Raw genomic sequence first — 144,179 nt, 5'->3', positions numbered from 1 at the left:
GACGTAGTGCTGGAAAATTAAAGGGGGTGGGGGTGAGGGGGAACGAGAAGAACAATACAAACAACTAACATACTAGGTCAGACAACAATTCAGAGTAGTGCTGGAGGGGGAATTAGGAGGAGAAACAAGAAGGGGAGGGGAGACGAGAGACAAGCAAGCTGCTATCACAAGATAAGGGGACAGTAAGTGCTAATGAACAGTGATGGGGAGGGGAAGAAGAGAGTGGATGAGAAAGACAAGCAACTACAAACAACTATGCCTGATGGCAATTGAAGTAGTGCCGGAAATGACAAGAGGAGGGAGGGGTGAGGAGGAGGAGGGACAGGAGGATGAGAAAGACAAGCAACTACAATTACTATGCCTGAAGGCAAATTAGGTAGTGCCAGAATTTAACAAGAGGAAGGGAGGGATGGGGAGGAGGAGAGGGCAAGAGAATGAGAAAGACAGGCAACTACAATTGCTAGGCCTGATGGCAATTGAGGTGGTGCCAACATTTATCAGGAGGGGAAAGGAGAGGAGGGATAAGGGAGAGAGGGGAGAAAGGACAAAGGGTGGCCAACAAATTAAGCCAGATGACCTTTCAGAGTGGTGCTGGAGGGGAGGGGTAGGAGAAAAGAAGAGATGGGGGACACAGCCAGACAGCTGTCCTAAAGATCAGGAGGTAAGTAGGAAAAGAAAGGTGCAAGTGAGCAGGGAGGGGGAGGAGGGAGTAAGAAAAATCAGGGGTGACCAAGGGAGGAGGGTGCACACATGAACAACATGGGATGGCTAGGGGTGCACTCAAACCATAACGGAGGCAGTGGAGACACAACACATCATAGAGGAGGGCAAGGGGGCACTCAAGCCAAAAAGGGGTGGTGGGGACACAACACGTCATAGCACGGGGTAAAGGGGCACAACACATCATAACAGGAAGCAGGGGGAATCACCATAGTAGTTAGGCAAGGGGGCACTCAAACCATAATGGGGCCAATGGGGACACAACACATCATAGCGGGGGTAAGGGGGCAGACACACCATAAACGGGGCAATGGGACCACAGCACATCATAGCAGGGGCAAGGGGACACTCAAGCCATAACAGGGGCAGTGGGGACACAACACATCATAGTGGGGGGCAAGGGGACACTCAAACAATAACGGGGCAGTGGGGACACAACACATTATAGCAGGGGGCATGGGGGCACACACACCATAACAGGGGCAGTGGGGACACAACACATCATAGCAGGGGGTAAGTGGGCACTCAAACCATAACAACAGCAGTGGGGACACAACGCATCATAGCAGGGGGCAAGGGGACACACACACCATAACGGGGCGGTTGGGACACAACACATCATAGCAGGGGAAAAGTGGGCTCTCCAACCATATGGAGGTAAGTAGGAAAAGAAAAGTGCAAGACGAGCAGAGAGTGGTAGGAGGGGATAAGAACAATCAGGGGTGACCAATGGAGGAGGGGGCACACATGAACAACATGGGGGTAGGAGTGTACTGAAACCATAACTGCACTGAAACCATAACAGAGGCAGTGGAGACACAACACATCATAGCGGAGGGAAAGGGGGCACTCAAACTATAATGGGGCAGTGGGGAAACAACATATCATAGCAGGGGTAAGGGGGTGCACACACCATAAACAGGGGCAGTGGGGACACAGCACATCATAGCAGGGGACAAGTGGGCACTCAAACCATAATGGGGGAGTGGGGACACAACACATCATAAAGGGGGCAAGGGGCACTCAAACCATAACAGGAGCAGTGGGGACACAACACACATAGCATGGGGTAAGGGGGCACTCAAACCATAACAGGGGCAGTGGGCACACAACACATCATAGCAGGGGGAATGGGGGCACACACCATAACGGGAGCAGTGGGGACACAACACACATAGCATGGGAAAAGGGGGCACTCCAACCATAACAGGGGCAGCGGGGACACAAGACATCATTGTGAGGGGCAAAGGGGTACACACACAATAACAGGGGTAGTGGGGACACACCACATCATAGCGGGGGGCAAGGGGGTGCTCAAACATAATGGGGACAGTGGGGACACAGCATGCTATAGCAGGGGGCAAGGGGGCACACACACCATAGGAGGGGTAGGGGGTAAAAAACACATCATAGCGGGTAGTAATGGGGCACAACACATCATAACGGGGAGCAGGGAGGCAGAAACACCATAGAAGGGGGTCAAGGGGGCACTCAAACCATAACGGGCAGTGGGGATACAACACATCATAGCAGGGGGGGAAAGAGGGCACTCAAACCATAACAGGGGCCGTGGGGACAGAGCACATAATAACAGGGGGGAAAGGGGTACAAACACCATAAACAGGGGCAGTCGGGACACAGCACATCATAGCAGGGGGCAAAGGGGCACTCAAAACATAACGGGGCAGTGGGGACAGAACACATCATATTGGGAGGTAAGGGGGCACTCAAATCATAATGGGTGCAGTGGGGACACAACACATCATAGTAGGGGGGCAAGGGGGCACCCAAACTATAATGGGGCAGTGGGGACACAACACATCATAGCGGGGGCAAGGGAGCACAAACACCATAAACAAAGGTCGTGGGGACACAGCACCTCATAGCAGGGGGCAAGAGGGGACTCAAACAATAACACGGTAGTAGGGACACAACACATCACAGCAGAGGTCAAGGGGGCACACACACCATAACAGGGGCAGTGTATACACAATCCATCATAGCAGGAGGCAGGGGGGCACACACACCATAATGGGGGCAGTAGGGACACAACACATCATAGCTGGGGCAGCATGGTGGTGTACCGTGATGGACAGGAGTAGACAGGGCCCATGGTTGTGGGCCTTGGACGGTGTGGCCAGCTCCCGCCTCCTGGTTGCAGCCATTTGCTTAAGGGACCAAGGCAACCAATGGGAGAGGGAGGCAGGAGCTGGCCCAGAAAGAAGGAAAACAAATTCACAATACCACAAGAAAATGGCCATTTTAGAAGGCCTACAGGCATGAATATGGCAAACATATGTAATCCCAAGTGGGAAGTGCGTGCGAAAATGAGAAATTTCAGTCAATTTAGACAGAAATTGTACAGCTTTGGTATACAAATGAAGAATGCGGGTGCTATGAAGCTGCAGAATGTTTAACAGGTGCAGCCTTATATGGCAAATCTTAGCACATTGTCTGGCTGAACTTTGGACCAGCTTCATCCCAAAAAAGAGCACTAAAATCCTACTAATAGTTAGGAAACATAGTAATTGACACATACTACCCAAATAAAAGTACTGCTTTGGAAAACATGTGTCTGTCTGACATTGCCCAAAACTGCACACCAAATGAGACAACTGGCAAATATGCAGTCTCAATTTATGAGGGAAGCCTAGTGAAACTCATCAAACCCAGTCTAGTTAATCACATAAAGTTATCATTTAAATCTCCACTACACAGAGAACTGTAATACATGGCCCTACTGCAACTTTTTAAACCTTGGTTAAAAGAAAAATAATTATTAGGTGACTATGACTCATTTGATGCTGCATTCAAAGCAAATGAAAGCAGTATAATAAATGTCAATTTCAAACAATACAAACACATGTTGGAAAATGAACACCACCAAGAGGAAGAAATTGAAGCTCAACTAGACAAGGACACTACTGTTGGCAGTCAACCTTTTCTTACAGGAAGCCAATCCCCACTAGGAGAACCACTCATTCTAAATGAAGCAGAAATAGCCATGACTGAGGGAGAAAATACCATGCATCAATATAAACAATCTGAGAAAGACTTGTCAGTGCTGGAATCACAGCTAAATGATGAACAACTCACCATTTATCTAGAAGTCACTCAGGAAATTGAAAATGGTTTTAAACATGAAACTAAAACCTGTAGATGTAAACTTTATAAACCTCTGCTCCTGTAAGTAAGTGGTGAAGCTGGTTTTGGTTCTGGTAAAACATTCTTAATTATAATAATCAGCACATTTCTACAAAACTTAACAAACGACAACCTTTTGACTGTAGTAACAGCCCCCAAAGTTGTATCTGCCTACAACATAGGTGTTGTAACTTTCCACCGAGTACTACTCCTCCCTGTAGAACACCAAAACAGAATAGAATACTACAAATTATCAGCAGAAGCTGGTACTGAAGCACGCAGAATTCTAAAACAAATGAAAGTGTTCCTGATAGATGAAGTAAGCATAGTTTCCAACTTCATGTTGGCTTTAATTCATCTCAGAATGCAAGAAGTCCTAAAAACCAACTACAAAGAACTGTTTGGAGGAAAACATGGTATTGTTTTTCGGAGACCTCCTACAGATAACACCAGTGAATGGTCAACCTATTTTCAAAATGTTAGAACACAGAAAATGCATCAATACCCTCGGCAGTATTGGAAATGCAAATCTTGGCAATATTTTCACTACAGAAAACTAACTCAAAACATGTGCCAGTCTGCAGACGTCATATATGCTAACATTTTAAAAAGCCTTAGAACTGATCTGCATACTAAATATGCAAAATCCATTTGGAATAGTAGACTAAGCTATGAGGTATATGGACAAAACACATCTGCTCCTGAATACTTGCAAAGCATTTCAAATATGCCAGTAGAATTCTAAAGAAGAATTGGCATTTACTCAAATCGGACCCTCACGCTTGCAAATGCATGGAGGATCATCATAGTGTCATCTACAGAAGAGCCAAAACCCTCAAAATGAATGCAAATCCATCATTTCTACCAGAATATAACAAACAGCCTTCAAACACATGGTTACAAACATTGATGGCCGGGTTCAGGAAGTGTGGAACATGCACTATGTGCAGATACGTTCACAAATACACAAACACATTCAAAGATCAAAAAATCATCAATTGTAAGTCGAAATTTGTAATTTATGCTATCATTTTAATCTGCTTTAAGACATATATAGGCAGTAATATATGCAAACTGAGAACCCATATACGAGAGCATTTGTCATTGATTGGGAGCCAGGATGGAACACTACCTTTAGCACAACATTGCCAAAGAAGCAATCAGATGAATGACAAAAAAGACATCAGATTTATTGGCCCAAAGAAAGTCAACTTAGGCGGGTGAGGTGGCAACAGAGAGATGCTTTTGAGACAGGAAGAAGCGCAATTTATCTGTGGAGGTCGGACTAAACACAGACAATGAAATGGCCATGTTCTTGTAGAATCTGCCCTTTAGAGGACTTATGAGTTTGAAGCAATTGAGAAGGTCTTTAGAGGACTTACCTATATATACATGAATACAGCATGCTAACTACAGAAGATGTTTTTTTGATATAATGATGTAGAAAAATCTCCTATTATGCATATGATGTTTGGATACACCAATGATTAATGTTTTCTGAAAGAATGTTCACAATACATGCGTTTTCCTATGCCAATAATAATCTACAGTAAAGATATGTTGATCAACTCTTTATACATTTAAATGCATACGAATACCGATGTTACTATTGCCTCTTTCAAAATATGAAATAAATGAGGTACTATGTTCTACTATACATAGACATAACATGTCATTAGGCGACACGCATAATCGTGGTCATGGATCACTAAGCCAGTCCAGGACGTACAAAAAGTAGTATAACTAACTAACCATTAGACAAGCTTATTACGTTGATAAAATCCAAAAAGTGTAATAGTTTTACATTCGGCAGTAACGCGCAAGAGATATCAAGAACATATGACTGCTAATTCCTGAACAGCATAATATAAGACAACGAACAGCAAAACGCGGAGCACGAGTGTGCAGTTGCTCGCAATGTTCAAAATATTTTGTGATTTACAAATGCATGATAACAACAACTAAACTAAATAACAGCATCTCCCCACAACCGTATGACAACCAAATTCACACACCGCAAGAGGGCATAATTTGAAAACCCAGTTTAGATCACAACAAGGACGTAAAGAATAACACATAAAATGGTTGATATTTTATCCTTACCGTGATTTATTTATTATTTAATGTTTCACAGGAGGGATTTAACCCTGGACATCAAGCTGATTAATGACTCTAGACCAACGTGGTCTTAGTCAACCAGAACAAGAACTATTACTGGTAAGAAATAAGTCTAACATTATGACACCCCAGGACAAACAGAAAAAAGCCAAAAATGTGTATTTCCAAAAACCAATTCTTATCATTGTTTTTTATGTTTCCCTTTTTTCACAATCCTTACATATCCACCCCTCTGATATATCCCATCTCTGTGGCAAATGTGCATTACATGTATCAAATTGTCAACAATTTTTTTCCACTGTTTTTTGTTGACTTTATTCAAACTGACTTTGAGCTATTGATTGTCTTTTTGATTGTGTTGGTCATTTTTGACTTTGTCTATATACCAAAAATATGATGTATACATGAACAGCCCTGCTTGAAAAAGGCACAGTACGTGCCGAAACACGTTTCTCAAATAAGGGCAACTATGATTTATTAAACCAAATATCACTTACAATCAATTGCTCTTGAAGGTTTTTTACCGTAGCGGCGCAGCCCATTTCTGAAAGTCTTTTGGATATTTCAATGTATAATGCAGATGCACATTTCTATCCAATACAATTGTATGTGAAAAAAAAAAACACTAGTGTGTTCATTTCCATTGGACTTTTTTTATATGTTGGAGCAATGGAATTTTAAGAACGTCTCTCTTTTTCAGTAATTCATTAACATTGGAATATGTAAGTATTGCTCTACACTTAGCCCATAACCTTAACCAATGCATCAGTGGTTCTAACTTCAATTCTTCTTCTATTTAGCATTGGTCTAACTCTTCATGTGTCTCAAAATTAAATGCAAATCTATCTTGGCAGAGATGTTTTAAATAAAATATATTTTCCACATATTATAACTTATTGCTATACCCAAACCCCCATAATGAGGCATCATATTTCACTGTTGCTTTCACTTGTATAGAGTACACTCTAAGTACCAAATCTAACGGCTGTCATTTACACATAGTCATTGAGTGAGTCACCCCTATCAGCTGTTGTTTCATTCTCAGTAACTGTTTTGCAATATGACTATCCCCTTCAGGTTTGAAGAAAAGCGGCACACCAAGTAATCACTTTCCCCTGCCCTCAGAATTGTGTGTCACATGCCTGACATCATTCGCATTTGTAGGTCTTTCCTATTTCCACAATAGACCAGTATATTAGATGGGTGCATGTTTATTTAGCGAGTTTATAAAGTACATATAGCCGTTAATTAATTTTTTCAGGGCCATGAGATTACGTGCCACAAGTACCATATCATCTGTATATGCCAAAATCGAAAAGGTCTTTGATCCCCAACCTTGGTGCATCACTCTTTAATGCTGTTAGTGTGCTATATGGGCCATTTATGTATATTGAAAACAATAATGGCACAAGCACACACCCTTGTCGTGCTCCGGTGGTGACTGGAAAATAATCGGTACAGTTACCCTGTACCCCACTTCTCACACAGGCGTTGTAAAATAGACAATGTTCAGATTTAAATTTACTATTCTCCTTGCTGTAATTATGGTACATGAACACATTCTTTTCTAAATGACAAGTTTTATAAAAATAATATTGACATACAAAAGAAAGTATGTGCCAATGTGCATCGTGGTAATATATATATTCTAATTATTCTAAGTTTGGTAACAATTCAAAAAACAGTTAATTAGGCTACATAATTACATTACTATAAAAGAAATGAAGGTTAGAAAGTAAATATTTAATTATAGACATAGCAATGGCATTACTAATATTTTTAGTCATTTACAAAAAAAATTGAATTTGTGTTGCAATATACCAGATTACCTTCCAAAGTATGTAAACGATAACAATTGTTTACCACACATTATAATTAAAGAAACAAGGACGGAATACATTGCACTCTGTAAGTATGAAATATTAACATATATAAGTTATGTAAAATAACAGAGCTGTCATATTTCATATTGTAAATAATCAAATCAGTGATGTCATGCATGATGCAATTAGTGATGCCATTAGTGATGTCATTTATTAATGTCATCATTGATATCATACACTGCACAACAGTGGGAGCAAAGATAAGGTGGACTTGTTCGAAGTGAGATTGCTGAATTTCAGGGGCTTTCTTAACCAATGTTTCGTTCCCTGGATTTCAAAGGTTGGTTGCTATGCATTTTTCACATTAAACCTGATCACCTTAACTCTCTCCTAAGTAATGTTTTTTTTTTTTCTCCAAGGGGCCGTTTCTTGGAACAAACGTGCGCCAAAAATCCCAGCGCAAGCAGGCGCAAGGAGGCGCAAGAGTGAGAAAGCAAGTGCACGCACACGCGTGCGATTCAAGGAAGGTGCTGTGCTACTTTCCCACTGGTTGTGCACCAAATCCATGCATGGTGCACGCTGGCGCACACGTCTCCAAACAGCGTGCGCTAAGCGCACAGCGAAAGCGCACATAGCGCAGCGCACACAACAAAAGTAGGCGGAAAAGGGGGCATAACACGTGGAATAGGGAATAATGCATGAAAAACAAGGCGTAACTGGGGAAGTACTGCTGGGAAGTACACGGAACGCCCACACGCATGCGAATCTCAGGTATTCATGGAATCGAATAGGGCAAACCCACCCACGGGCAAAGACACGCACAGGCCTAGACATGTCCGCCACACGAATGCAGGCGGTAGCGTCCCTGCGCATTACAAAAGTGTGCACAAATAAAAAGCATGTATATACTGAGTGGGGTACGTGTATCACTGGGGTTCGTGGGAAGCTCTACACGCGAAAGGGCCCTGTGCGAGTGGGGTACGTGTATTACTGGGGTTCGCTGGGAGTTTTACACGTGAAAGGACCCTGTGTGAGTGGGGTACGTGTATTACTTGGGTTTGCGGGAAGTTTTACATGTGAAAGGGCCCTGTGCGAGTAGGGCACGTGTATTACTGGGGTTCGCAGGTAGTTTCACACGTGATTGGCCCTGTGCGAGTGGCGTACGTTTATTACTGGGGTTTGCGGGAAGTTTTACATGCAAAAGGGCCCTGTGCGAGTGGGGTACGTGTTTTACTGGGGTTCGCGGGTAGTTTCACATGCGAAAGGGTCCTGTGCGAGTGGGGTAGCTGTATTACTGGGGTTCGCGGGAAGTTTTACATGCGATTGGCCCTGTGCGAGTGGGATACGTGTATTACTGGGGTTCGCAGGAAGTTTTACACGTGAAAGGGCAATGCCCGTGCGCGATACATCACAGACGCGATTATGCGCTAAGGGCCTTTAGTCCAATGAAATCGCGTACATGTGCTGACACGCTTACGTGCTAGGGGCCTTTCCTCAGATTTCACACTGACGTGCACTTTTTTCACGTGCCAATTCACTCCGTATCAAGATGGCCACGCGTACACACACAGAAGACCATGCTCCTGCCCTGAAGGCCATTTTCCTGCCCCCCCAGAGCCCCGAGCACGCTCCCACCTGCCATCTGCTGCTGCCTGACTGCCTGCTGCCCACGTGCCCTGCTATTTGGTGCCTGCACATCAGCCAGGGTTCCAGTTGTTGTGTCCACCCCTGCTGGAACAGAAGACTCCCAACTGGGATACCATCACTCCACAGCCCAGGCCCAGGACCCAGTTGCCCACCCACGCCTGCCTCGGGGGTCACCATGTCAGGGCAAACACCATCTGGGACCACTGGCGACCTCCAGCCAGAGAGGCAGAGGGCCACCAGCTTCAGTGTGAAGGAAGTTGGTGTCCTGGTGGAGCATGTCCTGGGGCATTATGATGCCCTCTTCGGAACATCATGCAGCAACAAGGAAGGACGGGAGAGGATCTGGGATGACGTAGTGGTTGCCATCAACGCGGAGGGGGTGGCAACCCGCGACATCAAGCACGTCAGAAAGCGCTGGGAGGACTTCAGGTCCAGGACCCTCCACAAGGCCCGGCGCCTCGTGGAGGGGGCCGGGTCAGCATGAGTGACATCCAGATGAGGGTCCTGGAACACATATGCCCAGCGCTCCACACCCAGATCCTTCAGAGGAGGACCCGTCTGGAGTTGAGCGGTAAGTGGCCAAGCATTGGTGTGCGGGACAGGGCATGTTGCAGTGTGCTGGTAGTCTGATAGTTGCCTGTATGTGTGACATGGGCCATGAATGGATGTGTGTGTGCAGGGACATCATGGTCATGCATGTGAGACCAGTAATGTGCGAACCACATGGTTGGTGCATGCGTTCCAATGCTACATTGGGAGCTGTATGGCAAATGCACACATGAAAGCATGCCAGTGTCTGTTTGCACATGGTGGGGGTGTGAGGGATGGGTGGTGCTGTCATGTACATGTATGGTGCACATGTGTGTGTGTTTGAGAAGTGTGTCTATGACTTAGATACTCCATGGATTCATGACACATGTCCGTGATGATGTGTAGATTCACTCATGCAGTGCGGTCACCATTGTCTGCACTGTGTCTATCCACTGTGTCTGTGGTGTACAAGGCATGATGCATGACCCTCCGGTGATATGTGTGCATGGGATCAGTGTGAGCCAGGATGCATGTGAGTTTGAAGGCAACATTTTGATTAATAGAGGCCCTTGTACATGGATGCTGATGTTGATTGCAGACGCCATGCCTGTTCATGCATGTGTGTTGCATGCATTCACCCATGTGTTGTGGAGGGACAGGATGGAAGTGACGGTAGACACTGCCACTCATGTGTTATTGCTTCCTGTCTAGGGGAATATTGTACTGTACCCTGATGCTTGTGTTCTATGTCTCCCTCTATGCAGCGTCAAGTGAAGAAGAGGGCGAAGATGGCGCTGTGGAGCCAATCGGCGTGGATGCCTCCACTGGGCTGCGACGCAAGGCCCAGCCACCCTCCCAGGACTTGCCATCATCCGGGAGCGAGGGGGCTGGTGCCGCATCTGCCACTATGGCTGTGGAAGTGAGTCCCCAGAGGGACTTGCAATGGCAGAAAACAGTACAGAGTATTTACAAAAACCGACAAAAGGGTACTCACACTCGAGACAGTCCTAGATTCTGTCCAACATTCAAGTTAAATCTCCATAGTAGTTTAAAGGCTAGTGTTTGCGAGGCAAATCACTAAGGATACACCAAGGAAGCCGTCTGAGAAATGCTAACCATAAATTTATTGTTAAAAGCACAGTTTTTGGAGTTTTTAAACAATTTCTAAAACAAAAGATAAGTAGAATAGAGCAATTGAACAAATAAAGAAAAACAGAACATTCATCACAAATACATCAAGTACAAAAGAAGGGATAACATGTTAATCACATCAAGATAAAACAATTATTACAGGCTACCCATAGTTCCTGCAACATAAGGCCTTCCAGGGTGTATAAAAAATTACCCTGGTAGGTATGCAAAAAGGATGTTATTTTAGCTGAGTTTGTATATTTAATCTTCCAAGACGGTACAGAAACATCCAGGTTGGTGGTCTCCACAGAGGAGGAGGAGCCCGCTACTGAGCCGCACATGGGGCCTGGTGGGGGTAGTACCACTGTTGCAAGTGGTGCAGTCCAGGGCCAGGGTCAGGAGGCAGCACAGGTCACAGCTGAGGGGCCTGTGCATGTCCCTGTCCTTGACCCTGTGACTGCACCATCATGCACCAGCAGGGAGGCCCCGTCCCAGGCCCGTCCACAGGTAGGGGAGAGTGCCATGTCATCTGCTTCTCCAATACTTGCGGACGAGTGGTCCCATGAACGTCCTGATTGGTGTCGCGTTGCGCACGCGTGACATTCGTGATGATGTGCGTTCTTCCTGGGCAGAGAACGCACACCATCACGAAGAGCAGCTTCGCAACGTGGCACTGTTGGGAAGGGCCCTGGTTGGTGGGTTCCTACATGTGACGCGCACTCTGGCAGACCTCTCATCCTCTGTGGAGACTATGCGCCAGTCAATCTCCCTGCCGTCTTCCAGCCCAGATTCCACCAGGGCCCCATGTGGACCTGGCCTTAGCAACACAGCCAGCTTGGTGGAGATCCCATCCCTGCCACAGTCGGGAGTCGGCGGTCCAGCAGGGATGGACACCACAACTGGAGACCAGCTGATGGAGGATGTGCAGGCATCATCGACAGGGCACATGGACAGCAGCAGCAGCAATAGCAGTCTCTAGGTGGGAGCAATGATGGCTCGGGCCATCGACATCAGGGGGGCAGGCATCGGCCAGAGGGCAGGAGGACCCTGGAATGGATGTGTCTTCCGTGTGGCTGCGGTTGGGCCAGCGCATAGATGCGGAGCAGCGGCGGGCGGAAGAGGCGCGGCTCACCATGGTCGGGGCGGAGTGCTCCATGCATCGGGCATTGAGGCGGGCAGAGTTGCTCGAGGAGACTCTCAGGGAGTTGGAACAGGCCATGAGTGCCTCCCTGCGAGACCTCGGGCCGCCTCCGGGACATCGACATGGAGTTCAATGATGCCCTGGCCCGGGACACCACAGAGTGAGCCGCAGGACTTGCCCGCCGCCATTGTATATAGTTAGATAGTGTTAGGTTTCCTTTCCTTTTCTTTTTTATTTTGGTTGCGCTTGGACAATGCACCACGTTTTTGTATATAGTTTTTTATTTGGTAGTATTTTTGGTAGGTTTCATTTCATCAGTTGGGCTCATGGACCCTGGATTGTTCATTTGTACATAGTTCACCATTGGATTATTCTCATTATTTTTTATTTTCACCATGGAGCAATGGATTTCACTTTCTTTTTTCCCTTGGATTTGCTTTGTTGGACTGTGACTTTGGACACCATTTCATTTGGATTTATTTGGATTATGATTTCCTGTTTTTTATTCTTTTACGGACATGGAGCATTTCTTTAATTATTCCCATTGTGTGTTTTTTTTAAATTACATTCATGTTGTGTTTAATACATTTTTTTCTTCATACTTCGATGTGTGGTATTATCTCATTGGTTTCATGCATGTCATGATATGGGTTTTCACATTCACTTGCACCCATTGTGTGTGTGTGACGGACATGTGTTCATTTACATACTTGCCTTTGGGGTTGTATCATGAAATTGCCTTTTCTATGTGGGTGGATGCAATACTTGGTTGGGTCTTTGGGCTGGGGAGGCTGGCCATAAGGGCCATGATTGAGGATCGTCATGACGTGGGGGCAGGGCGACATGAGTGGGGGCCTGCTGGCAGGTGCCCCACACTGCTGGGAGGTGGGTTTACAGGGGGACATGAGTGGTACATGAGTGGGGGCCTGCTGGCAGGTGCCCCGCACTGCTGGGGGGTGGGGGTGCAGGGGGACATGAATGGGACATGAGTGGGAGCCTGCTGGCAGGTGCCCCGCACTGCTGGGGGTGCAGGCGGACATGAGTGGGACATGAGTGGGGGCCTGCTGGCAGGTGCCCCACACTGCTGGGGGGTGGGGGTGCAGGGGGACATGAGTTGGTGATCAGTAGTGCAAGCTGACATGTGGCTTGGCTGGGGGGCATGCCCATGGTGGATGGGCTGCCTGCGGGACATGACCAGGGGTGCAGGGTAGTCCCCTGTGGTGTGGGCTGCCTGCAGGGGCCGTGGAGGGTGTAGAGGGAACACCTGGGAGGACCCACACTGCCAATACATGTGTAGGACTCCCCGCGCACTCCCGAAATATACGTACCCTGCTCATATCGCGTGTGAGACTTCACACGAACTCCAGTTATACACGTACCCCACTTGCACAGGCCCTTTCGCGTGTGAAACTTCCCGCGCACCTCCGAAATACACGTACCCCACTCGCACAGGGCCAATCACGTGTGAAACTTCCCGCGAATCCCAGTAATACACGTACCCCACTCGCACAGGCCCTTTCGCATGTGAAACTTCCCGCAAACCCCAGTAATACACGTACCTCACTCGCACAGGGCCAATCGCGTGTGAAACTTCCGGTGAATCCCAGTAATACATGTACCCCACTCGCACAGGCCCGTTCGCGTGTGAAACTTCCCGCGCACCTCCGAAATACACGTACCCCACTCGCACAGGGCCAATCGCGTGTGAAACTTCCGGCGAACCCCAGTAATACACGTACCCCACTCGCACAGGCCCTTTCGCGTGTGAAACTTCCCGCGAACCCCAGTAATACACTTACCCCACTCGCACAGGGCCAATTGCGTGTGAAACTTCCTGCGCACTCCTGAAATACACGTACCCCACTCGCACAGGGCCAATCGCGTGTGAAACTTCCCACGAACCCCAGTAATACACGTACCCCACTCGCACAGGCCCTTTCACATGTGAACTTCCCGCGAACTCCAGTAATACACATACCCCACTCGCACAGGGCCAATCGCATGTGAAACTTCCCGCGAACCCCAGTAATACACGTACCCCACTCGCACAGGGCCAATCGCGTGTGAAACTTCCTGCGCACCCCGAAATACACATACCCCACTCGCACAGGGCCAATCGCGTGTGAAACTTCCCATGCACCCCCAAAATACACTTACCCCACTCGCACAGGGCCAATCGTGTGTGAAACTTCCAGCGAACTCCCGAAATACACGTACCCCACTCACACAGGGCCAATCGCGTGTGAAACTTCCCAGGCACTCCAGTAATACATGTTCCCTGCTTGCCGTGCTGGTACAGGGTTAGCGCAGCCCTTTGCGCTGGATTGGGGATTTTGATGGCTTTTCCCTGCGTGAGGGGCATTCTTGGGGGCGTAACTGGCGCTGCTGCAGGGTCGCTGCGCCACTGTGCGCCATGGCTGGTTTTGGTAGCTAAAATCCATGAATACGCTGTGCGCGGAAATGGATTTTAGCGCAGGTGGCTGGCGCCAGCCGCGTGCGCCACTTGTGCGCTAAATTCTATGAATTACCCCCTAAATGTCAAGGGTTTTGTTATATTTTTAAATAAACTGCACTTTTTTTCTTTGGGAAAACGAGTAGACTGAAATCTGCATTGTTGTGTTTTTTTTAATAACATTTTAATTTTTTTAACAAATTGTTCCAAAAATGTCCAGTTTGGGAATGTCTTTGACAACCTTTTGTTTTATAAATTTCATCCAAATGTATCCAGTGAGACAAAACGTATTAGCCTCGCTTAGCCACTGAGCAGCAAAGAACAAGGGTGATACAAAGGTTTCATGGAGCAGGGGTTACCCGCTCTCTGTCTAATATTCTTTTTTAAACTACTGGATGGCATTACCCCAAACCAGTGAAGGAAATTAAGTCAACCCTTTGTGACCAAGTTGTGTCTTATTTGGTCCAAATCTGCCCAACGAGTTTCTCGCTACAGCTGTTCATGAATTGCACATTTTCTCAATGGGAAAATGAATGGGCTGAAAACTGTTTTTTCATTTTATAATGTATGATTCCCAAAGTTTTGCAGTCTGGGGAGCTAGATGAGATTTTTTTTTTTTACATTTTATCCAAATGGATCTACCAATAGAAGTTGCTGAGTTTTCATTTCTGGATAGCCTCTCAATCTTTCTGCTGCAAAGCACCATGGGAGTTATAGCTATTTGATTTCAGAGAAAGTCACACTCACTTCCCTGTCGAATATTTTTCAAACTCCTCGTTGGATTTACCACAAACTTGTCCAGGAAATTGAGTCAACACTTCGTGCCCAAGTTGTTTCCTTTTTGGTCCAATTTTGTCCAGCAGTTATTGCTCATCGGCTTGACAAAATGTTGACTTTTCATCTATGGGAAAATGAATGGGAGTAAACTGGGAACAGGATTTTTTTGCTTTCTTAATAACTTTTTCATTTCATAATAAATCTTTCCCAAGATTTCTAATCTGATGGGGGACCTGCATTTCAAAAGTTATTAGCAATAGAATTTTCGCTTTTCCTGTGGCTCAAGTCATTCACCGCTGCCTTATAATGTATATATTGTCACTTTTAAAATATGATCTTGGAATCCCATTTTAAAATCATGTATTGTTGCTAATTTTCATTGAATCACATTCGCTGAAATACCATATTATACAAAAGCATATAACACGTCAGTTCAAGTAGTAGTTATCATTTTTTGCCAACTGTGCTTAATTACCGGGAAGGTGTAATTTTAAATCCTGGCCAAATACGTTGCCAAAGTCAATTCGCCTAAGATAAATGTGTTCGAATTCGGTTTCACCAGAGAACAGCACACAAACCCTGCTGCAAAATTCTTTCTTCCAAAATAATAGATACTGGAAAATACTGCATATTGCACTCGGTCATGTATGATGCAAATTCCTTATTGGTTTTCATGTTAACATTCAGGGGGTGGGGTTGGCTTATAGCATTAGGTGATTATCCACTGCAGTTTGTCCATTGCCCAGTGCAAGCACAACACTCTGTATATGATGCTTACCCACCAAGTACTATAGGCACAGTTTACAATTCAGAATTAGCACTGTTCTTTCCACTGACTTTAAAATCGGGCCTAAGATTTTACACCAATGCATATAATTTTAGCAAGTCAGATTACAAATGCTGTCCTTGTTTGATTTTAGAAGCAATTTAACAAAACAACGCATGACGATCCAGCGGTGAAAAGAGCCACACTTTTACAGGGGCAAAATGAACGCATTGCATAACAGTGGTATCTCGCCCACAAGATGCTCTCATAAGACAAGGAAGTATAAAGGAGAGGATATATTTATGATTTTATTTGTATCGTATTTATTTTTTATGGCGACAGAACGGTTACTGACTTCTAGGGAAGACAGTGGGAGGCACAGCAGAAGGCTTTAGGGTGTCACATTTGCCTAGGATTAGGGTTGGAGGTCGCGGTCAGCTGGTTGAGGTGGGGATCCAGGGATAAGCATTTTATTCACAGGTAAGACCTTGTGGTCAGCTTCTGGGCAATGTAGTTTTATAGTAGAGAAGTAGATGTTAAATGGATCAGCTTTCGAACTGTAAAGACCCTAAAGGGTTCTGCCACTTGTGGCTCTCTAGACGTTAGGCCTGCGACACCTATGATTCGTCCAAATTGGCTATGTATGCTGGCTAGGGCTAGTGAGAGTTGCAGTCGAAAATATCTCCAGAGCCAGAGGTCTGCTCTATGGCAAATCCTTGCTGTTGTTGATTTTGCTTGCTGTTGGTACAGTCGCTGGGCCTGATTCATGGAAGTGTTTTATAATGGTGCAATCCCGTAGGAAAACGTTCCATGAATCAGGCCCTCTGTGTCATTTGACAATGCTTCAGAAGGCCAGATATTCCACTCCCTCCATGCCCAGAGGTCCCTTCAAACCTACTAAAGGAACCATATGGAGTTTGGTTGCATTTTATTTGTTAATACTGGCAAATTCAAACACTGTTACCGCATGCGGTATGTGGAAAAGGGAATGGTCCGCATGAATTAGAGCTTGGTGAACTGTTCTATTATTTTCCATTTTGGAGTCCCATTACAAACCATGAGCATTGCATATTACAAAATGGGGAAATTACAGCAAGGGGAAAGCACTGCATGCCGTGATTTTTTGCTGTGGAGAAAATGTCCTCCATAAAACAAAATCTTTTTTGAGTTCCAGTTTCAAACTGAATTTGCGTATGAGGTAAAAGGGCCGGTAATTCTGTCACTGCCATTTTTTATACCGCACTGCCACATTTTAAATGAAACCCTAAGGATATTACTAGAAAAATTGCATTCATTGCATATATTTTAAGTACCTAATACAACATCTCCACAATCAGAAAATTAAATGAAAAAATGATTGTGTGCCTTATAAAGTTTCACCAGTTTTCGCATGAGTTAATGTGTGTTGTAGGTGTGGAAACTCCCAGGTGGTTTCGTACACTTTAGCCACAGTTTTCACTCAATTTTCAAATTTTATGAGTATTACAAAACTAGATAAGCAGCACTGCTTTTTTTTCATTGCTTCCTTGCATGCAAAGCAGAAAAGATTCAGCCATTAAGATGCCTCTGTTTAAATGACTAGGTGTATTGGCACAGACTCTTAATCACTAAGCCTCTTTGCCCTCCTTATGGAGGTGCTGTAAAATGCGTAAGCAAATATATCATTTGTTTTATAAACTGTAGTTATAGCCACCAACCGACCACACACCACAATTTAAAGGGTTTACACCTACGGTGACAGGTTAGAAATATGTTATTGGGTTCAGTTTATTTTAATTTTTAACTAGTTATGTATTCACGGTTACCTGAACTGCTATTGACTGTGTTCTCGGAGCGTGTTAAAGTTCACTGCGCCAACCTTAGACATTGCAGGCTAATGAAAAAACAGGGACCGAGGAAGACTGTAAAGAAACGTTTCCTGGTTTCTATCATTTTACCATTTTTATATTTTTCTTTATTTACTGATATTCTTAAAACATACTTGTATCCTGAACCACATAGAAAAATATTGGCATTCAGAAGCATTTTAGCTTAAAAACAGGCTATATTATAGACACAATCATTGGGACATATTAAATAATTAAATAATGGCAGGCAGAAAAGAACACATATTGAAACAAATGATTATATGTCGAGTCTAAAAGCAACAATATGTCGAGCAAACTTTGCCCTGGTGAAACAAGACATCAGAAATGTATCTTTTTTTGCACTATGACCATTTTTACACTGCTACTTATAACATGCCAAACTGCAGTTGTCATGGTGAAATAGATTTCTATTGTGCCCCAGTGTTTTTTAAAAATAGAGCAACTTTGCCCTAGTGCTAATACCGTGCAACCTGTACTTGCGCCGGTGCAAAGTTTCTGTAATGTGGTCCCTGATAATTAATGCAAAATGAATTATGTGTGCTATATTCCAGCAGTTTGGAACTATTCATTGGTTTTTCGATTTTTGGATAATACACAGAAAACTAAAAATATATGTTCATGAGTAAGTCTAAGTCAATGACAAAATGGAAACGGAGTGCAAGGTTAGAGCAGGCAGACAAGAAGGAGGAGTTAACAAATGGTAATGGGCAGATTTTTCTGTATCAGGTTCAGTTTTTGGTAGGTTCACTTTAATTTTCATTTGTTCATTTTTTCAATATGCCATTTTAGCTTCTGGTTTAGGATTGATTTTGATTTTTAAATGTAAAAATCGAAGTAGAGCAAGTGCAGTTGAAAGCATATGCAGCAAGCCGTAGGGGCAACAACCGGGTGCTAGTTAATGTTACGCTTTCCTTTTTGTCAATGAAAGATATTTATTTATTTATTTATTTATTTGCATTTATAAAGCGCACAACAGCCCTTAAGCGGATGGATCCAGTAAGCTCCCCTTGTGGATAGGTTCAGCTTCGCTGGAGTGGCTGGGAAGGGGGCTTACATGACTTACTGTTATTTAACATGTTTGTGGTGTTTGGAAAATAGGGAGTGGACTTTCAATAGGTATAATCCTATGAGTTGGCAGCAGAGGCAGGATTACTGAGGATGTGACAATTGCAAACATACTTTCATGTATCTGTCTGCGTGCCTTATGTGTTTTTGTGTGTGAGTGTGTGTGTGTGTGCATGTGTATGTGTGTGAGTGTGTGTGTGCCTTTGTATTAGGATTTGTACACATTTAAGAACAGGACATCATTTTGAAAAGAAATTACTTACAAAAGTAGGCAATACGTGAGAGCAGAGATACGCCTCAGAAAAGGTGCTTTTATAATGGAGCATTGCTGGTTGAATGCCATATATTGGCTGGTGAAGGGGTAAGAGCACAGACATGTTTCCGGGCACAGCTTGCAGCCATGAAATGTGTGATGTACTCTTGTTCCGCCGTACTGAGGTCTTCCCACAATGTGAACAACCCTGAATCTCCATAGTATCACAATGTATATTAACCAGGGCGTACTACAGATACAAGCGGCTGGTTGCTGGACTGAGGGACCATAGGTGGAGCGCTGAACGGAGCAATCAACCTGACTCTCCATGTCTCAAGATGGCATATGGACTCTATAGATTTGGTGCCAGGCTGTGTTCTATGCTACTCTTATAGACTACGAAAATGGAGGGCCCTCCAAGGAAGTATGGAATGAGACCTCTACTTAACTAGGCTAGATGTTATCCGTTCACAATCACATGATTCACTGGAGCTCTTGCTCTGTGTACTCTGGGAGCTTCACTCAGTCATTTGGAGGTAGTTGGCCAATCCGCTGACAGAGTCACCAGCAGATGAGGGTGCACACAGCTCCCAGAACAAATTGAAGGTGAGGAGCCACTCTGGTACTCGCCAATCCCGGATCAGGTTCCCATGGTGATGGCCTGTGGCACCAGCGGGCTATGACTGTGTAGGTAGAGACAGCAGCAGGTTCCCGAGGAGGTTCTTAGCTACACTTTGAAGTTGAGGCTCGGAAGACACAGTGGAGGTCCTTGATTTGACCTCTTCCCTTTCATTGTCTGCCTATTCATAAGAAGAGTAATGCTCTTGAGATCTATTTGTCCACAATAGGACACATATAGTAATTCTGTAAGGTGAATGGTTTGAAACTTAATGAAACCAAGACTACAATTATGACTGTAGGAGGGAAAAGTGTTCGGCAGAGCTTTAGGTGAAAAATAGGTGAGCAGGAAAGAGAGGAGGTGGAGGTGATTGCAAATATATGTGACTAGATGTGACTCCTAAAGCCTTGAGCGAATATGTTACAATTAAGAGGTATATTCAGAAAAGAGTTGGCTAGTCTATTGAAGGATTGAGAACAGTATATGAAGCTTGCATCACCCCTTCTGTATTGTACAGTCTGGTGACTCATATGGATAAGCATTTACTTTGTCTCAACGCATTCAAAGGGAAACTGTGGGTTCACCACAATCCCTTCCTGTAGGAGCCTTGCTATTGGAACCTGGGTTAGTCTCTTTACTGAACCAGGTTAGGATTAAAAGATGTCTTCCTTTTTTTTTCTAACTGCAAGGCTATTATGCAAGTCTATGCAGAAAGGACAAGCATACTCCTCCTTGGCACTTAAGGTGTTAATAGTTGAGGGGAATTTGAGGGGAATTTGGTTGAGTGGAGGAGTGCCCCATTAATTCTGCTCTGGCAAGAAGAACATTAATAGAAAAAGCTAATCACTGGGACAGAGCAAGAAATGTTGATTATATGCATAGAAAATCCTCTTTGAAATATATGCTTCCCAGTTCTTCACCTTTCTTCAACCTGAGGAATACCTCAAACATTGAGCAAAGGTTGCATTGGTTTAATATGACTATGATTTAAACTACTCCTTTCCAAAATGGTAGTGGGAGCATAGGCTCAGATCAGAGAGAATATGTTGGCTGTGTGGGGTATCTTTGGAGACTACAAGACACCTTCTCACCCCGTGCTGGTTTTGATAAATAAGTACTTAATCCACTACCTCGATTTAGTTCATCGTACTATTGACCTAGCTGGGCCATGATAATGGGTGGCCGCTCTAGGGTTTTCTCCAATGCAGCGTATCTTGTGTGGAAAGTAGTTTTAGCAATTCTGAAAGAAAATATTAATTGTGGGGTTGGATAACTCTCTGCTAGATGTATAGTTTTGAGAGTGGTTATGATTACGAAATGTTAATGGGATGTAGTACGCCAATTTATTATTTAATAAGGTATTTTTTTAACATTCATTATTTATGAATGTACTGGTTGACATACGTGTATGGTCTTATGTAGGGTAAAAGGTTATTCTTGTAACCAAACACACTTAATAAAAAATAAAAAATAAAATAAAAGTAATATTGGAGAGAAAACTGTATGAGGTGATTAAAGACAGAGCCAGCCCTTTGAAAAGCTGCACGCCCGCAATAGCTAAATTGACCCTTCATCATAAATATGTCTTACAATTCTACAGCCCTGCACTCACCCTTGACTGCTGCACCCATTCAGCAGCAGTGGGGGGCCCCACCTGGGAAGGCCTCAGTATGGACATAAAGTATTTTCTATGGCACCTTGGGCAAGGGCCACCTTAATCTCCCTTTTAGCACCTTACTTTTATAGAATGAGCACAGCCTGTTGTTACCTTACTTCAACCTATACCATCTGCCACTGTAGATGTAGCTGGTCTCTCCTTTAAGGACACTGACCAAACAATGAACATTTGTCATAATTGCCATGGAGAAACCCAGGATGCAAAATCTCACCATGCCCACCAGAATCACAGAATCACAAGGCATGAACCTGGACACAACCCATTAGCCACATGGAGTTTCAGAATCATCTCACAGGCTTAAAGAAAGAAATATATGGAAGCATTGCAGAGCTGGTGAAAAAAAGACTTGATCTTGGACTAACAACCCCTTGACATGGAGAAACAAAGTGACAACATTGAAATACTCCTTCGATCAGACGTACAAACTCTCTAAGCTAACAACTAGAGTAAAGGTGCTTAAATGACTATGAGAATCCCTGTTATTTAAGCAGGAAGACAAAGAACATCTCTTAACAAGGAACAACCTTTGCATTAGTTGGATTTCAAGCAATGTCCAAGACCTGGATCTAGGAGGACGTGTTTAAGATTTATTTAGAAATAGCTATTTGCTTCCTGGCAGAGAGCAAATTATCATGGACAGCATGCAGAGAACATGCTATTCTTTCCAGTGGAATCGGTGCCACACCCCAATGTGATTGCCAGGATCCACCACGAATTTAAAGAAACGATTTGAAATTCTCCAGGTCTGCAGGTAATCTGCACTTCAGAGACACTCATATTTCACTGTATGACTGATAAGTCTGCCACAACTGCGGGTGAAAAAATTCAGAAATCGTTGAAATATAGACACAGGCTAAGTAAAAAAAAAACAATTCAATATGACTGGAGAATTCCCTGCCCCCATATGTACATCTACATTGACAGAGTGTGGTCTCTAACCTCTGCTCACGAGTAAAAACCTCTATTGTATCTGGATCTGCAAAAGGCATCTGAAGAGTCAACAGGTTCAGGATCCTGATCACACAGACCTGGAAGGACCCTGAATGACTTGACCTGGGCTGGAAAAAGGTTGGGTGGAGCATTGTCCCTCGCTTAACAACTGACCATCCTATTGATCTGGAATCCACAATCACCTGCCATGTTATTATTAACTCCACATGAAGTGATCAAGTAATATCTGCCAGAAATCCTGCTACTTGTTAAGTCTTGCACAGGGGTGTGCCGACGTCTGCGCCATCTGAGCCTTCTTCCTGTGGAATCTCTCTCAGAGGGATGTGTCAGAAAAAAACACAACAGGTTGAACTCTTGGTAGGATTTTGTTTTTTCTGCTTTTCTTTATGTGTGCCTTGCTTAAATGAAGCATACTCATGCTGACTGATAGAGTAGCAGCAGGGTGTATGGGAAATGATGTCTTAAAGTGCTCGCCGACGTGCTATGGCATGATTGACACTCTATTGTATCCCTGAATATTCAGAGAAAACATCCCCCATGAAATGCAGATGTAGCCTTACTCAGATAGGGAAAGTTCCTGCTCACCTTATAATGCTCCACAAGACCAATATAACCCCTGTGAAGAATATTGCCTACGCACCAAACAATTTCATATTCAATTGTTTAACTCAGGGGCCAGGAAAAGAGAGGAGTAGCATTGCCAAAGAGGCAGCGTTTATGAAACAGTAATTCATAAAGACCCACTGGGTTGTTTCCTGCTGGTCAATGGCCTATTATTTGGACACTAAGCAGCATGTTTACAATACATACAAGAAGCAGGATGCCTTCTTTCTGGGTCTCATCCCTAGAATTGCCACTTTTGTGACAGGCTATGTCAGTTTTTTAGGAGATTTCAACTAAGTATTTGAACCCAAGATACGTTCTTGGCTCACTTGCTCTACAACTTCAGTAATGTATTAGCTCTGATTAAACTCAGAGGCGAAACGTGGTAGAGAATTGGAGCATGCTCCTCATTGAAGAGAGATATATGATTTCCTGCTCGCATGTACCTGGTATTGACACATAGTGACAGATATGGACCTGCTGCTTTTCTCTCCTGCCTTTGTCCCCTTATTAGCCGTTATGGAGGTAAGGATTAGGATTTTGTCAGATCATTCACCTGTCGCTGTAATCTTGCAAGATGACCATCTCTCTGCACCATTAAGCCTCTATGGCACCTAGGTAATGCTCTAATATGAGACCCTATCATCAGGCACAAAATAGCATCCCCTTTTGAAGCCTGGTTTACTACCAATATCACCCATGAAATACGCCTAAATACAGTCTTGGATGCTTTTAGGTTGTCCTCGCTCGGTAAGAGGATGGGGGTTTAATATCCCACAATACAACACATAATGTGGTGAGGAGGAGAAAAAGCAAGCTATGTATCAGTTCTTTTCCAAACTTATGTCAGGTGATCCTATCTCATCAACAGCCAAGCTGGAATACATAAAAGAGGCTTATTTGTATCATTGATCAGAAACACAGTGGGACTTCTGTGAGATTTCTATCTTGATAGATGAGGTAAAGGTAGCCCCCAGGGGCTTACCACTTAAAAAGGGAGTGAGCCCAGATAGGCGTATTCCCTTCTTCTATAAAACATCTAAAAGTCACCTTTTATCCCCTGTGACTTTGTTATTCAATTTCATCCAGTACTCTCAAACCCTTACCCATTCCATGGCAGAATCTACCACAGAAGCATCTCCTGTAGAGTTGACCCATCATGATGACGTTGGCATAGGTGGAAATGCACTGTAATACTGCCTCTTCAACAAAGTACATTGGGCACATATTTGGCCCAGGGTGCAGAAGATTCTAAATGCTCGACCACAAACAAATGTTCATAGAAAATATGCCTAAAATGGTATTATACCCATCAATGTCTCAGTGGATTTCTACCTGTATATTCCCCTAAGTATTAGAGGGATTGTGCAAGGATAGGTTTCCTAGGACACACTGGTTATCCTGCACCAAATTGCAATACTTCTAGAAGGAGAGCCGTGCCAGGATTAAAGGCATGACAGGGATGCTACTCCTGCTGAATCCCCATATATTGATGTTAGGGGACACAGCGAGGGGAGCTATAATTTAACTGAACACCTGCACCTTTTCTTACACATCTGCTTTACGCAGTCACTCTTACTCTATCACAAAACTGAACACATCCTTATGGTTCTCCAGTCACTTTATGGTGGTATGAACTTTTCGAGACTGGTATAGTCCACTAACTTAATGAATGTTCATGAAAGTTTTATTGCACGTGGGCCCTGTTCGCATATTACTGCCTGTACTGACGTATTCATACACACAAGCTACGCATGTTGACATATTTACACTGTAGCATTCTTAATACTGTAACACTTCTCTATTCTAATAGTCCAAAATCACTGCAAGATGGACCATTTCTATTTGAATTCGTTAATGTTGCTGGTATGTCTTCCCATGTCCCCTTTTTCCTTTGTTACATGACTTTCCACCATATATGGGTACCAGGCATAGCTTATCCCCAGTGAGGATCCTTATTGTAATCATGCTTACAAGGTAAAGCCTTTGTGTGTTTGTAGTGTTCTATTACTCTTTTGACCCACTTTAGCCTTGTGCATTTGTGAATTCATTTTTGCATGCAACCTATTGTGACTGCCTTGTTGCCTTGTGCTTTGATATAGGCAGTGCTACCTGCTACCTACTTTGGGGATTGAACTTAGAAAATCCCACCTATTGGGCCTGCTGAACTAAGTTTACACTTATAGCTCCTCCGACTTCATTTTATAGAGGACAGCCTCATTATCCGACTCCTTATTGCGCCGGTTGCTATCACGTAGTTGTATGTGAAATTAGTTTGTGGGGCGAAGTATTGTTTTATTTTTGTTCTGCCAACAAAACTGTATAGCAAAAAGATACAGAGAAAGTACTCTGTTGCAAAGCAAAAACTACATTGCCCAGCAAGACGACTGTCGCTTTAAGGAAACGTCAGGTGCTTCAGTGCCAGGGCTTCCGCCACAAGCCGATCTGCGTCAGTCCTCGGCAGGTCTGTGGCCTCTTGACGTTAATCCCCTGCCCGTGGCTGGGTTCTCAATCAATGAACTTTTATTTTTGCTTTTCTGTGTAATATCTCTATGGCAGCCGCTGCACTGAACATACCGCTACCTGCCCACTACAACTATGGAGTATTAATTTTCGCTCAACCTCCACCTAGCAGCACAAAAGTCCCACAGGCTAGCAATCCTGGATAAATATATCTCCATGAAGCTAAACCCTTCTCCACTCACTCTGATGCCCCCCAAAACTGATGACGTCCCGGTAGAGTGTGGAGGTCATGTACCCTCATCACTGAGCCCGCTGACACTCCTGACAATGTCCTCTTTCTAAATAGTAATCTCTTACCTTCTGCTGATAAAAGACATTTGCAAATCCCTACGGATGTTATGGATCCCAACCCCCACAAAAATCTTTATTTACATGAGGATGTGATTAATCATACATCTCATTCTCCCACTAATTCAGCACACCTTCCCAGTGATAGTTTGATTCCCACTTCCATCGAAATGCACTGTACTGTAGTCAATGAACCACCTCCCACCAATAGAAACCATACAGGGCTTGTCATAGCTGCCCCGTTTAACCCATTGAAATGTGCCCTACTTAATACAAGTTCTTTGAACAAGCACACTATTGACATCCATTATTACATTGTTAATCTCAACCTGGATCTCCAGTTTCTCATGGTAACATGGATTAGCGATGCTAGCGGACACCAGATAGCCGCAGCCACCCCTGGAAGGTCCTACATCTGATGTCAAAACAGCACCCAAAGCAAAGGCGGAGGTGTTGCAGTCATCACAATAAACACCCTAGGCTTTTTAGAAAGAACATCGAATGCAAGGGTTGCAAAATACTTCACTTCAAAATGTTATATACTGACTGCCAGTGTCTGAACATTCTGCTTGTCTACCACCCTCCATCAGTGATGCCAAACTTTAATGGCGATATTACCAACATCCTTAATGACATGATTGGACCAAACCGCTCGATACTTCCAGTCGGCGACCTAAACCGCTGGAATAACAATAGCTTAGATATAGAGGCACTGGACCTGGACTTAGCCCTCACCAACCAAGATGTCACAGTACATGACTCACAACCGACCACAGACAAAGGTCACATGCTGTACTGGGTGACCTCTAGAAATCTCACTGTAAACATCCTCAGCACAACCCCCTGTGTGTGGTCCGACCACTTTGCTATTACTTTCACAGTATGTGCCCCATCACCTCCCCCAAAAATCATTAGCCTGTAAAAACAATAATGATATGATATGATGTGGCATTTATAATGCACCTGTAAACAAGTGTTTCTAGGTGTGACAAGACAATGAAGGGGGAACAAAGAGAGGACAAAATAATGACCTTACGTGGTCTTGTGCCATTCAGATCGCACAAGTGTGGTGAAGAGAGAAGGGGAGAAGAATTAGGGGGAGGGAGAAGCGTCTGACCCTCAGAGGGTTGGAGGTGGATGAGCAGAGAGCTCGAGAAGGAAGATGTTTTGGAAGAGAAAGTTGGAATTAAAGCGGTCCCAAGACCCAGAAAGCCTTGTGGACGATGCAGAGGGTCTTGAAGTTGATCCTTGCAGCCACGGGGAGCCAGTGAAGAGATTTCAGAGCTGGAGAGATACTATCCGTGGGCTTGAGGCCAAGGACAAGTCTTGCAGTCCTGTTCTGGATAAGTTATAAAGGTTGAAGAGTAGAGGCAGGAAGATTTAGAAAGAGGCTGAAAGAGGCTGTTGAAATAGTCCAGCCTAGAGAGTACCAGAACTCTGGAGACAGTGAGCTTCTGGGTGAAAGTGATAAAAGGAAGAATACCTCTGAGGTGTCAGACATGTGAGAAGAGAAGGAGAGGGTGGAGTCAGAGATGACACCAAGGTTCTTAGCCTCACAGGAAGGAGCAGGAAGAGGGCCCAGAGTGGGTAGCCAGAGAGAGAGAGAGAAAGGAGGGAGTGGGTGTCCCAATGAGGAAGATCTCAGTCTTACTGGCATTAAGGCAGAGATCGTTGGTGGCACATCATTCCTGAATTGCGGCAGGACAGTCTGGTAAGAGAGATGAAGCAGGGGTGGCTGAGGGGAGCCTGAAAGAGAGCTGAGTGTCATCTGCATAACATTGAAAATTGGCGCAGAATGTAGTGAGCAAGAGGTGCCAGGTAGTGGTTGAAGAGCCAGGGCCTGATCAGTAATACTAAGGTTGTCGCAGAGGCAATTGAGGAGGATAGCATGGTTGACCATGTCAAAAGCAGAGGATGGACTGAGAAGAATGAGAACCGAAGAGAGTCAACATTTCAAAAATCTTAAAGGAGAAGACTTGCACCCAAAAAGTACAGGTAGTCCAGAATGATGTGGTATGGATCATTAAAAAGAAAACAAGGAGTGATCATATAACTGAATGCCATCAATCCTTGCACTGGCTACTCATCATGGCAACGGTTCAGTTTAAAACGGGACCCTGGTGCATAAATGCCTGTATGGCTTCTGCTCCACCTATCTAAAAAATCAGATTGGTTCATATCAGCCACTCCATCTGATTTGTCCACCAAACTATTTACGTACAAAAGGACTGGGGAAATATTTCCCTTCCACCGTGGTCAGCCTATGGAATTCTCTTCCCAGTGACCTGAGACAAAAGAGACCCTGCAATCTTCCGCTCTGGTTTAAAAACTCTTCTTTTCTCTTGATCTCCCGCTGTTTTTCACTTCTGATTTTCTCCTTGTGTTTGTCCTGTTTCAGCCTATGGGCCTCATCACGAGTTGGGTAGTATCCCGGCGGTATTAGCACCTGGGTACCGCCTGCGCTAATAGTGTTACCGTCAAGCGGTCTGGCGCTATTAGCGCCGGATCAAGTGTTGGGCGGTAACTGTAATTCCCCATTCCCCATTGGGTCCATTGGACCCAATGGGAAATTTGCGGCGCTAATTGCACCCAAAAATGAGAATTATTCTGATGCGTTTACCCCCAGCTCTTAGTTGGGGGTAAACACAGCAGGCCCATGTTTGGGCAGACCCTTAAGTGTGGCGGTCATAGCGTTACCGCCACATTTAAGGGCTACCACCCAACTCGTGATGAGGCCGTATGTCTACACGTCTTTATGTTTGATAAGCACCCTGATGCCTTTGGATTTTCGGCGCTATATAAACAAATACAAAATAAATTACAAAAAAGGTTACTCCATACCTAACTACATGATTGCAGTTGCTATTTACTTTTAAATGGTGTAAAGGGTTGTGTGAAATTGTTAAATGTAAGTGCCTAAGGCCTGTATTTACATATTTGCACATTAGCTAGATTATTCCTGAGGGCAGAACACAGGAAAGGTGGGTGTGCAGTTAGTTTGGAAAGGAGGGTCAGTGTGGGGTGTATAGACCCCTTCCATTGTTAGCAGATTGAATTTGAGCCTCATTGTAAATAGTACAAGTGAAGAGATGGTTTTGCTGGCCATGGAGAGAACATTTCAGTGGATTTGGACAAGGTGGGGAAAGGACCATGAGGAGAAGGGGTATGTGGGTCGCATGAGACTCAAGGTCTGTGAAGAGTCAAGGAGTGGAGTGTTTTAGTGAGATTAAAGTGAGATGCAGGTAGTTTGGGAAAAGATCATGAATGGATTTAAAGATGACTAGCAGGAATTTAAAAGGAGAATGATTTTGCATGGGTTGCTATACACTGTAGTGACGAGAGGTAGAGGTGCGGGAGGATATACGTAGGTTGAAACGGTGAGAACTCTGTTGAGGGGAGAACAAGAGTATATGTGTAGACCAAGAAGTAGATTCAAACAGCAGTCTACTTTGCTGGGCACAAGAGTTGGAATAAGCATTTTTAATGAGTGGTGTGTGAGGTGTGGTTGGATTTGTGTAATGTTTAGGAGGTCTGGTCACGCTACAGTTTCAGTCTGCATATTGAAATGGTAGACATGCAGGTTGCTGTGAAAGTGAACCCCACGACTGCACTCCATAGGTAAGGAGGTAAGGCCATCAAGCAGAAAGAGATGGGAGAGGGGAGAGGGCATTGGCATTTGAGGCAGGGAGAAAGATGAGTTTAGAAATGGGGCAGTGTAGAAAATCCAGTGATGGATGGTGATTAAGCAGTTGATTATGCATTTAGTGATTGCAGGTGTGAAGGATGGGAGGAGAGGATTATCTGAGTATCATCAGTGAAAAGGTGATATTTAAAGGCAAAGGAGGAAATTGGTTTTTCAAGGGAAGAAGTGTGTACAGTGAAGAGGTGTTGGCCTAGGAATGATCCTTGGGGAACACAAAGGGGAAAAAGTGCCTGAGCAGGTGCTAGAGTCCCAGGTAATGAAGTCTTAGTGGATAGAGGGATAGGAAGAAACCCAGGTGAGTATGATGGCTTTAGTTCCAAGGAGTGAGGGATGATCAACAGTGTCAAAGGCAAACGAAGGTTCTAGGAGGCTGAGAAAAGAGGGGAGATGAGAGTTGGGGTTGTTGTAATAGACCTGGCAAGGTGTATGAGTGCTGATTTGTTCAAGTGATCTGACTAGAATCAGGATTGAAGCTGACTGTGCTTATGAAGACAACACTCACAAGGATTGCAGGGTGGTATGGAAGGAGAGAGGCCAGTCTGTAGAATGAGGCGGATGTTGGAATCAGCACCCAGGCTCTTTAAGAGATGTATGATTGTGACCATTTTGTAACAGCCTCCAAGACACCAGGTGTGAGAGATGATATGGTGGAGAAGTGAGCGGAGAAAGGAGATGCAAGTTCCTTCACAATGTTAGGTGAAAAAGGGGTCAAATGGATTGCAAGATAGGTTTGCAGTGGGAGGGAGGAGTTGTACCTGAGTGGGCGAGTTGATGAAGGAGTGAGGCAGAGAGAAATGTATATGGGAACTGAGAGGAGGGTAAAATGAGAGAGGAGGTGAGAAAGATAGAAGAGTGGACATTGTGTATTGTATTTTTGTGATTTTAAAGGAGAAGTAGGAGGCAAACTCATTGGCTGGGAGAGAATGGGAAATGGAGATGTTCTTTGATGGCAAGCATGGCCTGCAGTGTTCTGAATAGTTTGCTAGATTGCAAGCATAGCGAGGAAACATGATTATTATAATTGGAGATTTTGCTCTTTTGAGAGTTGTGGCCATGGTTTAAAGAGTGTGGGAATTGTGGAATTCAGACTTTGCGCCAGCATCATAAACAGTGATATTGGGCCTCATTACGACCGGCGTTAACCTATTAGCGCCATGGTTAACGCCGGTAATTTACCAGATCCGCCATGGTGACATGGGGAATTACCGCCCCATTCCAAGGTTGGCGGGGCGGTAATTCACCATTGGCCCTTCCCAATTCCCATTTTTGCCCCATGGGCTCAATGGGAATGGGGAAGGCGGTAATCACCTTCAAGGTCCCTTTGCGGGTCCTTACCTTAATGGCTGGTACAGACCAGCCATTAAGGTCGGGACCCGCAAAGGGACCTCGTAATCAGGCGTTAAGGGATTACCGGTACCGGTACCCTTACCGGTACCGGTAATCCCTTAACGCCAGGGTCATAATGAGGGCCAGAGTGTCTTCAGCAGCTGGATTGCTTGGGAGATCCATTGTTGAGGATCCAGGTGGGAATGGGTGAAGGAGCAGGGAGTATATTGATCATTGTAGAGGTAGGCAGGGCATAGTTAATTTCAGTAAGGTCAAGTTCAATGGAGTGAGCGGGCTTGAAGTGAGATGTTTGCTTGGTTGTTGTAGGAGAGCATGGGTTTGTGTTCGAAATGATGTTTGGTGATAGATGAGGGGATGAATTGGGTGTGGTTGTGGAATAGCAATGGTGAAGTGAATGAGAGAGTGGCCAGAGAAGGAGGGGTCAATTGTGTGTCCATTTTGGGTGCAGAGGAGACCTGGGTGGAACACAGGAATATGAAATTGAGAGAGTTGCATTGTTTATTAGCTGAAATGCTATGCAGCTTGCCTACTGAGTTGTTAGGAGAGAGGAGTCAAGTTGGAGTTGTTGACCTTAGTCATATTGCAGATGTTGAGGTCAACTTTTATGACAGTAGGGGTATGAGTAGGGGTATCAGCTAGGAACATTTTGAGTAAAGGGCCAATAACAGAGAAGAATAGGTTGAGGGTGCCAGGCAGTAGAGGTGGGGGATAGTAGGTGGGTTGGGAGCAAGGAGTTGGACCAAGATATGCTCAAATAGGGAGGGTGTAAAATCAAAGAGTTGAAGGGGTGCTGATGGGATGTCCTTGCACCTTTTGCGACCAGCACCACCAACATTTTTTTGTATAGAAGAGTTTTATAAAGATGCATAGTCAGTTAAAGGGCTTAGAGGGTGGCAGAGGCCTGGGTGGGAATACAGTTTCAATAATAGCCATTACTGATAGTTTTGGCGAGATGGGAATCAAACTAATTTGTGAGAAAGGCCTTTTTTGCAGAAAGCTTGGACATTCCAAAGACCCAGTGTGAGTTCCATAGGGGGGAAGAGGTAGAGGACGTACTTGCTGGACTAGATGAAGGGAAGAGAGCAGGTTAGATGAGGTTGGAGAAGGCAGAATGGGAGAGAGAGGAATGGCCTGAGTGGTGTTTTGCTCCTGAGTGAACAATGGGGCTAGGATGACCAAGGAAAAGGAGCAAAGGCAGTGGAAGGAAAAGAAGGGAGCGTTGGTTGAGGCCACAAGAGAAACAGAGGGGAAATTTTTAATCAAAATAGTTAACTAGCATGTGCAATTAAAATACATGTATGGTGCTAGGCGATGAAACAATGCAATTAAAAAATAAATTAAAAAAAAACATCACAGGTTTCTAGACAACCAAACAGCACAATCTGAAAAACAAATCACAGGGTCCTAGGTGAACAAGCAGTAACATTCATAATATTTCATTATCCTAGGCAAACAAACAGTGCAATTTAAGAACAACCGCAGGACCCGATGTGACAACATATTGTATTGTACAAGGTGAAGTTGGTATATATGCATGCATTGATGGAATTTCATAACATTGCTTAAACAGATATGAAACGAAGATTTCATGTTAGTTCTTCATTGTAGGAAAACAGATGGAGGAGGTACATGGGCAGAATGTATGCTATATGTGAGTGTGTGTGTGAGAGAGAGAGAGAGAGAGAGAGAGAGAGAGAGAGAGAGAGAGAGAGAGAGAGAGAGCAGGAGAGAGACCTGTCATGTGACAGAGTTTGTTACAAGATACCCTGTTAGTTAATGCTCATCAGATATGTGGATGCAAAACTCAAAGTTAATGCATTGCAGAAGGCAGGTCAACAATACATGTAATAATACTAGCAATAATAATAATAATAATAATAATAATAATAATAATAATAATAATAATAATAATAATAACAAACAATACTGAACAATTACATGAATAAATAAACAGAAACATGTGTACAGTCGGAATATTTTCCTGGATTTCAAATTGGCATATCATATTTGAAAATCAATTTCAGTTTCAGGAAACAATGCGCTAATGAGGGTGATTCATCATTTTCTTTCATGGATCACCAGATTACACAATAGTATATAGAGATGAGATATCAGATCGTGTTCAATTTATTTTCTTCAAACCTACACTGTAAGAAGCAATTTGACAGCGTATGTCATATAGTAATGCAAGTGTGATGCTGAGCTAGATTGGGAAGGGTCCATATTGTTAAATTGTATTTATTTATTTAAATTCAGTTATAGAGCACAACATTTGCCTTGCAGTATCTTGTCACTTAAATGAGTTTTTGTTTCATCTATGTATGTAAGCTGCTCATGAGTTAGGTCCAATTTACTCCTTAAATAAAAAGGCAAGGAATTTCATAGCCCACTAGCTTGGAAAGATAAACTTGTACCCCCTATGTAGGAGCAAGATATAAATAGAATGATTGACAGTCAGCCTACAGGTGTCATCATCAAATCTTTATTTTTAGCAAAGGAATCTCACTATATAGGGCTTTTTGGTCAAACAAAGAGCCATAAATTAAATGATGACATTAATGGGCAGCCAGTGAAGGCACCAGACAATGGGTGTCATGTGTACACATTGACCAACATTGCACAACAATCCTTTGGCCCCCCTCACCGCTTCCCTCCTACTCACCTCTTTCTCTCCCATATCACCTTATGAGGTCTTTAGACAAGTCTGCTCTATGAAAGTCTCATCCAAACAGGTGGTACCCTGCACCTCCAGAACTATAAAGGACAACATTTTCTCCCTTGCTCCAGCCTTGGCTGATTTCTGCAATCACTCCTTTGCCACTGGATCCTTCCCCTTATTTCTCAAGCACTCCCTTGTGCACCCTCTCCTCAAAAGGCTTTCTGCTGACCCCTAATGTCTGGCTAACTACCACCCTATCTCCATTAGGCCATTCCTGGGAAAACTCTTGGTAGAAGCTGGCCATCTCCATTCACCACACTGAATCTGCTGGTTGTCTCCACGACCACCAGTCTGGCTTCAGAGCTGTCAGAGGCAAGGAATCTGCTCTCCTGAACACCCATAAAGACTTGCTCTCTAATCTGAATTCCAATGTTCCTTCCGTTCTCATCCTTCTTGACCTTTCCTCTGCCTTTGATATGGTCAATCATGCCGCTCTTATAAATCGTCTCTGTAGTATCCTTGGCATCATGGACCTAGTTCTGGACTGGTTGACCACCTTCCTCTCTGACCAACCGTCCCAGATTCAACTGAGCCCTTTTCTTTCCTCCATCTCAGGCTCTGTCCTCTCTGCTTTGCTTTTCAACATCTACCATGACTCTCTAGCTCTTTTGATCTCAGCCTTCTCTCCTAATGTTCAGTTTTACACGAACTACTCGCAGCCCTCCTTCAAGTTTCCCTCCTCTCTCTCTCCTTCTCTTCCTCTCTAATCCCTGACTTCCTGGCTGCAATTCAGGCATTGTGTACTGCTCACTATTGCTGCCTTCATGCCAATAAGTCTGAGATCCTTCTCATTGGGACCCCAGCTCCCTCCTTCCATCTCACACTGTGAGGCTAAAATCTTTGGTGTCATCTTCAAATCCTCTCTCTCCTTTCTCCTCACAACACACACCTGGGCAAGAAGGCCCACTTACTTTCAGCTACACCTCTACAGAGGCATTCTCCCTTTCCTCACCTTGCCCGAGAAACTCAATGTCTCTAGAGCGCTGGTCCTCTACAGGCTGGACTACTGTAAAAGCTTCTTCCTCAATCTGCCTAACTCCTCCTTTCGCCCCCTTCAACTAATCCAGAATAAGACTGCAAGACTTATCCTCGGCTTCAAGTGCAGGGACTGCATCTCCAGAGTCCTAAAATCTCTCCACTAGCTCCTGGTTGCTGCAGGGATTAAGTTCAATTCCCTCTGCATCATCCACAAGGCGTTCTGGAGTCTGGGACCCCGCTACATCCAACTCTCTATGCCTAAATAGCTCCCTGCTTGAGCGCTTCGGTCTTCTAACTCCAACTCTCTGCAGATAAGACGCTTTTGCAAGCAGAGTCTGTGTGGTAGATCTCTCTCCTCTGCAGGTACCTCCCTCAGGAATGGCCTCCCTGACCCTCTCAGAATTGAGCTGGATATCCTTAAGTTCCAGAAGCTCCACAAGACCCTCCATTCTCTTCCTCCTTCCCTCTCCCCCTCCCCTGCTAATGCCCCCTTCAGCCTTTTGACTGGCTGCCTGGTTCCTTCATATTCTTACAGGGCACCAGTCCCTCCTCGACCAGCCTACCCCTGCACTTGTTCTCTCATGCCCCTCCATCCGTCACTTTCCCTTCCAGGCTCCCACACTGCACCAGCCTTGCTGAGCCTTCACTTCCTGAGCCCTCCCAACCTTGTCCCCGTACTTAGCTTGTGGATCTTCTTCCCCCGCACTCTCTGCATTCCCCTTCTCCTGCTTACTTACTGTTACTTCACTTGCACAATCCGAATGTCACAAGGCCTAGTGGGACCGTTTTTGTTTTCTTCATCCCTGTCTCCTCCCACTTGTGTTGTTGCGCCTTCAATCCCTTTGTGTACAGGCACATTATAAATACCCAATAAATAAATAAATACATAACTCGAATGCCGGTTGGAACTTTTGAAGAAAAGGTGTGAATCAGACCAAGCCATCAATAAAAAATGTTGATAAAAGTCAAATTCCTCTCGAATCAATTTGAGACAAAGGTCAATATGGCTCCAATTGGTTTAAAATATTTTAAAATCCATGTGGATTTTAAGAAAGCATGCGGCAGATTTCCCGTCGCACATTTGATTCAATAAGGGTTTTTCCCCGCATATTTCAAAACACAGTCCAAATCCACTATCAAAATGCGATTTAAAATGCCAAAAAATAGTGACACGACCCTGATGCTTTTTTTTGTAGGTGGAAGGGAATGAGCATTGCCAACCCTGCCATGTATTTTCTTTTAAGTGGAATGCAGCAGTATAAACTGCTGCTGTCACACTTGCATTCCCATTCCTGAAAGTTTACGAACAACATTTCACAATGTCATTGTGAAATGTGCTGCCAGCATTCATGCTGGGAGCCTGTCAGACATTAGAGTAATGGGTGCTGGCCTGACACCAATACATGCAAGAGGACTATCCAGCATATAATCTACGTAGACACACAGCCCCCAGAAATGTGCAGGTCACCATGGTCACCATGGTGGATGAAGTACTCTGAGGTTTCATAAAAAATAATGCAAATGAAACAAAGGACGTGCTCGCTGTTGTGGCTGATGGCCTTTGCTGCCCAGGTTGCTTGTGAGAGCCTTTGAGGAGGAGCCTGAGAAAGCCCGGCCCCATGGACGATGAAAAGCAGCGGCCAGCAAAGCCGCAGTGAACCAGTGCATAGGATGTGCTCACTGTTGTGGCTGATTGCCTTTGCTGCCCCGGTTGCTTGTGGGAGATTTGGAGGAGGAGCCTGAAGAAGCCCGGCCCCATGGACGATGAAAAGCAGCATCCAGCAAAGCCGCAGTGAACCCGTGCATAGGATGTGCTCACTGTTGTGGCTGCTGACCTTTGCTACCCCTGTTGCTTGTGGGAGATTTGGAGGAGGAGCCTGAGAAAGCCCGGCCCCATGGACGATGAAAAGCAGCAGCCAACAAAGCCGCAGTGAACCCGTGCATAGGATGTGCTCACTGTTGTGGCTGCTGACCTTTGCTACCCCTGTTGCTTGTGGGAGATTTGGAGGAGGAGCCTGAGAAAGCCCGGCCCCATGGACGACGAAAAGCAGCAGCCAACAAAGCCGCTGTGAACCCGTGCATAGGATAAGCTTGCTGTTGTGGTTGCTGGCCTTTGCTGCCCATGTTGTTTGCTGGAGCCCTGGATGAGGAGCCGGAGGAAGCGACCTCCTGAATGCTAATGGATGCTGAAAAACGACGGCGACAAAGCCCACGCAAAGGGCACCTCTCTGTTGTGGCTGTTGTGATGCAGGCAGCCTGATTGTAAATCCACTGCAGCCTATTATGAAGAGCTGGAAAGATTTGCAATGCTCAGTGGGCTTCAATATAATTCCCATTCTCATCACTTAGAGAGACCGTGCCTCAGCACCATTTGAATATTCTTGCGGAAAACTCGAAAGATCTTGTACTCTTGGGTATTATTGGGCCGAAAGCCCCTCAACAGGGTCATGGTAGTGTTGCACCTAGGAACTCTGTCCCCGAATTGCAAAGGTCTGGCACTGACTGTGGCTGTGGCTTGTAATTGATAAGGATTTGCTACCCTAGGATCGTGATTTCACGGCAGGAGCAAGGACTGGGAATTGCACCAGGTCATTACAGAACTAGCGGCGCTTGACATGCACCAGTGTGATGTTGAGTACAAGTGCTTTTATTTGAAGTAAGGCAGGGCACTACGAAGCAGCACCAAAGAGCTGAGGCCACAGTTAAGAAAGATCGCTCACAGGTTTGCATTGGTGGTACTCTGGTGGCGGGAGTCAGACTCTAGTCTCACCTGAAGCTGTTCGAAGTACCCAAAGAACTCTAAACTTGATATACTGCCTTGATAATTCTATAAAAGCATCTGTGATCTTGGGGTATGGGAAGGTGACTCGCGCTCAGGAAATAAATGATTGGAGTTTCGCTATTAGTGTGGATTATCATATACAAAACAAATGAATTCAGTGCAATGAAGTATTTATTCAAAGTTGTGAACAAGTTGTGAACAGCTGTTTGTGAACAGCCCTATTGGTGCTTAAATGGGAATGGGGAAGGGCCTTGGTGAATGGGGAATTACCGCCCCACCAACCTTGGAATGGGGCGGGAATTCCCCCATTCACAAAGGCGGACTCGGTAAAATACTGGCGGCAACCATGGTGCTAATAGCGCCATGGTTACCGCCGTCCGTGTTATGAGGCCCATTGTTATAAAACAGTTGCTATGGTAACCGTTCGTATCATGATTATTTGATTTGACATGTTTACGTAACTGGCCCCAATGCGGGGTGAATGTTAGTTACGTTGGGATAGTCGATCACAAAGAAAAAGGACATTTTGCCGGATCATGTACACTTTTGTACATGTATGCCCAACTGGATGTTTGACATAATGTACATGAATGTCACAATTTCACACCCGATTAATTTTTCAAAAAAGGGCACCTGGTTAATGCCTCGCTCTGCCCAGGTGGGTAGTATCATTTATATAACAAGAAAGAGCAAGGTCATGAGAACCTCACTGCTGAAAGAGGAATGAACAAACTCCTGAATCGGTAGCACCTTCACGTGGTGGACACCGACTACTAACAATAGTTTCTGACAAATATTTGACAGGACAATTCTGTGCACTGCAATTCAGATTTAATTTGTTTGCAGTGAGTGTTTCAGGTACACTTGACTTAGTGGAACATAAGATACTTCAACATTTATACATTTTCATGGTATAGTACCCAGTTTACATGGAACAAATGTTGAATATTTGTAGCATCATTCTATCGCTTCTACATCCTCTAAGGAATCCTTGGGAAGGAGACTAGAGGATTTAGTGAAGTAGTCACATAAAGAGCAGCACAAATGTGTTAAAACAATGTAGGGTTGAACAGCAACAACACACAAAATACAACAAATCAACACGACAGTATTTCGCCAAAGGATGAGCTAAATGTGCTCTGGAGGTGTGGCCTTCATCAGGACGGGATATTCCAAATGTAGAACTATCCTATAAGGTCTGTTGCTATAAACAGACAAGAGTGATTCAGGAGTGAGTCAATTCAAATTAGTTCTAGCAGTAGAGAAGTGACTAAGTACAAAGAGAGACCGGAGTTTACCAGATCTGGGGAGTGCAGTGGCTCGAAGGGTATCAGTGTCTACATACACTGGAAGGATTTCAAGGTCCTTGGTGTAGCCATTCCTGTAGGGGTAGGAAGGTCACAGGGGCTGACATTAGCAGATGGTACTGCAATTGGTCAGATTCAAATTGAATAAGGTGAAAGAGGCTTACCTATAGGGGGCCTGTTGCCGGGAGGAACTTCTGGATACGGCAGGCGTATTGAATACAAAATATATTGAATACAAAATATGTTCTGCGAAGGCTTCCCCACAAGCCGCACCTGCTATGTTAATACCGTGACCTTACACGCACATGCGTAACCATCACGCACGTGCACTTAGGTACTCGCCTTTTCCTGCGGCCCCGTGTCTGAGCCTCCCAATTTATGTTTCCGCAGTCACCTCCTTCGCGGAATATATTTTGTATTCAATATGCGTGTTGTATCCAGAAGTTCCTCCCGGAAACAGGCCCACATAGGTAAGCCTCTTTCACCTTATTCAATTTGAATCTGACCATGTGCTTCCCTCATGCTCAGAGGCTGTACCGGTAGAGGCTATGGCGATCAACCGGCAAAGCCAACATATGTCAGTGGAGGATGTCAAAGCTATATAGACTATGTATTCATTCATTGTGAGATGTGGGAACTCTTAAAATCCTTTTCCTGTATTAGTGAGGCACGTGAGTGATCACTGGCTACTCCAATTGATATTCGTGATGGGTGTCTTCCAACCAGCTCCCATACCCAGCTACATGGGGAATGTACAAATGCATGTGGCTGGTAAGAACAGGTGTGTGGTTAAATGGGATGCTTTGGATAAAGTAGTGGCTCTACCAAACCTCTATGAAGGAATCTTACTGATACTAGAAACGCTTTTAGGTGAAAAGTCCCCTCAGAAGGAAACGATTTTCAACCTCCATGATTAAGTAGTGTGTCCAATGGAAAGTTTATTTCGTAAACCAAGTGCAAATATTAATAAGAAAACTATTAAAAAAAAGACTCAATGGTTTGATAAAGAGTGGCTGGAAGCTTACTAACATTATTAATATGTGTTTAAGAAGGGGCATGCAAGAGCATTGCTGCTAGTAGAGTGGCATGGAGAAGCTATAAAGGAATCTTGGGGAAAATCTTGGGGAAAAAAAGGAGAGGGAATACTTTTAGTCGCTGTGGGATAAATTACTATCAGCCATAACAGCGAAAGGTAGCGCACAATTCTGGAAGCTAATAAGTAAAGGATGGGTAGAAAACCTAACATTAATCCATAGAAATATTTCAGAACCAAGATGGTACGACCACTTCAAAGGATTATATGAAGAAGCACGATTGTTGGATCAGCAAGCGCGAATTGGGGAGATTACAGAGGATTTCAATTCCACGCATTTGGTTCTCTTGATAAATGAGCTTAAATTGGCCATATAGGTTAAAAAAACACAAAGTCCAGATAGAATACCATCTGATATGTACACAAGACAGAATCGTTCATCAGGTGCCTTATTTAACCAGGTTGTTCTTTGAAATAAGTAAAATGTCACCTGCAACTTGGACAACAGTAGAAATTGTCTCAATTTACAAGAAAGAAGAGAGAGAGAGGACCCCCCAAACTACTGCCATGTTTCTTTATTCGATGCCGGTGGGAAGATATAGGCAAGAGTGTTATAGGTTCATCTAGAAGTGTGGGTGCAGGAAACTAGGTAGACAAATTATCTTCAAACAGGATTCCAATCAAAGATTCGGAGAGTAGATCACTGCTTTCATTTGCAGCTGCTTGTCGACAAATATGTGTGTTTTAGGGGATGTCTGGAGGCTGTGGGATGCTGGATGAACAATAACTGGCTCAAGTTGAATGAGGACAAAATGGATGTACTGGTGGGTGGCCCTCCTTCTGCTACTTCCTTATAGACTCCTCTGTTCTGGCCTGCTGCCTTGGGCTCTTTTCCTATTCCTGTGTCTGTCATAAAGGATCAGGGCTTAAGAATCTCTGCCACCCTCTACAGGGGCTCAGGTCAGTTCTATTTGTCAAGCTGGTCATTTCCAATTGAAGGTTCTTCGTAACGTTTTACCATTTCTTCCCTCACACCTTCCTGCCCCGGTTGTTGGCTCACTTGTTTTGAACCAAATTGATTATTGTAATTCCCTCTTTCTAGCCCATTTGTATCTCATTTGCCATGTGCAACTCCTTAAGAAGCTTGCAGCTCGAGTCAGCAATGGTACTCCCCTCGGCTCTCACATCTCTTCTGTGCTGCGCTCCCTTCTCTGGCTTACTACACGTGCCTTTAATAGCAGATAGAATGTCATCCTGGCCACTGAACACCAATTGCTTTTAAAAACATAATAGAAAATGGACATTGGCCTGACAGCCAGAGTTCTCAAGTAAGAATGGGACGATCAAATGGTCAGTCAAGATTACATGGAAGGTAGGGGAAAATAGTGGTCAACAAATCCGAGGAGAAAATCAAATCTAGAGTATTGCCCAGAAAATGTGTTATGTAAGGAAGGCATGATCTCAACAGTGAGACAGACACAAGTGTCCACAGTTCAAGGTGTTTATTGAACTTCAAAAATGGTGTGATAAACATGTGTCTAACCCTGAATCTACAGATGGGAGCACGCTACGACCATTAAATATTAATAATGCAGTCCTAGTGGAGTCTTGTCAAAGTAAAAAGGCCTATATTAAATATTCTATTGTCAATACTTACCACTAAATACAAATAGTGTGGGGTAGTGTTAATGAGAAAGAAAGAAGTGTTCACAAAATGATATGTCAGGACGTTCAAGCTGCTGGCCTCCCCTTCCCACGTTTTCAGCATGGAACAAGGTGGTTCACTTGAGCAAAGCACACACTCTGGCCTCTTCGGCACGACGATACTGTTCCATTACCAGCATAAGAGACTTCTGTACCCAAGTCTCTTTTGTTTCAAAGTTTCTTGATTCACAGGGCTTGATGAACCAAAACAAAACACAAAGGGCCTCATTACAAGTTTAGAGGTAGCAATGCCTGTAATACAGGCAGGCTACCTCCAAACTTGCAAAACAATCTGCAATTACTGGGGTATTCCGGTCCCGCCTGATCCGGTAATTGCCCTTTCGCATGTGCCGGAATCTGGGGATCCCCATTCCCATTTCAGCCCCAGGGAGCTCAATGGGAATGGGGATAACTGTAGCACTGGCATCAATCACTATGGTGCATGTGCTACAGGCAGGCTGTGCTTACATGTGCTTTTCATTCTGCTGTATCTGGACCGGCAAACTCGTAATGAGGCCCAAATTTCCTTTTCTCTTATACATACTTGTGATTCACCCTGGATCCCCCTCAGCCAGGCTCGGATCCTTTTTATATCATGATAGTTACTGTGGATCCCACTCTCCCAGGCTCAGATCCCCCTTTTCACAATGTTCAGAGACTATTCTTTCTTGGGTGACTAGTGGTTCACCCCAGATCCCCCTCAGCTGGCTCAGATACATTCTCTTACACAATACACAATTAGTCTCCCTCAGCCGGGCTCAGACCAATCTCGGTTTGCATCAAATTATTGAAGACTTTCGAATACGCACAGTGTTTAGCTTGAGCCGTTGCAGGACTACTTCAATCTTCAATTTCCATTCTCACAGTTGCCAACCCATTGGATACCTAACAGAGACCTTCTAATGAGCACCCACGTGGCGCCGAACCACTCTGTCTATGGTATCTTTCTTGACCTCCAAAGTTCAATAACTCCTTTGGTTTTCAGTTATATTCATGATTCTCGATGCATACTTATTACATACTGTTCTGTTTAGATTTCTTCATTACTGCTTGCAACCTTGGTTCTAACACAGTCTGGTCTCGTATCAGTCTCTCCAACTCACTGCTGTGCTGTTTTTACTGACGCTGCTTTGTTGTAGGAGCCAAGGACAGTACCATGGCAGCAACCGTTCCTCCCCACCTTGGTAATCGATGTGGGAGAGCCCCGGGTACCTCCGACACACAATGCAGGTTTCTTCAGCTTTAGTCCCTGGGCTTATGTTTCTTATTTTCCAAGGTTCGTGAAAGTACGGTCTGAAAAGGTCATCAGGGGCACTTCCCTCCTTGCAACCCTCTCTTGTCTCGTCCTCTTTCTCCTTGTATTAAACTGCCATCTTGGAACCGCTGCTTCCGCGTGGCTTTGCCTTGCTCAGAGTGTGCTTTCATGCTCTTTCTTTTATCTGCGTCTGGAAGTGTGATGGAAGTCAGGTGTGCGTAATGATCAGTAATTGCCTGACCATTGTATTGGGACATGTCAGGTATATGGATCTGGTGTCAGTCAATTTTCGCTCACGGTGAGCTGTCTGTGAGAAGGTTTTTGTGTCAGGAAAGTGGAGTGGGTGTTCAGTTCCTAAGTATCCTAAATGGTAGGATAGGAAAAGGTTTTACAGGGATGAGGCTACCACGTCTCACCATCCAGTGTCCCACTCCCACTCCCCGACGACCCCTCATCCAGGTGACCCTCCTGCATTGGTCCACCCCCAGAAACTGGATCCAAAAGTGATGGCCGTGGCCTGGCCACCTGGAAGACAAATCCCCAGGGACTAGGGGCTAGACACCTCCAGGTTTCTCACAGTTGACTCCACAATACGTTGTTTGAGACCTAAGTCAGCCATGGCATTAAAAAACTGTGTACAGACAGGGGTGCTGGGAGCATTACGTTTAGGATTGAAATCTCCAACAGTTGTTAGATTCGAAAATTGAGTTGAAGCTTAGCAGTGAGTTCTAAGAATAATTCACAAAAGAGTGAATCAGTACACAGGGGCGGTAGACAGTTAAAATGTGTATTGACAAAGAAGGCATAAGGTCACATGAACCAAGAGAGCCTCCTTCTTTATATTATGAGAAAAGGGTAATGACGTTACCATAAACTGAGAATTGTATATCACGGCAACCCGCCATTGGAGTATAGAGAGCCACAGCCAAGTTGAATGATCTTGTAACTAACAGGAAGAACTTGAACAATCACTGGACCAGAGAAAACCTTGAGCCAGGTTTCGGTCATGCAGATCACGTCGGGCAAACACTCAAATGTTAGATAATAAAATGATGCTGAGTGACATGATATGAAATATGTCATTCATAATGTGCCCGTACACAAGTGTTTCTAGGCGTGACAAGACAAGGGAGGGAAGACAGTGGGAAGACAAGACAAATGATCTTACTAGACTTGTGTCATTCAGATCGTGCAAGCGTGAGCAAGGAGAAACGTGAAAGTGCAAAGGGGACTGGTGGACTGCAATCAAGGCATCATAGCTCTGAGTAAGTGCAGCCAGGGTAGCATGGCTCCAGATAAGTGCAAGAAGGCATGGGACTGTAGGATTACAGTTTCAGCCACTAACTGTGTGGGATGCCTGGAGGCAGAGCAGCTGGGACTGGTCATGGAGGAGCCTGGTACCCAGTGAGACTCTGAGGGTAGCCAAGCAACCAGTCAGTGCAGCTGGCATTGAGTTCAGCAATGGAGAGAAAGAAAGCAGAGTAGAAAAGGAAGGGCCTGAGATGCTTCCAGAACTTCAGGTGGTCTGGCACAAGTTTGAGTGGGGCAGGGAGGCCATTGCAGACGGAGGTGTTAAGATGGATTTGTAAACTCTGACCTGGTGGGCAGAAGTTCAGAAGGCCAGCCTAGTTTCTTGGAACAGGGTAACCTCTGGACAAGCCAGACCAATCAAGGTAGCTATGGCAGGCGGTCAATACTAAGTCTCAAGAGGGGTGAGGGTGACTGAAAGACCTCAATGAGCACACAAAGCAAGGACACTTCCAATTTACACCAGACAGGTGTTCTATCAAAAATATATACACATTTATTACAAGGCCTTTGTAACATAGACCATAGCAAAAGAATCACAGTAACACTAAGAAAACCAACACATCACAATAAATACAATATATATATACAAGACCATTGGGATCCAAAGGGTTAGATGCACAAAATATGTTGACAACCTGGAGGGGAAGCAAACAGGCAGTGCAGATAATCTTTAGGCCCAGTTTGACATTGAGAATACACCTAACTAAGAGGCAGTCCAAGCCCTAACAAGAGAGGAGCCTTGTGTTCAATAGTACATGCAATGCAAGTGCACGCGGTTGTGACAATGGGCAGAATAGGGTCTCTTCAGGGGTCTCTAGCAGCTTGGGAAGGTGGATGAGGTGATGCAGAAAAAGTTCCCACTATTCAAGGAGGACCTCCACTTGAAGGCAGAGGCAGTTCAAGAGTTCGGGATGGAGTCGCTATTTTGCAATAGCATTTGGAAAGGAGAAGGGCCCTCAGGGGCACTCCTGCGTAAAAATGGGCCCTTGTGCTAGGGGCCACCAGTTGGAGTATTGAGTACTCACCGGTCCCCGACACAAGCGGACCCAAACTTTGGCAGGTCAGTCCACTTCGCTTGCAGGTTCGAATGCGCCAAAAAGGACGTTTCACCACCTTTTAGTTCCTGAGATACAGCGATGATTCCCAAATGGGACAGTAGTGATTTCTCTGCTCCGGGTGGATGAATCAACCCAGTTTCACTGCAGCAGGCTTCAGGGGCAAGAGGGTCACAAATACAGCGGACTTGCTAGTATAGGGCAAAACAAAAAGGGTACCCTATTGTACTGTATTTTAAGATGCTTAAGGCTTCACTGCACTGTAAGAAGTACAGGTCAGGATAAATATAGTAAAATAAAAGCACAAAGTTTGAAGGTCCATTAAAATGGAAGGAAATGTGCATTAAAGTGAAATCATTCCTAACAGTGAGTGGTTAATAGATCTGGTGAGGGCGCCTGCGCAGCTGTAGGAAAGAATGTTTTTGAGGGCTGGTGGGCAAGAGTCTGCCAGGGCTCCTGAGGGGCGGCTATTAGAGAAAAGCCAGTCCTGGCGCACTCGTCTCACTTCAGACCTGGGAACGCCAAGTGTATGAAATTTGGTGTGAGGGTGCCGTGGACACAGAGCTAGCAGCATACCAAGTTTCGAGAGCATCCGCAAAACGGCAGCGGTGACAGAGAAAAGCAACTGAGTAAGCTGGTCAGTCCACTGGTTGGCCCAGGGACACTTCAGAGAAAGCTTATTTGGAGAGTTTGATGAGTGTGCCGAGAGTAGTTGGTCCCACTATTCCAATGGGTCGGAGCGTCTTCGCAGACCTTCTAGGACGACCAGATGCAGATGCAAAGAGGTCCCACGGGACGACAGCGGGCTCAGAGTGCCAAACCTTTCAGCGGGTCACCAGCGGTTCCTCGACTCGGCTTCGTGTTGAAGGATACTTGGGTCCTATCCTTTGTTCAGTGAGAACTCAGGAGATCGACATGATAGTGGTGTTTTCAGCGTCCTCTTATCCAAAGTTCCCTTCGTGCCAAAACGGAGAGGACCCAATGGGAGATCTGCTCACAAACACACACTCCATATGTGGACCAATCACGGACCATTGTGGTCCCAGGCATTCATGGCACTCCGTAATTTCTGGCACCCAGGATGGGTATTGGAACCAGACATTCCAGACCACATCCTGGAGGCACACACACAAGGCATGCAGAAGCCTGCAAAAGCATTGGGATTCACAGGAAAGTGCATGACCAAATAAGGACTGACCCGGTTCGACTCGACCTGGGGAAGGTGAAGGGGCAAGATGGCCAAAGGACAGGACAAAGCACCTTGTGGCATGGCCATTTTGAAGCCAGGCCACCTATTTGTGCCAAACATGGCAGGAAAGTGTTAAAAAGAATGCAATAAGATAGCTGCCCCCAGTCCTGTCCATGACACACCTGCACAGCTCATAAAAAGTCCAGCGAGAATTTTGAGGGCCTTAGTAAATGACTATAGGCCCACGTGTGCTGTATGGTAAAATACATTGCACACTTGGTACATGTTGCACAAAAGTTACAACATGAGGAAAGGCCTAAGGGAAACAAAGTCTCCCAGTACTGATTGTCTTAAGGGCATGTCAGTTTCACCATAAAAAGTGAGCGAAAGCCTGGAGGAGTACAGTTGAAGGCTGTGCTTCTCTGGCAAAGTCAGTCAATGGTGTCTAAACAGCAGCAAAAAGTTTGGGGGTTGACACATGGAGGGAAAATTACATACAAATATGAAATCTTTCCTAACAGGAGGCACCTGCAAAGGAGAGAGATCTACACCCCATTCTCTGCCTAGAGAAGCATCTGACTATCAGAGAGGCAGCTGACAGTGTGTCTTCTTGGCAAGGTCTGAGATGTGAGGAGAGAAGGAGAGAGTGGAGTCAAAGATGACACCAAGATTTTTGCCTCACAAAAGGCGAAGGAAGAGGGCCCAGGGAGGGCTGCCAGAGTGAGAGAGGGAAAGCCGGCAAAGAGAAGGATCTCTGTCTTACTGGCATTAGAACTCTGTGTCCTGAATCTGCACCTGAGGAACAGCACCTCTTTGCATTTCTTTGGATTTCTACATACACTTGAGGACTGCACCAAAAAGAGGGAGACTGGCTACATTGACGTGTCCAGAGACATCGGGCATCCCACATCAAGATTGCGGCATAAGTGAATGATGGTTCTCAGAGACCAAGAGTAAGAAATATTGGCCTGACGCAGCGGCTTACCAATAAGACTATTTCCCTGTTCTTGTCTACTGAATAAGATTGTCCTAAATACCAGGGGTTAGAAGATTAAAGATCTGTTTAAGAAACTACCATTTGTCCTGATGGAGACCTTTCTAAATCATTGGGGAAACCTACCATGGATGGGGTTTACCATGGAACAAATAGGCCAAAATGCAGTCCATCGACATAACATCTTACACATACACATCCAGTCCAAATAAAAGCCTGTGGGGTTAACGGACATTCAGTACTTTTGAAAGTGCCCTTTTCTCCAAGTTTCTCGACTTGCTCTGTTACAAGATGTTCAGTAACTAACATGAACATCCAGAACTTCTTTGTTGTTGCAGAATCAATGATTCCATGGCATAATAAAGATGTCACCTTTTGTATACTAACCCATGGATAATGAGATTGATTGTTGTCTCTCATTGTGAAAACTATGTTGTATTTTATGTTTTTTAAACAATACGCCTTGCATGTAAGAAGCTTTCAGTGAAATAAATAAATGTATAGTTTCTTTTTCATGAAACATGAAGGTTTTGAGTCTTGTTTATGCCCATTGACAGTTTTGTCAATTTTCGTGTACCAGGTTTGGGTCTAAAAACTGGTTGACTACAGGATAATGAAGATGTCTGTGATTCCTACATATATCACTGGCCTTAAGGCAGAGATCGTTGGAGGCGCACCAGTCCTGAATCGTGGATAGCAAGGAATGAGCGGAAGAGAAAAGGAGGCTGAGGGTAGCCTGAAAGAGAGCTGGGTGTCATCTGCATAACACTGAAACTTTGAGGAGAAGGTAGAGATCAGGTGGGCCAAAGGGGCTTAGTAGACATTGAAGAGCCAGGGTGAGAGATTAGAGCCCTGGGGAACACCACATGTGGAGAGGGAGAGGATGGAGAGAAAGGATCCAAGTTGGACCTTGGTAGGTCGGTCTAGGAGGAAGGAGGTCAACCACTCCAGGGCCTGATCCATGATGCCCAGTTTCTCATGGAGTCAATTGATCAGGATGGCATGATTGACCATGTCAAAAGCAGTTACGCTCACCTGGTCTCTGCAGGGGCGTTGGGGCACGGTTGGAGCCCTCCCTGGATTCAGCTCCCCTGGATCGATTCTCACCCGCTGCTGCTGCCCTGTACACTGTTCTGGATGCTGATACTGACCCTGCTGGAACACGAGAGGTAATAACAAGGTGGAGAAGTTATTGTGATTCTCTTTGGATCTTTCGTGCCAAAATGAGGTGAGTAAGCGTTTATCCAGACGTCCATAGCGGGTCCTGCGAGGGAACATGGGAGCTAACAACGGGCCCTTTTGAAATGGGCCCGTTGTTAGCTCCCTCCCCATTCCCATTGAACCCTATGGGGGCTCAAATGGGAATGGGGAAGGTTCGGGTCTGGGTTCCCTGAATGGGGAAATACCGGGGCCTCCATACTCGGAATGGCCCGATATTTCCCCATTCAGGGAACCTGGACACGGTTTTGGAGGCAGCCATGGCGCCAATAGCGCCATGGCTACCTCCAAAGTCGTAATGAGGCTTTGTCAGGTGTTTACATGGAGAAAGAAGAGAAGGGAGGAGGAGAGGTGGACAGAGGGGGCTGAGAGATGTAGAGCGAGAGGAAGAGGAGAGCAAAGGCAGGATATCCTGAGTTTTAGTGGTGAAGTGAAAAGTCAGAGCTGTACAGAGGTCCTGCGAAGAAACAGGAGAGGTGGAGACTGCAATATGATTGGCCAGCTCCTTGAAGAGTTCAGCTGTGTTGTTCGAAGCCACGGAGACACAGGCTTGGAAGTGGCCTCTCTTCTTGGATAGTACATAGAGTATATATTGCCTTTGGAGCAGATGGCAGGCCAGTTTGTCAGAGGATGCAACCAAAGCCCTCCACTACCTCGCAGCCACCCTGCACTTGCATTTCAGGGTTCTGAGGTCGGAGTCATACCAAGAGTTACACTTGGAGGAAGGCTTCAGATGGATTCTCATGACACGGGCACGGACCTGCAGTATTTTGGAGATAGATGCAGGTTAGAGAGTGCTGTGTCAGAGTGTAAGTCAGCCGCAGGCGTAGGAGGAGCAGAGAAGGTAGCTGCAAAGGCATCCATTGACAAACTTCATGGGCCAAATTACAGAGAAGGTAGGTGTCAGTGCTGGGTTAGACTTAGCCTGATGGACAGAGAGTTTAAGGTGTGAGGAGAGCAGAAAGTGATCAGTCCAAGAGAGAGGAGTGCTGAGAGGGTTAGTGAGGGGGATGTCTGAGGAGATGAAGAACATCCAAGGTGTGACAAGCAGAGTGTGTGAAGAGCCCAGTGGGATGATTATAAGCATCCAGGTGGATGTTGAGGTCTCAGAGGAGGAGAAGTTGAGAGGTGGAGGCAAGGAGAGAAGAGGAGAGGTCTGCCAACTCTGAGAGGAAGAGGACGACCTAGCCAGGTGACCTGTAGATGGTGGCCACAGTGAGAGAGAGGCCAGGAGAGATATAGAGCCTACAGAACAGGCATTCAAAGGATGAGTAGGCCTGTTAAGAATGACAGAAGCAGGGACCCACTCCGGAAAGATCAGAGCTACTCCCCCTCCTGGTCGGTTGCTTCTGGGTTTGGAAAGGATCTTGTAGCCATCAGGGAGAAGAGTGTCAAAACTCAGGACAGTGCTGGCCATGAGCCATGGGCCTCATTACGAGTTTTGAGGCAGCCAAAACTTAGCTCCATGGCTGCCTCCAAACCGGGCTCCATTACCGGGTTCCTGCAATGGAGACTTACCGGGTCATTCCGACATAAGAGGACCGTGTAGATGCTCCTTGCAGGAACCATTCCCCATTCCCATTTGAGCCCCCATGGGGCTCAATGGGAATTGGGAGGGAGGTAACAATGGGCGCATTACAAGTGTCCCGTTACCTCCCTCTTCCCATTGCGGGACCCGGAAAAGACATCTGGTTTTACCAGATGTCTGATCCGGGTCCCACAAAGGGAACCTAGTAATCGGCCCTGACGGAATGAAGGGGGCCGGTCCCGTACTGGCCCCCTTCATTCCATCAGTGCCAGGTTCGTAATGAGGCCCCATGCCTCGCTGAGGGCGCGGACATCCAGGTCAAGTTCTTCCAGAGGTGGCAGATGTCCAAGGAGTGTTTGACAGCAGAGCAGGAATTGAGAGTGGCTACATGGAGCAGGTTGCCACATTAGAAAGACTTATAGGGGGGGTACAAACAAGAGGTATGCCCAGCAGAGGTGGTATAGGGGCAGAGAGTGGGCAGAGGCGGTAGCAGGAGGTGGCATAGTAGCCAGGGAGGAGGAGATGGAAGGTGCCATAGAGGGGCAGATGAAGGAGGAGGCAGAGGAGCCAGAGACGTGCTGGAAGGAATGAAGTTAATAATACTCTGGAGATGCCTATAGAAAAGGAGGAGATTGAGCGGAGGGCCCTGGACCATCATGGTGCCATTCAGATAGACATTAATGATGATCTTGGTGGATTGGAAGGATGCCAAGATGGCTTCCCACCATTAATGGGAAAGGAGGAGAAAGGAGAGAGCACCAAGACCATATGAGGGGCCCATAGGTCTGGTGAGGGAACAGCATAGAGAATGTCATTGAGAGTCTGTCTGGAGGAAGCACTGATGTAACAATCAATGATCAGGAGGCCTGGGTAGGAAACCAGGATGTCCCTCTTGACCTTATGCCTTCCAGACTTAATGACAGGTATAGGGTAGGCGATAGAGTAGCAGTTTGAGAAGATAGGGGAGACAGAAATCACTGTAAAGGGTGCGAGATGGAAGCAGTAGGAGGAGGGAGCAAGAGAGGAAGGATGCACAGCCCAGCACTGCTCATCACAGGATGCGCAGAGGCGGGGAGAGGTTAACAGAGTAGGGAAAACACAGCATGAGCAGACAGGTACACTCAGCACTACAAGGTACTCACACAGGGTAGGGACCAAGAGAGGGGGGAGAGAGCCTAATGAGACACATTTAACAGTACCACAGTTACCATAGTGCAAAACCAGATTTGACTTTCCTAAATTTAAGGAGAAAAGACTTAGTACTTTAAGGCAGCAGCAATGCAAATCACCTAGATTCAACCTTCCTAGAAGAGGGCAAAAAGACCTAGTTTTTAGAGCAGCAATGCAAAATGTGACTTTTCTGGGGAGATGTGATGGAAGGCTAACAAACAATTTGCTGGGATGCCTATGTGTGGTGCTTTAACGACAAGGAAAGATTAGAGTGTTACGCTCACCTGGTCTCTGCGGAGGCATTGGGGCACGTTGCAGTTCTCCCGGGGGTGAGGTCGCTCATGTGCGACTTCGCCCTCTGTGCTTATTTGGTGACTGGTGGTAATAGGTGATGCTGCTCGGGACTGCTCCTGCATGGAGAATAGGGGGTGTGAGTATGCCAGTTTGTGCACCTGATCCCCTCCAGACCCCTTCTCCCAAACCGTGGAACCCGAGGGATGCGCTGTCCCTGGAAAGCTCACCTGTTGATTAGTTTTGGCGAGCACTCTGTCCTGCTGCTTCTGGCAGGGGCGCTTGTATGATCTGGACCAAGTTCCTACACTGGTCCCTTGCACATGGTAGTCCAGTCCTGCTGCGAGTAAGCCACTATACTTCAGATAAGTGTTCCTGTTTGCCTTTGTCTTTCATCATCTGATTTTGTTGTAATGTAAAGCTTGTTGTCTGTATTGCTGTCCATTCCACATTTGATGTTTGCTCTTTTGCTTTCGTCCTTTGCAGGTGATGTTGCGGGCCGAGCAGAAGCTGCAGAGCTCGAGGCGACATCTGGATGGAATGAGGAACGAAGATACAGCAGTACAGTAGCATATAAGTTGTTAACTAGGGGGCGCTCAGGGTTCAAATGCGGCGCGGCCCTAGGATGGATGTTCTAAACTTGTCTTTCTTTTTCTTCACAGGGTCCAAGTTCGTAGATACGGAGTGCAGTGCTGCAGCGGCGGGATCAAGCTCACTGGATGCCAGAAGATGAGTCTGCAGATGAAGCAATGAAACACCGGTTTCCTGGAGGTGAGTATGGAGGAGAACGCCTGGTTTCCAAAGGTAAGTAAACGTCCAAGTGGCGTTGAGCGTCACATTGCACGGAAGTGCACAGTAACACGAAGCACCGGTTTAAGGTTGGAACAGGTTATATAACTGAGCATCTGAAGCCACGCCCACCAGGTTCAGCCTGACTGCCACACCCTGCCACACCCGATAAGTCAGCACAAGAAGACTAGGCATAGGGAGCCACACCCGATGAGTCAGCACATGAGGATGTTCTCTGGAATAAAGGCTTTCAGCTCCTGGACAATTCTTGTAAAATAAAAGCACTACTGCACTGAAATAAAGTAAAAGCACTCCTGCACTGAAATAAAGTGATCCTGCTCACATCTCTATATGAGCCTGGTGCCAAAGGCACCAGGACTGAGTCCAGCCAGGGCCCCTGTGTTTATAGGTCCCAAACGGACATAAGTGAGCCAAGTGACCCATTGCTCCCATCACTAGACGGTGTGGATTGTGTGTTCTGTGGCCTCTGGCCATGACATAGAGGCCGGGTTACTTTGGTGGGGTGCAGAGATTAATGCCGCCATGAGGGTAACTACCTGATCAATCGCAGGGGAGGGGGAACGGGAATACTTGCGCTTCGGTCTCCACAAACTCACCCCAGCACCAGAGAATCAAGTATGGTGCTGGGGGCTGAGTCAGGAGACCCACAGAGAAAGTCTAGGCTGGTGGCTGTTATGTCTTAATTTTATATTATTTAGTCAATAACCACACGAGAGCCGTGGCATGTCTTCTTGTCACTTTATTATTAAACCAACTGTACTGCCTCACTGACCATTTACATTCCAGAAGCCCTCTTTCCCTAACGTTCTATATTCTGCTTAACCAAACACCATACATAGACCCTAGCAAGAATAATAACAATACACAACAACACCCCCTTACTTATCATCTAAACTATTATATACTACAACAATTATTACATTTGTTCAATTAGCCGAGCTGGCTGGCGAACAACTCTTTGAGGCCCACCCCATAGGTTCATTTCCATTGACTCTGTACCTGTGTTATTATCCACATAGTCCCTGGAAGCCATACTTGTGCCCATACTTGTGTCCTCTCTCCTCTCCCTTTGAGCATCACTCCCCACTTGTCCAGAACCACAATTAAACATCTTCCCTTCCTCCTCATATAACCAATGTCAATGTCAGTGTCATTTGACTCATCCATTTTACCATCATCCCCTCCAGAATCATTTTGTAATAGTCTTTTAAAAAAGTATACATTTCGGGATATTTCGCCATCAGTCCCAGCTGCCGTGACCATGGACCCTTTGATGCTTTTGACCTTTACCAGTATCGGCCGATATTTGGAATCCATTTTCCTTCGCTGTTTCTGTTTGAGTACCACCACGTCTCCTTCATGAAGATTGATATCTGCAGCCTTCCTTTAACGATCCATCCATTCTTTTATCTTCAATTGTTTCATTTGATCTCTCTGTCTAATATAATCCTCATCAGCCGTGTAGTCATCCACGCTGGGAAGTCTTGTCCATGGCTTGTATTTGATCATCAGTTCCGACGGAGAATGTCCCGCCATTTCATGAGGCGTATTCCTGTAGCTCCTTAACACTGCGAGACTGCCTGTGGAAATGGCACATTATCCACAACTGCCTTTTGCCTCATTCTTTTCAAGGTACTCATGAACCTTTGCGCCATACCATTTGCTTGTGGCCACAAAGGTGTTATCTTTTGCTGTTTGAATCCCATGTGTGCTGCAAACTTGAAGAATTAATGACCTTGAAAAGGTGCTCATTGTCCGTTTTGACTATTTGAGGTATTCCCCACTCACTAAAGAGTTCATCTAAGACCACCACCACATGGTGAAATGCAGTAGATCTGACCTGCTTTACTAACGGGAACCGCAAGTATTCACCGATGGCCACCAATAGGTATCCTCCTTCATCTAGTGGTCCAAAGAAATCAAGGGCCACCTGATTCCATGGTCTCACAGGAAGTGGCACTATCTGAAGAGGTGTCGCCTGAGTGTTAGAGGTCACTACTTGGCAAGCAAAGCAGTTTTCTAAAATATCCTCCACAATAACATCCATGCATGGGAACCATACTTGATTCCTTGGGATTTTTTTTGTATTCACAACTCCTCTGTGACCCTCATGAGCCAGCATCACTAATGATTTCCTCAGACTTTCCGGTGCCACAAGTCTGTTCCCTCTTAGAAGTATTCCTTCTTTCATTGCAGACAGTTCATTACTCATCCTCGCTAATTTCCGAAGATCCTTCATATCTCCCTCCTCCAAACCTTCCTCTAGGTCAACACAATGCCATTTCCCAGTCTGAGTAAGTCGAATTGCCACTTGAATCATCGGATCAGCTTGACTTCTCTCTCTGAACACATCCTTTGTTATCGCTGGAGGTAGGGCATTTAATGACACATAAGACACATACTCCTGTGCCTCCATCTGCCTCTCAGTTTCCGCCGTGTCCGCTGGGTGTCTTGACAGATAATCAGTTGGATTAGCGTCCTTCCCAGGCTTATGGATGATCTTGTAATCGTATTCCTGTAATCGCATACCACATCTTTCAATCCTGGGAGGCATCTTGGCTCTTGGATTTCCAAATAGCGAAATCAAGGCTTGATGATCCGTGACAAGAACAAAGAGCTTCCCAATTATGAAGTGATTAAACTTCTATCATGCCCACACAGCAGCCAGACTTTCTCTCTCTGCTTGTGAGTAAGCTTGCTCAATCTCACTCAGCGCTCTACTGGCATAAGCAACAACATGCATGTGTCTACACCCTGACTCCTTGCTTGAATACGTTTGTGCTAGAATCGCACCCAGTCCCACCGGGCTGGCATCTACAATAATTTCAGTGTCCCATTCTGGATTAAAATATGCCAGCTGCCTATCATTAGCCAGTTCTTCTTTATTCTCCTAATACTTTCTTCACAGTTTTCATTCCATATAAATGCTACATCCTTTTTCAATAGTTGTCTCAAAGGATCAGTGAGAGTGGCATAGTTTGGTAAGTATCTTGCACAGTATCCAGCCATTCCAAGAAAAGATCTTAGTTCCGCCATGTCTCTTGGAGGCTTCAGATCGAATATGACTCTCACCTTGTCTGGGTCCGCTCTCATGCCTTTCTCCGAAAATATATGCCCAAATAACTTTAAGCTTCTTCTGTCCACATCACATTTTTGACCATTTAGGGTCAGACCGCTTTCTTGCAATAATCTGCATACTTGCTTCAATGCTTCATCATGTTGAGCTTGATTGGTTCCATACACTAGAATATCATCGCTGTAATTAAACGCATTATGTACTGGTGCGATGACCTTTCTTATGGCTTCTTGAAATATCTCAGCTGCAGAGGAAACCCCAAAGCTAAGTCTCTTGTATCTGAACAAACCCTCATGAGTACTAAAAGTGGTTATGGGTCGAGACTCTGGATCAATCACCAATTGATGGTATCCTTGATTCAGATCCAATTTACTGAATCTGCTGGCTTGATTCAGGCAAATTATCATGTCTTCTATGTTGGGTCCCAGGTGTCTTTCCCTCATGATGGCCATGTTAGGTATCCTCATGTCTATACATAGTCGAAGTCGTCCATCTGTTTTTTATACTACTACCAACGGAGAAACCCAGGGAGTCGGACCGCTTTCAACTCTTTCAATGATATCATTATCTTTCAACTGTTTCAGTTCTTATGACACTCTTGTTTGCAAATGAAAGCCTATACGCCTTTGTGCTGTGGAACTGGTTGAACTGATTTATCAATGTGCAGGTGTATCATGCTGGTCTTTAACTTTCCAATTCCTTGAAATAACTTCGGGAATTTGACCCTCAGCTTCTCTAAATCCAACACTTCCTCTGACATGAATCTTGTAGCTTGACATCCTGATGGAACACCTTGTATCATTTCCGATTGGTTGTATCGCACATCAATAAGTCTCGGATCCATGGCAGTTTTACAGCTGATGAGACATCTGCCAACAACAGGACTCTTTATGACATGTATATTAGCTGGTATACATCGTTCCTTATGAATCAAATTGCATAGAAACAGTCCTTTATTCAGTAGCGGCTGTTCAGCCCCCCACTGAAAGATTGCAGCTTTTGATGAATGAAATAAAATATTGGTTGGCTATCTTCCTGTACATTTCCTCTTTCATGACATTCACTGTAGCTCCAGTGTCTATCAGGAAAGGTATCTCTTCTCCACCTAGATTCACTGCTGCTCTTATAGCAGTTTTTCTACCCTCCTTATCACATATTAACCTCACATACTCTTTGCTGTATCTATCATATTCATCTTCTTGATGATAATCCATTGCCGGTTCTTCCTCTTCATACGACATATGTGGATTTTCATATGGGTCTCCATATTTAATCTCTTCTTGATCCTGAGTTTGATTTATTGGCGGTGTCCTCTGACTTGATTCTGGTATATTTTGGTCTGTTATTCCAATCTGTAAATTATTCATAGCGCTAACAAAACCAGGTCGTGCTGTTTGTAGGTTTGGTTTTGAAACAGGGTAAGGTTGTGTTTCTCTTTCTGTAAAATTCCGTCCTCCTAAATCTCTTTAGTTATCATACCTTCTATTAAGTGCCATTTGCGGGTTGTAGTTATTTGACGGTATGGTTATCCTTTCTCTACACATTGGGCCTCATTCCGAGTAGGGCGGTAAGGGTTAACGCTCACCGGTAACGAGACCGGTGCCGTTAAACCCTTACCGCCCTACTACAAGTTCTCTTTGCGGGTCCTTCCTTAATGCTTGCTTTTAGCAGGCGTTAAGTATGGGACCCGCAAAGGGACTTTAGTGCTAATAACGGTACCGTAATTTACGGTACCATTATTAGCGCCTTCCCCATTCCCATTGAGTCCTATGGGGGCTCAAATGGGAATGGGGAAGGGCCCTGGTGAATGGGGAATTACCGGTCCCTCCAACCTTGGAATGGGCCGGTAATTACTCCATTCACCAGGGCGGAGTCTGAACGATTTTGGAGGCAGCCATGCCGCAAATAGCAGCATGGTTACCTCCAAAGTCGGAATGAGGCCCATTGTTTGGAAAGGATTTTCATGCCCACATCGATCAGACATAGCTGACCTAGAGCAGGACAAGGGCCCTTGTGAGGAAATTCAAAACCGCACCTGTAGCATTGTCTCTCTCCTATGCCTCTTCTCATTAGACTTGGTGAACTCGTGACAAGATACCTTCTTTGCCATTGGGTGTTCTTATTCATAACAGCAACGGAGTCCATTCTCTTCAGATTCTCTATATTGGCTGCTTGTGTATCTACTCTCTCATATACCCTAGAAAGTTCCAATACTTCATTCAGGGTCGAGGCTTCTGTAGCAAGTGTTTCCTGAATTGCCATGATAAACATCCTTCAATGTCTCTCAGGTGTATTGCTTCATCATCATTGAAGTTGATAAATTCACAAAATGTGGTTTTATTTTGTAACCTTAAGACAGATTGAGCTATGGTCTTGTAAGGGCTTTGTGCACATTGATTGAAGACATATCTTTCATAATCCCTGTTGAGTGGAACTATTATCTGAGCATTGATTGCTGCTACCAATAGTGGATATGTTGTTCTATCTTGAGGTGGAATAGTTTTGATTATACTCTTTATTTCTCTTCCCATTTGATTTGCAAAAATGTCCAATTTATTCGGGGCATTTTGATCCCCACAGCTCTCAAGAATTCCTCAAATTTGTCAATCCATTCTTGCCATCTTTGGCCTTGTGTTTCTTGCGGTTCCTGAGTAAAGGTGTTTGGTTGTCTCAATTAATTCAGTGGATTAGTTGACATAAGTGTGTTTGCGGAATTTTGAGATTTGATTTGTTGTTCACTTGCATCTCCAGCCGCATTTTCAACTGACATTTCTGTGAGTCTACTTCACTTTTGATATTTAAAAAAAAAAGAAAATTGTCTCTGCCCTTTTTTTCAGCCTGCAGATTTATTCCATTGTGGCCTGTTCGCTATTTCTATACGCTATGCTTGCAACTTGTCTAGTTATCTGCAGTTGCAGTCTTTCACATTACTTTTCCTCTGTCACTTTCCTTTTCCAATTGAAAATGCTTTAATGTTCCTTCTTTTGGCACCTTTCAATATTTCCGATGCAGATTCATGTGTACCACTCTTTATGTGTTATGCCTCAGTAAACACATTTGATTGCGTGCTTTGTTTACGTTTGTTTTTATGTTACATTTATGTTTCAGTTGTTAAATGCATCCGTGCGTATTCGTATCGTGATCATAAAGCATTCCGGATGCCCAAAATGGCAGCACGTATTTTGACGCCCGTGGGTCCTTTTTTTCTAAGCCTTTCTAAGCTGATTCACTTCCTTGGACCGGCACGTATCCTAACGCACATAGGTCCTTTCTTCTTAATTCTCCCCTAGTTGCCACTTTTATGTCTTCATTTGATATTAATTTATCAATAACCACACGAGCGCCGTGGCATGTCTTCTTGTCACTTTATTATTAAACCAACTGAACTGCCTCACTGACGATCTACATTCCAGAAGCCCCCTTTGCCAAACGTTCTATATTCTGCTTAACCCAACACCATACATAGACCCTAGCAACAATAATAACAATACACAACAGTGGCCAATGTGAACAAGGTGGGCGGGAGGCAGAAGGGGAAGGCGAGAACAAGGAAACAGGGACAGGGGAGGGGAAGCGGTAAAACTCACGCTGCAGCGCCAAACACTTAACAATTTTAAAAAAGCACTTACAGTGCATTCAGTGCATGTGTTGTTCTAAAGTAAGACATTTAATTGAAATATTCTTTATGAAGGTATCACAATTCTTTTTGCCTCTTCTTGGATTTTTTCAATCTAACAAAGACAATCGTCCTCTTTACTGGTCCGGTGGTAACCGTGACAGTAATAAAGATTTACCGGCGCCTGACTTGTAGGTAACACCAGGAGATTGTAACCCCGGTGGCAGGGAAGTCAGGTGCCGGTAAAATGTTGTTCCCATTTCCCATAGAGTCCCATAGGACTCTATGGGAGTGGGGACAAGAGGAGCACCGGCACCGTTACTAACAGTGCCGGTGCTTCCGTGAAACTCTGAGGGCAGGTGCCATTCCAAACGGCAAGACAGCCTTGCTGGGCAGATGGGCACCTGCCCGACCGATTCGTACTTTTTCGGTCCGGAAACAACAGTGCCCATAAGCTTACCGGCACCGTTGTTTCCCGACCGGCAAGGTTGTAATGAGGCCCAATGAGTTTGTGGGGATTCCTGATGTAGGTTGTATTGGTCTGCCATTTACAGTATCTATTGGTACTGGGGGAATCTCTGTGTCTATATCATTAATAGCTTCTAAAGAAAGCACTACTTAAAGCATTACTACTTGGTTCACTACTATCTTGTGAAACCCTTTTAGGTATTGGCTTACTTTGTTTAATGAGATTTTTCTTTCTGTAGTGCTCTTACCAGATGTATACTATTTAATGTAGAACATGTACAGCGTCTCTTAAATATTTGCAAATTTGTAGCTGATCAATTTTCTTCTGATGGGAATCTAGTCTACATTTGAAATCCTTCTCCCCTAACTTGAAACTTGACAGTTGGTTTTAAATGTCGTTAATGCCACAATCAATTTGAAATATGGGTTTTAGGTTGCCCCTGTGGTCAATAATATGTTGGCCACAAAACTCGGAGGGTGAGAGATGGACAGAATATAAATCAGACATTCTTATTTTTGAAATCGCTGGTAATTTGTCATTCAATTCATGTTTGTTGTCCTAGAAGCTGTTCACCAATTCCACATGCGGGTGATATTTTGAAAAAAAAAAAGTATTATGAGACCTGTGCAGGAATGATTGTCTTGAGACAATTTACCCCTCAGGAATAAATGAGGAATTTGATTTAGGCAACTTTATCAGAATTGTTTTATCTTTTGTTTGCATATTTTATTTCATACGATCTAATTTATATATTTATTTTTTTATTTATTTGTATTGATATATTTATTGTTTAGGATTATTCTCTTCATAGACTATGTCCTCTTGGAATGAATGAGGAATTCAAACAATTTCTTTGTTAAATTTATATATTTTTTTTAAAACATCATATCATTGTTTGCACCTATTAAATAAAACCAAAGTTATACACATTTCCTTTTTATATATGCAACATCAATGAAATTAACACTATGTTACATTTTGTGATAGATTGATCTGTATTCTGTATTGCTCATTTGGTCTAAAATGCATTAACTATGACATATAATTCAATATCATGTAGGTTTTGAGAACTACATATTTATCTTAAAGGTATGTGTTTTCTTTATCTATCATAAAATATACAGATGTATTTATCACAAAATAATTTGTTTACTCGTATATACCGACAACCTGTCTTTCTTTCTATTCAATGCTCATTTCCATTTCTCAGACATCTGTATTAAAAGTGCATCTTTTACCATACACATTGGCTTTTCATATCAAGTTATATACATATGACTTCCATATTGAGAGAATACTGTTTACTTCAGAAATTGTTGTTATTATTTGTTATTTTTTATGTACATATTTATTTGGAACACTTTCACTTTGAATCTGTAATAGAACATTGGGCCTCATTAGGAGGCTGGCAGTAGCCGGGCCTGTAATAAAGGCACGGCTGCCGCCGGTATTTTATTTCGTTTGGCACCCATAAATAGCCAATTACAGAGTCATTACGGCCATGCCAGACCCGGTATTTGGCCATTCCTTGGCGGGAATGGGGAAGCCGGATGCACCGGCACAGCTATAAATGGTGCCAGTGCATACAAAATGTTCTGCTCCCGGGTGCCATTACGGCTGCCAGGTCAGACCTGGCGGCCAAAATGGCACCCGCGAGCAGAACTCATAGTTTGCCGGTCCGGGAACTACGGCACCGGCATGCTATCTGGTACTGTACTTCCAGGACTGGCAAACCTATAATGAGGCCCATTGTATATTTAGACAACATATGCATGATGATGTCATTGCACTGTACTCATTACAATGTACGCGCATATTTCTTCACACCACATAAATGTATCTGACATTTTGCTGACCTTCACAAAACAGAAAACACCATCTTGCCACTCTGGCCTGTTAGATGTTCCTTCCTTTTTCTCTTGGGTAAGTACTTTTTTGTTATAGAAGACTTGACAAAATAAAATAGACCCATCTCGGAAAGGTTATTTGATCACAATCTTTTCTGTATATTTCTCAGTATGTATTAATCATCTCTTTAGATGTATCATCTGGTTGTGCTGAGATTGATGTAGTGATGCCATACTCTAATACGAGGGACATTTTAGAAGTCCCTATGTTATAAGAAATAGGTGCATACTTTCTCAACTTGAAAATTACATCATATTTGTTTCATATTACAGCACTACACCTTCCGATTCTATATCCCCCATTAAAACAGGTACTCTAATTAACTTTGAGAATACTAACTGAATACATGTACAGTTCTTACCAGGATCACTGATATGTTATCTAATAATGCATTGTATTTCAACATTGTTTTACAATGTGCTTTTGGGTTATTTTCTTATTCTTGGCACAAAATAGATTCATAACATGAGTATTAATTGCTCCCAAAAGGCTGCGTTCACTCAATTGCTGTATATAAGTAAGATATTCACTTATGGTTATTACTGGTCTGTATTATTAATACATGTATGGATGTATACGATTATTAATACGTATTCTTTACACACTGCTTAACCAATAACAAATATTGCTCCAAAAGAAGGACCTATCATCTCCTGAAACACATTGAGCCTGTATATTGACAATCTGCAAGGGAATTACACACTTTTTGGAAAGTACAATTTAATGTGTGTATGCTAATAACTCCTCCGTAAGTCCAGCTGTGTTTATGTTCTACAGTCGGATTCTTTTAAATAACCAATTTTTTTTAAAGTTTGTTTTTGAATTTACAATGTCTCTAAATAATAGTTAGGTATAATTGTGCTAATAATTAGATATCCTAAAATATTACAAAATATTGGACTGTTTTTTAAGTGTGATACAGTGTGCAGGGGATAGGAGTACACTGTAATACAGGATATTAATATATGCATGTTTATTATTCAGACCCTCTCTGCCAGGAATGTTCTAACCTACTCTGCACCCAAATTGATTTACATATATTATATATTGACTAAATTATTTCCGGGATGTTTAGACAGTGTGGTGGGCACTAAAGCACTATACCTTTTCTGCTAGGGTCACCCCCTAACCAGAATTCTATGTTGGCAAGGAAGTCCAGATTCTGACTATTTGTCAGAAAATAAATACAATCACTATCTGCTCAGTCACATTTTACAACAAACATGAGTGGGGTTTCTTTGTGTTGTATGTTAATGATGAATGGATTTATGAAGAGGGGGGCATTTCTCCTATTATTATTTCGGGCTCAAATGAGTTACCACTCAATAACAAAACTGATCAACCTAGGGCCCGATTCTCAACATGGCGCAGTGAACATGCTAAATGGCACGATTCACTGCGCCATTTCGTGACGCCCAGGCACCACTGCTATTTTGAAGTGGGCCTGGGCGTCATCGGAATGCACGACAGTGCTTTCGTTAATATCCGCCTTTTTCCTTTGGAAGGATGAAGATCTCGGCAGCAGTTTCGCTAAATAACGAGGAAATAATTGTTTAACGAAACTGCTGCCGAGCCCTGTCAGAGGAGTGACGGCTGTGGCAGCCTGCCGGTTTTATTGCATTTTAATGCATTTTCCTCCTTCAATGTCCCATACAGCAGTGCACAGGAGTGCAAACAGATAAGCTTGCTCAGATCAATCCATTTACCTGACTCTGCCCTGCATTCTCGGTGAACCACAAGTGAAGACAAGTGGCAGAGCGTAGCACCATAACACAGCATCTGAAATAAGTATCTACTCCCAGGCTGCTGCCACATAGCAGTGGCAAACGTTGCCTACCAGCTCTATGTGAGTATATTATGTGAAGTTAGGTAATTGAATTGGTTGTTAACTTGAAGTATACATTTTAAACATTCCTCCAGTGGTGCTAACAATGTATGTTTTGTATTTTCCTGTAATGTCAGCATTATTTTTGAAATGTGTACAATCCTACATCTTTTTGGTCACATATAATGTTGGCAAGCATGAATTTCTCACTCACCTCACACACACACAAAAAGAACTGCTTCTTGTGGCATTCCTCCGTACGGCACCAATTGTGTGCCGTAGTTGAGCGCCAATTTTGAGCGCTTGCAATATTGGAGGAGTGCCACAAGAATAACCATTCAAAGGCATGATTAACGAGAGTGCCGGTTGCTAGGTTGATTTCCAGCCCTCCTAGCAACCGGCACACATCTTCCTAAAGTGGAACAATGATTCCGATTTCGGAATATTGCGCCACCTTCAGAATAGAGTGTAATTACCTAAAATGTCGTTTGCCCTTCTATGACATTTTCGGCAATTACCACCCAATTGAGAATCGTGCCCCTAGAACAGTGTTTATGAAGTAAGAAGCCATAGGAGTATTAAGGTCACAAAAACTGAAAACAAAGGTCTGACACCAAATAAAGGCTACTTTCTTTGATTAAGAAATACCCTAACCTTTGTGGCCTATTTGGTGTGAACCATCCACTCAGTTACAAATATGTTACCATCATGTTTCCTAAGAGCAGGAAACAAGCCTTCTTTGTACTGTTCTATAAAAAGGATGATATTACCAATCAGAGTCATTTCAGCTCTTATGTTTGTTGGACAGCACTGCCAATAGTATTCGTAAAGGCAATGCAGAACAGAGTCATGGAGCGGCTGTTCGGCGCTGACACCATATCAGGTGTGCAGTTTGGATTTAAGGAACCTCTGGGCATCACTGTGAAGGGTCTCATCTTTCAATTACTAATCTTTAAATATGGTCCATGCTATGGCAGTTCCGTGCACTTATCCTGCATGTATTTGCCATCAGAATTTGATTGTGTGGATAGAAAGAGATTGTGGGTATCAATTAGAGATATAAGAATTCCTTAGTGAAATGATAGATTTGCTAATGACAAGGCATACTGTCAACACTGTACATATATGATGCAAATGAACAATTGTCTTCTCCAAGCACAAATGAGAAAACTTGGCGTAATCACCACAGATGTTCCCCATGTTGATATGAGAAGGCTGCCATGGCTGTTACATGTCAATGGTGCAGTGATAGTGGCTAGAACACAGTCAACATTGCAGAAATAGGGCAGAAGATTTGGCAAATTTATGACACAGATTTTCATTTCACTTGTCAGTCTACCCATTAAAAGTAAGCACAGATCATGCCTGAATGCACCAAACCTATATGGCAGGGCACCGTCAAATTGTAACCGTTCTGAATATCTGGGAATGAACTTATCCTAGATTACTTATACCGAAAAGGAGGCAGTAAAGATGGGGATAACAAATGTGACAACTGTAAAAAATGCGGGACAAAATAAGGGAACTTTCAGTATGGAAGGTTCTGTATCCCTTTGTGGGACATAAATCTAGGGCACTGGCAAAGTGGTTGCTAACGGACATTAAGAGAAGAACAAATTCATGTTTTTGCACCAGGATACTTTCCTCAATGACCACCTTTGTATTACATAAAGAATTGGAAATGTCTTGTTTTAGAGAGTAAATTAGCAGTGTCGGCTCTTATTACTGGCTGTAATAAACATTTCAGAAAATAAACGTAGCAGTTATAAATCAATCCAGATTATTGGACATTACATCTCCAATTCCAAAAGATGCCAATCTTGATGGCGGTCAATGATAAAAACAAGTTGGAAACAAGCTTAAAGCCCTCTGTTAACGGGAATTCCTGCTGTCCTATCACAAAGTGTAGCTGCTTATTAAAACTATACAGGAAACTGCTAGTACAAGTATTTGGGTTAAGGAATCCCAAGATGAGTGTCCCTGCATCTGTAATACCATACCCGTTGAAACAGCTATGCAGTTCTTTCTTTCCTTTTAATTACACAATTCTATTAGAAGGCACCTTATTTAAAACAGGAAGAGTGTCTATGAACTTAATATAGCCTTATAGATTTTCAAGGGACTTTTATTGGGGAAGTGTAACTATCCCAAGCGATAATGGCCACTCTTGAGGTCTATAAGGCTATCTATATATATAAAACACTTAGGTGTGTTTCCGTACTCTGATGTAATTTCTCAGTGTTAGACTGTCCTCTGCTGTCCAAATGGCAAAGTGCATGTCTGTGTGCCCTTCCACTTCAACAACAGCTCTCATTTTAGCAAACAGAATGAGCACTGTTCTATGCTGTCACCATCACCTTCCACTATCACAAACATTTGCAATAATTTCAATTTACTTCTTTCTACCCCCACTTCTCTTCACAGAAGGCATGGCGGTCCCAGTGTCGATGAACAGTTAATTACTGGCTCAACGTTTCAGTTTCTAAAGAGAGAAATGCTGCATGACAAATGCCTCCTCATGAACTAACATTGAAAGTAGGTTCTGTAATTATGATACTGCGCAATCTTATGCCATCACGGGTACTCTGCAATGGAACAAGGTTGTAAATTACGCATCTACAAAGACACATCATAGAGGCCCATTTAATTGACAGATTAAACTTAGATACTGTTCTTATACTGCGCATAACTCTCATTCCATTTGATATAACTATGCCTTTCAAATTCAAAATAAGACAGTTTCCTATACATTAAGCCTTTTGAAAGACAATAAATACGTCAAAGGGATCTACGCCACCTCCTAGAAGCTATCAGTGGTAATTCCGATATTTAAGAAGGGGGACAGATGTGACCCAATGCAATACCGACCGATATTGACCTTTCAAGTATGCTAGAACAGCGTATGTTGCGCCGGGAACAGCTAGTTAGAAAATAATGGTAGTAGCAATACATGTTTTGGAGTTTTGGGGGTGATATAAAACATTAACAAATCTGGAGTTATTTCATATTAATTATGCACCACAAGGGATGAGGTTGTGCATAGTTGTTTTAATTTGATAATAATAGGTAATTTGGAAACATGGCCCTATGTGATAACACGTGTTTCGGCGAACAACGCCTTTCTCAAATCAGGGCAAACCTTCAACAACAACAGAGTTCAATTTCACTGATCTTAAAAAATGAAGTATTGTGACACCATAGGTATGAACGTGATTAACATAAACCCAGTTTATTGAAAGTAAAACCATAAATTGGACAGAAAAAGATGTACATTATTTGCGGTATTTAGACAATATGTATCAGGGTAATTAATAGATTTCAGCGCAGAGGCAGCACACGCGAGCAGCACAGAGAGGGTTCGTGCGCCACCGTGCGCCAGCCGTGTGTGCTAAACAGGATTCTGGTGCACCGCGTATTCATGGAATTCCCAAGGCAAAAAGAGCCCTGGTGCAGAGAACATCCCGCAGTGCCAGTTACGCCCCCAAGAACGCCTTTTGCGCAAGGAAAAGCCATCAAAATCCCCAATCCAGCACAAAGGGCTGTGCTAACCCTGGACCAGCTAACAGGGCCGCTACACAGCAAATGCTGAGTGGGGAACGTGTATTCTTGGGGTGCCTGGAATTATCACATGCGGTAGGCCCTGTGCGAGCGGGGTACGTGTATTTGTGGTGTACGTGGGGACTATCACATGCAATAGGCCTTGGCCGAGTGGGGCACGTTTATTACTAGGGTTCGCGGGGAGTTTCACATGCGGTAGGCCCTGTGCGAGCAGGCTACCTGTATTTGGGTGGTTCGCGGGGACTATCACATGCGATAGGCCTTAGCCGAACGGGGTACGTGTATTACTGGGGTACGCGGGAAGTTTCAAACGTGATTGGCCCTGTGCGAGCGGGGTACGTGGATTTCGGGGGTGCGCAGGAAGTTTCACACGCGATTGGCCCTGTGCGAGCAGGGTATGTGGATTTCGGGGGTGCGCATTTGGTTACACACGCGATTGGCCCTGTGCGAGCGGGGAACGCAGATTTCGTGGGTGCGCAGGAAGTTTCACACGCGATTGGCCCTGTGCGAGCGGGGTACGTGGATTTCGGGGGTGCGCGGGAAGTTTCACACGTGATTGGCCCTGTGTGAGCGGGGTATGTGGATTTCGGGGGTGCACGGGAAGTTACACACGCGATTGGCCCTGTGCGAGTGGGGTACGTGGATTTCGGGGGTGTGCGGGAAGTCTCACACGCGATTTTGCTGTCAGAGCGGGATATGTGAATCCAGTGGTGTGCGCGGGGAGTCCCACATGTGCCCTCTACCCCCTCCATGGCCCCTGCAGGCAGCCCACACCACAGGGGACTACCCTGCACCCCTGGTCATGTCCTGCAGCCAGCCCATCCACCATGGCCATGCCCCCCCAGCCAGGCCACGAGTCACCTTGCACTAGTGATCACCACCTCATGTCCCCCTGCACCCCAGCCCCCAACAGTGAGGGGCATCTGCCAGCATGCCCCCACTCATGTCCCCCTGCACCCCCACCCCCCAGCACTGAGGGGCACCTCCCAGCATGCCCCCACTCATGTCCCCCTGCACCCCAACCCCCCAGCAGTGAGGGGCACCTGCCAGCATGCCCCCACTCATGTCCCCCTGCACCCCCACGCCCCAGCAGTATATATATATATCACTTTTATAATAAATTAATATTTGATAGCACACTTGTGAAGATGATAGTGATCAACAATGGATAATGTTACAGTGGTACACTCTATGCGATGGCATATAAGTGATATAGAGAGGATAAAGTAGCTGAGAGTGCTTTTATGGCTTCAAGGACAATGCAATGATGAATGAAAATGCAGTACAGAAAATAAACTTGGTATGACTTCAACAAAAGACAATGTAATCACTTTTCTTTGACAATTCACCCCCCCCCTTTATACAAGGTAAAGAGATGGAAGGAAAGCACACCGTTTTCAGGAATGCAATCAAATATAATTCAGTTCCCCCCTAGCAAGCTTAGAGGAAAACAGGTAGGAGTTTGGAAAGCGTAGAATCTTAGCTTTAAGATGAAAGTTAAAACTCGCTCCTAGCACAAACTGTTCCGGAGATACGGCTGGTTTAGTAAAGGTTGTTTTTCGGATTTGAAATGTTAAAGCTCAGAATGACAGATAACAGTTTTCAGTTTTAAAGATGACAGAATGACACGATTCTAGGAGGCAGTTCTAATAGGCTAAAATAGTTTGGATAAGATTATTTTAAACTAAGAGATTGGTTTTGGCACAGTGCTAGCTGGGTACTCACACTAGATTTCGGACAGGAATGCGACTACGTCACCGATCGGGTCAGGTTTGGCTGGACTTCTGCTAGTGGTTCTTCACAGCGATCTGGTCTCTGGGTCTCTGGTTCTGTTATCAGTTCTGCTAGCGGTTCCGGATTCAGCACTGCTTTCTGGATATTGCTACAGGTTCTTGCAAAAGTTCTTGGCAAAGTATTCAAACAGCTCGCTGTTGAATAGTTTGGTTGGTTTTGAGGCCTGCTGAAGAGGATTTAGATTATGGATTCAGGCCTCTCTGCTACAAATTCTGGAGTAAATTTCTGGTCTCTGGAGATTGATGGATTTGAAGTCTGGATCTCTGGATGTGAAGTCTGAAGTCTCCCGGCAAAGCATCCCGCAAGAAAGTGGAAAGTGAATCTCTCTACCTGGGTTTCAATGTTCCTTTCATGTGTTTTGAAAATGGGTGTGCGCCTGGGCCTAGCTAAGCCTGCCCTTCTCACTTATCATTGGACAAGGCTTCCACTCTCCCTTGATTGGGGGAAAGAAATGGAGTGTCAGAGTGATGTTGTAGGCTTTATGGACAGAGGAACCTCCCCTTGTCAAATTGCACACAAATCTATTTCTGATCCAAATACATATTTATCTATGTACCATTTTTCTAACATTAAAGGTCCAGTTAACATATTTTCTGTAGCACGAAACCATCCGATCCCTGTCTTTGTAAGATGTCATGTCCACTTATGACAGAATTACCCCCTTTTCATCCAGATAACAACCTCTAAACCTTTCCAGATTTTACACAAATGTGCACCAGGGATATGGGTTTCAGATGGAAAAGTGTCAGATTTTTAACATGCATACATTTGGAGTAACAACCTTTTTTTCCGCTACTATCCCCAAGAACATCCCACAGGGTCCTAACACCTCTTAAAAATGTGCACAGAAAAATTACAAGAATGATGATGTTATTTATAATTTTGACAAGTCCGCACTATGAATTATCCATCTTTTTTAAAATCCTGCTTTGGCACAAAGGGGTGTGGTTTTCCAAAGCACATGGTGGAATTTCTGGTTTATCCACTTCCCCCAAGCTCAGCTTGCTCTCAGAGGCACTGCCCCTCCCAGTTTCTCCCAAGAGGAAGCCATTTTACGACCCCCCCAATATAACATTTGCCTGAGCCAGGGACAGTACTTTGTTTAGTTTCCTGTAGTCCCCAGGTGCTCCTCCCCTAATCCAATCAGAGAGGTGTCATCTCCTTTTGGCAGGGGCAGCAGAATGCAGCCAGGCCTGGGAAGAGTTGTTGAGCCAGTTCAACTCCTGTCCGGAGTAGTTGTCAGGCAGAATTCAGCTAAATGTCACATTAGTTCCCAGTTTTCTACATTCAAATCCAACTTACAATTTTTGCACATTCAGCTAGAATGCTGATTCTAAGTTCAAGACTATGACATTTAAACAATTGCAACCTATGTGAAACTCACAAGTAGGTCACTCATTTATTCTAAACATTTCGATTTTAGTGGCTTTAAACCCAAAATCACTTAAGCTGCTGACATCCCCAACTATTTTTAATATGTACATTAAATAATTACTTCCTTCAAGTCATTTCAGAATATAGTTTTCCATTGCATCCACCTCTTAGCAAGTCTTTCCTTGGCCTTGGTTCAGTTTTACACAAAAGTCTGGTGGTTTTAAAACACTGGCTTTCTGATAGTGGTGCGCACCAGTATTGCATCCATTTTGACATTAAGATAATGAATTCCCCACAGTTCTGGGTTGCTTTTGGTAATCAGCATTGCCATTCCCAATGGTTTCAGGCTACTGTGTGTGTAGCCCAATGGTGGGTTTAGGCAGTGCCCTCCTGTGCTCACAACATAGGCAAAAATGGGTGGAAGCCTATTCTTTATGTTTTCCCTGTGCACTCTCTGGGGAGTTCTGGCCATCATGATGTTTTCAATGCCAGTAATGCACAGTTGTATGGTAGGGCTTGGATGCATGGGTAAAAACATCCTACAAGCCCCCCCTCTTGCGATGGCCATTCTGACCTTTCACGGATGGAACTTGCAAGATCTGGGATGTTCGCCTCATCTTCTTCCAATTTCGTAGATGGCACAGTTCAGCATCTTTTCCTCCCCCCAGTTGATCAATCAGTTCTCCTTGCTGGTCCTGATGGGAGGATTGGGCGGTACCCCAGGCCCCTCGGATCTTCGCTCCCGGTCCCCAGGTCGCCTTCGATGGTCAGTCTCCAAGTTTTCTTTCTTCTAGGACGACAAAGCAAAGCGGCAATACACATTCCTAGGCCTTTTTCCACCACTATTAATGGTGTGGTGACCATATACATTTTATACATCCGAATACATTTTGCAGTCTGATTTTAAAACAAGATATAACAGGGAACATTTGCATGACGTTACTATATTTTTGATGTGTGGGATATTTTAGGGTTGGAACTGAATTACTCTGGGGCCGCCCCCTCTGGGATTCCAGAGGATTCCTCCAGTCGTTGCAGAGTGTGCCTGGGATGGCAACACTTTAACTGATTTATATGGACCCACTTGTCTTCCCCTTCCGCCAAACTGCCTTTGGGGATGCGGATCTTATACGCTACTGGGGAGACCTTGTCTATAATTTCAAACGGTCCTTTCCATGTAGGCAAAAATGTTCGCTGTTTGGCCTGGTTCCTTTGGAAATTGTATAGATAGACCCGGTCTCCCACAGTATATTCCTTCATGGTGGTCTTCAGGTCGTAGTGGGTTTTCATGCTATCAGCTGATCTTTCTAGATTCCGCTGAGCATAGGCAAAAGCATGCTGAAGGTGTTTCCTTAAATTTTCCACATACTCATGAGTTGTGGAGGCATTTATCAGTGTCTGCCCTTGGGTCCTGTAGAGCAAATGCTGGGGAAGCACCATCTTGCATCCGGTCATCAACTCAAATGGTGACATTTTAGTTGCAGATGAAGGGGTAGATCTGATGGCCATTAGGACCAGAGGTAATCGGATATCCCAACTTGGCCCAGAATCTGCCACAAATTTTTTGTAATATGCTCACAATGGTTCGTTTGTATCTCTCAACTGCTCTAGAAGAAGCTGGCCGGTAAGCAATATGTAGCTTCCTTTTGACCCCCAGTATCTCCCACATCTTTGCCATTACCTCGCTGGTGAAATGGCTACCTCTGTCTGACTCAATCCTTTGAGGTAGACCTAAACAGGAAAAGATGTGGTTAATCATCAGGGCAGCTGCTGTTTCTGCCTTGCAATTTGGGGCCGGGAGACATTCCACCCACTTGGTAAACAAGCATGTAACGGTCAACATGTACTTGTTTCCTCTACACGAGCGAATTACAGGGCCTACAAAGTCGATTTGCAAATCTGACCATGGCAGTGTAATTCCCCTCTTTTGGAGAGGCGCACGGTGTGTGAGGGATGATGGCTGAAATTGTGCACACACAAGACACCCCTGCAAGTATTGGTCGAGGTCCTGCCCCATGTGTGGCCAGTATGCAACCTCTCTTAAGATTTCCAGTGTTGCGTGAAACCCCCTATGACTGGCGGTTGCCGCATCATGGGCGTGACTTAACATCAGGCTTCGGAATGAGGTAGGGACCACCCACGGATCATGGCCAGCTTGGGATTTCCTTACCAACAAACCGTCTTGGATTCGGAACATCTTTGGACATTTCATTAACACTGTAAGGTCCTCCTTCCCAATGTAATCGGTATCCGTCAGGGGAAAGTTCTCAGGGTCCTCAATGTTTTGGTAAAACTTACCAATTATTGGGTCCCCCTTCTGAGCTGTAATCAAATCAGCATCAGGGGTCTCCTTACTCCATTGTGCAGTTGAAAGATCATTGTGAGCATTTGTCTGGGATCTAGTGATTGCAGTGACCTGGATTTCCCCCAACAGGGACTCTATTCTGATTCGATCCCCTTGGATGGCCCTGGTTTTGGCCAGCTGATCAGCTAAGTCATTTCCCGTTTTGTCTGGTCCCTCTACTTTGGAATGACCCTTGATCTTTTTCTAGTAGATGGTCATCCCATTCGAGGTGACCAGGTCATCAATGTTTTGAATTAACTTCCCATGTTTCAAGGGTTTGTTATTAGCACATAACATGCCTCTGGTTTTCCAATTAACCAGGTACTCCACGAACCCATTCCGTACATAATCCGAATCTGTGATTATGACCAGTTTGTGGAGTTGATGTTGGACAGCAGTGAGGATGGGCTGATGCACAGCCATCAATTCTGCCACCTGACTACTTCGGGGACCAATTTTGTATCCAGCGGAGGGTTCTGGGGACTCATTCAACCATGCATTCCCTACGCCGGCCACCAGTTCTTTCTCCCCGTTGTTGTCAACATGGTAAGAGCATCCATCCACATAGACAGTGGGCATTCCCTTACACTTGTCTTCTTCAAAGACTTTGTGTGGGGAATTAAGGTATGCCTCCATGTTGTCCTTGATTTTTAGACTTTCGTCCTTGAGACAGTTTTCTCTGGCACAATCATGCAAGTCAGCCAGACCTTGCGCGAGGGGACTCTTCTTGTTTTGGCCATATCTAACCTACACAGGAAAGCCTTGCATTGACAGAATCCAGGAAGTAATTCGGGAATTACTCACATTTCCGGTTCGGATTCTGTCACTTTGGAGATATTGCAGAGACTGGTGGGGAGTCTCCACTATGATGTGTTCCCCCTGGATGAACCGGCGGTAATTCTTCAATGGCAACACCGTTGCCAGGAGTGCCTTCTCACAATCGTTGAATTTTTCCTCCACAGAGGATAAAGTTTTACTCGCATAGGAGATTACTTTATTGACCTTGTCATGCTTTTGGTATAATACTGCCGTCAAGCATGTATTAGAGAACCCTGTCTCCAGGAAGAACTCCTTGTTTCTGACAGGGTAAGCTAGGCAAGGCGCTTGGAGAGGCTTCTTTTGAGTTGTCTTACTGCCTCGGCTTGTTCTGGACCCATTCCCACTTGACCCCCCCTTCAGGAGATGAATCAGGGATCTAGTGATCTCTGCCTAGCCCTCAATGAACTTTCTGCTGTAATTAGTCAGTCCAAGGAGGCCCCTTAGTTCCCGCAGGGTTGTGGGGTCTTTCAGTTTCTGAAGTGCTTCTACTTTCTTTTCCTGGGGACAAAGACCCTGAGGAGTAATCTCGTGCCCCAAGAAATTAACACGAGTTCTACACCACGGTGCTTTCTGAAAGGAAAGTTTTGCTCCGGTGGCCCTCAACTGCGTCAGAACATAACGGATCTCTGCTATGTGTTCTTCCACAGATGAACTTTTGATGAGGACATCATCTACAAAAGCCAGGTTACCCCTCGTACCCAGGTCGGGCATGGCCTTATGTAGGAAAATGTTGAATTAATTGCCGGAGTTGAGATATCCGAAGGGAGTCCGGGTCCATGTGTACTGCTGGCACCCAAAGGTAAAATCCAGTTTGTATTGGTCCTCGATACTAACAGGCACGGTCCAGTATTCATTGGTCAGGTCTATTGCTCTCAATACCTGTGACCCATGGATCTGGGCCAGCCCTTGGTCAATGTAGGACAGAGGCCATCGGGAAGTATGGACCCGTTTGTTGAGCTCCCTAAGGTCGGCGCAGAGTCTCCACTGGCCGTTTGGCTTCAATATTCCCAGCACCGGATTATTGAAAGTGCTGTGTACTGGACGGATTATTCCCCGGGACTCAAGGTTCTTAATTATTTCAGTAAGGGACTCCATGGATGCGAGAGGCAAACAATATTGCTTCACAAACACTGGAGTCATTCAAGGGTCCGTGGGAATTGTTGTTGTGTGGATGTCGGTGCAACCACAGTCATATGAGTCTACCGCAAAGAGATCTTGGAAATCCAAGAAAACTTGTTTCAACTTTTGCTTCTGTTCCAGAATCACACAGGCATCAGCTAGGTTGACTCTCTCTTCCACCACCTGCCTGAAGCCTGGAAAGACTTCTGGTTTAGCTATCTCAGCGTCCTCCTCCGGCTGAGTGGAGAAGTCCCTTGTCAGAGTGCTGATTTGGACTGGAGGCTTCAGGTGGGACAGGCAGCCCTCATGGACCTGGAAAATCACCTCATCCTTCCTGAAGTCACAAGTCACATCTTCCTTACCATAAGGGCAAGAAGTGTACACCAGGAACTTCCCCCCATGCCGGGTAAAGATTCTATCTGGTGTTGTATTGTCATCACTGTCACTGTCAAAACTGTCCTTGGGGATTGGTCCTAACAGTTCATTTCCTAAATCAATGGAGATATGTCGGTCATCAACCGCCATTCCAATAATGGTGCCTGCGGCTGGAGTAATACTCTGTAAATCGCTGTTATCCACTTCTATTGGAATGGTTGTCATGTTCTATGTTGACTAATGGTGTTGGGTTTACCCCTAACCCTTGCTGTTGGAGAGAAGCATTTAGGTGAATATAAGCATCAGGGTTTTTCAATTTTTGTCCTCTTTTAACTTTCACTTCCAGGGAGAATTGTCAGGTCTTTTCTGGGTTGGTGACTTCCTCTTTAAGCTGAATTTCAACTGCATAAGGTAGCAATTGAGCTGACCTAAATGCTTTTTCTTGATCATCAAAGCCCATGGGATTATCCGCTAATCGGGACCAAGCTTTGAAGTTTATTAGGTCCAAACTAATGGCGAAGCGATTGAGAATGTCACTGCCTAAGTAAAAGGCGGCAGTGACGTCTCGCACGACCCAACAATTATGGACTATGCTCTTGTTGCCAATGGAGATTTTGAGCACACACATGCTTGGCAGGAGATGTTTGGAATTGGGTGTATCCAGATCCATTTCCCATTTGTCTATCAGCTTGAATGTGGGAATGGCTGGATCTTTTGGGAGTTGGCGGAACATGGCTTCGCTGATGAAGTTCTTACCGTTGTTCACACACACTCGGGCGAGAACAGAGTCCTTCCCATCATTTAACTGAACATGGATGAACAACTGCTCTCCCATTTGCTGAATATCAGCCAGGGTCTGAGCTGATTTCACATATTTCTGTAATATAGGAGTGGGAGTGTCTGATTGTGGATTGGTAAGGAATTTCAGAGTATTTCCTACCAGTGTGGAATCCCACCTTAAACTGGAAGGAAGGTTGATTTTCAGAAATAGGGAGGACCCCCCCATCACCAGTCTGTTGTCCTACTGCTATTACTGTCACATCTGGAATCTGGATGTTCTGGAAGTGAAATTCGACTTGGTCAGATTTTTGTTCAACCATGTGGCAGGTGCCATTTAAACTAACATGGTTGACACTCTGTTTTAATTTTATTGCTCGGCTAGTCTGGGTCCAGAGGACCTTGTTTACACAATCTATTAGGGGTGAAAACCTTCTCAGGTGGTCATTCCCTAGTGAACAAGGGCTGCCCTCTGGAGTCACTACTATGACCGGGTGTTTCACCTTGTGTCGCCCAATTTTAATGTCCAAATATGCAGTCCCCTCAACAGGAATTTCCTTCCCGTCAAAGTTCTGCAGTTGTCCAGGAAGAGAGGTGAGAGGAATACGGTAATTCTCCCCCCTTCCTGCATTTAGTTCATCAAAGGCCCTTTTGGACAGAAGGGTAGCTTGGGATCCAGTGTCCACCAGTGCCAAAATTGTACCCTGCCCCTGTACTTGTACCGGGGCATAGTATCTTCCCTCCTTCTCCTCAAGGGGGCACAGATAATGCACATTTTTGGACAACTGATGGGCTAATATTCTGGTTTTGGACATGGCGAGAGAAGAGATTTGGGCAGAATTCTGTGAAGAGCCTGGGGAAAGAAACAGTTGGCAACTGGAAATGGTTTCGGGTTCTGGGCCGCCCCCCCTTTTTGGAGGCAGTCATCAGGATGAGTTTGACACATGGGATTTTGGTATTGTTGGTTCTGGGATAGAATGATGGGCGGCGACAGCTCAATCCCCACATCCACCCAGTCTGTTGATTCGGTTTTAGGTTCCTCTGGTTCCGGTTCTGGGCCACCCCTGCCTTTTTGCAGGCATTCACCAGGATGGGTTTGAACCAGGGACGTTTGGTTTTGTTGGTTCTGGGATAGGATGATGGGCGGCGACAGCTAAATCCCCACATCCACCCAGTCTGGGTTGAAATCCCTTGGGACCCATTTTTCCTTGGGAGGAGTTCCCCCATCTCTGAAGGAGAAGATCCTTTCCCCAGGATCCTCTGAGGATCCCTCTCCCTCAAATTGGAAGACTTGTACCTCCTCCACAAAGTGGGTCTGTTTGTGTCCTTTGTTTCTACTACCCCCTCTCTGCTCCTTGGGTGGCAGACTTTCAGGGATAGGAGATTTTGTTTCTGGTTCCTGGGTTTCCAGGGGCTGTTTACAAGTTGGGAAGGAAGCTTCCTCCAAGGCTTTACACCCCCCTTCTGCTTGTGCCTCCTGCCCGGGAACCGGTGGGTTATCGGGGTGCTGCCCCCGTCATTGTTCTGGAGCACTAGGTCCAGAGTTTGGGGCATTCTGTGCCGGCATGCCCATATGAGGGTTCTGTTGGGCCCTCAGCATGCGGCCCAAATCCTGTGCCATGTTCTGAACCTGGCGCTCTAACTGGGAAACCCGCTCAGGCTGATACGGGGTCCGGTTTTCTCCCCTGGGCTGATCCCGGGAAGGGTAGCTATCCCTTCTCTGGTAATACCCTGGGTTGGGAAGATTTGGGTACCCCTCCACCCTTGGCTCCCCTCTCCCAGATTAGGTTGTCTGGGCTGAGGGAATTGGGGAAAGAAGGATGGATGTTTTTGGGGTTGGAATCCTTATGGATATCTGGGGAAAAAGTTCGGCCCAGGGTTTAGTGAATTTCTGCCCTCCTGTGGGAAGTTTGGAGGGAAGTTCTTTGGGTTAGGTGCTTGACTGGATCCCCCCCCTCTTGGGCTGGAGGAGTCCACACATAACCCAGGATGGGTCGGTTTCCCTTGTAGCGGGGACTTTCATAATCAGGGGAGCGAGGGACCCCATTTGTAGGACTACCTCCTTGACTCCCTGTCTGTGACTGGCCCGAGGGCCTTCTGGTGTTAGAGTTATTCTGCGCAGGCAGGTTTTTAGGCCCCCCCATCTCCAAATCTAAAACGGGGGCAACCTTTACCTCCGCCACCTTGGCAGCAGCAGGGGCGCTGTAGGTTTTGGGGTTTTTCTGCGCATTACTTTTATTTTCTATGGGCTTCTGCAGCTCATAGATCCAGGTGGCTTGCTCAATGACCCAGTCTAAAGATCTTTTATCGTGAAAATCTCTCACGAACTGGGTCATTATGTTCTTGGGAAGAGCATGGAAAAATGTGTTGATGAATTCTCTGCTGTCCGTGCGCGCCCTTCTGGTGGTCTGCGCAAAGGCACGCTTCAATTCTTGCACAAATTCTTGTGGGGCCTGATCCTCCCCACATTGCAAATTTTAGGCTGCCTTGCGAGCCTCTTGGGGATTCCTATGTACTGAAAAATGTTTCAAGATGGCCGCCCTATATGTGGATCATCTTGAATAGTTTTGGTTCTCCAGCCCCGCAAAGAAACTGGAGTATTCAGGGGAGAATGTCCATTTGACATACTGGATGCAGCTACTGCTGTCCTTCAAATGGAAAGTCTCCATCATTTGCTCATAGAGCTCCAAGTGTTCCCAAACAGAATACTTGGCGTTCTTATGATAAGGCGTGATGACACTTCTGATTGCCTTAATCTGTTTTAAGGGGTCCTTAAGCAAGGCCCTTTTCACCTTATTGGCCTTTTTGGTTCGGGTAACCCTGGTCCATTCATCCTCTGATTCAGAAGCACTGCTCCCAGAGGTGCCCGTCTGATCTTCCAGGTTTTCCCGGATTCTGTGAGCCTGGCAATAGCTGGCAGAATGTGGGGACCTGGTCTCCTGTGTCCTGTGATGCTCAGAGGAGTATTCAGATCCCTCCTTGCTACCAGGATTTGACGGGTACCCCCCCACTGACCTAATTGGGCAGAGGTTTTCAGGATGCCCTTAGTGGGCCTACTCTCCTGGGGTTCCCCACTAAATTGCACTGTACTTAGGTGCCCATACCCGGATGTCCGCCCATCCATTCCTGGGTGGAACTGGCCTATGAGCCCCATTCTTTTGGCTGGATAGTAATCTGCCATCCCTATGGCCCTGTGCTCATGTGCGCCATGGGACATGGGGGTGGCAGAGTCCAGGGACTGGGAGAGATGAAGGCCTCTGGTACTAGGGCTCCTAAGGTTATGCTCCGGTGTTTCCTTTTCCCAGTGAACCTCATCTCTATCAGCCCATGCTCCCTGTTGCAATGCAAGAGCCTGCGCTTTCAGTTCCTCCGTTAAGGCCTTACTAGACTCTATCAGTCTCTCCTGTATGGCTAGCTGTTGCTGGAGCCTATCATTGTGCTGACAGAGAGCCTCATTTTCTCTCTGTGCCTCCTGATTGGTCCTGGAGTACTGGGCCAGTCTCTGCTGCAGGAGGGTTACCTCCTGAGTCCCATCCCTACTGGCCTGCTCCTTTCTTGCCAGAGCCTCCTCCACCCTCCTGCTGTGATCTAGCAAGCCCTGATGCTCTTTTTGAAGGTCATCGAGCCCCTAGAGGGCCAAGTGATTTTCTTCAATTTTTCTTTTTAAATGGCAGACTTCCTGGCCTAAGGTATCCCTTTCCTGACCAAGAGCCTGCATTTGTGACACCAGGTCGTCCCTCTGCCTTTGAAAGGCACCAGCTTTCTGGCGTTCTTCATCCAACACTGCCTGGGTATCCAGGTCTTTCAAAATCAATGTATTGCTTTCCTCTTTCTCTCTGTCTAGTTGGATTTGCAGGGTGGCTACCTGCTCTGTGCATGCCCTGTTGAAATTGATCTGTTGTTCCAGCTTTTTCTGGCTCTGCAGTAAGGAGTTCAAACTGTCTTGGTGCTCCTTCTGCAAAGCCAGAATTCTGGTATCATGATCTGTCTTTTCCTGTTGCAGTATATCCATGTCCTCTTTTATTTTAATGATATACTGCCTACTATCATTTTCTGACTCCTGGCTCCTCTGCACAGAAGAGAACAGGTCAGATTGAGCCTTCTCTAATGCCAACAGTTGCCTACTTGCCCGATCTTGGCCTTCAGCACATTTGTCCTGCATGGCTCCCATATATAGATACAAATATGCCGCTATCCTAACTATCTTGTCGTGTTCATCTTTAGCTTTAGGAGCCATGTATAGTTCGCTCAGGGTCACATGTAAGTGACCCTGATCTCTCCAGATATCTAACCCAGTTGCCGTGACCTGTTGTGTGATTGCCTGCAACCATGCATCCTGGCCCTGCTCAGTCCATTCACCTCTCACAAATAGTTTATGTAAGAAGTGCTCTCTGGCTATTTTGATGTCTACCATTGTCGTCATTCTGGAATTTGAGTTCCTTCCTGACTTACAGAAGTTTGTATTTTATTTTGCAAAACAGACCGTTTCCTTAGAGCTTTCCTTTGAGGAGTGCTTTCACAGTGTAAAACAGCGTGGTGATCTAACCGGATATGTGTATCCGGTCAGTTGGCACACTGTATTAAGCTGTGCAAGTTGTAAACTAATCCAGAATCTCCGGCTACGAGCCCCCACTTTGTAAGCGGATTGAATTCAACACTACAGATAAGTCAATGCCTAGTCTGGGATGCTGAGGGAAACCCTTATTGATATAGTTTTATGTCCAGTTCGTTTACTCTGGATGACAACCCTTATATAACACCCACCTCTTAGAATCCCCCTGACCCCACTGAGCCAAGAAGTAGGTTTGTTTTGCAAATTAAAAGGTTTATTTGAAAATTAAACTATATATATATATATATCACACTTTTATAATAAATTAATATTTGATAGCACTCTTGTGAAGATGATAGTGATCAACAATGGATAATGTTACAGTGGTACACTCTTTTTGATGGCTTAGGAGTGATATAGAGAGGATAAAGTAGCTGACAGTGCTTTTATGGCTTCAAGGACAATGCAATGATGAATGAAAATGCAGTACAGAAAATAAACTTGATATGACTTCAACAAAAGACAATGTAATCACTTTTCTTTGACAATTCACCCCCCCCCCCTTTATGCAAGGTAAAGAGATGGAAGGAAATCACACAGTTCTCAGGAATGCAATCAAATATAATTCAGTTCCCCCCTAGCAAGCTTAGAGGAAAACAGGTAGGAGTTTGAAACACAGGCAATATACTTTGATGTGGCATGCAAAGAAGTGAAAAATATGCTAAAATGGTTTTAATTCCCTCTAGGGGGTTCAGGGTAGTTGATAGATACTTTGAATCAGTTCAGGATCACTTTAGCAATGCTCTATGAATGATTGTCAGGTTGCAAACGAATTTCAGGAAGGAAAGCAAGACAAATATTTTTACACGTGGCTGAAATTAAGCAAAATGTCAAATCGCGGCAAATTTAGCCGCGCGCGTCGAGCGCAATTACAGAGGCACTATAAGGAGTAGGAAGTTGGTTCTAGGTTCGTTGGAAAGACGGTTCCGGAGATACGGCCGATTTAGTAAAGGTAGTTTTTCGGATTTGAAATTTTAAAGCTCAGAATGACAGATTACAGTTTTCAGTTTTAAAGATGACAAAATGACACGATTCTAGGAGGCAGTTCTAATAGGCTAAAATAGTTTGTATTAGATGTTGGCACAGTGCTAGCTGGGTACTCACACTAGATTTTGGACAGGAATGCGACTTCGTCACCGATCGGGTCAGGATTGGCTGGACTTCTGCTAGCGGTTCTTCACAGCGATCTGGTCTCTGGGTCTCTGGTTCTGTTATCGGTTCTGCTAGCGGTTCCGGATTCAGCACTGCTTTCTGGATACTGCTACAGGTTCTTGCAAAAGTTCTTGGCAAAGAATTCAAACAGCTCGCCCGGCTGTTGAATAGTTTGGTTGGTTTTGAGGCCTGCTGAAGAGGATTCATCTTATGGATTCAGGCCTCTCTGCTACAAATTCTGGAGTTAATTTCTGGTCTCTGGAGATTGATGGATTTGAAGTCTGGATCTCTGGATGTGAAGTCTGAAGTCTCCCGGCAAAGCGTCCCGCAAGAAAGTAGAAAGTGAATCTCTCTACCTGGGTTTCAATGTTCCTTTTATGTGTTTTGAAAATGGGTGTTTGCCTGGGCCAAGCTAAGCCTGCCCCTCTCACTTATCATTGGCCAAGCTTTCCTCTCTCCCTTGATTGGGGGAAAGAAATGAAGTGTCAGAGTGATGCTGTAGGTTTTATGGTCAGAGGAACCTCCCCTTGTCAAATTGCACACAAATCTATTTCTGATCCAAATACATATTTATCTATGTACCATTTTTCTAATATTATAGGTCCAGTTAACATATTTTCTTTAGCACCAAACCATCCGATCCCTGTCTTTGTAAGATTTTGTGTCCACTTATGACAGAATTCGCCCCTTTTCATCCAGATAACAACCTCTAAACCTTTCCAGATTTTACACAAATGTGCAACAGGGATATGGGTTTCAGATGATAAAGTGTCAGATTTTTAACATGCATACATTTGGAGTAACAACCTTTTTTTCCGCTACTATCCCCAAGAACATCCCACAGGGTCATAACACCTCTTAAAATGTGCACAGAAAAATTATATGAATGATGATGTTATTTATATAATTTTGACAAGTCCGCACTATGAATTATCCATCTTTTTAAAATCATGCTCTGGCCCCAAAGGGGTCTGGTTTTCCAAAGCACATGGTGGAATTTCTGGTTTATCCACTTCCCCCAAACTCAGCTTGCTCTCACAGGCACTGCCCCTCCCAGTTTCTCCCAAGAGGAAGCCATTTTACGACCCCCCAATAAAACATTTGCCTGAGCCAGGGACAGTGCTTTGTTTAGTTTTCTGTAGTCCCCAGGTGCTCCTCCCCTAATCCAATCAGAGAGGTGTCATCTCCTTTTGGCAGGGGCAGCAGAATGCAGACAGGCCTGGGAAGAGTTGTTGAGCCAGTTCAACTCCTGTCGGGGGTAGTTGTCAGGCAGAATTCAGCTAAATGTCACATTAGTTCCCAGTTTTCTACATTCAAATCCAACTTACAATTATTGCACATGCGGCTAGAATGCTGATTCTAAGTTCAAAACTATGACATTTAAACAATTGCAACCTATGTGACACTCACAAGTAGGTCACTCATTTATTCTAAACATTTCGATTTTAGTGGCTTTAAACCCCAATTCACTTAAGCTGCTGACATCCCCAGCTATTTTTATATATACATTAAATAATTACTTCCTTCAAGTCATTTCAGAATATAGTTTTACATTGTATCCACCTCTTAGCAAGTCTTTCCTTGGCCTGGTTTGTGTTAATTTGTTAAGTTCTACACAAACGTCTGGTGGTTTTAAAACGCCGGCTTTCTGATAGTGGTGAGCGCCAGTATTGCATCCATTTTTGACATTAAGAAAATTAGTTCCCCACAGTTCTGGGTTGCTTTTGGAAATCAGCATTGCCATTCCCAATGGTTTCAGGCTACTGTGTGTGTAGCCCAATGGTGGTTTTAGGCAGTGCCCTCCTGTGCTCACAACATAGGCAAAAATGGGTGGCAGCCTATTCTTCATGTTTTCCCTGTGCACTCTCTGGGGAGTTCTGGCCATCATGATGTTTTCAATGCCAGTAATGCACAGTTTTATGGTAGGGCTTGGATGCATGGGTAAAAACAACCCACAGCCTCACGCCCCTGTACATACACATCCATACATGTCCCTACAAAAACACATGTTCAACCTGCACACTACTGGCACACCACGACACGCACATCGTCCAATTAGTATGCATGTACACTTACCGCTCGACTCCAGACGGGTTTGCTTCTCAAGGACCTGGACGTGGAGCACTGGGCATATGCGTTCCAGGACCCTCATTTGGTGGTCGGACAGGTGGCCCCGGCGCCCCTTGGCATCCGCTGCCTTCAAGAGGCGCCGGGCCTTGTCCAGGGTCCTGGACCTAAAGTCCTCCCAGCGCTTCTTGACATGTTTGATGTCACAGACTGCCACCCCCTCCTCGTTGATGGCAGTCACGATGTCCATCCAGATCCTGGTCCGTCCTTCATAGTCGGTGCACGAACTTCCAAAGAGGGCATCATACTGCCCCAGGACTTGCTCCACCAGGACACCAACTTCCCTGGCACTGAAGCTGGTTGCCCTCTGCCTCTCTGGCTGGGGGTTGCCAGTGGTGCCAGATGGTGTTGTGCCCGACATGGCAACCCCAGGGGCAGGTGTGGGTGGGCAAATGGGTCCTGGGGCTGGGCTGTGGAGCGATGGTATCCCAGTCGGGAGTCTTCAGTTCCAGCAGGGGTGGTCACAGCAACTGCACCCCTGGCTGACGTGCAGGCAGCAAATAGCAGGGCACGTGGGCAGCAGGCAGGTAGGCAGCAGCAGATGGCAGATGGGAGCATGCTCGGGGCTCTTGTGGGCCGTAATTTGGCCTTCTGGGCAGGAGCGTGGTCTTCTGTGTGTTGTCGCGTGGCCAGCTTGATACGGAGTGATTTGGCACATGAAAAAATTGCACGTCAGCGTGTAATTCGAGGAAAGGCCCTTAGCGTGTAAGCGCGTCTGTGAAGTTACGCGCGCGTGTTTTTCCCTCGTGACGGGTTTGTAGTGAATCAGCACGTGAATACACCGCACGTACACAAATTCATTGGACCAAAGGTCCTTTAGCACGTAAGCGTGTCTGTGACATGACGCGCAAGGGCTTTTCCCTCAACACGGTGCATGTGCATCGCACATGTGCCCCCTTGTGACTTTTTTTAATATAATGGTTTTGTGCAAAAACTGCACGTCCGAGTGTCAGCTCGTGTAATTGGAGGAAAGGGCCTTAGCGCAAGTGATGTTGTACGTGTGGGCCAGTTGAAAAGGTATGTGTAGGACGCCATTTTCTTGTACGTGCTTTTCGTGAAGAGCGAGTGGGTGAATTTTCTACTTTTATTCGGTTCACACGCGATCACTTCACAATGGTTCTAGTTCGTACTCCCTGTTACCTCTGACAGTGTTCAATTATTATTTTGGCCTGTTTCCTCAAACAGCATTCACTTCTTCTTTTGTCCTGTTTCCTCAGACAGCGTACAATTCTTCTTTTGGCGGGGGTGTTGCCAATGCGCACACGCACACGTATTTACCAACTGTGCTTCTCCCGTGTGTCGCGTACCCCTTCAGAGGTCAGTGTAGGCTGCGTGTGTTACGCGTATGCTTATTTTTGTGTTTCTGTGTGCCACAGAGTAGTGCGGGTTCATTTTTCCACACACGTGGTCTGGGAGGGGATGGGTGCACGTTCATTTTTGTTTTCAGGAGGCCTGTGCGTTGCGTGACCCGTCATCTTCCCCCAGGGGTCACAGACAGCCTTGCTAGAGTACAAATTCATTCTAGTACCCTACCCCTTTCCCCACCAATGGCCCAGGACAATTGTTTACTGCTACTCCCATACGCACAACAACATCAGTGCCATAGGTTGGGAGGCGACCAAGCGGTAAGGGAGGCAAAGGTGGCCAACCTCCAAAAGGTGTGTGTGGTGGGCGCAGTAGGGGACGTGGCCAGGATTTGCAGGGTGCCCCTAGACAACAGTGTGTGGAGGACCAATCAGGGACACCCATGCCCCCCCATGGTTGTGGGAAACGTAGCTGACACCATCCCAGCTCAGCCCTTGTTGGACGAGCCCATTTTGGCACCTGAACCGGCACAGGATGACTCCCAGGCTGAATTCCAGGTCAGCAAGTCTAAGCCACGTGTGGCGGCACATGTTGCTCTCACCAGGCCACGTGGATCTGGGGCAGCAATGTCATCTGCTGCCCCAAGTAGGCAGGGTGGGGAGGCTGCAGGGGCAGATGCAGCTCTATCCACCCCAGCTCTGAGCCTCCCAGCCGGGACAGTGTCGGTCCAGGTCCATCAAGCCCTGCCAACATCACCCTGCAGCCAATGCCTGCACCAAGACCTATGGTCATTGTGCATTCGCACACTCCTAGTACCCAGTCCACCTGTGCTTCTGCCCCTACTGACCAGAGCGGCGTAAGCCACTCAGGATCCGCACCACCTTTGAAAAGGAAGAAGAAGGCTGCTCTGGCAGTACAGGCTGAGGCCCCAGACACGGCTACATACTCCGGCACGTCAAGGAAGCCTAGCTTTAATGACGCCAAACTTGATGCACTTGTGGCCTATGTGTCAGCATATAGCCACTGTCAGGTTTCCCTGCCGTCCTGGTACAGCAGTAGGGAAAGTGCAGGCAGTAGCGAAATACAAGTGTAGGCACGCCCGAAATTGCATGCTTTTTCACAAGGATGCGGGTCGCATGAATAACACTATCTGTTTACCTGGAACGCAGCCTGGCACCTAGAAGGTCGCTTGGCAACACTGGCGTCCTCTACACCGCTGGATGGCCGCCCTGCGCTGACGGCAGCACGCAATGCAGTCACATGATTCATCCTTCTTTAGCTCTTCCCACTGAAGTTGCCGGCGCTTCTGAACAACCTTCGGTGGCATTACGGACCTTGCTATTTGTGTTTCTGAAATATTCCTTCTTGCCTTCCTTGATATGACCATGGACCGCTAAAGTTTTGCATTTCTGGATTCTGATTTTGCTCTTGTCGCCTGCACCCTGCCTGACCACGGACCGCTGCTGTTTTGCCTTTGGATTTCGACTCTACTCATCGTTGCCGGCATCCTGCCTGATCACGGACCGACTTTCGGATTATCTTTGGACACGTTTGAGTACCTTGCCGCCTGCACGTTGCCTGACCTGGAAAACTCATCGGATTGTCTTTGGATTTCGTCTTCTTTACCTTGCTCATCTTGCTGCACACGGAACTTTGCACAGTACATGGAAATAATTTTGTATTTGGGGACAAATAAGTACACGGACTAGAGACTTCTGGGTGTACATTATTGCCATCAAAGGAACTTGCCACGTATATCAGTTGCTCTTGAACTCCATTTTACCGTCGGACAGGAGTCTAATACGGTAAGACTGTTATTCTGCTTATTTAACTCTTTCATTTTTCCGCCTTAGCCAGTTCCTAATTCCTGATTCTCCTCTCTGTGAATTCAGTTGCCTGCATATCATTTGTCCTTATCCTGACATTGCCATATATAACGTAGTAGTTTACTGGGTACATTTTGTAGTGTTTTCCTGGTTGTGACAGTTGACTGTCCCTTATGTCATCATCATTGATTGTCAGCTTGTATGTATCAGGGCTGTGTGCACTCCACAGGGGTGTGATTTTAGTTGAAGTAATTAGCCACCAGATGCGTACGGGCTGCCTCACCACGTGCCCTTTCCCCTCCCATGCGCAGCAGCCGTGCATGTGGTTGGGGATGTGGGGGCAACACCATGTCCACCGGCAGGCCCCGGAGGGTTGCAACGTTGTGCAGGACACATGCTGCCACTATGATCCTGCATACTACTGGGGGCGCGTATAGCAGCTGCCCACCAGAGCGGTCAAGGGAGCGAAAGCGGGACTTGTGCACCTCGAATGTGCGCTCCACTATGCCCCAGGTTGCAATATGGGCTATGTTGTATCTTACCTCGGGTGGTGTGGTGGGGTTCCGAATTGGCGTCATCACGTGGGTGCTCAGAGGGTAGGCATTGTCCCCTGGGGAGGTGATGATGGGTATCATTAGTGGGGTTGTTACATTACTCAGTATCTGACATGCATGCATGTGCAGTGGTATTTATACTCACCAAGCAGCCATGTATCGCCATGCCGCCCAGCTTCTAGGTCCTGGTTTAGGGTTGACATTCTGTAAATGAAACTGTCATGGGTGGACCCTAGATAGTTGGCATATAGTGAGGTGATGATTCCCTTGGCATCATATACTACCTGCACATTGATGGAATCCCAGTGCTTGCGGTTTCTATAGATGTGCTCTGTTGCCCTGGGAGGACGTAAAGCCACATGGGTGCAATCAATGGCACCTAGCACTTTGGGGAAGTGTGCCACGCCGTAAAAATCCTGGACGGAAGCCTGCCTTTCTGCAGGTGTTCTGGGCAGGTACATATGCCTGCGGACTGATGAGCGTGCAGTAATGATGGCCAACACCTGGTGTAGGCAGCGTGACTGCGTGGCCTGTGACACCCCCTCCACTATGGCACATGTCCGCTGAAATGAACCAGTGGCCAAGAAGTGCAGTATATTGATCACCTTTTCCAAGGGGGTCAGTGCTTGGGAGCACAGGGTGGGTGATGTGAGGTCATCCTCCCACTCACTCACTAGGTCGAGTATTATGTGAGGTGGAAACCTGTACCTCCCATACACCTGGTCATCAGGCATCCCAAAAAGGCTGGTCATGGGTGTACAAATTCTGGCTGTGATTATTCTCCTCCTCCTGCGGTGTCACACGACCACTGCTGCCAGGAACAGTATATTCATCATAGTGTCTGAGCTTGTTTGTTGTTTGCACGCACTTTTATGCTGCGCAGGTCCGCATACGCCTGCTTCCTGCGGGCGTATGTGTTTCTGGATTAGCGCGTCTTTTTTTGGCGCATGCGTTTGACCTGTTCGATTCCATGAATACGTGTTGTAGGCGCGCGTGTGGGCATTCCGCGCATTTGCCTCCTGTACTTCCCCCGTAATGCCCACATTTTCACGTGTTGTTCCCCATTCCGCGTGGTACGCCCCGTGTTATGCCTACTTTTGTTGTGTGAACCGTGTTATGTGCGCTTTCGCTGTGCACGTAGCGCACGCCGTTTGATGACGTTTTGCCCACATCCCAGATTTTACACGCGCACGGACTTCCATGAATCGATGTGCACGGATTTCGCACGCTTGCACTGCTATTTTCACACTTGCGCTGCGATTCGCACGCTTTTGCACGCTTGCGCAGAGATTTTCGGTGCACATTTATTCCATGAATCGGCGTGCAAATTTGTTGGACTTAGAAAGGTTACTTTGGGACCCAGGGGAGGTAACCGAGAACAGAAGCTTGGACAAGAAGAAGCCAAACTAATTTGTAATTTCAGATCAGTTGAGAGGGGACTCAACTCTGACAATGAAATGCCTATTTTCTTTTGAAAATCCAAGTAGGTGTTGTGATGTCAAGATTTTATGTTCATTATAATATGCTGTTAAAATGCCATAAGCACATGCTCACTATCGGTTCAAAATGTATCTGTGAAATAAGTAGACAATTTCTATGTGTTTATATTCTAACGTACACTGTATATATGGAACCGATTATCTTAGAGCTCCCAAATACCTATTTTCATGTTTTGAATTAATATCAAACACACCACTAAGTGATTAAGGATGAGGAATTGAGTCCAAGAAAAACTGTATTAATTAATTCCGAAAATGTCCTCAGAGCGGTGCACTCCGCTTTTACAACAAGAAACAGTTATTCAGGGTAATTCATAGAATTCAGCACACAAGTGGCGCACGCGGCTGGCGCACACTGTGCGCGTGCGACTTTCTGCACCAGTTGCGTGCGCTAAAATCCATTTCCGTGCACAGCGTATTCATGGATTTTAGCTACCAAAACCAGCCATCGCGCACAGTGGCGGAGCAACCCTGCAGCAGCGCCAGTTACGCCCCCAAGAACGCCCCTTGCACAAGGAAAAGCCAACAAAATCCCGAATACAGCGCAAAGGGCTGCGCTAACCCTGTACCAATATACAGGGCCACCACACAGCACACGGCAAGCGGGGAACATGTATTTCGGGGGTGCGTGGGAAGTTTCACACGCGATTGGCCCTGTGCGAGTGGGCTACGTGTATAACTGGGGTGTGCGGGAAGTTACACATGCGATAGGCCCTGTGCGAGTGGGGTGCGTGTATTCCTGGGGTGCGTGGGAGGTTTCACACGCGATTGGCCCTGTACGAGTGGGGTACGTGTATAACTGGGGTACACAGGAAGTTACACACGCGATAGGCCCTGTGCAAGTGGGGTGCGTGTATTCCTGGGGTGCGCGGGAGATTTCACACGCGATCGGAGCGGGGTAAGTGTAAATCGGGGGTGCACAGGAAGTTTCACATGCGATTGGCCCTGTGCGAGTGGGGTACCGGTATTCCTGGGGTGCATGGGAGGTTTCACATGCGATCGGAGCGGGGTACGTGTAAATCGGGGGTGCGTGGGAAGTTTCACACGCGATTGGCCCTGTGTGAGTGGGGTACGTGTATAACTGGTGTCTGCGGGAAGTTTCGCACGTGATTGGCCCTGTGCAAGTGGGGTACATGTATTCCTGGGGTTCACGGGAAGTTTCACACACGATTGGCCCTGTGAGAGTGGGGTACGTGTATTCCTGGGGTGAGCGGGAAGTTCAACACGCGATTGGCCCTGTGCGAGTGGGGTACGTGTATAACTGGTATGCGCGGGAAGTTACACATGCGGTAGGCCCTGTGCGAGTGAGGTGCGTGTATTCCTGGGGTGCGCGGGAGGTTTCACATGCGATCGGAGCGGGGTACATGTAAATCGGGGGTGCACAGGAAGTTTCACATGCGATTGGCCCTGTGCGAGTGGGGTACCGGTATTCCTGGGGTGCACGGGAGGTTTCACATGCGATCGGAGCGGGGTACTTGTAAATCGGGGGTGCGTGGGAAGTTTCACACGCGATTGGCCCTGTGTGAGTGGGGTACGTGTATAACTGGTGTGTGCGGGAAGTTTCACACGCGATTGGCCCTGTGCGAGTGAGGTACGTGTATAACTGGGGTGCGAGGGAAGTTACACATGCGATTGGCCCTGTGCGAGTAGGCTATGTGTATTCCTGGGGTGCGCGGGAAGTTTCACACATGATTGGCCCTGTACGAGTGGGGTACATGGATTACTGGGGTTCGCGGAAGTTACACATGCGATTTGCCCTGTGCGAGTGGGGTACGTGTATTCCTGGGGTGCACGGGAAGTTTCACACGTGATTGTCCCTGTGCGAGTGGGGTACGTGTATTCCTGGGGTGCACGGGAAGTTCCACCCGCGATAGGCCCTGTGCGAGTGGGGTACGTGTATTCCTGGGGTGCGCAGGAGGTTTCACACGCGATCGGAGTGGGGTACGTGTAAATTAGGGGTGCGCGGGAAGTTCCACACGCGATTGGCCCTGTGCGAATGGAGTACGTGTATTCCTGGGGTGCGTGGGAAGTTTCACACGTGATTGGAGCGGGGTACGTGTAATTCGGGGGTGCGTGGTAAATTTCACACACGATTTTGCTGTCAGAGCGGGGTACATGAATTTCGGGGGTGCGCAGGGAGTCCTACCCGTGAATTGGCAGTGTGGGTCCTCCCAGGTGTTCCCTCTACATCCTCCACGGCCCCTGCAGGCAACCCACACCACAGGGGACTACCCTGCACCCCTGGGCATGTCCTGCAGGCAGCCCATCCACCATGGGCATGCCCCCCAGCCAAGCCACATGTCACCTTGCACTACTGATCACCAACTCATGTCCCTCAGCACCCCCACCCCCCAGCAGTCAGGGGCACCTGCCAGCAGGCCCCCACTCATGTCCCACTCATGTCCTCCTGCACCCCCACCCCCCAGCAGTCAGGGGCACCTGCCAGCAGGCCCCCACTCATGTCCCCCATCACCCCCACCCCCCAGCAGCCAGGGGCACCTGCCAGCAGGCCCCCACTCATTTCCCACTCATGTCTCCCAGCACCCCCAACCCCCAGCAGTCAGGGGCACCTGCCAGCAGGCCCCCACTCATGTCCCACTCATGTCCCCCTGCACCCCCACCCCCAGCAGTCAGGGGCACCTGCCAGCAGGCCCCCACTCATGTCCCACTCATGTCCCCCTGCACCCCCACCCCCCAGCAGTCAGGGGCACCTGCCAGCAGGGCCCCACTCATGTCCCCCTGCACCCTCACCCCCCAGCAGTCAGGGGCACCTGCCAGCAGGCCCCCACTCATGTCTCCCAGTACCCTCAACCCGCAGCAGTCAGGGGCACCTGCCAACAGGCCCCCACTCATGTCCCCCAGCACCCCTACCTCCCAGCCATCAGGGCCACCTGCCAGCAGGCCCCCTCTCATGTCCCCTAGCACCCCCACCCCCCAGCAGTCAGGGGCATCTGCCAGCAGGACCCCACTCATGTCCCACTCATGTCCCCCTGCACCCTCACCCCTCAGAGGTCAGGGGCACCTGCAAGCAGGCCCCCACTCATGTCCCCCTGCCCCCACGTCATGACGATCCTCATTCATGGGCCTAATGGTCAGCCACATCACACCCCATGCCACCCCAGCCCAAAGACCCAACCAAGTATTGCATCCACCCACATAGAAATGTCCATTACATGATACAACCCAAATGGCAAGTATGTAAATGAAGACATGTCCGTCACAGACACACAATGGGTGCAAGTGAATGTGAAAACCCACATCATGACATGCATGAAATCAATGAGTACCACACACCGAAGTATGAAACAAAAATGTATTGAATCCAAAATGAATGTAATGAAAAGAAAACACAATAATGTGAAGAAAAAATAAAACACAGCATGTCCAGAAAATAATGAAAAATATGAAATCTGAATCCAAAGAAATCCAAATGAAAATGTGTCCAAAGTGTCTGTCTAACAAAGCAAATCCAAGGAAAAAGAATAAGTGAAATCCATTGCTCCATGGTGAAATGAAAAGAAAAAAAAGAAAATCCACTGTTCAACTATATACAAATCACCAATCCAGGGTCCATGAGCCCAACAAATGAAATGAAACCTACAAAAAAGACTACCTGATAAAGAACTGTATACAAAAAGGTGGTGCATTGTCCAATCGCCCCAAAATAAACAAAAACAGAAAGGAAACCTAACACTATCTATTTACAATGGCAGCGGGCTAGTACGACGGCTCACTTATTGATGTCCCGGGCCAGGGCATCATCGAACTCCCGCTGTGTCCTGGAGGCGGTCCTCTTCCATGGCCCTGAGGGTTCGCAGGGACGACGACATGTTCACCTCCAACTCCCTGCGAATTGCCTCGAGGCACTCGGCCCGCCTCAGGGCCCTCCGCATGGAGTTCTCCGCCCTGACCGTTGTGAGCCATGCCTCTTCCACCCGCTGCCACTCCGCATCTATGGCGTAGCCCAACCGCTGCCACATGGAAGACACTTGAAATCCGGGGTCCTCCTGTCCTATGGCCGATGCCTGCCCCTCCGATATTGAAGGCCCCGAGCCATCATTGCTCCCACCATGTTGCTGCTGCTGTGCCTGTGCCTGTGCCCTGGCTCTTGCTGCCTGCACGTCCTCCTCCGGCTGGGGTGCAGTTGTCGTGGTGGCCACCCCTGCTGGACGTCCGACTCCCGACTGTGGCAGGTATGTGTCCTCCACCAGCCTGGCCGCTGGGTCAGGGGCAGCTCCACAGGTACCCAGGTGACACATGGGTGGAAAGATGGCATGGAGGACGACTGGCGCGTAGGGGGTTCAGGTGAGAAGGGGGTCGCAAGAAGGTCCAGCACACGGAGGAATCCAGCACCGGTGACCCGTCCCTGTAGGTCAACATGGTCTAAGAGGCATGAGAGACGACGTGCAGTCTCTCCACGAAAAGACTGCAGGTCACCTTGCATGCCCCGTCGACGCAACGCTATCCCACTCAGGATAGGCTCAACACAGTCCCGGATAGCCATGTCTTCAGGGAGAGGAAGGCCAGTTGTTGTGCGCTCATCCCCTCCCTGAAAACGGGTCTGTACGTAGGCATCCCTGCTGGTGCGGGATGATGCAGTCACAGGATCGGGGACAGGATTACACACGGGCACCTCCGCGGCGGCCTGTGCTGCCTCCTGTCCCTGCCCCTGCACTGCACCACTAGCACCAGTGGAATCCCCACCTCCCGACCCCATGTGTGTCCCTTCTGCGGCCTCCTCCTCCACCAAACCACCCACCAACCTGGATGACTCTGTGCCATCTTCCTCCGTTGGACCATGTAGGGTCTCAGCTGCCCTTTCTGCTGCTGAGGAGTCCACCTCTGACCTCTGCCTCTTGGACCTACCTTCGGCAGCTGCGGCCTGGGACGTGGCACCAGACTCCTCACTCCCCGACGAGATGACAATCTGGGAGGGGAGCCGGGCCTTGTGTCTCTGGCTGGTGGTGTGATCCCTGCTGCTGTGCTCCACAGCAACCTCTCCGTCCTATTCATCAGTTGACGCTGCAGACAGGGAGAGATAAAACACAGACATCAGGGCACTGTACAATGGACTGATACACACATGACAGTTGAGCATGAGTGGCAGTGTCAAACTTCAGACATGGCATCAGACTCCACGACACACATGTCATTTCAACTCACACACATGAGCATTTCCCCAGCAATATTGCACCAGGCAGCAACATCCATACACATACAACAGCATGAACAGCCGAAGGTGAGCCTGACATCACATGAAACACAGGGAGTGCTAGGCACGCACACACGCCACCACACTTACATGCATGTCTACATCACCTCCAACTGTCGCAGTGATGCGATCACCATACATGTCACATCTGGCATTCAGCCTTCTACATATCAGTGTCACGTGCATCCATGTTGCATCACAGTTGCACACTTGTCAAATACACACACATGCACATGTACACAGTGCCGATACATGCATCAGGAACCACAATCCATGTGTGACACCACAACCATGCCAACGTACATATACAGAATTTCAAACATGTGTGTTACCACACCTGCATTTGCACAGCATGCTTACCAACACAAACACCATTGATGTGTCTCACACCTAAGAGGACTCACATGTGGCAGCCTCACGCCCCTGTTCATACACATCCCTAAATGGCCCTACGAAAACACATGTGCAACCTGCACACTAATGGCACACCACCACACGCACATCGTCCAATCAGTATGCATGTACACTTACCGCTCGACTCCAGAAGGGTCTGCCTCTCAGGACCTGGAAGTGGAGCGCTGGGCATATGTGTTCCAGGACCCTCATCTGGTGGTCGGACAGGTGGCCCAGACGCCCCTTGGCATACGCTGCCTTCAAGAGGCGCTGGGCTTTGTTGAGGGTCCTGGCCGCAGGCAGTCAGGCAGCAGCAGATGGCAGGTGGGAGCATGCTCGTGGCTCTGGGGGACAGTAATTCGGCCTTCTGGGCAGGAGCGTGGTCTTCCGTGTGTTGTTGCTTGATACGGAGTGATTTGGCATGTGAAAATCTTGCACGTCAGCGTGTAATTCGAGGAAAGGCCCTTCGAGCATAAGCGCATCAGCACACGTACGCGATTTCATTGGACCAAAGGCCCTTAGCGCGTAAGCGCTTCTGTGATGTGACTCGTATGGGCGTTTCCCTTGTGATGTGGCAGCACGCATGGAAAAACTGCATGTCCGCGTGTGGATACGTGTAATCCGAGGAAAGGGCCTACGCGCGTAAGTGAAGTTACGCGCGCAGGAGTTTCCATCAACACAGGTGCATGTTATTTATTTCCATTTTAAAGAGCACACACAGCCCGCGGGCATTGAGACGCTGTTACTGTAATGGTTTTGTTTTTCAGTAGCGTAATTGTTTTTTTTGTCTTAGTTGTGTATTTATCATGCGCTTAAATACCAGGAGGTTTCTAAGCGCAGACCCGGGAATCGAACCTGTGTTGCTTCGTGTCGTCTTGCTTCCAAGGCGAACACGCTGCTGCTGAGCTATCCTCCTGGGACATCGTACACGTCCAAAAACTGCACGTCCGAGTGTCAGCTCGTGTAATTGGAGGAAAGGGCCTTAGCGCGTACACGCATAAGTGACGCTGTACGTGTGGGCCGCTTTAAAAGGTACGTGTAGGACCCCATTCCCTTGTACGTCCTTTTCGTGGAGAGCAAGTGGGTGAATTCTGTACTTCTTGTCGGTTCACACGCAATTACTTCACAGTGTTTCAAGTTCGCATTCCCTGTTACCTCTGACAGCGTTCTTTATTCTTTTTGGGCCTGTTTCCTCAAACAGCTTTCACTTCTTCTTTTGTCCTGTCTCCTCAGACAGACAGCGTACAATTCTTCTTTTGGCGGGGGTGTTGCGTCTTTTTCACGTTCTTTTTCCAGGCAGACGGTGAGTCGCGCACGTATTTATCAGCTGTGCTTGCCCCATGTTGCTTACCCCTTCTGAGGTCATTGTATTATGCGTGTATTATGCGTACGCTTATTTTTGTGATTCTGGGTGCCACAGCGTACTGTGGGTTCATTTTTTCACACACGTGCTCTACGAGGGGTTGCGTGCAAGTTATTTTTTGGTTTTGGGCTGCCTGGGCGTTGCGTGACCCGTCATCTTCCCCCAGGGGTCACAGACAGCCTTGTTAGAGCACTAGGGTACGAATTCCATCTAGTACCCTGCCCCTTTCACCCCCAATTGCCCAGGACAATAGTTTACTGCTACTCCCATACGCACAACAACATCAGTGCCATGGTTGGGAGACGACCAAGCGGTAAGGGAGGCAAAAGTTGCCGACCTTCAAAAGGTGGGCGTGGTGGGCTCGGTAGGGGACGTGGCCGGGATTCGCAGGGTGCCCCTAGACCCCCATGTGTGGAGGACCAATCAGGGACACCCATGCCCCCCCATGGTTGAAGGAAACGTGGCTGACACCATCCCAGCTCAGCCCTTGTTGGACCAGCCCATTGTGGCACCTGTCCTGGCACAGGATGACTCCCAGGCTGACTTCCAGGTCAGCAAGTCTAGGCCACGTGTGGTGGTGCAAGTTGGTGTCACCAAGCCACGTGGATCTGGGGCAGCAATGTCATCTGCTGCCCCAAGTAGGCAGGGTGGGGAGGCTGCAGGGGCAGCTGCACCTCCACCCACCACAGCTCTGAGTCTCCCAGCCAGGACAGTGTCGGTCCAGGTCCATCAAACTGACGTTCCCCCGGCCAACATCACACTTCTGCCAATGCCTTTAGCAAGGTCTATGATCATTATGCATTTGCACACTCCTACTACCCAGTCCACCGGTGCTTCTGCCCTTACTGACCAGAGAGGCGTAAGCCACTCAGGCTCTGCTCCACCTTTGAAAAAGAGGAAGAAGGGTGCTCTGGCACAACAGGCTGAGACCCCAGACATGGCTACACACCCTGGCACGTCAAGGAAGCCTAGGTTTAATGACCCGGAACTTGATGCACTTGTGACCTATGTGTCGGCACATAGCCATGAAATGTTGGTGACTGCAGGGTGCAAGACCACACCTGGTCAACGTAGAGCACACTGGCAGACCATTTCGGACCGCATAAGTGCCCTTGGATTTGTGAGGCGCACAGCTGATGATTGCTACAAGCAGAGGAATGACCTGAAACCAAGAGCAAAGAACAAGCTGGCCTCAAATCATGCCGCTACTCTGGTGACTGGCAGTGGGTCTCCACAAGAGGACAACAAACTTACTGAACATGAGTCTATTGCTGGGACCTTTCGTCACAGAGGAACAGATCCAAGGTGTGGGAGAACTACCTGATTACGAGGCATTGTCCGGTGAGTGCCCATGCGTGTGTATAATACATGTGTATGTTGTTTGGGTGACGTGTTCTGATTGCATGCCAGGTGAGGGTGTGTACTCCTGAGTGTTATGGGTCACCCATTTGCTTCCTCCCATACATTCACGTGCCTTGGATTTGGGTATGACTCTATCCCTTCTGCCCACAGTTGCCAATAACGCCCAGATTAGTGCACTTTACCTTGAAATGTCATCTTGCAACTACATTGGTCAGATTTTGTAAGTCTTCATTCAGGCTGTTTGTTTCCACTCTCCCATGTTTAGTACACATTATTCTGCCCTACTGCAACATATGTGATATGTTTCGGTCATTGTTTACAACCCACACTGGGCCACTACTTTTACCTGGTTATGTTAATGGTTACACCATTCAGGCCGATGGAGTATTGGGCTGCAGACATTTTTTATTACGGACTGTTTGCATGTGGAAAATGACAGGTGTTTCCTGTAATGTTAAAGTGACCAACCATTGATCAGCTCACACTGACTGTGTTATTGGACACTGGATGTGTTTCAGTGTGTGGCACATGCATATTTTGCAACACTATTCAGCATCAATCTTCGCATCATGTCAATGTGACATGGATGTGTGACAGTACTCATTCACTGACATATTGCTGTAGTTTTGTAATTTACCTTGGCTATGCTACATGACATCTGTGTGGTGGTATGTGTCATGTATGTGTATTGGACATGCCACTCACAGCATGATGTGTGATGCCAGTGCTACCCAACATGCTGCAAATGTGTTGCATATCCATCTTGCTCTCCCCAGTGTCTGCCTTTTTGAGTCCACTTCCAACTCTTTGACAGTGCATGCATGCAGGGTTATAGTCATGTGGGACATGTGTCATTCATGTACTGGATCTCTGGCTTGTCACGGCCTATGTGTGTGCTATGGTGCTCATGCCTGTTTCCATTTGTTGTCTTTCATGTTTTTGCAGGTGATGACGCACTTGGTGCTGTTGAGGTTGAGGAGATGGTGCAGACCCAGGAGGAACCTCTGGCACGACCGGGCACCAGTGGGGGACGTGGTGTTGTGGTGGGTGAAAACCCAATGTTACTGCAGACCCTACTGTCCAGGGGTGCCTCTGGGTGCACCTCCCCAGACCTCTATTCAGGTGCTGAGTCCGATGATGAGACTTATGTGCCGTCGCAGGTAAGTGTTTCTGGCAGGGATTCTGTTCTGTCCAACCCACCTGGACCAGGGGTAGAACCCTCTATGGGGATGTCAGTGTTAGTAGGTCCGCCTTTGGTGGTTACGGATGCAGAGTCACACTCCACAGCATCTGATCCTGTTCCTGGGCCAGCAGATCAGAGGGGGAATGCAGTCCTGCAGCCTCAGGCAGTGCCAGCACAGCAAGGTGCAGATCGCCTTGCCCCAAACAGGTGTGGTGCCCGTCGAAGCGGTGGACGTGCGCCACCAGGCAAAACTGTATGGGAAAACTCCATGTACAGTATGACAACCCAACAGGCAGCATCAGTAGAAATGATGGCTCTTCCATTATCCCCCCTGAAAGGCAGATGGAGCAACAACAGCAGGCAACATACTCCATTTGCCAATCACACAGGGAAGACATGTTGGCGTCCAACAGGGACCGACGGGCACCACTGGAGACTCTGCACGAATCCATATCAATAGAGTCTCAGGGCCACAGTTAAGCCCTGAGGGTAGAACTCCATAACCTCAGGCATAGTCTGCTTGAACTTGAGGCTTCCCGAAAAGTTAGGGCAGAACAGCAGCTGGAGCAGCTCACACGTTCGCTCTCAGCTGAGCTGCATACAACAAATGAGGAGATCCAGGCATCACGCGAGGCCATGCATGCAGAAATACAGGCAACCCGTGATATGCTGCATGGGGATCTCTGCACTTAAATCCTCCAGAATCAGACCTTCCAGACACGCATGCTTGCTGCCATGGAGGACCATACCAGGGCTTTGCGTGGGCTGCCTCCCATACTGCCACCGCCTCCTGATGCAGCAGCAGAGGATGAGCAGAGCGACAGCAGTTCTCCCACAATGGCATAGCCGTGCAGGCCATGAGCCCAAGGAGGTATCTTTTTTTTCACAACATCCACGCAGGTGGGTGTTGGTGTGCACCCTGTCCTTGAACCTCCTGGGTGGCCTCCCCCAACCCCCTAACCCCCACATGGCTATTTTTGACTTTTTGTTTTTTTGCCTTGTGTGGCTCCCGTGGGCATCCACTGTATTCCGGCTGGGCACATGCAGGCTTGTCCAGAGTTTGGGTTAGATGCTTGGGCTTGCAACGGGTGTGACCAAGTGACAGTGAATTACACAGTGACGTTGGGCTCCGATGAGCTGTGTGGGCAGTCTGTAGTCAATACTGTGTAGACATCCCTAGTGGATATTGTTGTTGTATTGTACACTGCATGGTGTATTGACATGTGCTTGTGCATCCATGTCTTCCTCCTAATCTGCAGGTTCCTTCCTCATGTCTTCACAAGGCCGTCTACTTTGCAGATGCAGTTCATGTTGTATGCAGTACACTGATATATTTGCATGGCAGCAACACTCTACAGTTGTAAGGGGTCAATGTGCTGGCTTATTCAGGTTGTAAGACTACCACTACTTGAACTTAGTACTGTCATGTTTTTGCATTTTTCCATGGCGTGTTGCAGCATTGTGTTGGTGGTAAGTATTTGGTAAGTGTGCTGTTAGTTATACATTACTGTGAGCATATTGTGTGTGGGCAGTTTCCATTAGGGACAGTGTACTTTGTGACACTTGTGTCAGGTCTTGTGCATTGATTTTTTGCTTTGACATTGCATGACATGCCATGGTGTGTTTGGTGGTGTAGCTGATGAGGGGTTGGGTGACATGGCGCTGTTCTCATGTTGTATTTAGCAAGGAGGTAATGAATCTAGCAGCATAGATGTATGTCTTTTGATGACACAGCATTGGTGGTGTTTGGGTAGGTAGGGATGCACACAATGTAACACTTCCAGGTGACCAATCTTGGATGGTATGGTTGTGTTGAGTATCCCTTATGTCATCATCATTGATTGTCTGTTGGTATGTGCCAGGGCTGTGTGCAATCCACAGTGGTGTGATTTTATGTGAAGTAATTAGCCACCAGCTGCGTACGGGCTGCCTCACCACGTGCCCTATCTCCTCCCATGCGGAGCGGGCGTGCATGTGGATGGGGATGTGGAGGCACCACCATGTCCACCGGCAGGCCCCAGCGTGTTGCAACGTTGTGCAGGACACATGCTGCCACTATGATCCTGCACACTACTGGGGGAGCATATAACAGCTGCCCACCAGAGCGGTCAAGGAAGCAAAAGCGTGACTTGAGCACTCTGAATGTGTGCTCCACTATGCCCCGGGTTGCAATATGGGCTGTGTTGTATCTTACCTCGGGTGGCGTGGTGGGGTTCTGAATTGGCGTCATCATGTGGGTGCTCAGAGGGTAGGCAGTGTCCCCTGGGGAGGTGGTGATGGGTATCAATAGTGGGGTTGTGACATTACTCTGTATCTTACATGCATGCATGTGCAGAGGCATTTATACTCATCAAGCAGCCATGTATTGCCATGCCGCCCAGCTTCTAGGTCCCGGTTTAGGGTTGACATTCTGTAGATGAAACTGTCGTGGGTGGACCCTGGATAGCTGGCATATACTGAGATGATGATTCCCTTGGCATCACATACTACCTGCACGTTGATGGAATGCCAGTGCTTGCGGTTTCTATAGATGTGCTCAGATATCCTGGGGGGATGTAGAGCCACATGGGTGCAGTCAATGGCATCTAGCACTTTGGGGAATTGTGCCACCCCATAGAAATCCTGGACGGCAGCCTGCATTTCTGCAGGTGTTCTGGGCAGGTATATGTGCCTGCGGACTGATGGGCGTGCAGTCATGATGGCCAACACCTGATGTAGGCAGTGTGACTGCGTGGCCTGTGACACCCCCCCACTATAGCACTTGTCCTTTGAAATGATGCAGTGGCCAAGAAGTGCAGTACATTGAGGACCTTCTCCAGGGGGCTGAGTGCTTGGGAGCACACGGTGGGTGATGTGAGGTCCTCCTCCCACCCACTCACCAGGTCGAGTATTATGTGAGGTGGAAACCTTTTTCTCCAGCTGAGCGTGGAGAGCGGTCGCCGGTGGCCTGAGGGGATCAGCAGGCCTGGAAAGCCCTGCCTGGGCCTCCGTGAGTGTTTCTGTGCTTCTTTAAATATAAGGAAAAAGAAAGTTTGAATTTATTTTCCCTAGCGCTCCTAGCGCGGTGTTTGACCTGCTCCTGCTGTCCCCCCTCCCACTTCCTGGTCTTCCCCTCCCTCCCCGCCTCCCTGCCCGCCCACCCCCCCTCTGATTGGTTGTGTGCCTGCCTCCCCTCTGGCCTACTCGACGGCCGTTCCCCACGCTCGCTTCTTTTCTCCAGCTGAGCGTGGAGAGCGGTCGCCGGTGGCCTGAGGGGATCAGCAGGCCTGGAAAGCCCTGCCTGGGCCTCCGTGAGTGTTTCTGTGCTTCTTTAAATATAAGGAAAAAGAAAGTTTGAATTTATTTTCCCTCGCGCTCCTAGCGCGGTGTTCGACCTGCTCCTGCTCCCCCCCTCCCACTTCCTGGTCTTCCCCTCCCTCCCCGCCTCCCTGCCCGCCCACCCCCCCTCTGATTGGTTGTGTGCCTGCCTCCCCTCTGGCCTACTCGACGGCCGTTCCCCACGCTCGCTTCTTTTCTCCAGCTGAGCGTGGAGAGCGGTCGCCGGTGGCCTGAGGGGATCAGCAGGCCTGGAAAGCCCTGCCTGGGCCTCCGTGAGTGTTTCTGTGCTTCTTTAAATATAAGGAAAAAGAAAGTTTGAATTTATTTTCCCTCGCGCTCCTAGCGCGGTGTTTGACCTGCTCCTGCTCCCCCCCCTCCCACTTCCTGGTCTTCCCCTCCCTCCCCGCCTCCCTGCCCGCCCACACCCCCCATTCCTCTCCCTCTGCCTATAAACTCCCCCCTCCTGGGCAGCCCTCTGCCCGGCAGCCCCCGCGGCTAAGGGCCCCAGGCCAAGGGCGACTCCTACAGGGCGGCTCCCTGTGTGTCTGCAGGTGTCCGCAGGGGACGCCTGGCGCGAGCTCCTCCGCTCTCTGGCCGACCCCTCCTCACCTTGCACACCTCATCCGCATGATCCCTCGCCCCCTTATTCCAATTGTTTGGTAAACTATAGTGCTTTTTCTCCCCTCACAGGATTCTTAAACTTAGGTGGCCCTGACCTACTAAGCATTACTGTTTGCTCTGCATTGTGTTCAACTAGGGTGCTTTTTCTCCCCTCACAGGATTCTTAAACTTAGGTGGCCCTGACCTACTAAGCATTACTGTTTGCTCTGCATTGTGTTCAACTAGTGCCCTCCACTCACTTCCGGTCTGCATACTCGTGTCATCCACCTCCCCTCTTACTCCATGGTGCTCTCCATCTCGCCTATCTACTCTAACTGCTTCTCCATTGACTATCCTGCTCTCCTCACTAAATCCGGTAGGAAAAAGTTTAAAAAGGACATCCTGGTCTCCAACCCAGGCCTCCCTATCGCTGACACCTACACGAGCGCCTGCTCCAAGGAAACTCTCACTGACATTCTCTTTTTCATGCCTTCACCTGAACTATGGACCCTTCACATGGTCGCTGTGCTCTCTCCTTTCTCCACCTCTCCCATTAATGGTGGCACCCGTTGGGATGTCCTCTTGGCCCCTTTCCACTCCTCTAAAGCCATCATTAATGTCTATGCTAACGGGACCGTCTTGGTCCAAGGCCCTCAGGCCAACCTTCACCTCTTTGATAGACGCTTCCCATGCCTCATCAACTTCCTCTCCGCTCCCGCTGTCCCCCCTCCTCTGTCCTCGGCTACCTTGCCTCTCCCCTCCCTCCCTGCCCCTTCTCTTGCTCCCTCTTCAACTCCTTCTCCAACACCTCCGCAGGGCGTACCTCTGATCTGTACCCCTCCCCGGAAGTTTTTCAAGGGTGGCAACCTTCTCCACATTGCCACTCTAAATTCTCGCTCTGCCATCAAGCACTCCTCTGATATCTGTCGCCTTCTTGAGGAACTGGACCTCGACGTCCTCGGTCTCACTGAGACTTGGTTCACTGCCAGCTCTGCCACCAGCTTCGACACACTCCTACCTGACGGCTACAAGATCCTCTCTGTGCCCAGGCCTAACCGTTCAGGGGGTGGTGTTGCCCTTATCTTCCCTGAGTGGATTCCTGCCACTGTCACTCCTACGCAGACCTACTCCTCTTTTGAATGTCTTGTCTGCTGACTCTCTCTCTCTCCTAGCCATTCCCTTACCGTGGCCACTATCTATCAGCCACCTGGTCAAATTTCCTCCTTCCTCTCTGAGTGGGCTGACCTCTCCTCCTCACTCCTGTCCTCAACCACCCAACTCCTCTTTCTCGGTGACTTCAACATCCATTTCGATGCCTCCTGTCCCCCCACTGGTCTCTTTCGCGAACTCTGCAACTCTCTCTCACTCTCTATTCTCCCGTCTGGGCCTACTCACTCTGCAGGGCACACTCTTGATGCTCTGATCTCTTCTGACCTTCCCCTCTCCCTCCCTCTCTCCACTCCTCTCTCCTGGAGCGATCACTTTCTCCTATCCTCCTTCCTCTCCCTCCCCACCCCACAGGCAAAGCCACCCTCTTCACTGCCTCCCACCTTCTCGGTCATCCGACCCATGAAGCGCGTGTCAGTTGAGGCTTTCGCTGCTACCTTCTCGCCCCCTTCTCCCCCCTCGGCTGACTCCCACCCTGACACAGCCCTCTCCATGCTCTATTCCTCTATATCTGATACTCTCGATATCCTTGCCCCCGTCATGAGAATCCGCCTGAAGCCCAAAGCCAAATGTAACTCCTGGTATGACTCGGATCTCGTCACCCTAAAACGCAAGTGCAGGGTGGCAGAGAGGAAATGGCGTGCTTCATGTTCATCCTCTGACAAACTGGCCTGCCGCCTGCTCCAAAGGCAATACCGGCTCTCCGTTCTCACCAAGAAGAGAGCCCTTATCCAAGCCCGCATCTCTGAGGCATCTAACAACTCGGCCGAACTCTTTAAAATCTGCAAGGAGCTGGCCAACCCTGCTGCAGTCTCTACCTCTCCTGTCCCCTCCCAGGCCCTTTGCACTGCACTGGCCTCGCATTTCATCTCAAAAACTCAGGACATCCTGTCCTCGCTCTCCTCCTCTCACCTCCCTCCCTTTCTTCCCGGCTCTTCCTCTTGCTCTCTTGCAGCTGCCCCTCCGCCCTCCTTCTCTGCTTTTCCACCTTTTTCTGCTGATGAGGTTTCCAGACAAGTCCGATCTATGAAAGCCTCGTCTAAACAGGTTCACCCCTGTTCCTCCAAAACCATTAAGGACCACATCGACTCCCTGGCTCCTGCCCTGGCTGACTTTTGCAACCACTCATTCGCCTCTGGAGTCTTCCCATCCCCCCTCAAGCACTCCCTTGTGCACCCCCTCCTCAAGAAACCCTCTTCCGACCCCTCCTGCCCGGCCAACTATCGCCCAATCTCCATTACTCCCTTCCTGGGCAAGCTCCTGGAGAAACTGGCCATCTCCCAGCTTAACCTCCATGCTGAATATGTTGGTAACCTTCATGACCATCAATCCGGCTTCAGAGCGGCCAGAAGCACGGAAACTGCTCTCCTGAACATCCGTGAGGACCTGCTCCTGAACCTCGATTCCAACACTCCCTGTGTTCTCATTCTGCTCGATCTCTCCTCTGCCTTTGACACTGTCAACCATTCCATCCTGCTCAACCGTCTCCGTGATAACCTGGGTATCACTGGTCAGGCTCTGGCATGGCTGACCTCTTTCCTTTCCGGTCGACCCTCCCAGGTCCAAATGGGCTCCTTCCTCTCTGACATCTTTTTCTCCACCTGTGGTGTCCCCCAGGGATCCAACCTCTCTCCCTGGCTTTTCAACCAGTATCTGGCACTCCTTGCCCACCGCATCGCCGCTCTCTGCCCCCACTTCCAGTGCTATGCGGACGATACCCAGCTCATTTTCAGGCTACCCTCGGCCTCCTCCTCTTCTTCCCTCATCTCCGACTGTCTGTCTGCTATCCAGGAATGGTGTGCCGCCAATGACCTCTGCCTTAACGCCAGCAAGACTGAGATTCTACTCATCGGCACACCCACTCCCTCCTTCCCTGCAGCCCTCTGGCCGGCCTCCCTTGGCCCCCTTCCTGCCCCTACCTGCAAGGCTAAAAACCTTGGGGTCATCTTCGACTCCACACTCTCCTTCTCTCCTCATATATCTGACGTCTCTAAGAAGTCACACTACCAGCTGCACCTCCTCAGAGGTATTCTTCCCTTCCTCTCCTTCCCCCAGAAGCTCACTGTCTCCCGAGCCCTGGTTCTCTCAAGGCTGGATTACTGTAACAGCCTCTATCTTAATCTGCCTGCCTCCACTCTCCGCCCTCTGCAACTTATCCAGAACAGAACTGCGAGACTTGTCCTCGGCCTCAAGCCCAGGGACCGTATCTCTCCAGGACTGAAATCTCTTCACTGGCTCCCAGTGGCTGCGAGGATTAAGTTCAAAACCCTCTGCATTGTCCACAAGGCCTTCTGGGGCCTGGGGCCTAAATACCTTCAACTCTCTCTTCCTAAATATCTTCCTTCACGAGCCCTTCGCTCATCCGTCTCCAACTCCCTCATGGTCAGCCGCTTCTCGAAGCAACGAGCTGGGGGTAGATCTCTCTCCGCAGCAGGGGCCTCCCTCTGGAACAGCCTTCCCGCCTCCCTGAAACTTGAGGAGAACCATCTCCGGTTCCGGAAGCACCTCAAAACCTTCCTCTTCGCTTCTGCCTTCTCTCTCCCTCTCCCCTGCTAAACCTGCTTAACTCCCCACTGAAATTCTGCACTAAACCTGCATCTTGGCCACTCTCAGCGACCTCGGTCCAGGGCCCAGCCACTCTCCACTTGCACTGCCTCCCTGGCTCCCCCTGCACTGTGGGACTGTCACTGTATCCCTACAGCCCCCTTCCTAGCACTTGCTCTGCACTTACCCCGCACTTGCCACCAGCTGGCCCTTTTATTTATTATTTATTATTTTATTACGCTACTTACCGTGTACTGCACTTTCCCCCCCTCCTCCTCCCCCTGCACTTTCTCCTTTTTCCCCTTACCTCTGCACTTGCCCGATCTGAATGACACCTGGCCTAGTAGGATCGTTTGTCTGTCTTCCCCTTGTTTCCCTCCCTCCCTGCCTCGTCGCGCCTTGAAACACTTGTGTATAGGCGCGTTACAAATACCATATCATATCATATCATATCATATCAACCTGTACCTCCCATACACCTGGTCATCAGTCATCCCAAAAAGGCTGCTTCTCGGTGTAAATATTCTGGGCCTGACTATCCTCCTCCTCCTGCGGTATCCCATGACCACTGCTGCTAGGAACGGTATATTCATCTTGGCGTCTGGGCTTGTTTGTTGTTTGCGCGCACTTTTATGCTGCGCGGGTCCAAGTACGCCTGCTTCCTGCTGGCGTACATGTTTCCGGATTAGCGCGTCTTTTTTGGCGCACACATTAGCCCAGTTCAATTCCATGAATACGTGTTGTAGACGCGTGTGTGGGCGTTACGCGCATTTGCCTCCTGTACTCCCCCGTGACGCCCACATTTTCACAAGTTGTTCCCCATTACGCGTGTTACGCCCCCTGTTCCGCCTACTTTTGTTGTGTGCGCTGCGCTATGTGTGCTTTCGCTGTGCGCTTAGCGCATGCTGTTTGGAGACGTGTGCGCCAGCGTGCAGCACGCAGAATTTTAGCCCACATCCAGGGATTTACACGCGCACAGACTTTCATGAATCGCTGTGCACGGGTTTCGCTGAGATTTTCGCACTTGCGCGGAAAATTTCAGCGCACATTAATTCCATGAATCGGCCTCATTATCTTTCCACAAAACAGACTATTCTGTATAGCCAACTAACATAGGGCTAACATTTGATTTTAAGACAATCAATTAGAAAAAGCGTAGCTCTGTACACAAGTCTAGGTTGCAATATGTGTTAACACGATTTATATCTGTAAGCTGAGAAGCAACCCAAAACATAGCGGCCACAGTAGAAATTAACGAAGGACTACGCCATGTCCCCATAGCAACACATGTCAAACAAAGTCTTGCTTCTGAAACAGACACTCAATCGCGCACGGACGCAGGGACGCTGAAGCTGAGTGAATTTTTGCAGGTAAGCACAGGTACACTACAATATATCTGTGGAGGGGCAGATGATAAGTATACAAACACAGCAGAATGTTAAGTCAGCAAATTAAAAGATTCTTTAAAACGGGACGTTCGAAATACATTTTGAGATGAAGACGTAAAACCAACATGTGCGTCCAGAAACGCATGGTTCTTAGCAGTAAAGAGGAGATGTTTAAACTTTTCATCATGACTAGCAGGGGAACACGTAATGAGGGAATATGGGTGTTAAATATAAAAGATGACGCTTTTTGTGAAAACAGATCAATATGCACACGTGTAATGACTAGACGGTAAGACTATCATATGAAATGGGACTTTATAATGTATTTCACAAACAACACCGTTTAGAATAAGCAGACAATGCTGTCATCACAACCTAATTAAGAATGTATTTTGGGAAAATGAAACACGTAACATTCATGCCGGTCCATTTAACCCATTACGAGGGATTCCACCCATGACCATTCTACATACAAGCACCTTTGAATTTCGAATACGGAATAAAGATAAGAAAATGCTCTTCAACCGGCCGACCCAAGCACATATTACATAATGCTTACGAGCTGCTTTCCAACAGAACATTTTTCTTTTTGATCCCCTTCTTCTTATTGTTTTACTTCTTTTTCTTTCTTATAATTTTTTCTCATCAAATCTCTCATCCCTTAACATCCTCCCCATACCCCATCCTTTATGTCTGTGATTGGTACTATGTACTTGACACAAATGGCACAATGGTTTAACCACACGAACCTGTTTACATGTGCAAATGTTGGGTATATTCAACTAATTGTGCAATGGTACTACTTATGGACATTGTGAACATTTAATATTCTCTAAATACCACAAATAATGAATGCCTTTTCTTTCTGATTTATGGTTTTACTTTCAATACACTGGGTTGATGTTAATCACGTTCATACTTAGGGTGTCACACTACTTCATTTTTTAAGATGAGTGAAATTGAACTCTGTTGTTGCTGAAGGTTAGCCCTGATTTGAGAAAGGTGTTGTTCGCCGAAAAACGTGTTGTCACATAGGGCCACATTTCCAAACCACCTGTTATTATTAAATTAAAACAACTTTGCACAACCTCATCCCTTGCGGTGCATGATTCATATGAACTAACTCCAGATTTGTTCAAGTTACGGAGTAGAAGGATGTTTTTCTCCGTTCCAATTTCATTCACATGCGACATGTGTTGAAATACAGGAGACCGTTGGGCGCTGAGACCTAGAGGTTGGTATCCCCCAAGAAGTTCCTCATTTTTTTCATATTGTGAACTAAAACATGTTACTTTATAATGGGTAGAGTAAATAGGCAATTGAGTTAGTAAATTGAATAAGGTTTTATTTATATTTATCCTCATAAGCATTTTAATTGCAAAGTTGGTTAAAGTGAAACTAGTTGAACATGTGCATGCATTTGGTGTTATGTACAAATAAACACTTTTTCTATAAGAAAGCGATAGCATATTCCCATGTATTGGCTTTCTCTTTCATGTGTTAAATAGGATGTTGCTGAAGTGGGAGAATGGAAGACCAGGCTCCCGTCCTTCACCTCTCGCGCTTGGCCTAGAGGGTCACGGCCTAGACACCCGCCGCGAGAAGAGTTTGTCCATTTACCAGACGACCAGGTACCCTGGTACAGGAACATACGGATGTGTCCACCTGCCTGCCCAGCAGCCCGCACTGGCCATGCCGACACCTGCGGCTCGGATCAGCTAGACTAAAAACCACACGTCGTTAGAGATGCCATGACGACCTAGACAACGGGAAGCACATCTGTACAAATATACACACTTAACATTTCCACACCAATCTACACGAAGAACATACTCAGTGCTCTGACGTAGGCGACAGGCATATTCACGGACGTGCATCTTTATTATTTTTACATAGGCTTTCAGAATGCAGAAACGCAAGACGCATCATGAACTCATCTATAACGCTTGCTCACGCTTCTCTTGAAACCCGTTACCACCATGAGAGGTATAATGGAAACACGATACTGGTCATGGAAATATATGCCATTATAACCAAAAGCACCTATGCACCAAACAGACTACTTAAGCACCAGGCCCGAGTAGGCCTCAAACAAGAGCTCCCGTGGACATTAACAAAGCAAGAGTCAGGTTGCTGATCCTGCAGAAAGAACCCGGTGGAGCAACCAGCCAAGGTCGCAATGTTGCAAACCCACATCCAAGAACAAATCATCAAAGGCACGATGTTGCAACCTCGCACTCCGCGCCTCAACGATAAAGGCACGCCGGCAAATTAAACCAGACGCGCAGTAGAAAAAACAATATTAATTGTGCAGAATTCTGCCTCTTTCACGGTCCCTCCCCACGTGACCAAGCCGAACCTGACGAGATGCCAAAACCCAGGAGAGAAAAGGCGTCTGGGTCCCTCACTACGAGACACAGGCCGATACACTTGAAAGGCTCAATGGACATCTGCTACAGTGGGAGCGGTCAGCCTTCCACCTATGAATAAATCCTCACATTGTCTGCACGTACCCATATTGAAACATTGTTGCAAACACAGGTACACCGAGAGCTGGGAACAACGGTGGTCCCAGGCTGGGAAGCTCACGGATGCACCAATCAGAACATGGGGCTCTTATCTCAGACGTCAGTAATACTAGCCAATCCTCAGGAGTCTTCATGTAACAATTCTTATGTATCTAATTGTAGGGACAACCCAGATATACCACCTGACTACACCTTGTCCACTAATATCATTCTCTATATGTGTACTATACTAACCCTACCACTCGAGCAACCAATTAAGAGTGGCGATAGGTTTTTTGTTAACTTTCTGAAGTGACGCAAGTAGCGCGTCATAATGCAGTAAAAAGGGCCTGCGAGCCCCACGATTGTGTGTGTGTCAGGGCGAACGCGTACGCTCCTTGACCCATCCCTGCCGTTTTGTCTAAATAAACAGCAGAGTCACCTTGCTCCTTGTGTGTGTCTCATACTCTATCTCGTCTGGGATATACGGGAGGAGTTGGGGCCTCCCTGCCCGGAGGTCTGCGGACGGCCCGGCCGACCCCGGCAGAATTTCCCCCCGACAAGTTGGAGGCACTGCTGAGATCTGTTTAAGATCGACTTTTATTTTTAGTTTTTCCAGGCACTCCCGTTGCGAGGAGGCCCGGCGGCGCGGCCCCCTCTGCCGTTGCCCCCTTCTGAGGACTACAGGACCATCGCGGAGCTGCGAGAAGACCGGACAGCGCAATCCGGATATTGGCCCTCGGGAGCCGGTTGAGAAGTGTCCCGCCCGCGGTCGGCGAGTGTCCAGACGTGGTCCAGACGAGGGGAGGTGGCGAGCCGCTTGGAGGGGTGCACGCAGTCGAGCGGCCCTGCATCGAGAGAACTTGGTGAGCATGACACGCACAACAAGCAATGCGAGATTGTGAGGGAGGGGGAGGAAGTAAATAAGGGAGGAGGGAGGTATTGTACAGATGTGCGGCGAAGGTTTAACTGAGTGTTGCCAATGGAATGAATGGTAGCGAAACGAGTGCGAGAATAGTCGGCTAACGTTACGCGAAAGAGGGGGGCGGGGCACGAAAACATCACGTGCAGCCGCTCGTAAGACACTGATGGCCTAAATTGCGACTACGTGTGAGGGTGGGTGTGTGTGGTTTCCTACGACTTGACATTTATTGATCAATGAGTAGATGAGGTTTCCTATTGTTCGAGCAAGAAACTCGATAGGTAGATGACGTTTCCCTGTGGGCGGTAGTTAGTTACATAGTTGCCCAAAACGGAAGATAATTGGCTGGTTAAGCCCTCCTGTTGAGGGGCGTATCACACGCGAGGCGACGCAGCGTGCGCAGTCCGGTTATATTATTGATGAGATTACCTTGTTCCAGGAGAGACAGGAAGACAGCTGTAGGGTTAGCGGGGTAGATTGCAAGTGTATTTTGAACTTAAAGAACATAACAAGAATATACCAGTAGCTCGAAGAAATCGGTGACGTCACCAGTAGGGATTTAATAAGATATCGCGAGCACAAGAAACTTTGGGTTGAGAGTGGTGGGGAAGAGAAAAATGATAAAGGAGCGGATACGGAGATAAACGATAAACGAGTGGATTGAAAGAGGAGAAGGGGAAAGGGGATGGCTGCGCACAGAGAACGCCGGCCACGGCAAGTGTAAAAGGGGGAGGAGAACGGAGAAACAGGACGACTGTATAAGATCGTCGTAAGGGGTACGCAGCCGCAGGGGGCTGCGTGCGCTTCTGCCGCAGGGGGCCGTAGGGGAAGGAATATAATATAACATCATATTTATTATTATTGCATAATCTGTCAAGGGATTGTCGTAAGTCCCCACACTTGCGGGGCAAGGTAAGCAATACGAGGTTGTATATTGTAAACTACTGGTAAAGAGAAGGGTAACAAGGGGAGGGCAACTATGTCATACGGGAGAGGGTCGGGAGGGTGGGGGAACACCCTCACTACCCCATTACAACACATATGCACCACACTGCCACCACATAGGGAGAAATTAATTAAGTACAGCATAGAGTGGACCCAGGGGACGGACAACAAAATGTTAACACCATGGCCGCCTAATGGTAGTTTCGATCCATATGCCCAACATTCACTACTAAAACATCTGCACAATACATACAAGGGGAAGAAGTTGGCAAACCATGTGGAGGTGTTTAACTTATGGAGGATGTTCCAGGGGTCCCGACCAGGACCAAATGGAATGTTCACTATGGGGGAAACACCGGAAGAAAAGGAGATTAAGAAAGAAGGAACGGATGGGGAAAAGGGGTGCGAAAGCACAAAGAATACGGGGAACGGAGGACAGGGAGGAGAAAAGATTGATAAATCAAACGACATAAAAAAGGAACGGAACAATGAGACACCCATAACACCGGGAGTGAAAACAGAGGGAGGAGGGTTGTACCCTTTAAGAGAATTAGGAGAAATAGAAGGACAGTTCAGGGCGGCTGAAGGATACTCGAACCCGGCATACAGCCCTCCACCATATGTGGCTCATAGGAAGATACCAATGGGGGAAGAGAGGATTGGAGAAGAGCAGACTGTAGAGATAGGAAACGATGAGTGGGTAGCTGCACAGATATTATTGAAATTACGAGGCTCACTAACTGGAGAAGAAAGGGAGGCGGTAAAGAGAACAAACGAGGATAGTGCCAGAGAGAGTGAAATGAGGGGAGAGGAGCTATTACGGCAGAAGGAAGAGATTTTGGAGGAAAGATTAGCAAAACTAAGGGATGAGCAGAATGAATTGATCAAACAACTTGAGAGGGAGGAAAGAGAGAGAGTGAGGAAAAGGAAAGAAGGTAAGAACGAATTGGAAAAATTAATGGAACGAAATGAGGAGCAAAAGAGAGAAGCTGAAAGGGTAAAAGCAGCAGCAGATAGGGTATCAAGAGTAGTGCTGAGAGAGAAGAAGAAGGAAGAAGAAGAAAAGGAAAAGGAAATGGAAATATGGAGGAGGAGGGTACTATCAGAGACAGCTAAGAAATATGAAGAGGGGAAGGTAATAGAGAGCATAGTAGAAAGAGAAAGGGTGAAATGGGAAAGGAAGAAAGAGGATGAAAGAATATTGGAACAGATGAGCAACGAAGTAATGGAGGAATTGAAAAGAAAAAGGGAGGAAAATAGTAGGGAAATGGAGGAGAGAAGTGAAGGGGGAAGAGAAGGGAGGAGTAGGGAGAGTGAAAGATGGGGAGATGTATATAAAAGTAGAGAGGTAGCAACAACATCAGCACTAGGGGGAACAGTTGGTAACAACGAAAGGGGAGAAAGAGACTTAATAGACTTAAAAACAGTAACAATAAAAGGAAAAAAGGCAGAGTGGGGGGTGCCATTTATGAATGACTTTTGCAGTGAGGAGGAAGAAGGAGTGGAGAAGGATGGAAGAAAGAGTGAAAGGGAAAGCTTAGATAAGCTATACCTCACTAGAACAAACATAGATTCGCCCTGGATGAGTAGAAGATGGGAGGAGCTGGAGAGAAGTAAGGAGGGAGTGAAAAGAATAGGGGAAACACAAACCCATGAAACCACGCCACCCACATCTCCATCACGCCCTCCCACGCCACACCATACATGTTCAACCACCGCACGCTCACTGCACAGAATAAAGCTCGCGCCCTTCATGAACGAACTTACACCTTATGCATGTCGGCTTAGGGACCTCCCTAGTCGCAGGCAAGACAGACAAATAGACATACCCATATTGAACACAGGAAATGACGAAAAAAGGGGAAAGGAAGAAGAGGGAGGTAGGAGCAGAGGTAGTAAGGAAGAATTTGAAGTAGTAAAGGAAACGGGGGAAGAGGAGGGGTGTGAAGACTCAATATTATGGAGCGTAAAGGGTGACACAAGACAGAATTTAATGCCACTGTTGGAGAGAGGAGGGGTTAGACCACAGTATGTACCTTGGAAACATACGGATAAAGAAAATATAAAATGTAGGCTCCCATCACTAAGTGGAGGTGCGGGTAAGTGGATATATGAAATGGAAAAACACACCGCAGGACAGAAACTAGCAGTAGGAGATGTGAAGGGCCTGTTAATATCAATATTAGGGGATAGAGCGGATGACATTTGGAAAAGAGCGGGATTCAATGGGGTAACAATAACGAACACATCGCATGATGGGGCACCATTTGCAAACTGTAGACATGCGCTATGGCAGGCACTGAGAGTGCAGTACCCAGACACATCAGAAATAGGAGCCATTACTTCCCGTAAGATGGGTGAAAATGAGGACCCTGTTGATTATATCCAGGATATTCAAGAGAAGTGGCGCATGGAAACTAGAGAACAATGGGACAAAACACCAGCCATATTTTATCATATACTAGTACAAGGGCTCCCAGAAGGGGTTCAGAAACAACTAAAGAAAGTAGTGGGGATGGAAGCAAAACCATGGCCAGAAATACAACTGACTATAGTACATCACTGCAGGACATGGCAAGGAAAAATGAAACAAAAGGAAGAGGATAGGAAAACAGAAGAGGCTAAACTAGTACAGAAAAAACTTACTAAATACACAATGGAAGGGGCACTAATAACTACGCCCACACCAATGGCCCAAAGCCCAACGCAAGTAGTGGCTGCACAAGATCCCACCCAAATAGCGCCTCCACAAGGTGTAATACAGCAAGTGCCGCCTCTGCAATTACACGCACCAAACATGGGAGGAGGGTACCCAATGCAAGGAACTGGGTATTATAGTTATAACAGAGGGAGAGGAGGGTTTATGAGGGGGAGAGGATAAGGATATAATACCCAACAACAGGCTGGGGGACTTAGAAATTACTACCCCACAGGGCAACCCGTATACCAGGACAACACAGGGAGCTTCCCATGGCAAAGCAGGGAACCACCCGTGTGTTGGAGCTGCGGACTATTAGGACACATGTCACGTACATGTAGGGTCAGGCCAGGAACACCAGCATGGAATGAACAAGCACAACCTAGGACCTCACAAGAACAGCAGGGCATACAACAACAGCAGATGTCACAAAAAGGGAGTGACCCACAACAACAAACAACACAACAGCCACAAACCTATTCACTGCCACAACAACAAATAACACAGCAACTGCCACCGCCACAACAACAAGTAGCGTTAATACAACCACCACCCCAAACTCAACAAACGCAATTGGGTAGGGTGACGGTGTTGGGACACAACCCTTACACAGGGAATGGCCAATCATTGTACCCCCAATAGGTCAGCCCACAGACGGCCTTGGTGTGTCCCATCCTGTCAGTAACACCTAATAGTGCGGAGGAACCACGCATAGAGGTAACGATAGGTGACAAAAAATTATCATTTCTTGTTGACACCGGGGCAACCCGGTCTTGCATAAGGGAAGGTAAATTTAAGATGTCAGGCGAAGCCATGAACACCCAAGGATTTTCTGGGGCTAAAGGGTTGGTTCCATTTACTGATAACGTTCCCTTATCTATTGGAGATTATGATCTGTCAGTTCCACTTTTGTATTATAGTGCCTCACCAGTAAATATACTGGGGAGAGACATAATGAACAGGTTGAATATGACGATCTCCTTTACAGAGGATGGCATAATTTGCTCTACTCCAGGGATTAACATGCTCGCAGCACGACAGATTTTGCAAGCATACTGTGGACAGACAGCGATTAGGGCGGAGCCAGTAGATGGCGAGCTATTCCAGTATGGCACAGACATGGCATTTGCATGGATGCCAGGGATAGAAGGGAAAATATGGAGGAGGCCAGCAGCCTATCTGTTCCGACCAGAAACACCAGTTAATGAACTGGAAGGGAAGGTGTTTGTAATGGACATTGAGAGCATTATTGCAACAGCTGATTATGTTGCTGTGCACGCCCAAGATAAAGAAGGGAGAGCATGGAGGGCGGTGATAGCACTAGCAGAAGGATGTAGGCTGACCCAGGTGTCAGATGAAGAGCTGTTCTCAGAAGAAAAGGAAGAAGATGAAATGGTGTTCATGATGAGTGTAGAAATATGGCTAAGAGTGGCTCACAAACAAGTAGCACAGAAAATTGCAATGGCACTTGAGGCACCCGCAGGCACCCCAGTCCCATTTTTTAAGGAGGATATGTCAAAGGTGCCCAAATCATTATGGACTATTAGCCCTTATGACGTGGGATGCATAAAAAGCATAGGGGGTGTAAGGATAAAATTGAAAAAAGGTGCCATACTACCAAGAGTGAAACAGTACCCATTGTCAAAAGAGGCAGATGAAGGCATATATGAAACCATAACGGCCCTTATAAACAATGGCATATTGGTCCCCTCAGAATCACCATGTAACACAGCTGTGTACCCGGTGCGCAAGGCTAAAGGGGGGTCTTGGCGCTTCATACAGGACCTCAGACCCTTGAACAACATAGTAGAAGCAGAGTATCCAGTAACAGCAAACCCGGCCACAATATTGTGTGGCATTCCAGCAGAAGCATCACGATTTACAGTGATTGACCTTAAAAATGCTTTTTTCTCAATACCATTACACCCAGACTCACAAGATTTGACAAGCTTCACTTACCGAAATACGAAGTGGAAACATACCAGATTACCACAGGGGTATTGTGAATCACCCTCAATTTTCAATAGAGTAATACAGATGGATTTGGGTAACGTTGAGGTGGAAAGCACAGTGTTACAGTATGTGGATGACATAATAATTTGCAGTACAAACGAAAGTAAATGTAGAGAGGACTCCTTAAAGATGTTGACAATATTGGCTGAAAAGGGGTACAAGGTAGACATGGAAAAGATACAATACTGTCAGGAACAGGTACTTTACATTGGCCAACTGATATCCCAACATGGAAGAAGGATTGCACCACAAAGAGCACAGGCCATCTCAAGCACTCCCGTGCCACAGACTGTGAGAGAACTGCAGCAATTTCTGGGGCTGTGCAACTACTGTAGAGCATGGGTATTTGATTACAGCTCATACATAGGACCCCTGCTTGAGGGTTTGAAGGAAGCAAATAAAGGGGAGAAAAAGTTGGGATGGACTATGGAAATGAGGGAGGCATTTGACGAATTGAAAGACGCGATATCAACTGCTCCAGTACTGGCATCCCCAGACTATGAGCGACGCTTTTTTATATTTTCACATTGCGACTCAGCAGTGATGAAGGCAGTATTGGCACAGAAAACGAGCATGGGATATAAACCAGTAGCATTTTACAGCGGACACTTAGACCCTGTGATGTTAGGCCACTTTCCTTGTGAACAAGGTCTCGCTGCAGCTGCCTTTGCAGTAGAAAAAGCATCAGCAATAACTATGGGGTGTCCAACTACACTGTTTGTGGAACATGCACTATTTGCGATATTGAACAAACCTAAGTCCACACTAACGACACAGAGGGCATCAGGTTATGAGATTATTTTGTCTAAGGCTGAACTAGCAATTGTTAGATGTAGCACGGTTAACCCTGCAAGGTTCCTAGCAGAAGTAATTGAAGAGGGAGATTACGCCCACGACTGCACCCAAATAACTAAAATGTACTCATGTACTAGAAAAGTTGAAGAAAACGCACTAGAGGGAGGTGAGCTTTTGTTTATTGATGGGTCATCAACTATTGATCAAGGAGATGGGATACGAAGGACTGGGGCAGCAGTAGTAAAAATGATGGAGGCGCCGGTGTGTGTGGCTATGAAGTGTGTACAATTACCACAGCACTACTCTGCTCAAGCCGCGGAACTGGTTGCACTAATATTGGCATTAAAGGAAAGTTTTAATAAAAGAGTAACCATATATTCCGACAGTGCATATGTTACATCCACTGTCCACTCAGGGTTATCAAAATGGAGAAGAAGAGGGTTTAGGAGAGCTGATGGCACTCCAGTACAACATGCCCTATTGTTGGCTGAACTAATTGAAGTAATAAACGACCCCCAAGAACTAGCCCTAGTCAAGTGCACCGCACACACCAATGGAGAAGACTACGTATCAAAAGGGAATGCAGCAGCAGACGCACATGCGAAATATGCTGCATACTTTGGTGAGATATGGAACCCCACAGACTCACAGAGAGGGAGAGGGAGGGGAATAGCTAGGGAGATGTTAATAAAAGAAGGGTACACCCATCTCCCAGCCACACAGATTATGGAACTACAAGCGGCTGCACCAATGGCCGAAAAAGAAGTATGGGTAAAAAGAGGATGTACAATGTCCCCAACCGACGCACTATGGCGCCAGGGTGGCACGGGGAAAGTTGTAATACCGTTGGCACTGTTAAATACCGCCCTGAGCCAATTACATCACCCTGCCCATACAGGCAAGGAAATAATCGCAGCACGAATTAGAGAAGATTGGTTTTGTCCTGAGTTAAACTCTCATGTGTCAAATTTTATCAGCAATTGCCTCACATGTCAACAGTTTACGGCCGGTCATACTCTAAAAGTGATAAGAGGTACCATACCCCGGCCAGAAGGACCTTTTCGGCACCTTCACATTGACTATGTTGATATGATCAACATATGTCAAGGTAATAGGTATATGATTGTAGTAGTATGCCCATTTTCTAGGTGGATTGAAGCAGGGCCCTGTTCACACCCTGATGCGTTTAGAGCAGCCAAATTCATAGTAAGGGAGCTCTTCCCCAGGTGGGGAGTGTGCGAGGTGTTAAGATCAGACAATGGCCCACATTTCGCAAACGAAATGTTCCAACATATCACATCCCTGCTGAACATTAAACACAAATTTGCATGTGCATACCACCCACAGGCTAATGGCGTATGTGAACGCCTGAATGGCTTATTGAAGGAGGCAATTGCAAAAATACAACAAACAACAAAGAAAAGTTGGTTGTATTGCCTTCCGTTAGCTTTATTTGAACTTAGAAATAGGCCAGGGTCCGACCACCACCTCACCCCTCACGAAGTGGTTACTGGACGTCAAATGCGCCTTCCCCTAACCCCAACGTCAAGGGCATTCACCGACCACGAAAGTTCAGCGAGTGTGTTAGGTGATGAAATGTATCAATATGTGTCTTCTTTGATTACTAGTGTCGTGTTTGTGTCTCAACAGCTCGAGCGCACACGGGGCGGGTCTACCAGCAATCAAGAAAAAGGCGCAAGTACAGAATTGGGAAAGGAGAACTTGTGCAAACTTGCCAAAGGTGACCACGTGCTACTTCGCAATTTCAATAGAAAGTGGAACGAGAAGAGGTTCACTGGCCCCCATCTGGTAGAGGACGTATCAACAAGAGCAGTAAAACTAAAGGATAAGCGTGCCTGGAACCACCTACATGACGTAAAGATCTACAAACTGCAGACCCGCCCCAGCGCCAACGACAGGTCCATTGGAAGAACAGCAACAACATCCCCGACAGCGGAAGAAAGTTCCACCACAGACAACGACCCAATTGTTCCCTCGGAGACGATAACTGACGAAGAAGGGGGTGATCCCCATACTGCCCACCCCATGGTCACACGCTCAAAGAGTAAAAATACTTCCGCCATCTGAGCGCAAACCCCCCCCCATTGACTGCTAAGTACAGTTGTAACTAAAACTGAAGGACATTGCTTGCACCAATACACATGTAAACACGTGAATGTTCTCCCTTTTTTTTCTCTCGCACATACAGGAACTGCGTAATATTGTATTGTTAAGAAAAAGCTAATTAACAAGTTCAGTGTACAGGCGTAGATGGTGCTGCCAGACGATAACTACCCAGAAGAATTGTCACACCAATTTGTATACGAAATAAAAAGGCCAACATACCTAAAAAGAAGAAGGGTACGTGTCTACTACACAGCCTTCCTCCTGGCCATAGAATATTACATGCCCCACCTCCGCCCATACTTGCCGGTCCTAAGAGACCGATCACTTAGAGTAGCGTGGGAGCAGCTCTTCGCCTGGGCACTGAATGACTACTTGATAGGGAGAGCTTAAAGGAAACAAAACTAACATTTAATAACGAGCACTTTTGAGAATTTTTAGGCGGGCAACTTTAACGTCGCAAGAATACGCTGCAGGGACTGCAGCAAGGTAAGAGCAAAATGCCGGTGAGATTAGCATATGTAATAAAAATAATAGGGATTTTTATGATCACCGGGTTCTTGGCTGCCTCTGTCTGGCAGTACAGCTATGCTATCGATTTTATTGCTGCACCCAAACCTAATATACCCCCGTTCCCTGCTGCAACAGGTGTTACGTCAGGTGGTAATAGTAATTTTGCACCCAAGCAAAATAGAGTTAAACGCAGCACATACTCAGACAATAAAGGTATTGATAATTATGTACAAGATTCAGCACACGTCGCAAACAACATATGGTACCAGCACATGACCCGCATTGGTAAGCAGACAACCGAGGATAGCTGTTACGTTTGCTCATTAATACCATACGCCATGAGCGCTTCACGAACATTTGTTGCCACAGAAATAGATGAAAAAACAGCACAGTGCATAATATATTTGGCCCTGTTCCAAACGAAAGGAAGATTTCAAGGAACAGTAGTGCACATGACATGGAAAACACGAGACTCATACCCATATGAAAACAACTTCCTCAAGACCTATCTGAGTTATCACAAGACCAGTTTACATGCTGAAGCATTCAGGTACATAACAAGTGGCCCTGCAAAAGGAGAAACAAAGAAGGTAACACTGTAGTATCTACCATGTGATTGGTACGCCACTGAAGTTCCGGGTAAACAAGGATGCTGGGAGAGGCCGCTACTGACGATAACAGGAAAGGTGTATCTGGGCAACAGCTGGGAGATAGGAGTGATTGGCAGCAACATGGTAACAAAAGAAAATATCTCAACTATCGAGACACACAATCATCGATGTTGGACGACGTGGATCAAGTATGTACCAATGCTCACGTGGGTAGAAGAAGATGAAGACCCAATAACTATACTACCATTGACTGCGCCCAAAGTATGCTACCAGCATAAAGGAGAGGTGGACGTAGGATATAACACCAATTGTGCAAGCGTGATGGAGTTACCTGAGGGGGGAGCGGGAACAGCAGTAATAATGGACCATTATTGGGCCTGCGGAGAAAAGGCATATCATACACTGCCTCCCCTGTGGAATGGTGTGTGCACAATGGTACACGTCAATGTACCATCACTAGTGGTACTTAAGAAGAATGTCGATGTGGCGAAATTTCCTAAAATGGATGAAGGGGATAGGAGAAGAAAGAGATCTGCACCACTTCAGAAGGAGCAAGAGAACAGGACCAACAGCAATGATACTGTCCTAAATAGTAGAAAAAGACAAGGAGAGCCACTGACAGGAAATTACCTGTGGGGAAGGTCGGAAACGGAACTAACATCAATACCGCCAGAACACAGACTATTCAGCAGAGCAGCAATGTTCTTCTCCTCAATAATACATCCGGGACTGCAGGCATACGCAAACGCAAAATGGCTCCAAATAACCAGATGGGAACTAATGATGACCATCAATTCAACAGTAAATGGGTTCAACGCAATTAAAGAGGAGCTGCGAGCTGTAAGGATGGTAGCACTCCAGAACAGATATGTATTGGACCTTCTCACAGCAATGGAAGGAGGAGTTTGTGCAAAGATAGGACAATCTTGCTGCACGTTCATACCTGCCAACGATGCTGACAATGGTACACTGACAGAAGCAGTTTCACAATTGGCCCAGATGCACTCCAAAATGATGGACGAAAGTAACGGTGTAGACAAGGATAAGAGCTGGTTTTCACTATTATGGTCATGGATGCCATCTTGGCTGTCAGATGGACTGAAAATAATAGTGGGGTGTACTATTTTGGCTGGAGCTACTCTGATCATAATTAGATTTTGGAAGGCCCGGAAGGCACGCACGACTGACGAGTTGCTGGAAATGGTGGGAATGCACCCCTTAATGCCAGCAGATGACGGCCAGCATACAGGTGTGATAATACAAGAAAGGGAGAAGTTGCGCACCCAAATCATCACCAATCATCTAGACCCACCATCAGTGAAGATCAAGAACCCAAGGAACCCCAGGAGCTACATAGGAAGATGGGTATACTGTACTCCTGGAGGAACATGTGAATATATGTATTGGTCATTTGAAGATCATGTAAACCATTATGGACATCTCGGAGGGATAACTAAGATATGGAGGGTAAGAGGAGATAACGAGAAGGATATGTTTGTGGTCGACAAGTCGACCAGAGGGGGGACTGAAGTGGGAGAATGGAAGACCAGGCTCCCGTCCTTCACCTCTCGCGCTTGGCCTAGAGGGTCACGGCCCAGACACCCGCCGCGAGAAGAGTTTGTCCATTTACCAGAAGACCAGGTACCCTGGTACAGGAACATACGGATGTGTCCACCTGCCTGCCCAGCAGCCCGCACTGGCCATGCCGACACCTGCGGCTCGGATCAGCTAGACTAAAAACCACACGTCGTTAGAGATGCCATGACGACCTAGACAACGGGAAGCACATCTGTACAAATATACACACTTAACATTTCCACACCAATCTACACGAAGAACATACTCAGTGCTCTGACGTAGGCGACAGGCATATTCACGGACGTGCATCTTTATTATTTTTACATAGGCTTTCAGAATGCAGAAACGCAAGACGCATCATGAACTCATCTATAACGCTTGCTCACGCTTCTCTTGAAACCCGTTACCACCATGAGAGGTATAATGGAAACACGATACTGGTCATGGAAATATATGCCATTATAACCAAAAGCACCTATGCACCAAACAGACTACTTAAGCACCAGGCCCGAGTAGGCCTCAAACAAGAGCTCCCGTGGACATTAACAAAGCAAGAGTCAGGTTGCTGATCCTGCAGAAAGAACCCGGTGGAGCAACCAGCCAAGGTCGCAATGTTGCAAACCCACATCCAAGAACAAATCATCAAAGGCACGATGTTGCAACCTCGCACTCCGTGCCTCAACGATAAAGGCACGCCAGCAAATTAAACCAGACGCGCAGTAGAAAAAACAATATTAATTGTGCAGAATTCTGCCTCTTTCACGGTCCCTCCCCACGTGACCAAGCCGAACCTGACGAGATGCCAAAACCCAGGAGAGAAAAGGCGTCTGGGTCCCTCACTACGAGACACAGGCCGATACACTTGAAAGGCTCAATGGACATCTGCTACAGTGGGAGCGGTCAGCCTTCCACCTATGAATAAATCCTCACATTGTCTGCACGTACCCATATTGAAACATTGTTGCAAACACAGGTACACCGAGAGCTGGGAACAACGGTGGTCCCAGGCTGGGAAGCTCACGGATGCACCAATCAGAACATGGGGCTCTTATCTCAGACGTCAGTAATACTAGCCAATCCTCAGGAGTCTTCATGTAACAATTCTTATGTATCTAATTGTAGGGACAACCCAGATATACCACCTGACTACACCTTGTCCACTAATTTCATTCTCTATATGTGTACTATACTAACCCTACCACTCGAGCAACCAATTAAGAGTGGCGATAGGTTTTTTGTTAACTTTCTGAAGTGACGCAAGTAGCGCGTCATAATGCAGTAAAAAGGGCCTGCGAGCCCCACGATTGTGTGTGTGTCAGGGCGAACGCGTACGCTCCTTGACCCATCCCTGCCGTTTTGTCTAAATAAACAGCAGAGTCACCTTGCTCCTTGTGTGTGTCTCATACTCTATCTCGTCTGGGATATACGGGAGGAGTTGGGGCCTCCCTGCCCGGAGGTCTGCGGACGGCCCGGCCGACCCCGGCAGAATTTCCCCCCGACATTGCACATGCAAATAATTTTCTCTTGTTTTTGCTTTCTCTTTGATGTGTTAGATAGGTTGTTGTAGATAAACAAAGGTGCCGGTCTTATTGAAAGAAACCTGCCTGTAAATTACATTGTTGTTTCCCTGTCTTCTGTTAAGGATAAAGGTGCTCATATTAAAAGAACCATACATTGACTGGAGGGTAACACTTACGCATGGACTTACGTACAAACAATTGTCATCATACGCACTTTATAGTGAAAACATGAGAAGACGCTTTACATCTCTCTTTTTCATGACTCAGTACAAAATTAGTAAACACTATCTGCCATGTATGCTTGGCAGGTGGTGTTCAGAATGATATCGTTAGGAATCTACTTGATTTTTTCTGGTGTAAAAAGCAGGCGTATTCTATAGGAAATCATTGGTTTTACGCCGGGATGAAAATCTCCTGTTGGCGTAACACCAATTGATTATTTAAGTCAGGGAGTGAAAGGGAGGCAGAAACATAAGTCCATTTTTTTTCCCACCCTTAGACTTCGAAATAAAGAAAATACCCCAGAGGGTGATTTAAGGCATTAATCCTAGTGTTGCACCTTCACACCTGTCTTTAGCATTGTCATTTATGCTCCAGGGAACTGTTCAATGAGCTCTAGAATGTTCAGAACCCTGTCAGTGCCAGACTGCATTGTAAACATTCTGATTTTCTGAGAGGAGGTTAATAACGATTTCCATATGCAAATGTGTGTTATGTGAATCAAAGATTATAAAACGTTGGTCACAATTTATTTTAGCATATGTGTTATTATAATCTGAAATGTCGCCATGTCTTTAGTGAAAGGTTAAGCTTAGGTTTGGCAACGTCACAATGTGATAATTTTATAATAACATTTTAAGACAGTAAGGGCCCGATTCATGTTATTTTTTGCACGGTACTAAGTGACTATGCACTGCTGAAAAGTGACTTTGCAATGCCGACACAAACCCTGATACATGGAACTCTACAAAGTCTATTTTTGCAGTGCAAAGTCAGTGCATAGCCATTTTGTGTGAGCAGTGCAAAGTCACTTTTCAGCAGTGAAAAGTCATTTTGAACCGTGCAAAGAATTCCAAGAATCGGGCCATAAGTTATTTACATTTGTATGTTTATGTAAACATTCCTATGACTAAAATTTAAACAACATATATGCCAGTGTTTTGTTTTATGCTATAGACTTTGTAGTCGACATTTTGAGTCTTTGAATCAAAACAAACTGAAACTGAGCAACCGAATTACTGATTTTCAATTAGCTTGTAGATTGTCGAGGCAGAACAACAAAGTGTGGACGTGGCAGGCTAAGTAGAAGTGAAGTAGAAAAGCAAAGAGACTTATTGCAGTCACCAAACAGAGCCATGTGTTCAGTATCAGCAATGGCAAGCCCAAAGGATCTTACCTGAAGTGAGCCTGCAAGGTTCTCCAGAGGTCCCAAAGCAATTGTGCAATGAATCATTGGGTAGTCACAAATGCCTACTTTGCATATCCACTGAGGTGCACAGCAAAACAAGTATGGAGAAATGGCACAAGTGTTTCAGGCCTTGAATATGTGGGGTGCATTCAAAGGCCCCAAACAGAAATCTCTTTCACATGAACAGCAGGATTTTAAACCCTGAAACAAGCATGGCTTGGCCTTTGTTTTTTCAAGTGAAATTGAAGAGCCATGTGGAAAACGGGCCTACTTGTCATTACCAAAGGAAAAGCAGCATTTTAATTTGCAAAAAAAGACCCTTCCACATGGAAAACAGGATTTTTAAACAGTGACACCAAAAATGGCTCACACCGGTGTGTGCAAATGAAAGCAATTTAAATGTGAAAATGTATAACTGCTAACAGAAAGATGTGAGGGAAAAGACATGAGGTGCAGGATGACAAAAAACAATGTATATTAGGTTTCACATACACAACTCAAGTGATATTTGAAAAGCAACTTTTTGTTCATAAAAATATGCCAACCCAAGACAAGCCCTTTTGCTGGCTGTGGGAAATGTGGAATATAGTGATCCACTCAATGGCATTGCACCACATCACAAAGCTACATTTGCGCAAGAAACAGCAACCTGGTGGCGCTGGCTCCTGTGTGCAATAGGACCGCAAAACTACGTTTTGGCAGCAACAAAAAATGGCTGCACCAGTCTGCCTAGCCCACTCCAGGCAAAATGGAACAAGGGGACACCCTGAAAAAGTATGCAAGTGTGTTCTGAACGTATATGGAATCAAGTGATCAGGCAGCACTGCATTGCTGCAAAAGCCAAAAATTCCCCTTCAAAATTAAACTTTTTTTCACCCTTTCAAAATGTGGTGTTATGCTATTTCCATTCTGAAACCACTCTGATGGAAGCGGCCCTGCCAGGCCCAGGATAAGTCATTGTGCATCAGAAAAAACTGACATAATTCCTGAATGACAGGTCCTGTCAAAGTAGATTTGAAAGAAATCAACAAGCAACTTTCTTTTCACTCGCACTGGAAGACATGTTTATTTCTTGCTGTGCATGTATCCAGGCACAGCAGTTCAAAGAGACTTTTAACACTTTGAGCCAGGTCAAGTGCAAATGCATCTATACATTGGATACAATTCCTGATGCAAGGAAATAACTACTGCTGCAAAGACAGTGGCAATCTGAGGAGCTGCAAACCGAATTAAAGAAAGAAATGCTAGCAGTTTTTAACACATGTGGGAACATGGGCTCTGCTGACTGAAGTGAACAAATGGCCTGTTTAAAACTCAATAGTTAATGAAAGCCTGTTTACTTGGTAATATAAATGGATCATGTTAGTGGTGATCATGCACACATAAGTTATCTTCTTTCACAGGTTTGCAAGACTCAAAGGAAGAAATTAAACAGTTTAAAACACACGGGATGAATGTGCAAACTCTCAGAAAAAACTGTCATTCCAGTTGCCAGCCATGAAACTTCCCAAAGGAAGGGAGATACACCAGAGATCCAGGACATGTAGGTGCAAAGTGCCAGCTTGAAAAACTTTGTATGGGACAGGACAATGAAGGTTCACAAGCTCATCAGACATTCGTCTGTGCTCCAGGCTGGGACAATAGCAGCCCTGGGACACTCCCCTGTCAAGTGTGATGGGGCAATAAAACCTTCAAATAAGACTGGAAACCCACTTGCCTGGAAGGAAATGACAGCTGCTTGCAGTTGGAGGAAGAAAAAAAAACAGGATACAGTAATAAAGGGACTGCCTTGTGGTTACAAAGACTATGTTATAAAGAAACTTTAAAACTTTTATTTCTGTAGCAGGAATTAGCAAAAATTTAAAAAGTTTGCAGTTTTAAATCTAATTTGGTGGGCTATCGTTTAAAACTTGGTAGAACTCATTGCTGAATAGGGAACAAAAGTTACGAAATATAACAGATTCCAAGGAAAGTAATAATGTGGCAAGCATAAGATGCTTTACATACATCCATGGGTAAAATTTGCATTTGTGTATAAAATTGTGGAATTTTAGGCCAAATCTTTAATGTGTAAAACTACCAAAATATATCAGAAAGGTGAAACAAGGTTGCACAGACCTGAGGATTGGACTGAAATGGGCTGTACATAATATGTAACCTGTCTGTATAATTTGCCAAGAGATTGCAAGTGAAGAAATTTATGTTTTTGGCAAAATTGGATTTTAAGTAAAGTAAATGTGTGAGTGTTTGGACATTGTAAACCTCACCTCATAAATCTGACATGATTGCCTTAGAAATCCAACCAACTGAGAGCGAGATAGAGACTAGCTTCCCTGCCCAATCCAAGTAGTTTAGAGGCAGGTGTAGTTAACACTGCCCAGCCTCTACCTTGATGATGTAATTTGCATTATAAATAAGGGTCACTGACAAGACCCTGCACAGATACACTCTTCCTGATTTTCTGCGCTGCGTTCCTGTTCCTGTTTCATCTTTCAGACACCAGACTCCAACTACAAGGCCAAGCATTGCTGATCCTACTCCAGGGCCCATTGCAAAATCCAAGCATTGCTGATCCTGCTCCAGCAAGGTCTACCCTACAATATTAAAACCCACTAATCTCCCAGTAACCAGGAGAAACTGGGGTACTTTTGGCATCCTAATCCAGCTTGGCTTGCTGCCACTCACTGCATGCTGCTGCTATCCTGATAGCCTGTTGACTTATAGTATCCAGTAACCAGAATTGCCAGTCTAGAAGAATTATCCTTTGGTATACAGTCCCTGCCCAGCTGATCCTGTCCCGCTGATTTTGTCTGGCTCTCCTTTGTTAGACCAGATTTGTGTGGTGACCAGAACTGCTGACTGTCCAAAATCCAAACTAAAAAGTGGACTGTGAGTATCAATAGGAACCATAGAAACCATAGTATACCTTGCATTGCCTTGTCCTTAGTTCCACTCTCTAAGTCATCCTATCCTTATCTTGATTACTTGTAATATCGTCAAAAATCATTCTTGAAACCCTGCCTTTGATTTCTTGTGCTAGCGCCAACATCTTTAATAATTTTGTCTTTTGAAATCCTAAGACTTTAGTCGTCTTTCGAGTGATCGACTGGGTGGGCGCAGGGGTGCTAGGGTTGAATTTGCGAGTCAACCCTGGAGCTTACTGTTTCTCAATATGGTAGTATAGCCTGAATACTCTAGTGTAAAGTAAAACTGTTCTTGTCGAAAATGATTTATTTTCCTTTTTAGCGCCTTTATTTTCTCAAAACGTACCTCACTAGATCTTGCATAACTCACTCAATTTACCAGCTAGAACCCTAATTCCACTTCCATATTGTACCTATGATCCATAGTTTTACCCCAACACAATAACAACATCACTATTTCACCTGTTTTTATTAAAAAACATTTTGGTAAATTCAGGCGGGAATTGCAAAAGTTTGCTAAATTTCCAATGTGTCATTTTGATTATAAACCGTTTTAAATCTCCATTCAACTTCGAGTTGTATGCTTTTGCTCAATCCATTGCTTGTGATTGCTAGTATCTTTCCAGTGTTGTTGCAGTAAGGAATTGTTTTTGTTTCAAGAGTTTTATATACATTAATTGTTTTATTCATCCATTTCTGAGTGTCATTTTAGCATTGCCAAGGTTTCAAATCCGTTGTTCTCTCTTGTTTGGGAAGCGAAGATCGGATTTCAATTCTGTTTTCCATTTGTCATTCCCGATTACCTGCTGCTTATGTTTATCCACTTAGAATTGATTATTTGTGGGTTGAGGGAACATTGCAGGTGGAATTCTAACTCAAGTGCTATCTTACCTAAAATCAAAAAGTGCTTTTATTCCCTGGTGTTTTGTAGTTGTGTCAATAGAAGGTTAAACTAAGTGCATTGCTTACATTCCTATTGTTCTTATCACCCCATTGGTGATTTCTGCCCCAAAAATTGTATGATTTATTTTGAATTTTAAAATACATAAATAAACATTACATTTTATCAACCAGCCTGGTTCATGGTCAGTTGTGACCGGGAGTATTTGAAAAGGGTGTGTGATATGAGTGGTATACCATCTCAATATTGAGACTAAGGGGTGAGTTTTCTGATTGAAATCCTTAACAGAAACTTCTCAAGGAAATCTCCCGCTGACAGTCTGGATGTCACATCTCCCATCTAATTACCAACTGCAATAAAGTGTCCTGCTAAAGGGTTGAAATTCAGTTTTCTTCAGACCTGCTGGCTCTGAATGCATTGACTACAGGATAATAACACTTGGTTGGAGCATGATTAATATATGTGAAAATGGGAGCAAAAACTTTAACGTGCAAGCTTCCAACACAAAGACACTGATAGAAAAAAAACTCTGGGTGCAGGCTGACCCAGTGAAAACAAATGGCAAAAGGCAGGAGAAGGGCCATTTGTCCCACATGAAGATTCACAATTAATTTAAAAGGACTATTATCATGGAACTGTAATGGTTATCTAAGATGTGTGATTGGCAGATACAAACATGTTCCAAATATGAGAGTTGGTGAGTGGGTGGAAAATAAAATTAGGGATATGGAAATAACTTACATATTCATAACTGTTATGATTTTTATGGAAACGGCAGAAATGTGCCAGATGTCCGAGCTACATGGGACAGACTTAGTGGTCCGCTCATCTAACTCTCCATGATTAGCTAAATCAGAAAATATGTTTATTATGACAGTTGCTAGCAAAATTATGAAGTTGTGATATATAACTATTTTTTGCCAAAACGTTGAAAGAAGAACAAATGGTGATTACTCATGGGAATTGCCTTATGTTGCTCCCTACCCCTAAACCAATCCTGACTTGGAGGCTGGGTTTGGGAGGAGAGAGAAGGGTAACTGTCTAATCCTAGTTGCAGGAATTATTACAGGGTAATTCCTCAAGATTGTAAATTGGTGGTGTCATCGCTGCTATATAATGGGGACTGCACTAGAAGGAGGGGACAGACAGATACTCAGACAGACAAGAGACAGACCATCAGGAAGGCTGCTGAACTTACCATCTGACAGCTGTAAGGAAACCCCAGAGGAGATTACTGAGAGATCATCTGGGAGCTGTATTTTTCTAGGAAGGCCTCAAAACTGACTGAGTCCTATGGAGGAGAGCAGGAGGCCATCTTTGAGAGTGGAGGGCCCAGACCCTGCCCTATCTTTCCAGAGTGTCCTGAGATGAAGCTGGTTTTGCTGAACTTTAGAAAGAGGTTTTCTATGTAAGGAGAACTGTGTCTTGGGACACCAAAAGGTGGGGGAGTCTGCTTGCTTTAAATATTTTCCCTTTATAGTGGGCAGGAGCGGGGAGGGCATTGAAATGGTGTAGATCCTTAGCCTATTTAACTAAAAATATTAATTTAATTTAATTAATTCCCCATTTGAAGCTCACTTCCCAGTGTGCGCTGAAAACTATAGCCTATAATTTAATTGGGTAATCCTTTTTGTCCGGTTGACCCTGACTTCTTTGAGGAAGAGGGGTGTCTTTGTTCTTAAATCAGTCCAACCTTTTTATCAAGCTTCCCCAATACAGGCCTTTCAGTGGAGTGGGATCTGAAATCCAAAATTGCCCAAAGCATTCCACTTTTCTTTCCGACTTCCCCAACACAGACCAGAGTAGGGGGACATATGAAAAGCAAACTGAAAAATCACCCTGTGTTTATTTTAAACCAAAAGTGTGGGCAAAACCATAATTGCCATATGTATTTGTACCAATATTTAAATTCTACTGCTGGCTTTTTAGGCCTGCAGGAAAAACAAAATCGCACAACACTGCATGATAATTGTTTTTGTTACTAATCACAGTAATTATTTCTTGAAGTGAAATTTTGTAGCAAGTGAAGAATTTTGATTGTGTTCTTTTCAACTCACTTGTGTGATTTATTTATGCGGAGAGAAGTTGGTTGTGGTGTGCCACATATAGTGGTGTTTGACATGTTTGTGCTAATTTCTGTTACTTTTAATTAAATAAATAACAATATGTTTCCAGTACACCGGCGTGGTTCTTGGCTCATTGTTAGCTCAGGGGGAGGGATCCAAGGGGCATGAAATGTGTCTGTAGTAGGGCTAAATAAAAGAATACATTTAACAGTTTGTTGCATCACACCTTAAGTGGGGAAGTAAGGAAATCCCTGTGTTGAGGGTGGCTTATCAATAAACTGTTACAAATGTATGCTTACACCAAAGGCAGTGCTTACCCACTCAGTTGTCCAAAGAAATCAAAATCTCTTAGAAAGGGCATCTCATTACATGATAAAGAAGTGTGCACACAACATGTGGTGTGAAGGGTGCCACAACTAGTTTTCTGACACTGTCAATGTCTTTCTTCAGCATGTCCTCATGCTTTGCTGACACCAACGTTTCTCAAATGAAAAAATATCCTATCCTCAAAATCCAACATTTCCTGATATCTTTTCCCAACCTATCCTTTTATTTGCTCCTACCATATGTGCAGATCTGATGAATTTCCAAATTGATGTTTTCACATTTGTTGGAAAATTGATGAAATTTTTTGCAACTCAAGTCAAGACATACATTGTAAGTGACTTCAATCCAGCACTCCAACTAAGTCAATGCCTGGTATGGGATGCCCAATGGAAGCCCTTATTTATATATTTTTATGTCAAAGTTCTTTAAATAAGGATGATGAACCCTTAAATAACGACCCTCTATTTGAATCTCCCTGACCTCATTGAGCCAAGAAGTAGGTTTGTTTCACAAATTAAAAGGTTTATTTGAAGAATTGAACAATATATATCACACTTTTATGAATAGAATAATATCTGAGTAGCACACGTATGAATATGTACAGTGAGCAGCAATGGGTAATATTACAATATAAACAATCTCTTTAATCAGTTAGGAGTAGGAATAGAAAGGATAAGGTAGCAGAGAATACTTTGTATGTTTCAAGAAAATGCAAGGATGGGAAAATGCAACACAGAAATAAAGTTGATATGGTTTCAATCAAAAGACAATATAATCACTTTTTCCCCTTGTTATTACTCACTCCCCCTACTATGCAATGTGAAGAGAGGGAAATGAGGGCACACAGGTTTCAGGAATACAATCAATAAAGCAGTTCAATCCCAGTTCCAGCAGCAAGCTTAGAGAAAACAGGTATGATTTTAAAACATACAAAATACTTTTGAATGTGATTGCAATGAAAGGGAAAATATGCTAAAATTATTTTAATTCACTAAAGGAGATTCAGGATAAGTGAGAGTTACTCTGGATTGGTTCAGGTTAACACTAGCAATGGTTCATGAATGATAATCTGATTGAAAATGAAATTCAGAAGTTGAAAACAAGAAACAGCTATTTTGACATGTGGTGAAGTTGAGCCAAATTGCAATGAAAGATGCGCTATTGAAGATTTGAAACAAAGATTTCTTAACACTAAAGAGTCTATGGAGCTGCAAACTACATGACAGCCCAGCCACCTATCCAGAGGTGCCTCCGGATGGTTTGTCTCTGAACGAGACGATTGCCTTTCTGCAGAAAATATATATTAGCGCCAAGATGATTATTGCTACAATTAGCAAGAATTATGTGGTGAAGAGGAGAATTTAGGATAGACAAAAGGGGTTCTATAATGCAGTTCTGGACAGGTTGAGATGGATGGAATAGAATTACTTTAAACTAAGAGATTGATCTGTACAGTTCTAGACTGGATACTCACTCCTATGGCTTTGGAATGGAGTGGGCCCCATCAAAGGTCTGGTCAAGGATTTGGCTGGGATTCTCTCTCGCTACCGGACAGGTCTCCGGCACTCTGGTCTCAGCATAGCACTGCGGTCTGCGCGGCCTCTTGGACTGGATCTGACGGGTTCTGGGTTACAGCTCTGCTCTGCGGGTCTAGATCTTGGTCCTAGCACAGGGTTCTTGGCTAGAATAGCAAAACAGCACAGCCCGGCTGTTGAATGTGAAAGCCCCTTGAAAGTTTAGGGTTTAGAATCAGGTTGCTAGATTCTGAAGGCCTGCTGAAAAGGGTTCAGCTTTTGGGATTGGGCCTTTCTGCTTCAAGTTCTGGAGTCTGGATTCTAAGTTCTGGTCTATATCTGGAGCCTGAATCTTCCTGCAGGGTGCATCACCAAGAAATCAGTTGAGAAGTGGAACGTGTGTGTTCTCTATCTGTCCTCTGCAGTGCCTATTTATGTATTTCCAAAGTGGGTGGGGAGGCTGATTCTACAATGCCCAACCCTCTAAGGATCTGATAGGTTAGAGGATTCCCTGTCCCATGATTGGAGAAAGGATCAGCGTGTCATCCTGTGTCACCTTTATGGCTTGGGGGAAAACACTCCCCTTTGTCTCTCTACAGTATATCTTATTTTTCATAAAACACATATTTACAATATACACAACTTGTTAATATTACATAAATTACATTACAGATTGATTAAGGTACATTTCTGTTCAACTCTCATCTTCCTAAGAGCGTTGATTCACAAATGACCACTTTTTGCGCTTTTTGTGAGTTTCTCAATATTATTTCTGTACCAATTTTTATCCTTGCATGCACACCCCATCTGAGCACATTTCTGTAATTTTTCAGGTTCCTGACATAAACATAGTAGCTACAATTTGAATGATTCAGGGGTTTGGTCTCAGAACATCGCACAGTGTCCAGCTTAGTCTTAAACTGTGAGCAAATTTTTCATTTTAACAATCTCAAAGTTTCACATTTTGGTCAGTTCAGTGCAATTTGTTATAAGCATTTTTCTAAAACATACATGTGCTGTGCTTTCTGAATCCACACAATGGTTTGTTTCCGCCTCCAAGGTCTGGGCCGACTCAGAGGTCACATGTCTCTCCTTCCTGCTAGCAGTTTGTTGTCAGTCACACCCTAATTAGCATTTTCTATTCAGCCCAAGTATTCCTTTGTCTGCACTGAGAGTAACAGGCCAGGGTGCCACTCCCAGTTCATTTCGACACCAGCCTGTCAATCTCTTAGCCAAGGGTAGGGGGAAGTCTCCTTTGTCCAGGGAGAAGGTGTGGAATTCGTTTGAACACAGAGTGGGAAACTTTTAACTCTGAAACCCAATGTCCAAAAACTGTCTTATCTTATAATATAAGTCACATTTTTAACACATACATTAAACAATTTCTTGCTTCAAGCCTTTTCAGAATATAGTTTTAAATTGTATCCACCTCTTAGTCTTCTGATAGCAAGTCTTTCTTTGGCATAGTTTGGGTTCAATGTACAACTTTACACAAAATGGTTTTAAAACGCCGGATTCTGTTAGAGGTGAGTAATGGTATTACACCCATTTTTGACAGGTTTCTTCCAGCAAGCAATCCTCAAAAGTGGACTTTGTTCAGATATAGATACACTTCTGTGGACCTTATATTTATGTAGATTCTTGCGGGAGAATGATGTTGACCACCCAACAAGGAGGTTGGATCTTTTTGGGTGGTTTGTGAGCGATGATTTGTGCAAATTTGACACCAAATGAAAAACTGATTTTTGAAACCAGCTCAGTTTCTTTGGCAATGATTTTGCTCTGTGAGCAGCCAAATGATGGGTTTTGGCAGTGGTCTCCTGTGTTACCACTGACATAGGCAAAATTAGATGGTGGCCTATTTTTCAGGTTTTCAAGCGCACTTTCTGGTGATTTCTGGCGAGCAGCATGCTTTCCGGCGGCCATTATGATGTTTCTGCTACCAGCAATGCACAGTGATGTTGTAGGGCTTGGATTAGTGGGTTAAGACATCCCCCAACATACCACCACCAAGAAGGGAACAATTGAAACAACTAACTATGGGGACATAGAGAATATACACCTCCTGGTGTCTATAGAACCTGAGTCTGACCTCAAGGAAGAAGACATATACACAGAGTAAGGGGCGAGTGCCAGCAATCTAAGATTGCAAGAGTTGAAATCAACATCTAAATTCACCTCTCACTTGACAAGCAAGAACCTTATTGATACCTTTCACCAGGCAGTCACAAATGAAATTCACCAATATTTAGACAAGAAAGTCAATATGAGAACTAACACAAGGTTTAACCTTGGCAAGAATTAAATATTAGCCCTAGACAATCTGGCCAAAGACATTAGCATTGTCATAAAAGAAGCATATACAGGTGGGAATATTGTGCTAATGGACAGCAAGGATTATTTGAAGATGGTCAAGAAACATTTAGAGATGCCGGATGCTACAAGATCTTGCCTGACAACCCTATGAAGAAAATCATCCAAGAATTACACCTAATGTTACATGGATGGTGTGAAGAATTCAACCAACTGCACAGGGAGTGTGCACTCACCTGGGCTTTTTGATTTTTTTAAAATGAAAATGAATGATGGGAGATCAACCTCTGAAATGTGTAAGGTCATTCCACACAGATTTTCCCAGCTCACCACACAAAACGCATAGTCACGTGTACTCCGGGAGGACACAGCAAACAGGTGCCGCCCTCCCCTGTCATATGCAGCTGGAATGTGCCAACCAGGGGTACATCAAAGCATCTAAATAAGGGGGAAGGTGACCCCTTCCTCCAGCCATGGGCAGTCTAATTAAAATACGAAGGCTCCATGGATGTGCCCTCCTGAGATCTCAACTGATGGTGGCAGTGCATACTGATGAGAGTTAATTGAGGCAAGCATGTTAAAGGGGCTTGGTCACAGGACAGACAACAGGAAGGTGGAGCTAGCACCTCTTTGATATACAATCTGTCAACTTGGAGCTTGTTCCCACCCCTCTGTATGGAGGACAGTGAATGACATGTCTGGTTCCACTAGTACCATAGGCAACCCCTGCATAGCGGTCCCCTTTCAGATGGAGAAGTTTGTGATTTAAGGGAGACAGGAAGTATGCTCTCTTCACAAACTTCAAGGTAGCACTGCGCTTTGATCAAGAGCCACAGAGGGTGCATTTAACCAGAAAGACACTTTTATCTACAACAGACAGGAAGATGTGTGGGATTTAGGAGCACGTGGTGTTACCCCCTACCTTTCTTGATGCAATGCACTCTTGTCCTGACCTCAGACATAACAGAAGATTGTTGGTGGCTTTATGGCTTTAAAAGAGGGCTGAGTCCTCACTTACCAGATCATCCAACTACTTTAAATGGCGAAAGAAGAAGGACTCATTTGGACCCTGGCTGCAGTTGCATTCTAGATTACTGTAAAGAACGGAGGTGGGTATCTGTGCTCCTGCTCTGTATATGGCAGAGGAGAAGCACAGAGGACCCCAGTCAAGATTCTCTATGTGGTAGCGAAGTCGAGCAATCAAAGGCTTCAGGTCTCAGGAGGTGATGTGGGCTGGTTCTTAAGCACAGTGTAGTCCCCAAGCACTCACAAAGGAATGTCCACACACTGTATTAGTGAAAACACATTCTTTGTATAATTAAGGTTCAAGGTTATATACACAATCACAATAACTCACTTTGTGCTCAGTTAATTTACAATGGCAAATATATACACAGCTCTACGTGGGACCACAATTACTGCCAGATTTCATTAAAGTGCATCAACTGTATGGTGGTCAAATGTCACACAAATCAATTAATAAAGGGAACCAACAATAGACATAGGAGGAAAGCAGTTGGTTAGAACAATAGGCAGAATACTGGCCCCGTTTACCTAGGCACAGTTCTGTATGACGATCCCCCCACCTGGCCAACCTATGAAATAAAGATATACTACAAGCCCAGTCCATATATCATTCACAAGAGTCTTATTTCCTTCTAAATAGTTCTACAACCCCAGTTTACCTGGAATCGCAAAGTTCATCGATGGGTCGTTGAGGAATCCTTCTTGAGTGGCTCCATTTAAGGCAGGAGCCACAGATCATCAAGATCCCTCGATGAAATGGAGAACAAGGGCATAGAAGCAGCAGCTTCAGGTCTGGCGGTGCTCGTCGACGAGTGGTCGTGGGCGTTCTGCAAGGATGAGGTGTGCGGGGCACCTCAGTGTCGATAGTTAGGGAACACAAGGAGTCTATGAAGAACTTTGGCCCAGCAAGTTCATTGAGTCGTCCGACGTCTCTGTGGCCTTTGGGTGGCGGGACACCCACCGGTGATTGCTCCTCGGTGCATCGACAGCCTGGACTTGCTCCAGTGGGACAAAGCGGTTGACGGTGTGACCGAGAGCGTCCTTGGATTCGAATGTCTTGATCAACTAGAGCGTTGTGGCTCCGGTCATCAGTGGCACGACATCAAGCGGTTCCCGGTTCTGGGCAACACGGCTTTGATGGGCCTACGGCAGTTATAGCAAACCTGCGAACCCTGGTCAATGATGGTGGATGAGATGTCCAGTGCTTCTCTTCGTTCTCATCAGTGGTCCCCATCTCGGATTCACAGTCTTTCGTAGGCTGGATTACAGGGTGCTTTGGCAAAGGTTAGCGGTGCACAATGGTCCCTCCTAGCTCAGGAAGAGTTCTCCTTACCAGGTCCTCTCTTGGATCAGTTCTTGGAGACACGACATCTTTCAGATCGACGAAGTAGAGCAACAGCAATTATTCTTTTCCAGCAGAGCTTCAAGATTAATCATCAGTTTCAATGTCAGTTTCAACTTCAGCTTCTGAATGATTTCTAGCAGTGAGAAGCCCCCAGATATACTAGTTGATCTCCCATTCATTCTTACTGGGTCACACTCAGGCTACCAATCACTCAGAAGGGCATTCAGGCAGTCAGGGAGCCAATGAGGCGCACAGTGCATTCAGGCCATTCATTTCTCTCCAGACTCTCTCAACAAGTAATGTGTATTGGCACAAGTACCCAGCCATCCAACACTCCACACTGCCTTCATACTAGTTTCGGCAGGGCGGTCTCAGTCTTTGTGTCACATACCAGATACTAGACATCCACAACAAGAAATGTGTATTCGACGCACACTCCATTCTCCCAGGTCCCACCCCACGGATGTACCCACAGCATACGGTCATCGGGAAGGCGATAGCCAGTCTGGTTGGCACTTCTCCACACTACATATATGGAACTTCCACCCAACAACCAGTCAGGGGAAGGGACAGAGTCAGGGCTTCCCAGGACTTCGGGAAACACGGTTACAGGTGATGGAAACCAAGAGGCCAGGGGGGCCATCTTGTCCCCATCAGGAATCAACTGATTCCAATGAAAGTGCCTGGGAATCCCAAAATGGAGGACGCTCAGAGCACCTGTCAATTCTGCACAGAGCTGCAACCATCCCATTCCCTGCTCTGTGGCCTACACACAGGTGCCCAAAAACATACACTAGGAGTGCAGTGTCATACTCCCACCCATAGGTGCCATAAGGGTATCCAAAGGGTCTGTTCACCAAACCAAAAGAGAAACCTGCACCACTAGGAGTCCCACATGAACTCCTGTGCAGAAAACACGACAGAACACACATGATAAAAAGCAGTAAAGGACAAAGATACGGAGGCCCTTTTCCTCCGATGCATTTCCAGCATCGCAATTACATCTTCCGCAAGTGAAGGAAGGCCACAATTTCCTAGAGGGAAGCAAAATCCTTCCCCTTTACATCTCCCATGGAACCCAGGGAGACGTTCAGCAGCTCCAGAACCGGTATTCAGCCAGCACACAGCATGCCCTGCTAATTTCTGCCAGCAAGCTTCCTAGGTGGGAAGTGCCAGAGAGTATCTGAACAAAGGACAAGGCTGTTGCCTGCAAGCACTCTCCTCAGCTTTGGGCTGTCCGCCTTGAAAGGACACCAAAAATACTGCGAAGAAGCTAGGAAGAGTGCCACACAAGCATTAACCAGTGTCCAACTTTTAAGGATATTTATGAGGATATTTATGAGGCAGTCTAGATCTCAAACCGCGACCAGCTGCACCACTGAGTGTTGTCACGGTGCTGTCACTAATGCCGTTTGAAGACGCCTTGACCAGCGTTCCAGATCTGCTACCCAGTACAGAGCCTGAGTGCCATGTATGTCACCCTGCAGCTGTCCATCCAGCCTCGCTTGACAAACTGCCTGCCGTCTGATATATGCAGCTGTCTACCATCTGGAACTCTATCACAGGAGCTGCACAGCATCCTGGAACCGACTCAATGCTATCGAGCATCAAGAACACCTCAAGTGCCAGGTACTTTGTGGTTCTGTTGTTAAGCGGCTTCACTTCAACACTACAGCTAAGTCAATGCCTAGTCTGGGATGCTGAGGGAAACCCTTATTGATATATTTTTAGGTCCAGTTCATGTACTCTGGATAACAACCCTTATATAACACCCCTCTCTTAGAATCCCCCTGACCCCACTGAACCAAGAAGTAGGTCTGTTTTGCGGATTTAAAAGGTTTATTTGAGAAATATAACAATATATATCTATCACACTTTTATAATAAATTAATATTGGATATCACACTTAAAATATGACAGTGATCAACAATGGACAATGTTCTACTGGTAAACTGATTTGGTTACTTAGAAGTAGTATAGAGGATGAGGTAGCTGAAATGCTTTATGGTTTCAAGGAAATGCAAGGTGGAATAAATGCAGTACAGAAAATAAACTGATATGGTTTCACAAGAGATAATATGTTCACTTTTCCCCTAGTGGCAATTCACCCCCCCCTATATGCAATGCAAGGAGATGGAAGTAACACACACAGTCTTCAGGAATACAATCAAATACAATACAGAATTCAGTTCCCCCCCCAAGCAAGCTTAGACAACAGGTATGCTTTTTAAAACACGGGCAAGAGTGCTTTGTAATGTGGTGGCAAGGAAGTGAAAAATGCTAAAATCGCTTTTCATTCCCTATAGGAGGTTCACGGTGAGTGGTAGACACTTTAAATCAGTTCAGCTCTAACAATGGTTCAGGGATGGTTATTAGGTTTCAAATGAATTTTAGCAGTTAAAGCAAAAGCGGCGATCTTTTTACAGATGACGAAATCAGGCCAAATCACAAATCGCGGTAAATTGTGCGAGTGCGTAAATCGCTATTGCGGTAAAAGTATAAGGTGTAGGAAAGTTAAATCTCGTTCCTAGGACAAACGGCTCCAGAGATTTTGTGAAGGTAGTTTTTCGGATTTAAAGTAAACTCAAAATGACAGGTGACAGCTTGCAGCTGCAGAATTGACAGGTGACAGTTGTGCAGCTTTAAAAATGACAGATGACACGATTTCTAGGAGGCTGTTCTAATTAGGTTAAAATAGTTTGGATTAGATTATTTTAACTAAGAGATTGGTTCTTTACAGTTCTGCTAGGTAATCACAATATAAATTTGAAATAGGCCTCGTCACGGATCTGGTCAACACATCCAGCGGCGGTTCTCTCTGCTCGGCGGGTCAATCAGGCACTGGTTCTGCTCACAGCAATCCGGATCTCTGGTTCTGCTCACAGCGGTCTGGGTCTGGTCTGCGGTTCTGGCAAAAGTTCTTGGCAAAGAATTCAGAGAGCTCGCCCGGCTGTTGAATAGTTTGGTTAGGCTATCTGGATTCTGAAGGCCTGCTGAGAATACTTTTGCTTGCAGTGGGCCTTCTAGGTTCAAAGTTCTGTAGTCTATGGGTCTCTGGTTCTGGTGTCTGCCTGGATGGGATGTCGGCCATCAAAATACTCTGCAGAAATGGAAAATGAATTTGCTACATGGGTTTCAGTGGCCCTTTTTATGTGTTTTGAAAATGGGTGTGTGCCTGGGCCTAGCTAAGCCCGCCCCTCTCACTTATCATTGGCCAAGCTTTCCTCTCTCCCTTGATTGGGGGGAAGAAATGGAGTGTCAGAGTGATGCTGTAGGTTTTATGGTCAGAGGAACCTCCCCATGTCAAATTGCACACAAATCTATTTCTGATCCAAATACATATTTATCTATGTACCATTTTTCTCATATTATAGGTCCAGTTAACATATTTTCTGGAACACCAAACCATCCGATCCCTGTCTTTGTACGATGTCGTGTCCACTGATGACAGAATTCTCCCCTTTTCATCCAGATAACGACCTCTAAACCTTTCCATATTTTACACAAATGTGCACCAGAGATATGGGTTACAGATGATAAAGTGTCAGATTTTTAACATGCATACATATGGAGTAACAACCTTTTTTATGCTACTATCCCTAAGAACATCCCACAGGGTCCTAACACCTCTTAAAATGTGCAAAGAAAAATCACAAGAATAATGATATTATTAATATAATTTTGACAGGTCTGTACTATGAATTATCCATCTTTTTAAAATTATGCCCTGGTCAAAAAGGGGTGTGGCTTCCCACATCACATGGTGGAATAACTGGTTTATCCACTTCCCCCAAGCTCAGCTGCTAGCAGAGGCACTGCCCCTCCCAGTTTCCCCCAAGAGGAAGCCATTTTACGACCCCCCCCAATATAACATTTGCCTGAGTCCAGGACAGTGCTTTGTTCAACCTTCTGCAGGTGCCCCTCCCCTAATCTAATCAGAGAGGTGTCATCTCATTTTGGTGGGGGCAGCAGGATGCAGCTAGGCCTGGGAAGAGTGGCTGAGCAGGTTTCTCCTGTCGGGGGTAGTTGTCAGGCAGAATTCAGCTAAATGTCACTTTAGTTCCCAGTGTAAATCAAACTTACAATTTTTACATATACATTAAATAATTACTTCCTTCAAGTCATTTCAGAATATAGTTTTACATTGTATCCACCTCTTAGCAAGTCTTTCCTTGGCCTGGTTTGGGTTCCTCTGTTCAGTTTTACACAAAAGTCTGGTGGTTTTAAAATGCCGGCTTTCTGATAGTGATGAGTACCAGTATTGCATCCATTTTGGGATCTGTCTTGAATTACTGCATTTCAATAGAGTGGTCTTTTGCTTGATAGTATAGGACCCTTGCTTAACATTGTTTTGATGGCATCCTTACAGTAGAGTGGTGATGTTGAACCCCACACAAGAAGGTTGTATCTTTGGAGTGGTCTTGTGCCAACTGCGCAGTTCTCCTGGATTCTGGCGTGAATGTGGGCGGCGATAGCTCATCCCCACATCTACCCAGTCTATTGATTCAGCATGGGTCAAAACCCTTCACAAACTCCCCCGCCCGACTATGCTTTGATTCAAGTCGAGGGGAAGTCGGGTGCAAAGGAGGTTTTGAGCCCTTGCGCTGGTATGTCCACATTATCTTCTTCCAATTCTGTAGATGGCACAGTTCGGCATCTTTTCCTCCACCCAGTTGGATTGATCGGTTCGCCTCGCCGGTCCTGATGGGAATATTGAGCGGTACCCCGGCCCCTCGGGTCTCTGCTCCCGGTCCCCGGTAGTCCTCCTTGGTCAGTCTCCAGGTTTTCGTTCTCCTAGGACGACAAAGGAAAGCGGCAATACACATTCCTAGACATTTTTCCACCACTATTAATGGTGTGGCGAACATATACATTTTATAAATCAGAAGATATGAACATATACATTTTCTTTTTTAAATTAGGAGACAAGAACATATACATACAAGAATCACAGAATTTTATATGCTATATGTGGAATATTTTAAGGTTGGAACTGAATTACTCTGGAGCGGCCCCCTCTGGGATTCCAGTGGATTCCTCCAGTTGTTGCAGAGTATGCCTGGGATGGCAACACTTCAGCTGATTAATATGGACCCACTTATCTTCCCCTTCTGCCAAATTGCCTTTGGGGATGTGGATCTTGTAGGCCACAGGGGAGATCTTGTCTATAATTTCAAACAGTTCCTTCCATGTAGGCAAACATTTTCGCTGTTTGGCCTGGTTCCTTTGGAAATTGTATAGATAGACCCGGTCCCCCACAGTATATTCCTTCCTGGTGGTCTTCAGGTCATAGTGGGTTTTCATGCTATCAGCTGATCTTTCTAGATTCCCCTGAGCATAGGCAATCGCATGTTGGAGGTGTTTCCTTAAATTCCCCACATACTCGTGAGTTGTGGAGGCATTTATCAACGTTTGCTCTTGGGTTATGTAGAGCAAATGCTGGGGAAGCACCATCTTGCGTATGGTCATCAACTCAAATGGTGACATTTTAGTTGCTGGTGAAGGGGTAGATCTGATGGCCATTAGGACCAGAGGTAATCAGATATCCCAACTTGGCCCAGAATCTGCCACAAACTTTTTTAACATGCTCACAATGGTTCGGTTGTATCTCTCTACTGCTCCAGAGGAAGCTGGCCTGTAAGCAATGTGTAGCTTCCTTTTAACCCCCAGTATCTCCCACATCTTTGTCATTACTTCACTGGTGAAGTGGCTACCTCTGTCTGACTCAATCCTTTGAGGTAGACCAAAGCGGGAAAAGATGTGGTTAATCATCAGGGCAGCTGCTGTTTCTGCCTTGCAGTTTGGGGCTGGGAGACATTCCACCCACTTGGTAAACAAGCATGTAACGGTCAACATGTACTTGTTTCCTCTAGACGAGCGAATTACAGGGCCTACAAAGTTGATTTGCAAATCTGACCATGGCAGTGTCATCCCCCTCTTTTGGAGAGGCGCACGGTGTGTGAGGGATGATGGCTGAAATTGTGCACACACAAGACACCCCTTCAAGTATTGGTCGAGGTCCTGCCCCATGTGTGGCCAGTATGCAACCTCTCTTAAGATTTCCAGTGTTGTGTGAAACCCACTATGACCGGCGGTGGCCGCATCATGGGCGTGACTTAACATTAGGCTTCGGAATGAGGTATGGACCACACACTGATCATGGCCAGCTTGGTATTTCCTTACCAACAAACCGTCTTGGATTCAGAACCTTTTTGGACATTTCATCAACACTCTTAGGTCCTCTTTCCCAATGTAATCGGTGTCCGTCAGGGGAAAGTTCTCAGGGTCCTCAATGTGTTGGTAAAACTTACTAATTATTGGATCCCCCTTCTGAGCTGTAAGCAAATCAGCATCAGGGGTCTCCTTACTCCATTGTGCAGTTGAAAGCTCATTGTGAGCAGTTGTCTGGGACCTAGTGATGGCAGTGACCTGGATTTCCCCCAACAGGGACTCTATTTCTATTAGATCCCCTTGGATGGCCCCGGTTTTGGCCAGCTGATCAGCTAAGTCATTTCCAGTTTTGTCTGGTCCCTCTACTTTGGAATGACCCTTGATCTTTTTCCAGTAGATGGTCATCCCATTCGATGTGACCAGATCATCAATATTTTGGATTAACTTCCCATGTTTCAAGGGTTTGTTGTAAGCACATAACATGCCTCTGGTTTTGCAATTAACCAGGTGCTCCACGAACCCGTTCCGTACATAATCCGAATCTGTGATTATGACCAGTTCGTGGAGTTGATGTTGGACAGCAGTGAGGATGGCCTGATGCACAGCCACCTGACTACTTCGGAGACCAATTTTGTATCCAGCAGAGGGTTCTGGGGACTCATTCACCCATGCATTCCCTACGCCGGCCACCAGTTCTTTCTCCCCGTTGTTGTCAACATGGTACGAGCATCCATCCACATAGGCAGTGGGCATTCTCTCACACTTGTCTTCTTCAAAGACTTTGTGTGGGGAATTAAGGTATGCCTC

Source organism: Ambystoma mexicanum, chromosome 1q (assembly GCF_040938575.1).
Source record: "Ambystoma mexicanum isolate Mex_15411 chromosome 1q, UKY_AmexF1_1, whole genome shotgun sequence".
NCBI classification, from domain to species: domain Eukaryota; kingdom Metazoa; phylum Chordata; class Amphibia; order Caudata; family Ambystomatidae; genus Ambystoma; species Ambystoma mexicanum.
Note: the sequence above shows the minus strand (reverse complement) of the source record.